Genomic DNA, 144,179 nt, shown 5'->3' on the forward strand with positions numbered 1-144,179 from the left:
CCCATTTCCAGTAAAAACAAACTCATGCATACCAGGTGGTCTAAACACAATAGATTTACTCACACAATCAATGGTGGCTTAGTACTTTGTTAACCAATCCATACCAAGTATGCAGTCAAAATGATTAATACTCAATGGTAACAAATCCATATACAATGTCACATATCCAATCACAATATCACATGGTAGGTAAACATAACTACATATCATAAAACCTCCAGAAGGCGTAATCACAGATAGTAAATAATTCATAGGTTTTAATGGTCAAGTCGATTTTCGTGAAAAAACATGCAACACAAAAGAGTGTATAGAACCAGAATCTATCAAGACATACACATTTTGAGCACAGATGGAAATTATACCTAACACCACAGATTCGGTGTTTTGTACATCTCCAGGTACTAATGCAAACACTCTTTCTTACCTTTGCGTTTCATTCCCGGTATTACCCTTGGCATTAGTGATCGTTACAGGAGCAGATCTAGCTGAACTTGCTACAGGACGATTAGCATTGTCAAAAATCAGCGGACAATCTCTAATCATGTGGTCAGTCTTGCCACACCAAAAACACGCACCCGAGGCACAGTGACACGTGCCTTTATGCTTCCTTCCACAATCGGGACAGTTTGGAATAGAGACACTACTCTGGCTAGAACTGCTGGAGGATCCCGTATTCTGCCTTTTTGAAAATGACCAGTCCTTCTTGAAATTGAATCCGAATTGTTTACCCTTCCATTCAATTGTCAGAGCTGAAGCTTATTTCTTTGTTGCCAAAATGGCCTCTGCCATCAATGCTCTATCAAGTACTTCTACATAGGTCGGTAACTTCAAGATGCCAACTCGGTCAAACACTTCCAAATCCAGACCGCCTTCGAATTTTCGTGCCTTCTTGTAATCAATATCTACCATGTGTGGACAAAACAAAGCCAATTCAGTGAAGTTAGCTTTATACTCAACTACGAACATTTTACCTTGCTTATGTTCTTGAAATTCTAACACTTTTTGATCTCTAAAGCATTGGGGAAAATACTTGTAAAAAATCCCATTAAACTGAGTCCACGTCATGTTCCCATTATTAGTTTGGATTAGTAACCACCATCTCCGAGCTTTATCTTTTAACGTGTAGGTGGCCAAAAGAACTTTTTGTGTTTCGGAGCAAGGAAACACTTAAAATAGTTTCTCCATTTCGAGCAACCAGGTTTCTGCCTTTAAGGGTTCAATGCCACCTAAGAAAGTTGGCGGTTTCATCTTCATAAACTTTTGAGTCAGGTTGATTATATCATTGTTATCTGGCTTATGTTGTGCTGGTGGAGGCGGATGGGGTAAAGGTTGTTGCCTTTGTTGTTGTGTCTGTGCTTCAATCAGAGCTACAAGCATTTGTTCCATACAACTCATGCGAGTCTTAGAGGATTCGGTGGCATCATTACTTCTTGTATTTTCTATTTGCTATAGGTAAATAGAGCACTATAAACATAAGCAAATAGTCCTTTTTACAATATTCAGATCATTCATTTCAATTTAATGTGTTCATGGTCAAGTTTAATTTTCACATTTAAAAATCACACTCACTCACACATGCAAATGGAATGCCCCTACTTCTGACTAGGACATCCTAAGCTCATATGGACTCGTGTGTGCGGTAGAACACGTGCTCTGATATCACTCTGTCACGACCCAAACTCGCCCCTGTAAGTTTAGCGTCGTAACCGACCAGTAATCCTTAGATTACCAAAGGCCTCTAAACAAAATTACAAAGTATAAGGGGCTACAGAAGCAAATATAGAAAGCTTATATAGTCCATCGAATTGTGCAGACATATATAGGATAGATAATTTTAAACTTTATAAAAACACTTGTGAGGTCATAAAAAGACATTAGTCATACATCATTCCCATAGATAGATGAAACAAAAGTGAGACTTAGCCCAATGTATCATACCAAAAAGAAAACAGGTCTTAAAAGCTTGAACAACAAAAACTTGACTTCTCAAAAGGAACCTCTCTAGGATGCATAGTAGCTGGCTGACCCAACTTTCCAAGTAACAGCCTAGGCCTGGTCATGCGCTTGTTCACCTACATACATAATATAAACAGTGAGCGAAAGTCCAGTGAATAATAACAGAGTAAAGGGTTAAAGGAATGATGTCCCATAACTAATTTAGTAAACAGAAACAGATTCAGATTTATATACACGTTCTTGTTCGAGTCATAAACAGAAATCAGAGTTCATGCTTAATCTTACATAGTACATCTGTTAGCACTAACAGATCACATACAAAGCATCAAGGGCCATTCTTGTCAATTCCATATAGGAACCTCCGGCCGGGTTCGAATAACTTGTCAGTTTCATAAAAGAACCTCCAGATCGAGAACAGATAACTTGTTAATTCCATAAAGGAACCTCCAGCCGGGTACGGATAACTTATCAATTCCATAAAGGAACCTCTGGACTGAGAACAGATAACTTACTTGAGCCACGGAATTGCTGCCATGAATACTTTTCAGAAATTGGACAATCATACATTGCACAGAATCTTATTCCATATACAGAAAAATAAATTAAGTTGAACATAGTTTTACTAAATTATTACTCACAGATGGTTCCAAAGCAAGCAACAAAGCAGACAAAATCAAGTAACTTGCGGTACGTGATCTACACAGATACAGAACGAATACGTACTAAATTACACACCCGGAATCATTAACTTAGTTCGTTCTTATCTTTGTGTGTTTCTACTTCTTATCCTCATTATTATGTCTTAATCTTAGCCTAGGAGTGCCTAAGATGCAATGATGATGCCAAAATGCTCTTGAAATCACTTAACAAAACTTGTTGAAAATAGAAGTCTCGCTCAAGCGAATGGCCATATATGTGAGTGGTCGCTTGAGCGCAACTTCCTTTGCTCGAGTGGCCTGTAAACTTTGCAAAAGTACTGATTGTGTGAATCTTCCACTCAACGCTCGCTTGAGCATGAAACTCAGGTCCTCGCTCGAGGGCAACTCTCGTCGCACGAGCGGTTTGTAAAAATTGAAAACTTTTGGGAGCATGCATTTCATGCTCTAGCTAACTTTTGGTCACTCGAGCAGAAGTGCAAGATCTCAAAGTGGTCGCTCGAGTGCAGGTTTTGTCGCTCGAGCGGGGATGCAGAATCTGGGATTTCCAGATTAACATTACAAGTCCATAACCCGAATTCTAAGTTGCAAAACATGTTCGTTTGGGCCAAAAACTTAAGAATTCACTTGGAAACTTGCAAAACATTATTAATACAAAATCATTACTCAAAATTCAAAACCCGAAAGCCCAAAAACAGGTGGAGTCCTCAAAAAATAACTTGAACAATTTGTATACATAACATGCATGTGTTGGTATGAACTCAAACCTTCCAATTCATGATCAAATGACATGAAAGGATGTAAAACATGATGAATTCCTACAACTAAGCTCAACTTATTACATGCATGAGAGAATTTCATAGAAAACATGCTCCAAATGCAATGAAATGCATATACATGTACGAATAAATTTTTCTTTCCACTTCTTAAGCTTAATTCTTGCATCTCTTAGCTCAATTCTCTTGAATTCATGCGTGAACGAACTCAACTACAAAACTAAAGGTTTGATTTCTTACCTTAGGTGTTTAATTGGGTTTAAGAGGCCTAATTCTTTGAACTAGGAGGTCAAATTTCCAAAGTTCCTTCCAAATGAAGCAATTGTGCTAAACTACCCTCCCCCTAGCAAAAAGATAAATAAAGCAATAAGGAAATAAATAACCAAATAAACGGACAGCATAACAGCTTAAAATAAATACACAACACACAGCCGGGCATAACAACACACGGTCGACAAGCTGAGTACACACTGTCCTCAAATACTGATCATTATCAATGAATCACTGTCCCCGAAAACTGAATCCGGTATCTGCAGATAACTGATTCTGAAACACTGACTGATGCCCGCAAGCTTGATACCTATAGACGTCCCCGAACGCCCCGGGAGGGTTAAGTCCCGTTCTGTTCATTTGGGGTCACTATAGCTCGGACTCTTAAATGTCACGGTTCCTAATCTGAACCAAAGAGTCCAAATCCGGCAAATCGTTTTGAAAAACTGATTTTTCGAAAAAGTAGTGCCAAATATGGACTGCTTTGCCAGATACAGAGTCGCCACCTAAATATTTTATTTTGGGAAATTTAGGAAACCCTGACTCGGTGCCAAGAGGCCACGTGTCCGTCATCACCAAAGTTGCCTCGGCTCGGGAACTTGGGTACGATTGGGGAAGGTCACTTCGTGAGCACCCCCGCTCGCCCGGTCATAGACCGGCCTCTACTAACCATGATATCAATTTTTGAAAACATTGTATGTTCTTATTCGGGTTATTAGCCTAGGTTACTATGTGATGCGTACAGCGTACAAGTATAGACTGGATCGTCTGAATTGGAACAAAACATTTCATATTTGTTTTTTTGAAAGATGGTTTGCTACTCGCAAGTAGGCTTATAATGCAAATTTTGCCACCCTCGGGTGGGCTTAGTAAAGATGGTTTTGCCACTATCTAGTGGGCTTAAAACACACATTTGATGATTTATTCCAATCCAGATAACCCAACCTTCACCCACAGGCATTTAGGCAGTTATATCACATAAGCAATTAGCCTCATGGTAAGCATGCTATCATGGCATTCACTCACACGCATGCAAGGATGCTAAAGCATAAAACTCACCGGGTACTCCAAGCCAAAACAGAATTTACATTAGAAATCATGTATGATCCTAAGTATACAGAAATGCCTAATGCAACACATGCAAAATGCAACTATAGTAGGCTCGGCTATTCTAAGATGGCATATGAAATGCTACAACTATCATGTATTCAACTTGTAATTGAAAATACAATGCAGTTAGTATGATGCGCCGAGTCCGGTGCATGCAAAACAGATGAATGAATGCAAACATGCTATCATACTGTATGCTAATTGAAATATGCCCTAATCTAACCATCATAAGCGGATAAATAAAAGGGAGAAAGACGTGGGGTTAGAAGACATACATCACACTCACGCACACTTATTACAGTTGTGCCCTCGCGCAGAGGGTCCGAATAAATAATACAGTTCCAAATGAAAGAATATTACAGCCCCGAATAAAAGAATATTACAGTCCAAAATATTACAAAATCCTAATTAATTAATGAATTAACTAAGAAAGCGGTAAAACTGGCATGCAAGCCAGGGGACTGCCTTGCTTTTGATGGATGATGCATGTCCGGGTTGCCTTGCGCAGAAATCCACCGGAATGCCCCAATTAGCCTCTGTTTACACCTGTTCTTGAAATGCGTGCCAAGCCCCAAAAAGTTGCTGATTCTTTGTTTTGCTGCAACAGAAAGCAGGAAAGGGGCATAGCAATGTATTTGCACAGATATATGCATGTCTCGATCTTCGTGCCACCAATCACGCATATCGAGGCATGATGGCCGAGGAGTCGAAATGCACAATTCAATATAGGATGAATGCACATGAAACTACAGCTAAAACCTAACTCCATCATGGATAATCCAGAGTGTCGGTGACTGGGGAATTGAGACACATTCTGTCACTCGGAGTACGAGATGTACCTCGTTTCCCGTGCTCGGGCTAACTCTTATTCCGGACATGACGCAATATGCATGATATGCATGAAATGCAACTAAGATACAATTCTAACATATACAATGCTATGGAAATGAAATGCCTCGAAATGCGTGCACAAGGGCACGCAAACCGGGAAAATGACAGAACGCAATCTAAGATACAACCTAGTATGCACAATGCTATGAAAATGAGGTGCCTCGAAGTGCGTGCACACGGGCACGCAAACCGAGAAAATGTAAGAATGCAATGAAGATGAGATGCCTTGAAATACGTGCACACGGGCACGCAAATCGAGGCGATGGCATACGCAATGCAATGACAATGAGATGCCTCAAAATACGTGCACGCGGGCACGCAAACCGAGGCGATGGCAAAATGCTATAAAAATGAGGCGCCTCGAAATGCGTGCACACGGGCACACAAACCGAGGCAATGGTAAAATGCTATGAAAATGAGGCGCCTCGAAATGTGTGCACACGGGCACGCAAACCGAGGCGATGATAAAATGTGATGCAATGATATGGAAACATGATATGGGCTTATACCAACATGAGTGAGCCTCAGCCACACTCACATAGGATACCGGCGGATAAAAATGAGGTGCCTCAAAATGCGTGCACACGGGCACGCAAACCGAGGCAATGACAAAATGCGATGAAATGACACGAAAACGTGATATGGGCTTATACCAACATGAGTGAGCCTCAGCCACACTCACATAGGATGCCGGCGGATAAAAACGAGGTGCCTCGAAATGCGTGCACACGGGCACGCAAACCGAGGCAATGACAAAATGCGATGAAATGACACGAAAACGTGATATGGGCTTATACCAACATGAGTGAGCCTCAGCCACACTCACATAGGATGGCGGCGGATAAAAACGAGGTGCCTCGAAATGCGTGCACACGGGCACGCAAACCGAGGCAATGACAAAATGTGATGAAATGACACGAAAACGTGATATGGGCTTATACCAACATGAGTGAGCCTCAGCCACACTCACATAGGATGCCGGCGGATAAAAATGAGGTGCCTCGAAATGCGTGCACACGAGCACGCAAACCGAGGCAATGACAAAATGCGATGAAATATGGTAAAAATGATATGCAACCATGCTAATGGAATTTCAGCACTAAAATATGGGGGAAAACAGTCCCGAAATGAGGCGAAATGACATGAAATGCATGGAATTGTCTCGAAATGTGAATTTAGGCTCCCGAAATGACCTATAGCTATGCCAAACATGCACAATATGGACATGTAATGCAAAGACAGAAGCTAGACAGTCCCAAAAAATTCACTTTCACAGTTATAAAGATGGCCAAACAGCAAGCATAGGTATGGTAAAAATGGCATGCAAGAATAGGGGCCAAAAGAGGGGTAATGAAGCAAATGATACAAGAAAAATCCAAACTGAAAAATTTCCTTCTACAACATTGAAGAGGGACCAAAAATATGAATATTTACAGTTTATGGCAGCCTCAAAATCAGTATACAAACATGCTAAAAATGTGATGCAAAATAAGGCTCAAAAATGGCTATAACATGAGGTATGCAAAATAATCACCAAACAGCCAAAGGCCCTTAATAAAACATGTAGAATGGACCAAAATAAGCACTTTTCCAGAACTGTAAAATGGCCAAAAACAAAAGCATGGTAGGCTAACTAAACATGCAAGAATGGGGAATAAAAGAGGGATATAACATGAAGTGACCTATGGAGGCCCCAAACCATGAAAGGACCTAAATGAAACATGAAGAATGAACCAAAATAAGCACCTTTTTAGAACTGTAAAACGGCCAAAAACAAAAGCATTGTAGGCTGCCATTGCATGCAAGAAAGGGGAAGAAAATAGGAGTATAAAGGTAGGTATAACATGGAAGTCCCAAATGGTGTTGAGCCCTTCTTCAATGTTGAAGAGGGGCTCAAAATAAGCCTAATATCAGTTTACAACATGCTCGAAAATAAATTTCTCATGAGCCAAAAATAGCATGCAAGATTGTTACATATAAGAGGATCAATGAAGCAAGTGTATCATGGAGGGCTCAAACAGGGTTGAGCCCTTAATGAAAGGTGAAGATGAGCTCAAAAGAGGGCCCTTTTCAGTTGGGGCCGGAGCTTGAAACAAAAAGCAAGTGGGGCTTACAAATAGATCAAGAAAAAGGGTCAAAGTGAAGAAAAGGTTACTCACCCTTGAAGACTCAAACTTTTGTTGCTTCTTGGATCAATTTGCAGCTTCTTTGGCCTTTGAGAAACCTTCCTTATTGCTGGAAATGAGGTGGTGGTGGTAGAGCTTGGTGGTGTAGAAGAAATGATGGTTAGGGACTTAGGGTTTTTCAAGGAAATGAGAGGTATAGAAATGGAGTTGTATATGGAAGCTTGAAGATGAAGTTTTCTAACCCCAACAAAGGAGGCCACCAGCTGGTTATAAGGGTCAAAAAGGGGGTGTAAAGGTGGGGGAAAAGGAGAGTAACTTTCCCCCAAGAAATATCCCCCGGATAAAGATCTTTTCTGGCGGATAAAGCTCCACAGCTGTAAAGTGCACAGTGCAAGGAATACGGCCGGCTTGGTACTTTTTTGCAGGTGGCCGGCCGGCCACACCCCCTAGCCGGCCGGCTAGGGGTCAAAAGGGTCAATCAGATTTTCTGGCCGGCCACCAACTGGTAGGGTCCTCCTATGTGTGTACAACACAACCCTGTGGTTCAAAATCCAAGAAAGTGGGTCCAAGGGGTTCAACATTAGCTCGGAAAGAGGGGTTCAAAAGGGTCAGGTGGAATTACTGGCCGGCCATGAACTTTTAGGGTCCTCTCATGTGTGTACATCACAAATATGTGGTTCAAAGTTCAAGAAAAAGGGTCCAAGGGGTTCAACATTAGCCCGGAAGGAGGGGGTCAAAAGGGTCAAGTTGAATTACTGGCCGGCCATGAACTTTTAGGGTCCTCTCATGTGTGTACATCACAAATATGTGGTTCAAAGTTCAAGAAAAAGGGTCCAAGGGGTTCAACATTAGCCCGGAAGTGCGAAAAACGGGCGCTAGAGGGCGCCGGAGGAGTAAAAAATTGGTTGTTGAAACAAATACTGGCCTCCCACCCTTCCATGACCTTCCTAGTGATGAAACAGAGGTACCTGCCAAAAATGAACAAAAACCGATGCAAAACGAATGTTCGGGGGCCAAAACACGCAGTTCGGGGTCCCAGAAACTGTCCGTTAAACACCGAAAGTGGCGTTCGGCCACGAAGTGGGTTTCTCAGACCCCGGTGTCCCTCAAAAGGGAGAAAATAAGATGTATGCCAAAAAAAACAGAGCAAATGGAGATGGTTAAGCGGTCCCGAACCGAGGCACACGGCCAACGGTCCCGAAAAACCGGAAACCGGACTCCGAAATGGGCAAAATGGCGTGCGGCCACAAAATGTAGCCCACGGCCACTGAGAGATGGTCTACGGGACCTCTCCCTCCCCTCGGGAAAAGAAACAGAGAAAACCGAGTCTGGTTCGCAAACCGAGACAAGGCACAGAAGAGGGTTCGGAAATCCGGAGACGGGGCTCGCAGCCAAGACTCTGAAACTTCTGAACGAGCACACTATGCAATATCACCAAGTGCTCAACTAGTGACGTCTGAGTCTCAAGGTCGGTCAAAAATGGGGTGTCTACAATACCCAAAATATTGAACTGGCGCCCGCAGGCCTGATGCCCAAACTTGTAAACTGATACATGCATTCGTATAGAGACGCACTCTAAAAGCACATAACAAACAAGTGAGAGCCAAAACACCCCTATGTTGGGGTAAGGTTTCCCTATCCTATTCTGTCAAGAGCTAGGGTTTCACTACGCACGCAGCGGTTTCAAACAACCTATCGGGTAAGCAACCTGTCCTAGTTTGGAATGGTCACTATGGATTCCGAATATACACTAGGTCGAATGGTCAAAAAGGGTGCCTCGGTAAAACCGTGGTTTGTGTTCCCATACTGGCAGAGCCTATAACCGGTCAGCCTTATGGTCATGCCTTGACAAGACAAGCCTCCGGCAAACCGTTCGTGAATAGCAGATGGCAAACACGGTATCCTAGGCGCACCAATGCACATGCAATGCAAAGAAACACATAAGTGTAGTAAAAAACAGATATCATGAGTTCGAGTCAAGTTCTCTAAATCCCCAGCAGAGTCGCTAGAAACTGTAGACGTCCCCGAACGCCCCGGGAGGGTGAGTCCCGTTCTGTTCATTTGGGCTCACTACAAGTTCGGACTCTCAAATTGTCATGGTTCCAAATCTGAACCAAAGAGTCCAAATCCAGCAAATCGTTTTGAGAAAACTGATTTTGAAAGAAGTGCCAAACATGGACTATTTTGCCAGATACAGAGTCGCCACCTAAATGTTTTATTTTGGAGAAATTTAGGAAACCCTGACTCGTTTGCCTAAGGCCACGTGTCCGTCATCACCAAAGTTGCCTCGGCTCGGGAACTTGGGTACGATTGGGAAGGTCACTTCGTGAGCACCCCCGCTCGCCCGATCAAAGATCGGCCTCTACTAACCATGATATCTATTTTTGGAAACATTATGCGTTCTTATTCCGGTTATTAGCCTAGATTTACTATGTGATGCGCACTGCATACAAGTATAGACTGGGTCGCCTGAATTGGAACAAAACATTTCATGTTTGTTTGTTTGAAAATGGTTTGATGGTGCTACCCGCAAGTAGGCTAAGACGTGGATTTGCCACCCTCGGATGGGCTTAGAAAACATGATTTTGCCACTATCTAGTGGGCTTAAAACTCACAGTCAACGAATTGTTCCAATTCAAATAATCCAACCTTCACCCACAGGCATTCAGGCAGTTATATCACATAAGCATATAGCCTCATGGTAAGCATGCTATCATGGCACTCACTCACACACATGCAAGGATGCTAAAGCATAAACACTTACCGAGTACTCCAAGCCAAAACAAAAGCTATGTTAGAAATCCATGCATGATCCTAACAATACAGAAATGCCTAATGCAACACCTGCAAAATGCAACTAAGATAGGCTCGGTTATTCTAAAGATGGCATGTGAAATGCTACAACTAACATGTATTCAACTTGGAATTGAGATACAAATGCAGTTAATATGATGCGCCGAGCCCTGTGCATGCAAGACAGATGAATGAATGCAAACATGCTATCATACTGTATGCTAATTGAAACATGCCCTAATCTAACCATCATAAGCTGATAAATAAAAGAGAGAAAGACGTGGGGTTGGAAGACATACATCACACACACACACACACTTATTACAACATTGCCCTCGCGCAGAGGGTCCGAATAAATAATACAGTCCCAAATGAGTAAATAATACAGTCCCGAATAAATACAGAATCCTAATTAATTAACAAATTAATCTAGGAAAGCAGTAAATTGGTACGCAAATCCATGGACCGCCTCAGCTCTGTTCCGAATGATGAATGAAGCATGCTCGAGTTGCCTTGTGCGGAGAATCCCTTGTGATGTCCCGGTTTGTCTCTGTTTGCAATTATTCTTGGGATGCGTGCCAGGCTCCGGAAGGTTGCTGATATCTGATTTGCTGCAACAGAGAGCAACAAAGGGGCATGGCAAAGTATTTTTACATATGTATGCATGACTACTCTTTAGGGAGTGTAGTCCTCGATCCTCGTGCCACCAATCACGCATCTCGATGCATGATGGCCAAGAAGTCGAATTGCATGACTCAATATGAAATGAATGCACATATGGACACAACAAGGCCTAGACTCCATCATGGATAATTCGGAGTGTTGGCGACCGGGAATTGAGACACGTTCCGTCACTCGGAGTACGAAACGTCCCTCGTTTCCCGTGCTTGGGCTAACTCCTATCCCAAGCACAATGCAATATGCATGACATGCATGAATGCAATCCTAACATGCGACCTAGCATACACAATGCATGATGTAACGAAGCATACACAATGCTCTAATATACAACCTAGAATACACAATGCTATGAAATGAAATGGCATACACAATGCACGATGGACTTACACCAACATGAGTGGACCTCAGCAACACTCACATCAGTAGCCATTAGGTGAAAATGGGACTATCGAAATGCGTGCACACATGTACGCAAACCGAGGACTGATCCTAAGGCACAACATGCAACTTTAACAAGGCATGACAAGGGATGCAAGATGGCATGCAAACTCACAAATTCTAGCACTGAAATATGATGCTAAACAGCCCCGAAACATGGAAAAATGGCACCCGATGCATGAAATGAAACCCGAAACCCGAAACTAGGCACATGGAATGACTTATAGCTATACAAAGCATGCATTATTTGATCATGAAGCATGAAGATATAGCCAAGGCAGTCCCAAAACATGAATATTTTCAGTTCAAAGCATGGCCAAAAGATACTAGCATGGTGGACAAAATAGCATGCAATCTTGACTAGCAATCATGGTTTACATGGAAAGTATATGAAGAAAATGTAATCTCACCAAACCAGCAAAAATCAGTGAATAAATCATGTGAAAATAGGCCCAAATAACCACTGATATGCAACCATGGTATGCAAAAATAATGAGCTACTTTGGAGGGCCATGCAAGGAGTTATTAAGCACATGCAAGGTAGACATTTAGCATGGCATAAAAAACTATGAAAATCAAATATGGTAGTCCTAAAACTCACCAAATTGACCCTGGAAAGTGACTTCGAAGCATGCAAGATAGGGTCTCTTTGGAAGGCCAAAAAGGCCACCAAACAAGAGAAGGAAAGAGGGGGTCACCCCCTTCTAATCTTGGCTCTCAAAATGGTGTTCCAGCCACTGAAAATCCACTGGATTTCAGTGGCTAGAAGGCCAAACAAAGCATGCAATTGGGGCTTAGGTGTAAGGCTCAAAAAAATGGACAATCAAGCATACAAGGAAGCATGTGACCTCAAATAAAATAATTCATTTAATAAAACATGAAGATGATGTGAAAATAAGACTTTTTCCAGTTTATAACAAGTCTAAAAAATGAACATAAATAGGGCTAATCTATCATGCAAAAATGGCCCTAAAAGAGAGAATAGAGACAAGGGACAGCAGCTGGCCCCAAAAAGTGAAGAGCCCTTCAAAAAGTTGAAGAGGGGCTCAAAACAAGGCACTTTTTAGTTTATATCAAGTCTCTAAAATAAACAAAAGTGAGGCTAAAACAACATGCAAGAAAAAGGCCTAAGAGAGGGATAAAGAGACAAGTGGTAGCAGATGGCCTCAAACGGAGGAGAGCCCTTCAACAAAGTTGAAGAGGGGCTCAAAAAAAGACATTTCAAAGTTTATGACCAAGTCCAAAACAGCTCACAAATAAGCCTAAAATATCATGCAAAAATAGGCCTAAAAGAGAGTTTAAACACAAAGGGTAAGGAGAAGACCTCAAACAGTAAAAAGTCCTTGATCAAACATGAAGAGAAGCTCAAAATATGACTATTTACAGTTCAGGTTGGAGCTCAAAAATGTAAGAAAAAGGGGCTAAGATATAGAACAAAATAAGGCAAGAAAGAGGGAGAAAATGACTCACCCTTGTAGCATAAGTCTTCAGCAGCTTTTGGTCCAAGAAGAGGAGCTCCTAACCTCTGAAAAATAGCCTCAAGTTGCTGGAATGGAGTGTGGAGGTTGTAGGCTTGAAGGTGGTGTGTAAAGGTCAAGAACAATGGGTGTTTGGAGCTTGAAAATGGAGAGCAATGGAGGAGGGAAGGGTGTATGCTCCAGCTGATTTTTCTAACACCTCAAAATGGAGCTGGGGTGCTGGCTTTATAGAGGAGAGGCCAAGGGAAAAGGGGGGGAAAATCAAATTCAAATTTCCCTCCCAAAAGGCAACCCCCGCGGATACAAAATCTGGGGGAAAACAAATTACACAGCTGGAACACACTTGGAGAGAGGATCATGGCCGGCCAGGTTCAAAAGGTTCAAGTGGCCGACCGGCCACCCCACCTGGCTGGCCGGCCAGGGGTCAAAAGGGTCAATCAAAATTGCTGGTCGGCCACCCCAAAAAGGTGGCCTCCCATGTGTGCACAACACAAATATGTGGTCAAAACCCAGAAAATGTGAACCAGGAGAGAGAAAGGCCAACTTTTTAGAGGGGTTCAAAAGGGTCAAGGACAATTACTGGCCGGCCTATACATATTGGTGGCCTCCCAGGTGTGTACAACACAAATATGGGGTTTAGGGCTAAAGAAAGTGGCTCCGGGGTGGTCAACATTAGCTTTCTAGTGAGGAAAACGGGCGACGGAGAGCGATGAAGAAATAAAACTGGCTTTTCAGAACAATTACTGGCCTCCCACCCTCCTATAAGCTTCCTAATAATGAAAATAAGGTTTCTACCAAAAATGAACCAAAATGGATGCAAAACGGAGGTTCGGGGACCGAAACGCGCGGCTCGGGGCCCCGAAAATGGGCTGTTAAGCACCGGAGGTGGCATTCGACCACGAAGTTGGTCTCTCGGGCCACAGTGTTCCTCAAAAGGGAGGAAATAAGGTGTATACCAAAAACCGGAGCAAACGGAGGTGGTTAGACGGTCCCGAACCGAGGCATACGGTCGTCAGCTCCGAAAAACCAAAAACCAGGCTCCAAACGGGAAAAATGGCCTACGACCACGAAACGTAGCCTACGGCCACTGAGAGATGATCTATGAGACCTCTCCCTCCCTTCGGGAAGAGAAAACAGAGAAAACAGAGCCTGGTTCGCAAATCGAGGCAAGGCACGAAAGAGTCCGGAAGTCCGGAGGCAAGGCTTGCAACCGAGACTCTGAAACTTCTGAACGAGCACAATATGCAATATCACCGAGCGCTCAATCAATGACGTCTGAGTCTTAAGGTCGGTCAAAAATGGGGTGTCTACAGTTGCCCCTCTTTGACAGAACTCGAAAGTCATAAGTGACGGGAGTGAATGTCAAAGCCCAGAGACGACCCATTTTTGACAAGGCCGAAGACTTAGACAAACAGGCGAGATAAACAGAGATGCGCCCGCAGGCGTGCCCGCAGGTAGGGGCAAAATGCAACAGACAATGTAAGAAGCCGAAAGTATCTCAATGATCATGCAAAGCAGCAAGCTGTAATGAAGTACATATTCACAATAGATGCAACGGTTTTAAGCAAGAATGCAAAGCAACAACTACATTTCATGCAGTTAAGAATGCGGAGAATTATTCAATTCTCGCCACGTCTCACACGGAGAAGATACAATACCTGCACGGTTCATCTGGTCGTACCAGCCTCAAATGAACCGTACATACAATATCGTGCCCTGAAAAGAGAGAGACTCAACAAGCACAACATTGTTAACAACATATTTTCAAAACGATATTGAATGCAGACAATCGCGGCGTCGATAGAAAAGTGCATCGCAATGCGAGGAGTAACGCGCGTGACAACGCGGGTTAAGCATGAGGGTATGACAACACTCGTGAAACGTGCACAATAGTATGAGTGGTGTGCATGAGAATGCAAGTGACGTGCATAACAATGCAGAATAAATGTGGACTCGAATGCATGTTTGTCGTAAAACGACGAGCAAAGAAATGCAAGTTTTTGATGAGGGCGACTCAATCGCGACCTCCGGTTTGCTTGCCGATGGGGTCGCAACATGTTCAAAAAGGATACATCTCACTACGAGTAACGATGAGAAACGCATCGAAAGTTGAAGTTGAAGTTCCGGTAGAGCGATTTCGCGACGGAAAGTGCACTTCTCTTGTACTTTTTCAGGTCCCGGGGACTCCAATCCTCCCCAAAATTTGCAGGGAGCTTGGTAGGCACCTGGGGAACACCACTGGACAGCTCTCTTCCCAAGGAGAGGCCACCGGCTAGGGTTGAGGGAGAGGGGTGGCTGGCCTGCCCGAAAAGGTGGCTGGCCGGCCACTTTTCCAAAACCGTGGGCATTTTGGTACTTTCACTCTCTTTTCTTTAAATCCATTCGGCCAAAGCATTTTTCCTCATAACTCCAGCTCCGAAAACACCTTCTCTACCTTCCTAGACCATTTTCCTCTTCAGATCTAAGCTCTATACGTGTTTTCCAACGCCCCACGTCAAGTTGTTTCGCGAAAACTTTTAGTTCTCTTCACTTTGAATCGATTAAATTTTGATTTCGGTGCCTCTTTCTTCATTTTCGCCACTTGGGGTGAGTTTGTCTCAACATTTGGAAGAGTTTCTCGGGAGTTGACTTTTGTTGACTTTTTCATTACCCGAGAGTTGACTTTTGTTGATTTTTTCCAATTTTGGCTTATTTTGCTCATTTTCGCTTCTTTTGCAGATTTTTTGAAATGGCCGGTCATTTTCCTCACGGTGGAGGTCCTCCGGGCGCTGGGGATGATCCTGATATCATGGCTCTGCCTCCGAGGGTTCGACCCTTCATACCCGAGAGGTACGACCCTCGGGCATATATCCTTCCGCGGGCTATTTTCTATCACTTTACTGATTTTGATGATCGAGCGCCTGGGGATCTGCTTTTGCGAGAGCCGGAGTCTCACCTCTCTCATGAGGCACGAGAGGTATTTACTTCGCCTTTTTTTTTTTTACATTTCTGCAATGTATTCCGCATTTTTGTACGTTTCATGCCTCTTGCTATGCATATCTGCCCTTTTTAGCACGTAGCTTGTTCTGACGCTTAGCCCATGATACAGTATTCTGTTTGCATTTTGAACACTTGAATTTCCGATCACATAGCCCATAACCTGATGGTGAACACACAACACACACATATGTTGACAGTTGAACACTCAGCCCAAACTTCGAATTTCCAAACACACAGCCCAGCTGAAGGTGAACACGCAGCACACACTTGTCGAGAGTAGAACACACAGCCCAAACTCTGAATTTCTGAACACGCAGCCCAAGTTAAAGGTGACGCAGCACACACTTGTTGAGAGTAGAACACACAGCCCAAACTCTGAATTTCTGAGCACACAGCCCAAGTTGAAGGTGAACACGTAGCACACACTTATTGAGAGTAGAACACACAGCCCAAACTCTAAATTTCTGAACAAGCAGCCCAAGTTGAAGGTGAACACGCAGCACACACTTGTTGAAATTTGAACACACAACCCAAACACTTGACGTCGAACACGCAGCCTGAACTTTGAGATGAACACGCAGCCCAAGTTGAAGGTGAACACACAACACACACTTGTTGAAATTTGAACACACAGCCCAAACACTTGACGTCGAACACGCAGCCCGAACTTTGAGATGAACACGCAGCCCAAGTTGAAGGTGAACACGCAACACACACTTGTTGAAATTTGAACACACAGCCCAAACACTTGACGTCGAACACGCAGCCCGAACTTTGAGATGAATACGCAGCCCACTGATTTTGAAATCTGAGCACACAGCCCAAACACCTGATGTTGAACACACAGCTCGATCTTTGAGATGAACACGCAGCCCACTGATTTTGAAATCTGAGCACACAGCCCAAATATTCGATTTGCACGCAGCTCATTGCATTGTATCTGTTTTAGTTTGCACACAGCTCATACATTTCATTTGCACACAGCTCATTTATTTCATTTGCACACAGCTCATTTATTTCATTTTGAGACTGAATGTATGTATTCATTCTGAATACAGGTGACTTCCCGTGTCGCACGAGGATACGGTTCCGTTGCGGCTAGGGAGTGGTATGCGGAGCTTCCGGAGGCTGTCCGGGATTTGGTTGACTTGGCAGGGTTTGGGCCCTTCTGCTCCATGATATCTCGTTGTCTGGCTAGTAGGACACTGATGGGTGCTTTAGTGGAGAGATGGTGGGACACCACCAACTCCTTTCATTTCTCTGCCACTGGGGACATGACTATGACCCCATTTGACTTCGCCGTATTGACCGGCCTTGATGTGGGAGGCTGGGCGATCCCATATGATGAGGACATGGGCCAGTAGGAGGCCGCTTGGATCTACTTGTTGGGAGCTCGCCCGCCAGTTGACAGATCTTCGGGCAGGGTCCGATATACTTGGTTTTCCTCCCATTTCCGGAGGGTGGAGATGGAGCCTGAGAAGGATCCTGAGGATGATAGTTCCGACTCAGATGGTGCCGGTGGTGCAGAACCTGTTCCGCAGAAGAGGACGAAGAGGGCCTCTTATTCCTGTTCTTGAGAGCATTAGTGCAGTTGTTTCCTGCTTTATTTACCGTTTTTACTAGTAGTTGTAGCACATTGTACATTATTAGGCAGTTTTATTTTCTGTAAAACTTGTACCTTTGTTGTAAAATGTTGTAACAAAGGAAGCATGATGGAATGAAACAGCTTTTTGAAAAAGTGTTGTACTTTATGTTTTCAGCATCGCATCGCATCATTTTGCAAATAATGAGATTGAACGGTAAATGTGCATTGTGTATTTACCAAGTCAGGTAGCGAATTGACACGACAAACTAAACAACCTAACTTACTAAGAGACAACAAAACCTTAGCAAGTTTACGACACAACAAAATTGATAAACAAAGAGTAACAATTCAAATGCACAAAACTCGGCGACTCGATAAACAAGACTCGGTAAACAAAACAGCTCGACCAACAAAACAACAACTCGATAAGCAAGACTAAACACCAATTCAATAAACAAAACACATTTTGGACAATCTGGGTGATGGAACGCATCCGAAGCAGAGGGAAATAGAGGCCTTCGACACTCCCGATGCATGGACATGCTAGGAACTTTCTTCTAGAGGGTAGAACAGGACCAAAGACACAAATTGCAGCATGGCCAGCCACCTTTGGGAGCTGGCCAACCAGCTTTTTGCATTTGAGGGGAGAGGGGTGGCCGGCCTACCAGAAAAGGTGGCCTGCCGGCCACTTAGCTCAGTAACCACCAGTTTTTCGACACGTGTCCCCCCGAACAGTTCCTTATCCCTTTTAAAAGTCCTAGCTCCGTGGCTCATTCATTTCATCTCAGTTTTGCACCAAAATGGAGGTGTTTCTCGTCGAAAATCTCACAGCTTGGATTGCTTCTTTAGACGGCTTGGAAAAGTTGAACTTCCGGGGCTTTGGCTTGAATGCACTATTCACGCTGAGCCGTACTCCGCTACACCTTCCCTTCCTTCATGCCGCGGCAAGGTTTTGGAACCCGGTAACACATGTCTTTAGCTTCGGCAGGCAAGAGGTATGTCCAACTTTCGAAGACTTTCAAGCTTTGATGGAATCTGAAAGTTATGAAGAGATCTTGCCTCAGTTTCGCTTTGGTCACGCCCAAGCTTTAGGGCGGATCTGTGGACTCACCACGCATGACGCTCGGTCTCTAATCTGTAATGGGGGACTGGACATCCTCGGCTTGATTCATCGCTTTTCTGATGCTGGCAACCGCGGCGACCATCATTGGCAAGGTTTTCGACAACATGCCCTCTGCTTGTGCTTGCTATCTCACTTTCTGCTTGCTCCAGGCTTCGGTGGATCTAGTATTCGTCTAATTGAAGTTGTTTAAGGCTTGAAGGAAGGAAAGAGCTGCATTGCCATGGCATTGGCCGAAACATTGATGGGCTTGGATGCTTTCTATCGCCGGGAGACGACCAGATTTGCAGGAAGTCCACCACTGCTGCAGGTAATGTTTCCCACCCAATCTTACATATGTATTGCTCACATCACTCGGCCCACAAGCTCGGTTTTTCTCACAAAACCCTTGTCTTACTTTTCTCTCATCGTACATCTCTCTATTCTTTATTCTCTCATTTTTCATCCCTCCCCAAGTGTGGTTGATGGATAAATTACAGGTTGTGGACTCTTGCACAGCCTACTCAGTTCGCGGCTACTTCTTCCGACAACGCCTAGTTGATGCCCTTGATGAGGGATGGTGGTTCAACTGGATGTGCAATTTGTCTGCAGATCGCATCGCTTGGCGCTGCCCTTGGCTCAATCTCCCAGCAATGAGCTATAGCATGTTCCGGCAGACCGAGATCCAGTTGGTTGGTCTGACTCACTGTGTATTTTACTTTCCATTCCGGTTCCAACGCCAGTTCGGTCATGATCAGACTTGTCCGCCAGAGAGGATAGAGTATCCGGCTGCCTTCCCAGTTCGAGGTGCACAGCTTGCCCGATATGCCACAGCATGGAGGACGAGAGAACTCCTGGCCCCCGCTCCCACTTTCAGTTATACTTTGTCTGATGAGTGCTTGGATTGACTCAATGAAGAGGCACAGATTGGGCCCAGCTTGGCATCAGAGGCTTCGACCAGCTCTGGGAGGGGGCGTAGGGACACCTGACTTGACTATGCCCCGGATTTATTGCTTTATTAGTACTTCCACGTTTTCTTTATGAATGTAATAAAAAGTAACTTCAATCGTATGCAAGAGTAGGAGAACTCTGTTTTGAAATCAATGAAATTGAAGGTTGTGGTACTGAAAATTTTCCGCTTTGGTCCAAAAATGGTCTTAGTTGTAGAAAGATTAATTTGAACAAAGTCAACTTTTATTAAAACTTTTCAAAACCATTTTCGATATGGATCAGAACTGGACACGCCTGAGATCTGTCACTGAGATGCACAATCCCAAATCCCTGCAACTGGAAAGTTGCCCTTAGTCTGAAGAGTACCGCGGTACTGCACGGCAATGAAAAGTTGCCCCTAGTCTGAATAGTACTGCACCGGAGATTACAATCGAAGCCCTTAAATGCTGATAGACAAAGATGACTGAGATGATCAAATGGACAGAGTTGATCGGGGAAAAGGTTATGGCTGAACTTCAGGATGAAGTTGCCTACGTATCCCGAAGATGGGAATCAAGCCTTACGTAGTTCAGGCTTAGGTTCACTCGAGTATTTTCACTCTCCTTTTACGCTCTAACTTTTGCCAAGGCCGCCCTTTGCGGGTTTTCAATCTTGCGAGCTCAGTTTTTATATTTTTCCAATTTTTTATGCTCTAACTTTTGCCTAGGTCGCCCTTTCGGGTTTTCGGCCTAGCGAGCCTCTCAGGGGTAATATTTCTTCAACTTGTCCATGTTGATCGGTTGGGAGAACTCTAGGCCATCTAGATCCATCAGAACCACAGCTCCACCTGACCAGATAGCTTTGATGATGTAGGGACCAGTCCAATTAGGTCTGAACTTGTCCCTTGGGTCGTGGATGGGAGCTCGGTTGTCCTTGAGCACCAAATCTCCTTCCTTTAGATTCCTGGACTTAACTTTCTTGTTGAAAGCCCGGGCAATTCTGCGCTAATAACCCTGAACATGGTAGAGTGTTTTCAGTCTTCTCTCATCAAAGAGCATGAGTTCCTCAAACCTGCTCTGCTGCCAATCTGCTTCGGCTATTTGACACTCAGCCAATACTCGCAATGACGGAACCTCAATCTCGATAGGTAGAACGGCCTCCATCCCATAAACCAATGAATACGGAGTCGCTCCGGTAGAAGTTCTAATTGAAGTCCTGTAGCCCCACAGAGCAAATGGCAGCTTATCTGGCCAATCCCAGTAGGTTTCCACCATCTTCTGCAGTATGTGTTTGATATTCTTGTTGGCGGCCTCGACTGCTCCGTTGGTTTGCGGCCGATATGCGGATGACTTATGAAAAGCCACGTTGTATTTCTCCAACAAGTCAATCACTTCTTTCTTGAAGTGGGAACCGTTATCCGAAATAATCTCGTTTGGGACCTTGTAACGGCAGATGATGTTATTTCTGATAAACTTTGCAACGTGCGACGCCTTCAACATGGCATATGATTAGGCCTCGACCCACTTTGTAAAGTAATTTATCGCGACCAAGATGAACTCATGCCCATTCGACCCCTTCGGAGTGACAGCCCCGATCACATCGATTCCCCAAACTGAAAATGGCCATGGCGAAGTCATGTTGTACAGCTTCGACGGCGGGATGTTCATGCGGTTTGCATGAATCTGACACTTGTGGCATCGCTGAACAAAGCCGATACAATCCTCCTCCATGGTAGACCAGTAGTAACCCTGCCTGAGGATCTTCCGTGCTAGCATTACTCCGTTCATATGCGTACTGCATTTTCCTCCATGGATGGCCTCCATCAGGCGCTTCGATTCTTCGGTTTGGACACACAGCTTATGAATTCCCAGATGACCTCTCTTATACAACTTACCCCCACAGATGATGAACTGAACGGCCATTCTTCTGATTGCCCTTTTATCCTTGGCATTTACCCCTGGCGGGTATGCTTCCTTCTCCAAGAAATTCCAAATGTCGTAATACCAGGGGTTTTCGTCTTGAACCTCATCTATAGCAGCAATTGACTCGTAGGCTGGTGCAAATTTCTGGTCAATGATGACGGGAAGCATCCGGACTCCGAACGGGATGTCTATCATGGAAGATAGAGTTGTTAAAGAATCTACGAACCTGTTGTTCTCTCTTAGTAGATGAGCAAAGTTTAGCTTCTCAAAACGAGAAATTAACAAGTCCAAGGTCTGGTGGTACATCATCATTTTTTCTTCTTTGACTTTCCAGTCCTCTTTTGCTTGAGAGACAACAAGGTTCGAGTCTCCGATGACGTCCAACCGTTTTGCCCCTAGTTCCAAGGCCGCTTCTAGACCGGCAATGCATGCCTCGTATTCTGCTTCGTTGTTCGAGACTTTGAATCGGAGTTTGAAGGCTAGAGGGATACGGGATTTGTCAGGTGCTATCAACAGGACTCTTATCCCATAACCATACTGATTTGACGCTCTATCAAAGTACATCGTCCAAGTTTCATCGTCGATGTGCAAAATGGCTTCATCTGGGAATAAGTACTCGACTGTTTCTCCCCCTTCAACTAGATGGTCGGCTAAGAATTCTGCTACTGCTCTTCCTTTGACTGACTTGCGCGTCACATATTTTAGATCGAATTCGGAAAGCAACAGCAACCAACGAGCTAGCCTACCCGTAAGTGCCGGTTTCTCGAAAAGATATTTGATGGGATCGAGTCATGAGACCAACATTACGAAGTGAGCTAACAGGTAGTGCCGCAGCTTCCTGGTAGCTCATACCAAAGCTAAGCAAGCCTTCTCCAACGGTGTGTAGCGATTCTCATACTCTAGCATCTTCTTGCTCAGATAGTAGATGGCTCTCTCCATTTTGTCCTCTGATTCTTGCGCGAGCATGTAGCCCATTGTGGTCTCGGCCACTAAAAGGTACAATATCAACGGTCTCCCCGGCTCTAGCGGTGACAACACGGGTGGGTTCTGCAAGTATTCTTTGATCTGTTTAAAAGCAGCTTGACATTGGCCGTCCCATTGGAATTTCTTTCCTTTCTTCAAGAGACCAAAAGTGGTTCACAAGTCAAGGTTAATTTTGAGATAAACCGTCTTATGAATTGCACTTTACCCAGAAAGCCTCGCACCTCCTTTTTAGTCCTTGGTGGTGGCATTTCTAAGTTGGCCTTGATTTTTGAAGGGTCGACCTCGATGCCCTTTGTGTAATCAGAAACCCCAGCATTTTTCCCGCTGTAACACCGAACGTACACTTCTGAGGATTTAGCCGCAATCGAAATTCTCTGATCCTTTGAAAGAACTTTTGCAAGGCGGTGTAGTGACCCTCTCTTTCTTTGGACTTGACAATCATGTCGTCCATGTACACCTGAACCTCTTTGTGGATCATGTCATGCAATATTGTGGTCGCGGCCCGTTGATATGTAGCTCCAGCATTCTTTAACCCGAACGGCATCACTCTGTAGCAGTAGGTCCCCCACGGGGTGGTGAAAGCAGTCTTTTCCCTGCCTTCTGGTGCCATTACTATCTGATTGTAGCCCGAAAAGCCATCCATGAACGAAAGCAAAGCATGCCCTGCTGTGAAATCCACCAACTCATCAATATGCGGCAAGGGAAAGTCGTCCTTTGGACTAGCTCTGTTCAAATCCCTGAAATCCACGCACACTCGGATCCTGCCATCCTTCTTTGGCATTGGGACGATGTTGGCCAACCAAGTCGGGTATTCGGATACCAGCAGGAAGCCTGCGTCGATTTGCTTGGTGACCACTTCCTTAATCTTGAGAGCCCAATCCGGGCGGATCCTCCTAAGTTTCTGCTTAACAGGTTGGGCCTCGGGGTCAAGAGGGATCCGGTGCTGTACAATCTTAGGATCGATTCCAGGCATGTCTTCGTAGGACCACGCGAAAACATCTTTGAAATCTTTTAATAAAGCGACTAAGCGCTCGCGTTCCTCTGAAGACAACGTGGACCCAATCTGGACCAGCCGCGGGTCCTCCTCAGTACCAATATTTACTGTAGTGATTTCATCAACTAGGGGTTTAACAAACCTTTCCTACTCTTGTTCAATTAAGCGTTGCAAAACCGGAGGAATTTCTTCCTCGTCGTTTTCATCAAAATTTTGAAAGTCTAAGTTAATGCAATAAATCAAGGGCACAGAAAAGTACTCAGAAACCACAGCTACTTGATTCTCATTAAGCACATCCAAATCGTCTGATTCTTCGGTTATAACAGACTCAAAAGAGAAAGAAAAAGACGACCTGGATAAGACTGAGGCATCCGGGTTATCATCCCCAAGATTACCAGACTCAGACTCAGTCGAGCTGGAACCTGATTCCGACTCACAAGACTCGGTGGAATCAGATTCCGGCTCACTACCTGACTCGGTGCTGCTGGACAAAAATCCCTTTTCATACTGCCAAATGAGAGAGGGTGCGATAGATGCATCCAAAATAGTTGCTGGCGGGCCCGCAGCCGTTCCATTTCCGATCACGCATACCGAGAAGTTATCCCCCAAGCACTCCTGGTCGATCGGAGGATCTGAAAGTAGACACGCCAGTGCTACCCCCATTTCAAGTTCGGTGTCCTCAGACTGCACTTTCTTACTCTGCTCAACCTTAGGCAATGGGTCCGTCTGCTCTTTGGCAACGTCATCCCCGAATAGTTGCAGGTCAAAAAAGATCTCAAAACCAGGCACGCGCTCCCTCTCCACATTCAGCCACGGCTCTGGGAAGCCACAAAATGGAAAGTCCTTCCCTTCCCGGATGAAGCGTCCGTTCAGGGTACCCTGAATGGGTCGATGCATTAACTCAAAAGGCTTCCCTGCCTTCTTTGCTCTGGCTCTCCCAGCCATCTCTTTACCCTTCCTCACCCAGTCTTCTTTGGTGGGCAAATAACCCAAGCCAAAGGTATGCGGATTGTGCGGCACTTCGGCCAATGCTGCGATGTCTTTCCGGCCGCTCTTTCCCAATCCCATCTCGGGGATGTGTTGAAGCTTGTTCATGAGGTATACAGATTGAGCACTGACATACATTCCCTTATTAACAGCCATGATGTTCTGCACAATTCGAGCCTCAGCCAAAGTAAACCCTGATAAGAACAAATCCTCCGTGCCATGTTCGATTTCCAAGACTGGTGTAGACACTTCCGGCGGCGGATGGATTGACGAATTCCCAAAAACAATAGCTACCCCTTTCCCGTGAGGGTATTTCAACATCTGATGCAAGGTGGAAGAGACTGCCTTGACCTGGTGCAACCACGGTCGCCCCAAAAGTAGGTTAAAGGTTGCGGGAAAGTCCAAGACATGGAATTCAATGTTGTGTTGTCCTAGACCAACCTGGGTCTGAATTTTGATAGTCCCCATCACCTCCCTACTTGTGTTATCATAAGCTCTGATCACTTGAGTAGTTGGCACGAAGTCCGCGGGCTTCAACCCGATTGCATATGCCGTCCTTGACGGGCACACGTTAATAGCGGATCCCGTGTCGACAAGAACCACTGGTACCCATTTGCCTCTACATTCCACCGAGATGTAGAGAGGTTTGTTGTGATTTGCGCCTTCAAGCGGTAGTTCTTTGTCAGAAAAGGTCAACGTTGGGGAACCTCCTCCCGGAAAAACCAATCCAACCAGCTGCTCCGGCGTGGTGTCTATAGAAAGCTTGGCCTTGTCCATGGCTGAAAAGACAGCCTGCCTGTGTACTCGTGATGCCATAAGTAGTTCCCAGATGGAGATGTCTGCTTGTATCTTCTTTAACTGCTTCAGTATAGCCTCTTCTTCAATTTTCTTTTCTTTCTGTCTCTCAGCTTCCTTATCCTTTCCAGATGCTTCTGGTTGGTCTAAGTGCGGGGGCTTGAAATACCGCCCACTTCTTGTCATATGATCGACCTCGCCAATATACCAGGTATCATTTGGCTGGTTACTCCCTCAATCTTCATCTGTGTGGGTGAGACATAAATCATCATCTTCCTACCACATTCCGTCGGCGGCCGACAGACACCTGTCCGGCCCCGGTATGATTGTACTCGCAGTACCTTCAGCCCACATGCCCGCAGCGTCTTCTGTTCCTGTGCCCACAGCACTTTCAGCCCTTTCATAGGCTTTTGCCTTCCTGATTCTCTTAGAATCCCAAAACTTTTCTTGTTCTGACTGTATCAGTGCAGTTTGTGGTTCAACTTTCTCTGCATCCACAATGCTTAAGTCCCGAGCGAAATTCTTCATACCGGCGCTCTCCGGCAATGTATTCTGACTTCCGGCCCTTCCGGACACAATTGATACTCTCGCCCCTGCCGGGCCCTATTCTGGTTGGAACTCTTCCACAATATCCGGTTGATCATCCAGCCATCCGGTAACCTCTACTGATTCCTCATAATCAAACCAGTTGACTGTCGCGCCCCCTGATTCTTGGTCATTGAAAAACTGTAGGTTGGCAAAGTCCTTTTCTACAGCCACCACATCATCTGTTCCTTGTTCAAATCTATCCCCTTGGATCACACACAGTTCTTCTTTCTTTGGCAATTCTACACTTGGCTTAGACTGGCCTGCTGACAGGATGTAATCACTCGGATCATAGGCTTCCCCAACAAAGTTCCCAGACTGCTCAAACCTTGATTCAATAGCTTCATCCCCCTCTGCAATCTCTCTCGTACCGTCTTCAACAGTCGCCACCATTGGCTCAGGTTGGGTTGTGGAGGTGCCCAGCATGCACAAAAAGTCAGTGCAATCAGGGAGGAACACCTCCGGCTTAAGGAGATGGGACGGGGTGATATAGATGCTAGGATCGTAAGACACGACCCCAGTTTGGATAAAGTTGATTCTTTTGGGAGGTGGAGCTTGGTTGTGTGTAGGGAGTGGGTTGGTTGTGACATTGGGTCTTTCAGGTGGCAAAATCACCTGTTTGTCAATGAGATCTTGAATCTCATGACGCAATCTGAAACATTGGTCGGTGTCATGACCGTGTTGTTGGTGATATGCACAATATTTGGCTGGGTTGTGAGTGGGGGGAGTGGATTTGGCAACGGCCTCGGTTCCAGGGGTTTTAGATGTCCTTTTCTGATTAAGACCCCTAGAGCCTTGGACAAGGGCATGTACAATGGGGTGAAGGTCCTTTGGCCTCTAGGTTGGTATTTGGTGGTCTGTGTATTGCTTCCGGATGCACCGGAAAAGGGTGTGGCTGCCATGGGCTTTGGAAGGGGAGGGGGAATGGTGGCAACCATGTTTACCCCCGAAGTTCTTGCAATTGCAGCGCCACTTGGGCCTGCATTATTGTTGCGGTTAAAGGTTCTTCGGGATTGCTCTCTGTCTTGGTCAATCAGACCCTGTTTCATTGCATCTTCAATTTGTACTCCCATCTCGTGCAGATCCGAAAAGGTGGGGAAGGGGAGCACAATCATTTTTTGCATCAGTTTTGGCTGGAGATTGCGCACAATCATCCTGATCTGGTCCTTATCGGCGGGCCTTAACGTCATCATCAAGGCCTTCGCCCTCCACCGGGTCACGAAATCCGAGAAACTCTCTTGTGCTCCTGTCTTGTTGTTTCGAGATCACGAGTTGTAATCTCAATTTGGGTGTTGTAAGAGTATTGCGCAACAAAGGCCTCGGCCATTTCATCCCAACTCCTCTTGACATCATCCTCCAACTTCGCATACCAGATAGCGGCCACGCCTGACAGGGTCCGGCCGAATAGCGAAAGCTTCTGGGGTCTGGTGAGGCCCATTGGCCGTAATATGTCTGAGAATAGCTGGAGGTGGACCATGGGATCACCAGATCCGTCAAAGCGATCGATCTGCGACATTTTGAATCTATCTGGCAACGTTACAGCCACGTCGGTATATCCGTCCTCGATATCCGGGATAGCCTTTACCCCTTGGGATTTTTTGAACAACTTCTCAAGCTTGCTCAATTTCAGTGCTGTATGGTCTACCTCAAACTCGAAGGAAGAGTCCGGTTGATTGACAAGCGTAGGTGCCTTAGACAACTGGGGCAGAATTGGGGGCGGAGCTGGCCCCATTGGTATGTCCGTATCTGCCTGGACATTTGGTGCCTCCTCGGGTGTTGGGATTCCCGGTGAGGGAGGGACCGGGTGTGAAGCAGATGCTCCGATTTGTTGTTGCAGCCTGGCAATTAATTCTGCTTGCTGGACCATGATCTCGGCCTGTTGTTTAGCAAACTCATCCCGGCGAAAAGCGTCCTGCTGCATGGCTCTCATGGTCTCTTGCATCTGACGCATCATTTCCTCAACTCTTGTCGGTGCCGCCATACTGCCCTGATTTGTCTGAACTATTGGCAGGTCTATTTCTATAGCAACAATTGAGATCTCAATATGACTGTCCACTGATGGGGTAATCCACTGCTCTGGCAACCTCTGCTCGGATACACTGTGTTTCCTTGGTCTTTGCCTGATAACTAGGGGTAGAGAGTGGAACACTGGTTGTCCGTCAACCAGATCCTCGGATCGATTGAGTCAGCGACCTCTAGTCCAGAGTACTTTGGGAATATCTGCTTGGTTTGAAGCAATTGTGCTAAACTACCCTCCCCCTAGCAAAAAGATAAATAAAGCAATAAGGAAATAAATAACCAGATAAACGGATAGCATAACAGCTTAAAATAAATACATAACACACAGCCAGGCATAACAACACACGGTCGACAAGCTGAGTACACACTGTCCTCAAATACTGATCATTATCCCTGAATTACTGTCCCCGAAAACTGAATCTGGTATCCGCAGATAACTGATTCTGAAACACTAACTGATGCCCGCAGGCCTGATACCCAAAATACTGAACTGGCGCCCGCAGGCCTGATGCCCAAACTTGTAAACTGATACATGCATTCGTATAGAGACGCACTCTAAAAGCACATAACAAACAAGTGAGAGCCAAAACACCCCTATGTTGGGGTAAGGTTTCCCTGTCCTATTCTGTCAGGAGCTAGGGTTTCACTACGAACGCAGCGGTTTCAAACAACCTATCAGGTAAGCAACTTGTCCTAGTTTGGAATGGTCACTATGGATTCCGAATATGCACTAGGTCGAATGGTCGAAAAGAGTGCCCCGGTAAAATCGGGGTTTGTGTTCCCATACTGGCAGAGCCCATAACCGGTCAGCCTTATGGTCATGCCTTGACAAGACAAGCCTCCGGCAAACCGTTCAGGAATAACAGATGGCAAACACGGTGTCCTAGGCGCACCAATGCACATGCAATGCAAAAAAACACATAAGTGTAGTAAAAAACAGATATCATGGTTCGAGTCAAGTTCTCTAAATCCCCAGCAGAGTTGCCAGAAACTGTAGATGTCCCTGAACGCCCCGGGAGGGTGAGTCTTGTTCTGTTCATTTGGGCTCACTACAAGTTCGGACTCTCAAATTGTCACGGTTCTAAATCTGAACCAAAGAGTCCAAATCCGGCAAATCATTTTGAGAAAATAGATTTTGAAAGAAGTGCCAAACATGGACTGCTTTGCCAGATACAGAGTCGCCACCTAAATGTTTTATTTTGGAGAAATTTAGGAAACCCTGACTCGTTTGCCTAAGGCCACGTGTCCGTCATCACCAAAGTTGTCTCGGCTCGGGAACTTGGGTACGATTGGGGAAGGTCACTTCGTGAGAACCCCCACTCGCCCGATCAAAGATTGGCCTCTACTAACCATGATATCTATTTTTGGAAGCATTATGCGTTCTTATTCCGGTTATTAGCATAGATTTACTATGTGATGCGCACAGCATACAAGTATAGACTGGGTCGCCTGAATTGGAACAAAACATTTCATGTTTGTTTATTTGAAAATGGTTTGATGGTGCTACCCGCAAGTAGGCTAAGACGTGGATTTGCCACCCTCGGATGGGCTTAGAAAACATGATTTTGCCACTATCTAGTGGGCTTAAAACTCACAGTCAACGAATTGTTCCAATTCAAATAATCCAACATTCACCCACAGGCATTCAGGCAGTTATATCACATAAGCATATAGCCTCATGGTAAGCATGCTATCATGGAAGTCACTCACACACATGCAAGGATGCTAAAGCATAAACACTTACCGAGTACTCCAAGCCAAAACAAAAGCTATGTTAGAAATCCATGCATGATCCTAACTATACAGAAATGCCTAATGCAACACATGCAAAATGCAACTAAGATAGGCTCGACTATTCTAAAGATGGCATGTGAAATGCTACAACTAACATGTATTCAACTTGGAATTGAGATACAAATGCAGTTAGTATGATGCGCCGAGCCCGGTGCATGCAAGACAAATGAATGAATGCAAACATGCTATCATACTGTATGCTAATTGAAACATGCCCTAATCTAACCATCATAAGCTGATAAATAAAAGGGAGAAAGACGTGGGGTTGTAAGACATACATCACACACACATACACACTTATTACAACATTGCCCTCGCGCAGAGGGTGGGAATAAATAATACAGTCCCAAATGAGTAAATAATACAGTCCCGAATAAATATAGAATCCTAATTAATTAACAAATTAATCTAGGAAAGTAGTAAATTGGCACGCAAATCCATGGACCGCCTCAGCTCTGTTCCGAATGATGCATGATGCATGCTCAAGTTGCCTTGTGCGGAGAATCCCTTGCGATGCCCCGATTTGCCTCTGTTTGCAATTATTCTTGGGATGCGTGCCAGGCTCCGGAAGGTTGCTGATTTCTGATTTGCTACAACAGAGAGCAACAAAGGGGCATGGCAAAGTATTTTCACATATGTATGCATGACTACTCTTCAGGGAGTGTAGTCCTCGATCCTCGTGCCACCAATCACGCATCTCGATGCATGATGGCCGAGAAGTCGAATTGCATGACTCAATATGAAATGAATGCACATATGGACACAACAAGGCCTAGACTCCATCATGGATAATCCGGAGTGTCGGCGACCGGGAATTGAGACACGTTCCATCACTCGGAGTACGAAACGTCCCTCGTTTCCCGTGCTTGGGCTAACTCCTATCCCAAGCACAATGCAATATGCATGACATGCATGAATGCAATCCTAACATGCGACCTATCATACACAATGCTATGAAGTGGCATACACAATGCATGATGTAACGAGGCATACACAATGCTCTAATATACAACCTAGCATACACAATGCTATGAAATGAAATGGCATACACAATGCACGATGGAATTACACCAACATGATTGGACTTCAGCCACACTCACATCAGTAGCCATTAGGTGAAAATGGGACTATCGAAATGCGTGCACACATGCACGCAAACCGAGGACCGATCCTAAGGCACAACATGCAACTCTAACAAGGCATGGAAAGGGATGCAAGATGGCATGCAAACTCACAAATTCCAGCACTGAAATATGATGCTAAACAGCCCGAAACATGGAAAAACGGCACCCGATGCATGAGACGAAACCCGAAACCCGAAACTAGGCACATGGAATGACTTATAGCTATACAAAGTATGCATTATTTGATCATGAAGCATGAAGACAAAGCCAAGGAAGTCCCAAAACATGAACATTTCCAGTTCAAAGCATAGCCAAAAGATGCTAGCATGGTGGACAAAATAGCATGCAATCTTGACTAGCAATCATGGTTTACATGGCAAGTATATGAAGCAAATGTAATCTCACCAAACCAGCAAAAATCAGTGAATAAATCATATGAAAATAGGCCCAAATAACCACTGATATGCAACCATGGTATGCAAAAATAATGAGTTACTTTGGAGGGCCATGCAAGGAGTTATTAAGCACATGCAAGGTAGACATTTAGCATGACATAAACAACTATGAAAATCAAATATAGTAGTCCTAAAACTCACCAAATTGACCCTGGAAAGTGACTTCGAAGCATGCAAGGTAGGGTCTCTTTGGAAGGCCAAAAAGGCCACCAAACAAGAGAAGGAGAGAGGGGGTCACCCCCCTCTAATCTTGGCTCTCAAAATAGTGTTCCAGCCACTGAAAATCCACTGGATTTTAGTGGCTAGAAGGCCAAACAAAGCATGCAATTGGGGCTTAGGTGTAAGGCTCAAAACAAGGGACAATCAAGCATACAAGGAAGCATGTGACCTCAAATAAAATAATTCCCTTAATAAAACATAAAGATGATATCAAAGAAATCCTTTTTCCAGTTTATAACAAGTCTCAAAAATGAACATAAATAGGGCTAATCTATCATGCAAAAATGGCCCTAAAAGAGAGAATAGAGACAAGGGACAGCATCTGGCCCCAAACAGTGAAGAGCCCTTCAAAAACATTGAAGAGGGGCTCAAAAAAAGTTACTTTTCAGTTTATATCAAGTCTCGAAAATAAACAAAAGTGAGGCTAAAACAACATGCAAGAAAAAGGCCTAAGAAAGGGATAAAGAGACAAGTGATAGCAGCTGGCCTCAAACAGAGGAGAGCCCTTCAACAAAGTTGAAGAGGGGCTCAAAACAAGACATTTCACAGTTTATGACCAAGTCCAAAACAACTCACAAATAAGCCTAAAATATCATGCAAAAATAGGCCTAAAAGAGAGTTTAAACACAAAGGGTAAGGAGAAGACCTCAAACAGCAAAAAGTCCTTGATCAAACATGAAAATAAGCTCAAAATATGACTATTTACAGTTCAGGTAGGAGCTCAAAAATGTAAGAAAAATGGGCTAAGATATAGAACAAAATAAGGCAAGAAAGAGTGAGAAAATGACTCACCCTTGTAACACAAGTCTTCAGCAGCTTTTGGTCCAAGAAGAGGAGCTCCTAACCTCTGAAAAACAGCCTCAAGTTGCTGGAATGGAGTGTGGAGGTTGTAGGCTTGGAGGTGGTGTGTAAAGGTCAAGAACAATGGGTGTTTGAAGCTTGAAAATGGAGAGCAATGGAGGAGGGAAGGGTGTATGCTCCAGCTGGTTTTTCTAACCCCTCAAAATAGAGCTGGGGTGCTGGCTTTATAGAGGAGAGGCCAAGGGAAAAGGAGGGGAAAATCAAATTCAAATTTCCCCCCCCCCAAAAGGCAACCCCCCCGGATACAAAATTTGGGGGAAAACAAAATGCACAGCTGGAACACACTTGGAGAGAGGATCATGGCCGGCTAGGTTCAAAAGGTTCAAGTGGCCGGCCGGCCACCCCACCTGGCCGGCCGACCAGGGGTCAAAAGGGTCAATCAAAATTGCTGGCCGGCCACCCCAAAAAGGTGGCCTCCCATGTGTGCACAACACAAATATGTGGTCAAAACCCAGAAAATGTGAACCAGGAGAGAGAAAAGCCAACTTTTTAGAGGGGTTCAAAAGGGTCAAGGACAATTACTGGCCGGCCTATACATATTGGTGGCCTCCCAGGTGTGTACAACACAAATATGGGGTTTAGGGCTAAAGAAAGTGGCCTCGGGGTGGTCAACATTAGCTTTCTAGTGAGGAAAACGGGCGATGGAGAGCGATGAAGAAATAAAACTGGCTTTTCAAAACAATTGCTGGCCTCCCACCCTCCTACAAGCTTCCTAATAATGAAAATAAGGTCTCCACCAAAAATGAACCAAAACGGATGCAAAACGGAGGTTCAGGGACCGAAACGCGCGGCCTAGGGCCCCGAAAATGGACTGTTAAGCACCGGAGGTGGCATTCGACCACGAAGTTGGTCTCTCGGGCCATAGTGTTCCTCAAAAGGGAGGAAATAAGGTTTATACCAAAAACCGGAGCAAACGGAGGTGGTTAGGTGGTCCCGAACCGAGGCACACGGCCGTTGGCATTGAAAAATCGAAAACCGGGCTCCAAACGGGAAAAATGGCCTACGACCATGAAACGTAGCCTACGGCCACTGAGAGATGCTACGAGACCTCTCCCTCCCTTCGGGAAGAGAAAACAGAGAAAACAGAGCCTGGTTCGCAAACCGAGGCAAGGCACGAAAGAGTCCGGAAGTCCGGAGGCAAGGCTTGCAGCCGGGACTCTGAAACTTCTGAATGAGCACAATATGCAATATCACCGAGCGCTCAATCAGTGACGTCTGAGTCTTAAGGTCGGTCAAAATGGGGTGTCTACATCTCTCTCCCTCTCTCTCTCTCTCTCAGTTTCTCTCTATTCTCATAACATGGTATCAGAGCCTAGTTTTTCCTCATAGCCTCATCTTCTTCTTCACGTTGTTTTTGTCTCTCCGATAGACTAATTCATTTTCACGTTGGTTTCTGCATATTTAGTCCTTCTTTCTTTCAACGATTGGACTATACTAGACTCTGGGTGTGTTTGGTTTGTGTTTTGAGATAAATTTTCAAAAAATATTTTGGAGAGAGAGTTTAGAATTTTTTTTGGTTTGTTTGGTTATATATTTTGAAAATAGTTTTGAAGTTTGGGAGTTTGGGATGATTTAACATTTTGTTGTAGTTGAGTAGATGCGTGTGATAGAAAAAGTGATTAAGAAGGAGAGAAGAGAAAGAAAAAGTGATTGATTGATGAATAGGAAAGAGAAAGTGATTTTGAAAAAAAATTCAAAAAATTTGAACCAAACAAAATTTTCAAAATTTTTCTCAAAAATTGTATCTTGTGATACAAACTTCAAGACAAATCCAACGCCACCAGAATCATCTTCATTGGAGCTCACACGCGCCACCACATGCCGTCCAAAGTTTGGCCACGCACTGTGTCGCTGCCAGACGCACCCTGCGCGCCTCTTGTTCCCTCTTACGTCAGCAGCTGACGTAAGTCCTCAGTCGCCTTGTGCTATCTTGCACCGTGTCCTCCTTTGATATCGTGAACCGCATGTTTCTAACGTCATCGTTGACGTTAACCTTGGTCTCTAATGTATCACACCTCTTGCCTGCTATATTGGGTCGCGCGCTCCTCTACTAACGTGCACCACGTGCACCACGTGCTATCCCCTATTGGCATTGTTTCTTACTTCGACTATTTTTTTTAATCTATTTTCAACCCTATTTTAATTGTTTTGGCCCGCTTCCTGGTTGTTTTTGACCTTTCGGATTCACTAGTCCACTCAGTTTTACCCAGTTCTACTCCGACACCACTAGACCTTTTTTGTGAGTCATATTTTGCTCACTCCATGGATCATTCAAACAACTCTTTTCAGTACAGTGGTTCTTCTAAACCACCTAAGACTCATAATTAGTATCACTCTTCGGCTTACTTTGCCTCAAGTGCTACTCATCACCAACCATATACTCAATATTCTCCAGGTCGCTCTTCTGCACATTCACTAACTTACACTCTTCATGATATTGAAGCCATTGTAAAAAAGGTTTTTTCTACTTTTACCTCTACCTTTACTTCTGGTACACCATACGGCTCTCCCAGTCACTCCAAGTACCTTTTCTTGGTATTTTGATTTAGTTTATTGCAATCATATGACCTTTGACCCTACACTTTTTTCTTTCATTACAGCTTCTTCTAATTTACCAATTATTTACACTACTGATGGCTCTCAAATGTATGCTAGTTATATAGGTCATATCTCCACTTCTAATATCTCTCAGTCTCACACTTATCCGATCCCTAACCTTATACTTAATCTTATCTCTATTGGTCAATTATGTGATCTTGGCCTCATTGTTTTATTTTCTCTAACTAGTTATGTTGTGCAGGATCCGAAGACAGGACGGACTCTTGGAATAGGTCGTAGATATGGTCGTCTGTACGAGCTCATACATCTGTGCATTTCATTATCCAGTACTTCTCTTATGTAGATTGATGCTCTTGCTACTACTAGTTCCGCTCTTGTTTTATGGCATTCTCAATTAGGTCATGTGTCTTTTGGTCATTTACGATCTCTAGTTTCAAGTGGTCAATAATGTCTTGTTCCAAATGATAAAGTAGACTGTTTATCTTGTCAACTTTCCAAACAACCTACTTTACCATTTCATACTAATACCTCTATGTCTCATGTACCTTTTGATCTCATATACTCTGATGTTTGGAGATCTTTACCTAATACCACTATGGAGGAATCTAAATACTTTATCGTATTTGTCGATGATTTCACTCGTTTTGCTTGGTTATTTCTTATGAAATCTCGTTCTAACTTACACCAAATATACTATGATTTTTCACAAATGGTCAAAACTCAATTTTCTTCCATTATCAAAATTTTTTGTGCTGCTAATGCCCAAAAATATAAAGAAACTCATTTTTTTTGAGATTTCTTCATCAAAATGGTACATTTTCCCACTATTCTTGTCTTGGTACCTCCCAACAAAATGGCCGTGCTGATCGTAAACATCGCCATATTTTAGACACTGTCTCTGCTCTTTTAATATCTTCTTCTTATTCTGAACGTTTTTTAGGAGAAGCTGCTCTCACAATCGTTTATACTATCAACTGTGTCCCTTCCCTTACTATCAACAATCAAACCCCATATGAGCATCTGTATAGCACACCTCTTGCCTATACTGGTCTTTGTGTATTTGGATGTACTTGTTTTGTTCTTCTTCAACCTCATGAGCGTACCAAATTAGAACATCGTGTTCGTTTGTATTGTTTCTTGGGATATGGAATTGAACATAAAGGTTATCATTGTTGGGATCCTCTTTCTCATTGTCTCCATGTCTCTCGTCTTGTGGTATTTTGGGAACACAAAATGTTCTCTTCTCTATCTAAGTTGTATTTATTCACTCCTCCTACTACACCATTCTTTACAGATCCTTCTCTTTTGTTTGATGAGCTTGATACAGACCCTACTTTCAACATGATGACTCCGACCCATCCTGAGGATTCTGCTTTGACTTCTGGTCCTGCTGCTCCACTCCCTGCTCCTGCTCCTGCTCTTGCTCTTGCTCCACCTCCACATCCACCTCCTGTTTTCATTCTCTCTCATAGTGAGTCTCCTGCATCCCTTGATTCTACTCCATCATCTTCTATACCAGAGATACCTCTTCATCATTCTACTCAGGTAACACAACTTTCTATACTTCTTCGTGATTTCATTGTTAATTCTACTGTTTTTTCTTCTCATGAACCTACTTCCTATTAAGAGGCTTGCTCTAACCCTCTTTGGCAACAAGCTATGACTGATGAACTGTAGGCTTTTGATAAAACTCATACCTGGGATGTAGTTGACCTTCCACCTAGAAAGAGTGCTATTAGTTGCAAATGGTTTATAAGATCAAAACTCATTCTAATGGTTCCATTGAGTGTTACAAAACTAGACTTGTTACCCAGTAGTTTACTCAAGAATATGGGATTGATTATGAGGAAACATTTGTCGTCGTTGCGCGTCTTACTTCAGCTCGCAGTCTCCTTGCCATTCCTACTGTTCGTCATTGGAGTCTTTGTCAGATGGATGTCAAGAACACTTTTCTCAATGGTGATCTCACTGAGGAATTTTATATGCAACCTCCTCCTGGTTTCTCAGTTCCGTCTACCAAAGTTTCCAAACTTTGTTGTGTTTTGTATGGTTTGAAACAAGCTCCTCATCTTTGGTTTGCCAAGTTCAGTTCTACCATTCGTGACTTTGGCTTCTCCTCCAGTACCCATGATTCTGCTTTGTTTATACATAAGATAGAGCGTGGTATTATTATTCTTTTTTTTTTATGTGGATGATATAATCATCACTAGGGATGACACAATGGGTATCTCTAATCTCAAACAGTTCCTTAGTCGCCAGTTTGAGATGAAAGATTTGGGTCTACTTAGCTACTTCCCTTGGCTTGGAAATTTCTTAAGATCTTTCTGGTTACTGTCTCACCCAAGCCAAGTATACATTTGATCTCTTAGCTCTTGTTGGTCTTACTGATTGCAAGACTGCGCCTACTCCAGTTGATCCTCAGACTCATCTCACACCTCTTGATGGTCACTTATTATTTGATGTTACTTTATATCGTCAGCTAGTTGGCAGTCTTGTTTATCTCACGATTATTCATCTAGACATTGTCTATGTTATTCACATTGTCAGTCAGTTCATAGCTATTTTTCGCTCTCTATACTATAATGCTTTGGTTTGCGTTTTGCACTACCCCAAAGGCGTACTATGGGGGTGTTTGGGAAGAAACTTTTTTAGCTTTTTTGGCTAAAATAACACTAAAAGACAAAATAGGCTAAAATAGTCAATAAAACAAAATGTCACATCAAATTCATAATCAATTCACTTTTTTTCTCACAAACATCACATCCAACTAAAAAACAATCCAATAATCTTTTCAAACACAAAAAATTTAGCCTACTAAAATAGTCAAAAACTAAAATAGCCTACTAAAATAGCAACTTCCCAAACACCCAATATGTTTCATGGTTTTCACTACTTAACACACTATTCTCTACAGCTATACGCATTTTCTGATGCAGATTGGGCAGGAAATCCCACTGATTTCCATTTTACTACAGGGTTCTGCTTCTTCTTGGGTGACTCTCTCATTGCCTGGCATAACAAAAAGCAAACTTTTATTGCTCGTTCTAGTACTGAGTCTGAGTATCGTGCTCTTGCTAACACTACTCAAGAGCTTGTGTGGCGTCGTTAGCTTCTTTCTGATATGAAAGTTTCTCATCCTACTGCCACTAATCTCTATTGTGACATTCAGAGTGTTATTCAGATTGCACATAATGATGTCTTTCATGATCGCATCAAGCATATTGAGATTGGTTGTGACTTCATACGGCAACATGTTACTAGTGGCACTGTTCGTCTTATCTTTATTACCTTTGTTGATCAAACAGCCGACATCTTCACCAAGGCTCATCCTCTAGGACATTTTTCTGACTTACTTTCCAAGCTCAAGTTGATATTTGCATTACCACCTTGAGCTTGAGGGGGGGTGTTAGTTGTATATATCTATATTACCGTATTGTGCATTATCATATTATGCTATTACCATATTGCACATTACCATATTAGCTTATCTTTCTTTTATATAAAGGAGTCTTGTATTCACTTATATTCATTCATTGAAATATACAGAGTTATATTCTCTCTCTCTCTCTCTCTCTCTCTCTCTCTCTCTCTCTCTCTCTCTCTCTCTCTCTCTCTCTCTCTCTCTCTCTATTCTTATAACACTCTTAATCCTTAATCCATTTCGGTTTATATTAATTGCTATGCATTCAACACATATTAAGACCATCCTTTACGGCTTCACGTTTACGGATTAAAATAGAGCATTAGTAAAATTTAATATAATCTTTATGAAAAAAATTGAATAAAATCTAAAAATATAAACTATAATAACTTGCTGAAAGAAATAAACAAATTAACCAAATTATAAAAGATGAACCCCATTTCAAAAGCATAAAGCTATTAATTGCCAAAGAAACATACCTTTTGGCAACTGGCTGAACCCCATTTTAGTCATTTATTTTTACCATGACTCATTTATGTGCACCATGAAATATTCAAAAACTACATCACTTTAACATGGAAAATCTAACAACTGTAGTAAACACTATACAGTTAAAAAAAATAATTATATACACAAACTCACCTGGAGTGCCTCGACAAGATAATTGAGCTGCTTTATGCGACGTGCAATGCTTGAAACTCTCACATCCAAAAGAACAGAATTTGAAATTGAAGATATAAGAAAAACCTCTATTTTCTTCCATTTCTATTCTTCCATCTCCATAGGAACCTTTCTTTCATCCTCGTTTTCTCTTATATAACTGCAATTATTCAAATAAAATAAGATTTAGAGATACAGGGAAAATGTTCTTGCACAAAGCATAAATGAACGACATGAATTATGTATAAGTGTCATCTACCTCTCCTGTACAATTACAAATTGAACCAAGTTACATTTCAAGATGAAAGCAACATTATCAAGTTCATTCGCAATGAAAGTATACAAGGTCAATATTCTCAAAATCAATCTTTGTACCACCTAGATTAGCAATTGAGACTAGAACCTTAACACAACAAGAATTTAGTACAAAGGGAAAATATATACAGAAAATTACCCTAGAGTTTCAAAGTAGTTATAAAATTATTTTTATATACATATACAAAGAAAATAGCTTGAAAATTGCTCTAGTTCTGGCTATTTATATTCCAAATCGACAAACTAAAGTACTCACGAATTTATAATTTGTTGCAAACTCAAAAACCAAAATACAATTAATTTATAAAGAGAAAACAAAGACTCCTTTAATTTTATAATTTTGACTCCAAAAATAAAGACAAAAACTAGACCATAAAGAGTGATTGATGTCTTTTTTTTACATACCTCAAAAAAGATTGATTTCAGTTCCATATTTAATCAATTGCTAATGGATATGCAAACAAGAAAAACATGAAGAAACCATTAGGGTCCGTTTGGATAGATATCGATTTCAAATCAAGGAATTTGAGGTTCAATGAATAGAAAAACAATGAAAGAAGAGAAGTTGAGACAAAAGGTATATATTTTAGTAGGAACAACTAGCACTATTTTGTTCAATGCAATTAACAAAACAAGCACCGCTAAAAGCTTTTAAGTACTCAGAGCAAATGATGCAATACCAGAAATCTAATCGCCTGTCTTATGTGCTTGAGTTCATCCCAAGCTGAACCTGTATACTGAAAATTTTTGGCTCTGTTTGTTTGTATTTTCAAATTAACTTTCAACATGTGAACTCCCGCTTCACGTTTGGATAGAACATTCAAAATGCAATTCCGCGTGTTAATTCAAATTATAGTTTGAAACCCGTTTGGCAGCTTGTACTTCAGTTCTCCACTTTTAACGTTTATGCCTTCTTCCTCTTTTGATCTGAAAAGCTTCCATGTCCTTCTCCATGGTCTCTGAAAATTTCATGTGAACCTCATATTTCTTCTCTGTATCACGTGAACCTCATATTTCTTCTCTGAAGAGCTTCCACCGAGTGGGAATTGGTGTGAGATGGGATGACCGCCCGGTTGTCCCGGTCCGACTTCCTGGTGTTCAACTATCTGAAGCTACTCTGAAGGTTCAGAAGGTTCAGGTTATTTTTTATTTTTATTTTTTACTTTTTATTTCTTATCTATTATTTTTTTATAATATTAATAATTTTTTAATAATATTACATCCGTATACTGAACAAATATTGAACAATCTGTTACGACTTTATTACTAAATTAATAACGTGTAACAAATGAGAAAAAAAATTGATAATGTTTTGTAAGGTTTACGTTATGATTTCTATTTTAAAATATTAAACTTAGTGTATTTATGTTAATTTTTATTAATATATATTCTCAAAAGTTGTTGACTTTAACAAAATTTTAGAAAAAAAATAAAAAAAACGTATTGTAGAAGATGTTTGTACAGGCGTAAAAAATGAATTGATAGAAAATTTAATTGACACAAAATAATTGACATAGATTTATTTTAAAATGAAAAAAAAAATTGAAAAAAAAATTATTCAAAAAAAAATTACTGAAAAAAAATCAATTTTTAATTTCGGTATTTTAAAAATAGTTTGGTTATTACTGTTGATAAAAAATACGGATATCGATATATGAGTTGTGTGTTTGATTATAAATTATTGATTGAATTAAGTTTTGAAAACTATTTCTAAAACACATTACCAAACAAATTTTCTTATTTCACATGTCACATCAAACTTTCAAAACTTAATTCAAAATACATCTTCAAAACATATTTCAACACTCTATTTAAAAATCATAACCAAACAAATTTTCTACACTCAAATCATAATTCCACAACACACAAACTCAAAATACAACTCATACTCTCAAATCACATTTATAAAACTCTACCAAACGCTACCTTCATTTTTCTTTAGTAGGGAAAAATATATGAAGAACATAATTCTCTAGCAAAGAATCAAAACATGATTGCCTTATTAGTTGCCTTATATCACCAATGTTCTAGTTCAGTCAATCCTACCGTGACATATACTATATGAGCAGCATTCTCTTCTTAATAGAAGGTTGTAACCACCAGGAATAAACAAAAATAATAACTTTATTCCACAAATTGGGTCTCATAAGTATACAAAGTACATTGAATGCTTATAGACTCCACACCTGTTGAATAATTGTACATTGATAAATGAAAATATTTGTCTAAACACTTTGCGAACTAAAAAAAAGGTACCTGAAAATATATTTTATGCAGAAAGTATCTCAAGTTAAATCACATTTCAAGAAAATAATAGAATAAAGTTAAAAAAAAAAAAAAAAAAACCATACAACTTATAGCGATCCCGGTTGTCCCTTTACTGTTTTGTTGTATTCTGGACTCGGTTCCGTGATGATGGTAGTTGTATCTATCTTGTTGTCGTCCTTTAATTCCGCTTGATTGAGTGTTGGGATGTTTTGGGCAGGGTTGTTACAGGTTGGTTAGGCTTTGGTTTCAATTCCTTGTTATCCAGTTTTTAGGAGGTCCGCTCGAGCGGGTCTTCTTGCGCTCGAGCGGAGATTGCACACTTCCAGTTTTTTCGTGTCCCTGCAAAACTTCTGCAGGTGTGTTTTTCACGCTCGAGCGGTTTGCTTTGCGCTCGAGCGGGTACTTTGGCGCTCGAGCGGGTAGTACCTTTGGGTGTAAGTTATGGGAAGGGGAAATCTACGCTCGAGCGAACTGGTTTTCGCGCTCGAGCGGGTTTACTTTATTCTTGTGTCTTGGCACTCGAGCGGATCCTTTTGCGCTCGAGCAGACCTAGTTTTTGTTCTTGACGCTCGAGCGTTGTGTTTTCCGCTCGAGCGGGAATATCGTATATCAGTTGGCTGTGAGGCAGTTTTAAATCACTTTTTCTCATCTTTTCTCTCTCTTACTTTTCCGAAAAGGCCATTTGAGAGCCTCTCTCTCTAAAACCTTGCATTCTCTCTAGATATTGATCTAGCTAGGGTGTTCTCCTCACCTTTGGTCTTTATAAAAAGGTTGTTCATCGTCGAGGGCTATCTTTTGATCCGAGGAACTCGTGGTTTGGAGCAACTTTGTTTTCACCATCTTCTTCTTTGGGTCTCATCTTTGAAGTAGGGATTCCTACTCACTCTTATGGGTTTTAACCTAGATTTTGAGCCTATTGTTTAAATGGTTGATTTTGGGACTTAGGGTTTCAAAATGTGTTAAAGAGGGTTTTATGATTTTGGGCTCATAATATGCATTTTGGGTTTCAAAATGATGATATTGTTGTTGGTTGGTGATATTGGAACCTTTGGGTTAATATCGAGAGTTGGGGGTAAAAGTCCTAATTTGTTGTTTAAAATTAATTGGTATAATTAATTTTGGAAAATTGTGAACTTATGGAATTGAGTTGGAAATAATGAAATTGGCTCATTATGTTGTGAAATGATGGAGTTGGATTTATAAATCGCTCACTTTTGAAAACATTGATATTTTATCTGTTGGAGCTTTTATTATCTGTTTAGAAATAATTGCTTAGGCTACCGGTGGAGGGTAGTTTTGATTGTTGTAGACAATGCATGATGATTAGGCAAACTAAAACTAATCAATTGGATATGTCATAGAGTATGACGGTTGACAGAATACATTAACGTTATGTATTGATTGATTGTATATATGACCTTTGTGTATATATGCATTGTGTGTGTGGGAGGAGATAAGGGATGTACTCCACGGTTTAGGGGAAGATAGGGGATGGACCTCTAAACAGGATGTTGTTTGGGAGGAGATAGGGGATGGACTCCACTGATACAGCTCATATGCTTGTCAGATAATGTGTTGATATAGCTCATATGCTTATCCTTGGAAGTGTTGATACAGCTCATATGCTTGTCATTGGAAGTGTTGATATAGCTAATATGCATATCTGTTGAAATGTGGGTACAGCTTGTATGCTTACCTGTTGAGATGTTGATACAACTAGTATGTTTATCTATTGTGATAATGAGAAATGTTTAATATGAGTCACTGTCTCATATAAGTGGTTGGCCAGGTTCTGAGCCATTGATGTAAATTGTGAAATTGATAAAAAATGGAAACTGAAATGAAACATGAACGTAGTGGTCATGAGATGGAAATGGGTTATGAATTGGTATACGAAAATTAAACATTTATCAATTGCTAATGTCTTAGTTATTGCTCATGCTGTGTTTAGCATATCTCTACTGGGCGTTGGCTCACCCTTTATGGGACATTATTTTCAGGTACAGGTAGTATGCCACCTCCAAGGACGTAGCTTGGATGATAATGAGAGTTGAAGACTCTTTCTTTTGTTTATTTTGATGTATTACATGTAAATTCCAGCCAAGGGCTTAATATGTATTGAGTTAGTATTCTTCTTTTTTGTAACCAAGTGTTAACTTGGAAAGCTGTAAGCTCATAGGGCATTTGCTTTTGTTGTTAACATGTAATATAGTTGTAAGAATTACTCTGATAAATAGAAATGGTTGATTTCTTTTATATCAATGCATGTCTGAAATGTTTGATATTATGTATTATTTTGAGGGTGTTACACAACTAAACATACTGAGAATTTTATCTAAATATGTTGTAAAAGTATTATGCCAGTAATTGGTAAAGTCCACTTAAAAGTTGATTATTATCTTTGGTAAAGTCCACTAAATAGTTGGAATAGTTGAAGTAAATCATTCTTGTGAAAAATCCCAAAATTGTGTTAGAATATTTATATATAGAAAAAATGAAGGAAAAAAAAACACTCTATAAAAAATATTTGCAATTGAGCAAGTAAAGGGTTTTATTTATATTGAAACTCAAAAGACAAGTTTCAGTTGAACTTTTTAACAAACAGGTTGTGTGCACAAAAATAATAATAAGAAAATAAAAAATAAAAGAAACTTTTCACATACAATACACACAGTTTATTATCAACATATAACATATATAGAAAATAGAAGTCTTGTGGTGATTCGAAGAAACAAAATTCCATAAACCATAATAAAATTTAAATAAGAAAGCAAAACAATAGAGACAAATAAAAATATTTAATCACAATGAAGTAGATAAGAAATATTCTAACACTGCATCTCAATTAGTCATTGTATCAACTATTAAAATTGAAAGAAGAAACATGCATAAATTTGTTAGCCTTATTCTTCAATCTTAGAATAAATTTCGTAATTATCCATCTGGAAAAACTACAAATTGAAAAAAAAATTTGCACAAAAGGGATTTACAATATAGTATAAAATTGGGTATTTGAGGGTTGATTTACAATACGGTATTAGGCTTTTGAAATTGGGTAAGATAGAGAGAAAGAGATTGAGAGTGAGAGACAGATTATTTGTGTGAGAAAAAGAGAGAGAGAGATAGAGATTGTGAGATATCTAATGGGGTTTCAACTTTGCGTAAGGATCCTCTGGAGTAAATCCCTGCAGTGATCTCCTGAAGTGTTTAATCCAACAACTGAAAATAAAACTCACCAAAACGATGTCGTTTTGGTGAGTAGTTTGAAAAAAAATATATATATTCAGTCAGTTCAAAACATTGAAGGTTCTTGCAAATGCAAATATGAAGCATTAGAGAGAGAAAGAGAGAGAGAGAAGGGCTGAGAGTTTCCCACCCCCGACGCGCTACTGTCGCCACTGCCGCTGCCACGCCGCGGGGTCCCCATACTCGAACAGATTGAAGGAAAAAACCACAGGTTCGTTCATCCTCCAAACTTCAAATATTAGGGCTTTGGTTCCAAAAATTAGGGAAAAATCAAAAAATATGTTCTTAGGGTTTTGATTTGAGACTTTTTACATGATTTATTTCAAATCTATGCTTAGAGGAGCCGAACTGTAGATGATTGGAATCATCAAAGAAATTTATAAATATATGTGTGTGTGTGTGTGTGTGTGTGTGTGTGTGTGTGTGTGTGTGATTAGTTATTTGTATTTAGGTATATAAGATAGTGATGGAGAGAGAGAGGGTGTTGAAATCAAGTTTTTTGTGGTTGATCATAGTGGTTCATCCTCTGAGCTTCATTTGTGCAAATATGGAAAGTGTGCAGATGTTTACACTTTAAAAAAAAAAAATTATGTATGCAAATGGTAATCTTGATTATCTTGTTTGCAAAAAAATGGGCATTTTCAGTTTGGAATACAGAGGAATGTAAGAGAATGCTATATGCAATTAAGTTTGTTTTCTTTGGCGTTGATTAATGTCTATTGTTGAACTATTAGAAAATGGTAAATTCAATGATTTTGTGGTTGTTGATCTTTGTTTAGTGCAATAGATTCTTGAATGTTGAATGACAAATGCTAAATATTTTTGCACCCTTTTGTATTACCCCTTTATATTAATATTCAACCATTGTTCCTTGTTTAGAAATAATTTTTTAAGGAAATCAAATTATGTACCTGTGATATTAAACAGTTAAAATAAAAGAAGTGGTGATTGCAGTCCCCTTCTTGAATTTATATATCTGTACCTATAGAAACTCTTTATTATACAATTTAATTTATGTTCTTAGTTTGGGTCCAATATGCACGAATGAGGCCTTGAAATAGAATACATCATACAATTAATAGCATAATAGAAGAAATGAGATCCTGTTGAAAAATGTAGATTGATTGGATTACCATTTAAAGAAGAGATTTCACAAAAGCTAAAACAGCCTCTGCAACAAAACAGAAACAAATGGACTGAAATGAAAAAATAAAAGGGAAAAAATGAGAGAAAAAATAAAATGTGTTGGAATTGTTACACCTAATTTCTAGGAAATATTGGGGTAACTTTCTCGTACATTATGAGTTAGTTTTTTAAAGAAAAGGAAGTATAAGATTTGGGATGAACTAAATGTAGATATTGGTGTTTCATTGCTGTTTTTTTGTTGTTCTATTGTTCTTGTCTAGATATTAACATTGGTGAAGAAGGCTAATTTGATCTCACCTTTATAATATGTTGTTATTTTAGGTTAAAAAATGTCAACATCAAATACATCTATGAGTGACACTAGTGAAATTCAGTTTAGAAATCGAAAATGTCGTTGCAGGGTAAGAGCATCATTCAGGATTTCAGAGTCAAAGGAAAATCCAAGTATGGTATACTTTGCTTGCCCTTTCAACAACACCAATGGATGCGGCTTCTTTGAGTAGTGGATGCCTTTACAAAAACAGTGTGAATGGTTGAAGATGGTTAGGGAGGAAAGCGACGAAAATTGTAATATCAAGCCTTTAGTCAACGAACTAATTGTATCCAATGATGAGCTGAAAGAGATGGTTACAAAGTTTAGGAAGGAAATGAAACAAATGATTGTAGAGATTAGACAACTTCGGGAACAGTTCCACTACGCCATTGTAATAGTATTAATAGGATTTGGACTTCTTCTTTTCTTGTTTAAATATTAAGTGTAAATTAAGTTTGGATTTGGACTTCTTTTGTCAACTAAATATTAAGTGTAAAATTGTGGACTTGAAATGCACAATGTGGTAATGTTGGTTGTGTAATGTTGTTGTAATGTTAAGTGTAATGTTGATTGTTGTAATGTTGTTGTAATGTTAAGTGTAATGTTGACTTGAAGTATAAGATTGTGTAATGTTGATTGTGTAAATATTAAGTGTAATGTTGATTGTGGACTAAATATTAAGTATTAATGTTGATTGTTGTAATGTTGATTGAAATGCACATGTCATGCCTTTGCTTTGTTTGTCAACAAAGAATGGTTGCTTTATTTGAAATAATGGTTGCTTTGTTTGCCAATCAGCACCATTTGAGCAACATTTCAGAGCAACATGTCAACAAAATTTCCAGCAACATTTGAACCAAAATTTCATGAATTTTTTTTTTGCAAAATTCCAGCAACATTCAGCAACATTATTAGCATTATTTTAGCAACATTTCAAGCAAAGTTTCAGCAACATTTTAACAAAAATTTCATCAAATTTTCAACAACATTTCATCAAATTTTCAGCATTATTTTAGCAACATTTCGAGCAAAGTTTCAGCAAATTTTGAGCAACAGTTTTAGCAATATTTGAACAAAAATTTTAGCAAAATTGAGCAACATTTCATCAAATTTTCAGCAACATTTCATCAATTGTTCAGCAACATTTCAAGCAAAGTTTCAGCAAATTTTGAGCAACAGTTTCAACAACATTTGAACAAAAAATTCAGAAAAATTTCAACAACATTTCATGAAAGGTTTTCAATATTACATATCCAACAAAAAAAATCAACGCTAAGATATTGCCGTGTGATCCACATGCCCACGACAACGACCACGACCACAACCACGACCACAACCATATAGTACCTAAAAAAAAAAAATAATATTACATCAAAGGAACCATAAAATAAAATGGAACTTTAAATGAATGAATGACAAAATAAAAGAGGAAAGGTGAAAAATAAATTACTTCATTACATGCGGGACTATTTGAGGCTTGCAAGTCATAACCGCTTGCATTGTTAAGCAATGCTTGATAGGTTCCATAGACGGAATACATCAATGGAATTGAAAAAGGCATATTATGACGAAGAAAACTTGGCTGCAACAATAACAATCACATATCAATTTAAAATGATAATAGTCATCTACAAATAGATAATAAAACTTCTTATTAAACTAACTTACATCATAGGCAGATACATAAATTAAGACGAAGAAGTTCTAACTTGAGGAACACTCGGCGAGAATGGAGGAAGTTGAGGAGCACTTGAAATAAAGGAGCCGACTGAGGAATACTCGGCGAAAACAAGGGAGGTGGTTCAAGAGCACTTGCCGGAAATAAGGGAGGAGTTTGAGGAGTAACAGACATGGAAGTTTGAGAAGCATTATGTGAACTTGTTTTTATTTTTCTTTGCCAACGCAAGCTCCAAACCACATTTTGTCCGCCTTCGTCCCTTGCTAGTGCACTCTCTTCTCTTTAGTCCTTTTACTTGAACTATATTTTTATCTACTACACCATCCACTTCAAATCTTTCGGGGCATGTGTCGAAGGGGCTTTCTTGTTGAATAGTATTTGAACAAGACATATTGAATTTTGCGCTTAACATGGTTTCAATGTTTGCAATTAATTCATCCGCTTTCTCTACCGTCAAATTATATGTTTCCTTACTTTCAGAAGCTCTACACGTTACTGTTCTGAATATTGCCATCAATGATCTATAGCGTGAAGTTTGATGCAATCTTACATCAACCTTAATATCATGCCCATACCTACCTTTCACATTTTCAGCTCTTGCTTTTTTAGTCCATCTCTTCAGAATATATTGTGAAGGAATCTCTTTGAATTTGAGGGTGTCTCTAAGGATCTTCAAACAATGATTACAAAAAATGCCCTTCATTTCAAACTTCCTACAATTGCAAGTAACTGAACCATCACACTCCTGCCTCACCTTCCTCACCTTTATACCATCACTATCAAGAACCGTATAAACGGTACTCTCATCATCATTTTCAGTTTCTTCAATGTTTACTTCAAGGGACTTGACATACTCATCCTGAAATTCTTCATAAATTTTATTTGTGTAAACATCTGCAGCTTACATTTTGCATAAATATGTATAAAACACTCTTCATCCCCTTATCCTTCACCGCCTTATCCTTGAAGATAGAATTTGCATGTCTTAATGCATTTTGCATCAAATGCCAAGTTCAAAGGTGATGGGTTGTGCTAGGCATGACAATAGGTATGGCCTTAGCCATTGCAGCTTACATTTTGCATAAACATGGATAAAACACTCTTCATCCCCTTATCCTTCACCGCCTTATCCTTGAAGATAGAATTTGCATACCTTAATGCATCTTGCATCAAATGCCAAGTGCAAAGGCGGTGCGTTGTGTTAGGCATGACAATAGGTATGGCCTTAGCCATTGCAGCATCCTGATCCGTAAAAATTGTTTTTGGAGCCTTACTTGACATTGCCTCTAAGAATCTTCTAAAAAGCCATCTAAAAGAATCGGTGGTCTCATCATACATGATGGTTAAATCCAACAAAAGACGTAAATGGTCTATGTGCACTATTTAACTTGTAAGTAGTGTCGAAAGTCACAACATTACCAAATTGCCCATAATCCATGATCATCTGAGCATCAGCCCAAAATATGTTTGTAATCTGCTCCTCGTTATCTAATTGGACTGAGTAAAAAAAAGTTGGATTCTCCAATGATTTGTCACAAAAATATTGCAAAATGCTACCTGCCTCCCCATATGCTAAACTGTTTTGCCTCTTCGTTCTCCAATAATTTTTTTGGTCCAGTTTTGTGAACCCAAGCGACTCCCTTCCACCAACTTCATTACCCATGAGCTCAAATGCAGCATCAAGACGGATTCCAAATTTTTCGGTTAAATCTATTTCGGTTGCCTGTGATGCCGATATCTTCCTTTGGGATGGTAACATATGCGTACATTCTGCTGGTACAAAGATATGATTATGTTGTTCAACAAAATCCCTAACAAAAAATTTCTGAATATTCTTATCCCACTTAATGACAAGTCGGGCTTGACAACCAGTCCTCACTTCTTGCCTAGGATTTTTTGTTAATGGATCTCTGTTGTTGACAACCCGAAATCCCTCCTTATTACAAACAAATTGCCTTGAAGTGATTTGCCCCTCTTTGCTCTTGTTTACATAGCCCCTTTTACTACTAAAGCCCAACCTTCCTCCATAAGCATTATAGAAATCATATGCTTTTTGTTCTGTATCAAATGCCATGCAAACTCTAGGCTTCCAATCACAATCACCCCCGTCATTCTCAACATTGTTAGGTTCCATATCAATGTGCCAAGTCATTTAAAAAATAAATAAGTGCTCAATATTAGCATAAAAACTGTAAATTATGTTTGCAAAATAATACAAACTGAATAAGATAATCAAGGAATAACAGAAATTAGATAATCAAGGAAAACAAAAAAAAAAACTAGAAATTAACAAGAACCAAATGCCAAGTGCAATGATAAAAAAATATGTTCTAAACATATGTAATAATAATAAAAAAAAAAGATAATCAAGGCATGGCATGCTAAGTGCAATAATAAAAAAACCTGTTCTAAACATATGTAATAATAAAAAAATAAGGTAATCAAGGCATGCTAAGTGCAATAATAAAAAAATCTGTTCTAAACATATGTAGACTGAAATTTTGAAAACCTGTTCTAAACATATGTTGACTGAAATTTTGAATTTAACTACTTAATAGACCCATACAAAAAAAAAGGGATTATTTTTCATTTCATCCAAGAAACACCTAAACTATTTATAAATCTATATAATATATATATACTCACAATGAATACCTGTTCTAAACAAAAAAACCTGTTCAGAACTTGTGTAATAATCAAATTCTTCATGTACATAGCACAGGTTGTTCTAAACATGTTTTAAACATATGTTGATTGAAATTTTGAATTTAACTACTTAATAGACCCATAAAAAAAAAGAGGATTATTTTTCATTTCATCCAGGAAATACCTAAACTATCTATAAATCTATATAACATATATATATAATCACAATGAATACCTGTTCTAAATAATCAAATTCTCCAGGGATTGTTCTAAATCTATCTATCTATCTATCTATCTATATATATATATATATATATCTAAACTACTGTATATATATATATATAATGTATAATGTATTCTCAATGTAATAATCAAATTCTCACTGTATAATGTATATATATATATATATAAAATATAATCACAGGGATTGTATGTTCTAAATACCTATATTTTCTTCAATCGGTTAGAGCAGGGGGTCGGCGGCGGCAGGACGGTGGTGACAGCGGGGGGACGGCCACGGCGAGACGACGGGATGCAGGAAGTAGCGGCCTCTCTATCTCTTATTCGCTCTCTCGTTCTTTGTTTTCTTCTTCTCGCCGTCTGGCATAGTTGAGCCATATTGAGGGAATTTTGAACTGACTGGATTTTTTTTTTTTCAAACTACTCACCAAAACGACATCGTTTTGGTGAGTTTTATTTTCAGTTGTTGGATTGAATACTTTAGGAGATCACTGCAGGGATTCGCTCTAGAGGATTCTTACGCTTCAACTTTGGCAAAAGTAGTGGCCTTGATGGTGGAAGCACGGAAGTGAAGACGATGATGCAGGTGGCTCATTGGTGGTCACAGTGGCACAATGGCAACGGTGGAAAGTTGTGGGGTGGAAAAGAAACAGAGAGACTTTTTAAGGGCCAAAATGAAAAAAAATACTAAACTTATAGGAAAAACATAATTTATTTGATTGTCTTGAGATTCAAGAAAGGCTTTTTATTTATTTATTTATTTATTTTTATTTTTGAGAAAAGAGTAAGAGGAGCCCAAAGCCGCATTGGAGTGGAAGAAACAAGAGAGGGACGAAGAAGAAGAAGAAGAAGAAGAAGAAGAAGGAAGAATGAGCAGCATAGGAACAGGTTATGATCTCTCAGTCACCACTTTCTCTCCCGATGGCCGCGTTTTCCAGGTCGAATACGCTTCCAAAGCTGTCGACAACAGTGGGTCTGTTCTCTATCTTTCTCTTTCTTCACTGCTCTTGTTAGGGCTTTTTTTTTTATATCTATATCTATATGGATTGCAATTTGTTGTTTGATTTTATTGGCAGGACTGTTGTTGGCATAAAATGCAAGGATGGGATTGTTATGGTAAAACCCTATCTCTTCCAAATGGTTGAATTGAATCTCTACATTCGTCATTTTAGGGCTTTTATACGTGTATATATGTGTATATGTAATTAAGCTGATATGCATTTTTATAGGGAGTGGAAAAGCTCATTGCATCAAAGATGATGCTACCCGGTTCCAATCGCAGAATCCACTCCGTTCATCGCCATTCCGGCATGGTATCTATTTTCTCCTTTCATTTTATTAGCACACGTATATGCCTATATATAAATTTTAACTATATTTTTGCCATTATGTATCCATTTCTTTACCTGGAATACCGAGAACATGGAAGGACAATTTGATTCTTTTTGGGTTTGGAGACGGGGTATTAAGGATTTCCATTTTTTTTCTTTCCATTTGGGCCACAAAATGATCAAGGTTGCCAGCTTAGTCATTTTGGTTTCTTGTATTCTTTCCCTACCACATGTACATTGACACAATTTACAAACCACACACTGAAACAAGGAAAAATTCAATGTAATGGTGGTACTAGGTCATTACAAACACAAGTTATCGCCATCCAATAATAAATCACCTTGTGGCTATAGTGGACCGCACCATGGGGCCATCTTGGCCCCTCCAAGATTTTGAAAAGAAAGTCCATTTTTATATGTATGCAACACTGCAAAAATTATCGTATCTCATCCCATGTAACGGCCCCTCCAAATTAAATTTGGCATCTCCAAAAAATTTGGAACACCCAGAAACCCATATAGTTAGGGATGTGGCTTAGGTTGCAACTTTAACCCAACAACAACTGATTTGGAGAGATTATATTCATAGAATTCCTACCATCAATGATGATCTTACAAACTTTGTCCTTGCATTTCACAAATGTGTGCAAAATGTTGGCAACATCTTTGGTTACAAGTTCTTATTTCATGAGCAGTGGTCGAAATAGGATGCAAACAACGAGGCATAATATGACTCTTACAAAGGCAACGGTGACATTAAATGGTGGAGACACTCTAATGGGAGTTAGGGCAAGAGGATTGCTTATCTTTGGTGCTAGTGATTATTTGTTTCTTAGGTACAACACTGAAATTTAAACTATGAGACATTGCATGCCATATATCTAATGAAGCCATAAAAGCCATGCTTGGTTAGAAGCCTTTCCTGCTGTAGTTTCATTGCCAAAAAAATAAGGGTTTATGCTGTTTTGTGCACTAGGCTCTAGCTATGGGATCATGTGACGTACATGAAAGAATATTTAGCTCTGGGCTCATGTGACGGTTATAAATTGGAACCAGAATGCAGATTGATTTACTAAGAGCTGAAGTAGATGCTGCTTATGGGAAAAAAAAAAAAAGTCATGTATTAGTGTTTTAAAAAGCGCACTTAGGTGCGCTCCTAAGCTCGAGGCGCAGAGAGGCTCATCCCTGTGCCTCAAACAGGTCGAGGCGAAGCGAGGAATGGAAGGCGCACGAAAGGCGGTAAGGCGAGGGCTTTATTCTAAGGTGCAAGGTGTGGGCTTTATGCGCCTCATGTATTTTTTTACTCCTACTGTTGATTAAGTGATTTTTCTGTGTGCACACCTACAGGGAATTAAAACCCTTCAATATAAAAGGCCAAACATGATTAGAAAGTGATTAAAAAAAAAAAAAACCTGGGTGGAGATCAATTAAAAAAATCTATCAACATTGCATGGAAAAGAGAAAGATTGACATTCACGTTCTTTAGGTTCTTCTCTTTCTTCTCCTTCCGTTGTGTTTTCCTTCTTCTTCGCTGGTCCTGGTTCTCTCTCTGCCTCTTTTTTTCTTTTTTCTTTTTCTGCTCCAGCCACTGTTCCTCCTTTCTTTCACTGGGTTGTCCTTCGCTGGTACTGATTCTCTCTCTACCTCTTTTTTTCTTTCTTTCTTTCTTTTTATGTTTGTACATGCAAGAAAGGTGGCTTTTTATTAACCTTTTCTTCTTTTGTTGGATAATATATTTGTGGTTTTTAATTGAATATTATGTTTAAAGATTATTTGTCTATTTTAAAATGTTATGTTTATGTTGAAAACTTTGCCTATCCTAAAATATTGCTTATATTCTACAACTTGTGCCTCGCTTTGGTGAGCCATGTGCCTCACCTCGTGCTTAGGCTATAAGAGACCTTATCGCCTCGGTGCACCATTGAAGTTCTCAGTTTAAATGTCCCCCGTTTATTTGACATGATATAACATCTGTTGATTGATTTTCACATTATTTTGCAAGAGTAGTTATTTACTATGTTTTCTGGTATTTATTTGTGCCTTGTGATGATTTACTTCATATATGAATTTGACAATATTAAACTCTCAGCATAATTCTAAGCTCTCCTTTGCAATTTACCATTGATTACAGACAGTTGCTGGATTAGCAGCAGATGGGAGGCAAGTTGTTGCACGAGCAAAGTCTGAAGCAACAAATTATGAAAGGTTTATATTATGTCAAGTCAAAAGAAAATATATAGACAATAGATATTTATTCTATATTTTGGTTTTCCTCTTAGGAATTAATGGATGAAATTTTTTAATAGTTCTTCCAATTCTGATATGAATTGTTACTTTTGTAATGAGATCTTACTATGCTTATTTCTAATAGGGAGTGGTAATGTAATGTAGGTATTTAACATACATATTACAACTAAACGACAAATAATTCTTGCTATATTTATATATAAAATACATTAACAATAGGCGCTCAAGCAATTGGCACTCCCAACCTTAAACTTTTCTATGTGCCTTGCTTCCACATCTAGTTATGCTTCCACTTAGTGTAACTAAGGTGGTGGGTGGGGTGAGGAGGGGAAGGGAGGGGGAACAGAGAGATGGTTGCAATGAGTATCAAGAGGTTTTAGAATAGATTTTTTTGTCTTTTGACCCATAGGGAAGATGAGGGCATTTGTCTTTTTATGCTTGGATATCAATGGCATTCATGTCTACACATAAAATAAGTGAAAATTAGGGAATGGAATGAAGTAATTTGGTGACTTAGCAAATATTCATTAGCCTCATTGAAGGTCAATTAACACAACATGAAATTTGAAATTCAAAAATGAACCACAAGGAGAAACCACATGGGAGGTCCTTGTAATTGTCACTAATCTCAGGGGAGGTTAGTGTAATTTACCCAAAAGAAAAGCTAATACTTATATGAATATCTCAAACATTTTGCATGAAAAGTGACTTTCAGACAACAGGACATTGGAGTGAACTGTATGGAAGGAACAACAAAAACAAATGGTGGAACATGACTAATAAAGTGATTCTGCCACTGCATTAGTTTGTACTTCATGTTCTTATATCATCCTCTCATTGTGCAATGAATATTACTTATTTGTGTATTGTATCTTTGGAAAATCAATGGTTTGGAATTTGGATGATACTTGATGTCACTTACTACCTCCTATCATTTTGATGTATGTTGTCTTGCTAAGCTGTAATCTCATGGTACTTGATTTTAATATTTTATGGTTTTTACCATTGCATGAAAACATTTCACTTCTAGAGCTATACAAAGTTTTTTAAACCTGGGGATTCAATTTTGGAAATTGCTTAATCCAGTCTTCCATTTCATATGGGTGTGCCCACAATTAGAAATTGAGGGTTGTGGATTCAACCATATAAGTTGTAGACTCTGCTTCTGAACTTTTACCATAAAGCTTCTTAAGGATGGTCTTTGAATTCATCACAAATGATCATCATATAAATGATCTATACGGTAATTCGTTGACTACATCTTCAAACTTTATATGTACCTTTTGGTTCCTTCCCCCCTGAATGACATTGACTTTTATGAACTTACTTTTCTATTAAAACAAACCTTCTTAAATGCTTACATACATATTGCAACTATATGGTAACCACTAGACTGGTAGGTGCCACACACATTGGACATAAATTCAAAGAATTAGCTTATCATAGAACGCACTTCTGCTAAGGTGGTTAATTTACTTATGATGGGTATTCTGGCCATTGGACATTTCCAGCTCTTTTTTGGAGTTTTGTGCACTTCAACATTTTTATTTTCTTTTCTTGGATTACTCAAATCAGGAATTCGGGGAAAGTTCTACCCCTTTTTCACTACACCTTTTTTTTTTTGCCTTGCCTAAGAATCGCTTTTCCGCTTTGAAAAAATATTTAGATTATATTACATCCATATCCCATGGTTAGCTTATTATTTTGTGTTTGTTTTGTCTTTCCCCACTATTCTGTGACTAGTTTTATTCTATTGAAGGGCTCTTTATGTATCCTTCTTTCTCTGGTGCTCTCTCAATGTAGATTTCCTTTTTTATTTATATTTAATAGAATTTTCAATTTCAGATATATAAAGTTGATATTAAATAAATATTCATATGATGAAACATCTTTCCGGAGTTAAATTTTTTTTTTCCCCACCTCCTGGTTAAACTTGGAGACATTTTTATTTTGAGTCCATATCAAGATACCGTAAACTACAAATTGATAATAAATATATTTATTATCCCGTGTTTACATCTCGCAGTCAATAAAGATTTTGTGATGATCTTGTTGTGCAGTACTTACGGCGAACCCATTCCTGTGAAGGAACTTGCTGAACGTGTTGCTAGTTATGTGCATCTATGCACACTTTATTGGTGGCTCAGGTGTTGGAAGCATTATCGTTAAACATTGTTTGTAGCATCTTTATGCCTTTTTTAGTCGCTCTGTTTTTTTTATTTTTTTGATAAAATAATGTTTGATGTGGTAGACCTTTTGGATGTGGAGTGATTCTTGGAGGTTATGACAGAGATGGGCCACAGTTATACATGATTGAGCCTTCTGGGATTTCATATGTAAGTTAATTTTTGTCAGTGTCATTCTTTCATGTTTTGTCTTTCCATATGTCTTCTAATTTTGCATAATAGCAACCCTTGTTCTTGACAAGTTGTGACTGTTATAAATTTGTGATCATTAAATAGACTTCATTTGTAATGATCCAATCTTTCCCCTCCCAAACACACATTTGTAACAGAGGTATTTTGGTGCTGCGATTGGGAAAGGAAAACAAGCTGCTAAAACGTAAGTCACTCACATCTTATTCCGTCTTGAGGAATCTTAGTTCCTCTCTAGTTGATTGAAATTTCATTGTGATGTGCATGGAGAATCTATCTAATTATATGACATGGTGAGAACCATATCTTCCACGGATCTTTTGGAAAATTAATTTACTTTTTGTAATAAGAAAATGGTAAAATTTATGTTATGGCTGTTGAATAGTGTGTTGTGTCAGGTCTTAAAACTATGTTCTTGTATATTTTGAGTTGTGTTTATGCTGTTTTGTTAAATGCAATATTTTATAAATAAATTAATATCTGCAATTAACATTTCATGCTCAGAGTACAATTTGACAATTTATCATCTTTTCATAAACATTGTTGTCAAAGTCGCGAATCAAATCGTGAATCGTTTTGCTAAAATAGTGAATCGTGAATCATAAGATTCATTTGATTTAATATAATATATAATTTTATATATCTATATACATATAAAAATTCACTGTGTTGTAAATATCAATGTAACCAAGGTTTTAAAAAGCGGCCGCTTACGTAACGGTTGTGGTAGTTACCGCCACCCGTTACGGCCGCTTTTGCAGTGTGATTGAAATTCACAGGTGTATCGGCCGTAGCGGCTGCTATAGCGGTCGTAACGGTGCCGTAACGGCCGTAACGGCCTGTTATGCACCGTTACGTAACGGTTCTGAATTGCTTCTTTCGAAAAAACACAAAAAAAAAAAAGTTGAAAATGAGGGAAGAGAGATAGAGAGAGGAGGGAAGATGGAGGAACAAGAGATAGAGAGAAAGAATAGGGAAGATGAAGAACATGTTATTGATTTGTTGAAGTTGTAAGACCTATGCTATTCTATTCAGCTGCTATCACTCAACCATTTTGTTTGTGTGTGCGTATCTATATATTGTTTGATAATAATAATAATAATAAGTGTGGTCATTATCTATTTGGCTTGATTAATATATATATATATATAGGCTTTTATTTATTCTTACTTTTGTCATTGTTTATCTTATATATAATAGTTAGTAATTGATTTTTTGTATAATATAAAGTCATTAATTATCAAAATAAAATGTAAAAAACTTAATTTATAGTGATTTAAAAATATGAAATATATTGGATCAAACTTAAAAATTTATAAAAATTGATCAATATTTATTTTAAAACCCAATAAATATGATCATGGAAAAAAAATGTGCGTATCGGTAAGTTTTTTTCAAATTGTGCGAAAAATAGAAAAATTCACGGTTCCGGTTACCGCAACTGTTACGCTACGGCCTTTACATCCCGCAACCGCAACTGTGTCACCGCCACCGTTACGGCGACCGCAACCGCTTTTCAGAACCTTGAATGTAACTAAATTTTATATTTATATATTTGCAAATAACATCATGTAATACACCATGTTTGGTTCTAGAAAATTGAGTTTTTTGTTTTCTGTATTTTTTTGTTTTTAGTGATTTTTTAAAATATTTTATGCAATTTTTTTATTTTTTAGATACACCTAATTTAAATACGTTTAAAAAATATAATATTTGTGAAGAAAAAAAAACCTTAAAAAATTCACCAAATACATAAATGCAAAAATAAAAAAAAAATGAAAATTCATATATTTTCGTATTTTGTTGTATTCAATGAATTTTTTAAAGATTTTTGTACAAATTTTTTACTTTTTAAGAATATTAAGATTAATGAATCTAAAAATAAAAAAATAAATTGATTGAATCTAAAAATTTTAAATTTTTTTTGATTAAACTATTTTAAAAAATGGGTAAATTACACTTTAACCCCCTGTGGTTTGCCCAAAAAACACGGAACCTCCCTGTAGTTTCATTTGTAACACTTAAACCCCTAAACTTTATACCAAATTGTAATTTTTGACATATCTGTTTATATAACCAGAGCGTGAGATTCACGAACATAAAAGTGTAAGCAACACTCTCCTCTGCCAAAAATGTTACATTCTTGGACCAAAACACCCTTTCTCTCTCCCTTCATTATATAAATATGCAACAAATACATTGAGGCCTCTAAAATTGCCCAGATTTCTTCCTCACCGCACAGCGAAACCAACCTGAAATTCAACGCCACCATCCACCATCCATCTCCGTCTCATTTTTCTTTCCTTATCACTCACTTCATCCAACAAACCAAGGCGATACCCACTGTGACACCATTCCCATTTGGCAACACTATAGCTAATATATATATATATATATACACACATCTTCAAAAGCAAATCTCCAAATAAATTTGTCAAATGGATCGGATCCAGTTAGAATTAAAGGAAATTATTTTTTTGAATTGTTCAATAAAAGTTGCAAATTATAATGCAAAGAATGGTTGAAACTTCAAATAGTTTTTACCTCACAACTTCATATTTTTTTGGTCTAAGGTGTTGTATGTAGGTGGTTGCTTCAACTAGGACAGCCATGGCTTCTTCCATAAAAGGAAAAAAAAAAACCAGTGGTGAGTGCTAAAGAGAGGAGAGAAGAAGAAAAAGAGAAAGTGAAAAGGAATAGAAAGAAATAGTTCAAACTCACTTTCTCTTCTCCTTATATTTCTTATCACCACCATTTCTCTCTCTAAAAAATATCCGAACCCAATTTTTTTCCTTATAATTCAAATTAGTAACAAACCCAACCCATGGAGTCAAACAATTAATAGATGTAACGTTTAGATTTTTGAAATTGCATCGATGGGATTCATGCCAACAAAACCCACTTTATCTTCTCCAAACCGCATGCACAAACAAACTCGAAAATATCAAATTTTCAGATTTAAACACACCACTTCAAGTCCTTATGTCTCTTTCGTCGTAATTTCGTTTTGCCTCATTTTGAGTCGTTGGATTCACCTCACGGCCTAGTTTTCATATCACTCCTTACACACCTCATTCCACTTCTTTTTGCATGCTTTCGGAGCTCTGAAAATTGACCAAAAATAACTTTTTTTTCTTCCCCTTTTTGACATTTCTTCGGCCCATCTTTCGAACTCTATAATTTTCTTGATTCTTAACTGTTTTGCCCCGTTCTTTCACCAATCTCTTCACTTTGCTTTATACTTCATCCTATGCGACCTCGTTTTCTCACTTCTTGAAATGGGTTGTTTCGGCATGCCGAAATTTGTCCAAAAACCAACTTCACACATTTCAAAGAAATATCTCCAAATCTATTTCTTTCCTTTTCATCATCCTCCCTCTTCTGCTACGTACGTTATCCATAGCACTCTGTGAATGGTGGTTCTTGGTTTTGACGGAGCTAGGCAATAGCGGTCATGACGGTCCAACGGTGACGACAGAGTTCACGGTGATGGTGGTCATGGAGCTTGTTGGTAGTGTGATGAACCTTGGTTGTGAAAATGGGTGAAGGTGGTGGGTTTGGTGTTAAAAGGTGGTGGTGATATGGTGCTCATGGTGAGAGAGTAGATGGAGAGAGAGATACGAAATAATATGAATGAAATGACCGAGTAGAAAATATCTAAGGGCATTTATGGCTTTTTATTACTTCTGTTACGTCCGTCCAAAATTACAATTTGGTATTAAGTTTAGGGGTTTAAGTGTTACAAATGAAACTACAGGGAGGCTCCGCGTTTTTTGGGCAAACCACAGGGGATTAAAATGTAATTTACCCTTAAAAAATTTATTAAAAATATAAAAATACTAACTGAAAACTCAAAAAATTATTTTTGAAAACTGAAAACCAATCAGGGTAATATAACTAAATTTTATATATGTATATATACATGTAGCATCATATATATGAATATAACTAATTGATCTCTTCTATATATCTTGCTAGTTTAGTGAAAACGACGTTGTTTCATGCATTATGTAAGCAAAAACAAAAATAGAATTAAATAGCTATGAATTGTAACGAATTGTAGTGAATCGCAAATTGAATTGCATGATTCACTTAATTTCCGATTCAACAGGACAATTCGAGTTGTTTTTGTTGAAAATCGTAGAATCGAATCGTGAATCATATGATTCTAAAAAAGAACTCTTATCTTTCCATTTTAAAAAAGGAACATGTAGGTTTATAATGCACAATTATATGTATGTGTGTGTTCACATGTATCCATACGCAATGTTGCTGAATCATGATACGTATCGTGTATCGTTATATAACTTTTGTATATTATATCGTATTGTATTGTATCGTATCGTGTATCGTAAAATACATTAACATATATAAATATAGATGAAAAAATAAGTATTTTCATATAATATATAAGTATATTACAAAAAATAAACTACTAAATCATATAACTAATGACCAAATTGGTGAATTCAATCAAATTAGATTCATGATAGTAATTTAATTTCTTGTCGCAAAAGGAGTATGATGTCATTTTTTCTTACGAGTTTATTTAAATTTGGGTTCTTTGTATGAGATTTTTTTGATAATATAGTTCATGATTGTTCAATGAGTATTCGTTATATGGTGATTGATAGTTAAAAAAAAAAAAAAAAGCTTATGGGGCCAAAGGTGAAGAAGAATGTAAAAAATAATTTAATCGTGCAATACGGGTTGAATTGCGATACGATACAAAATCGTACAATACGGAAACATATCTTACGACTCAAGTCACCAATGATACGAGTCGGCAATACGTACTTTTTTCCATATGATATGATACGTATCGTGGACAATAGATCAATGTCATGCCAGAGACTTTTTTGTGGTTGTATTTATTGCAAGTTTCCTCATGCTAACATGTTCATGTCGTATTGCCTTCGATTATATTGCACAGAGAAATTGAAAAGTTGAAGCTTTCTGAAATGACTTGCCGCGAAGGGGTTATTGAAATAGCCAAGATGTGAGTGATTTCTTTTATTTCCCTGAAGACAATTTCTTCTATCAGAAGTTCTAAATGCTGCATTCAATGCTTTACTATTATTATTTTTTCCATTTAATTGGTTTTTAGTACACTTTTTATATGCTTGATCTTGTCTTTCTAAAGTTGCTTGTTCTTGCATTCTACATTTTACAAGGAGCATTAGTGTGTCGGTGTTTTCTTCTATGTGAAATGCCCTTTGCAACCATCTGGCTCATGAATCACATTGCAGTATCATGCAGTTTCTACGCGATATGTATTTTGTGCTAGTTGGCCACTGAATTTGCATATTTAACCCAATACTAAAGTAATTGGTATTGGTATCGGAAGGTCCCACATAATAAAATATATATATTGTCGATGGGATAATATTATCCGCTAAGCCAATCCACAATGCTATGATTCCCATACGTCATTAAGATTTGTAATATACATATACATATAGTATTCTAACAAAGTGCCCTATTTCCATCTACTGATAGTAGGATTATGATCTTGCTATAGTGTATACATTGTGTAGTTTGCTTTCCAATTGAATTTTGGAATTATAAGATAGTAACAGTCCTATTTTCCAGATGGGAATTTACGAACCATAATAAAAACTGGGGAAAATATCAAGTCAGTCTTACTTTTCCTATAAAATTTCAATTGAGTCTAATTAAGACTATATTGGAAGGACTGATTCATGTTAATAGACTCGATAGAAATTTCTTGAAAAAGGACTCATTGCGGATTTTTCTTAAAAACTACGTAGAGAGAGAGAGAGAGAGAGAGAGAGCTAATTAGCCAACACAAGACATTGACCTTTTCATTTACATATGTAACATGATTTATTGTAATAGCATAACTTTGTGCATTTTCTTCAGATATAAAATTAAGTCAGTTACAACCAAACAAGGTTTTGTTTAAGTGGGAACAACATTTTGATCATCAAAAATGCTAGAGATCTCAAGAGTTTTACCAAATGTCTCACATGGGTGTGGGACTCACAAAATTTGGTAAAACTTTTGGGGTTTCTAGCGTTACTCTTTGATTATTCCCTTATAACTTCTTATACAGAGACTAATATGCCTGCATAATTCTTCAGTTTTATAATGAAGTTATATATTCTCATTCTTATTCTGCAGTATTTATAAGGTGCATGACGAGGCTAAGGATAAGGCCTTTGAATTAGAAATGAGCTGGGTCTGTGAAGAGTCAAAGCGCCAACATGAAAAGGTAATCTTCCACCCTATCTTTACTATGTAGATAAGCTCCATATCACATCTCATAGAGCTTGTCTTTCAAGCTAGGCCGACATCTTCATATATTTGGATACTTGAAAAGAAATGAGAAAACAGACTGAAATGTATGGGCTACTACAATTCATCTCTTCAAATTGCAATTGGTTCTGAGAGTATATAAAACATTTTGAGTTATTTGGAGCCCTTAATGTGACGCAATGCTTCTAGTTCATGATCAGTCAATTTTGACCAATGGGACACGGAAACTTGTAAATAACACCAGACAATGTACAAAAGACCCAAGTTTTTTTTCCCTTTTCTTACCTAGTGTCGTCGTTTGGGAGATTGGCATTTGGGTTGGATTCAAAGCATCTTTTTGACGAGTAGAAATTTATTCCAGGCAAATAGGATTCCCTTTCTTGTATCAGTGGACAAAAAGGCAATCCTGTGAGGTGCTTCATATTTGCATATGTTTTGATTACTTGTACAATTGAATAGCTGTTGTGACTTCATTTTCAGGTACCAGAAGAGCTTTTAGAGGAAGCCAAGGCTGCAGGCAAGACGGCATTGGAGGAAATGGATGCTGATTGATGAAGCATTTTTCCTAGTTTGTGTGTTTTTAAGTGGCTTATCGTTGTTATAATTGTCTCATAGATTCTCCCAAACTCGAATAGTTGCCAATTGGTTTGCGTGCCATTCTTCGTCATTTTTCTAGTATTAGTTTTCTCCTTTTAATTTTTGTTGTTTTGTTTCCTCTGTAAGCCATATCTTGGCTGTATGGTCATATGCAGGCTCCTAAAACAGAATACCAATGTATTCATCGACTTTGATGCCGTTTACAGACTCTTAAATACTTCTTTTGCTCTCTCTCTCTCTCTCTCTCTCTCTCTCTCTCTCTCTCTCTCTGTGTTTTTGTTTCTTCTTAAAATCCTGGGATCCCTTCGCACATTGTAATCCCTTTTTTCCTGGGGGTTGAAATCAATGAGAGTGCTTGGACCCCACTTTGCTGAGCTACTTCAAGTTTGTGACCCAGAACAGGGTAGGACTTTTTTGTCTTTTTTCAAGTACAATCATTTAGGGTAAATTACACTGACCTCCCTTCAGGTTAAAAAAAAAAAAAAACCTGATACAGACCTCAGTGGGGGTGACCCCACATACACGTGGGGGTCACAGAGAGGAAGGGAAAATATATATGAGTCATGATAGAGACCTCTTTTAATCACCACTCTCACAACCCCACAGACACGTGGCGGGTGGTGATTGGAGGAGAATGAAAAAAAAGAAAAAGAAAAAGAAAATGTAACTAATGAGAGAGAGAGAGAGGGTCAAAGGGGATGGGGGGAAAAGGGGGCAAGAAATATTTTTGAATATATATATATATATTTTGGACCAATTTGCATATACGTGGGGGTAGGACTTTTTTGTGACCCAGAATAGGGTAGGATTTTTTTGTCTTTTTTCAAGTACAATCATTTAGGGTAAATTACATTGACCTTCCTTCAAGTTCAAAAAAAAAAAAAAAAAAAAAAATGATACAGACCCCTACCATCCCCACATACACGTGGAGGTCACAGAGAGGAAGGGAATATATATATATATATATATATATATAAATAGAGATTAGGACCCCTTTTCTCCCAGTCCCTTTGACCCCATTTCTTTTTTGATTGGTCATTTTTTTTTTTCTTCTCCTCCAATCACCACCCGCCACGTGTGTGTGGGGTGGTGGGGGTTGAAGTTTGAGGGAGTCTAAATCACTGCTGATATATATATATATATATAGTTTGGACCAATCAGCATTCACTGGGTGGTGAGGGTCACTTCCTAAAAAAAATACAAGAAGCCTTACAGTGTTCACATACTTGTCTTGTGATATAATTATGTCATACTTGTAGAGCTTATTATAGTTTTTGAATGTCATACTTGTAGAGCTTATTATAGTTTTTCTAAACTTCAAAGGAATATAGTGTAATTTACCCATTTATATATGTGGCCTGTTCCTAAGGGTGGGAAAGGAGAGCAGATAAGTGGTAATTGCAAGGGGTAACAACTTGTAAACATACAAGTTAAACAGAATCGCTACGAGTGCTGCTCGTATCTGGCCTGCGGATGATAACCGCTGGCCTAGAAGCCCATTAGAACACGGAAGCATTGAAATCTTTGGTCAAAACACTATGGTATGAACTATCTAAACATAAGGCATGCCTTTTAATATTATTAGTTTTTTGGATAATGCGTTTTGATGTTTTTGGTACAATAGAGGAACTTCAACATTTTTCAGACTCAACCGGTGAGAACCTCAATTACCCTGAATCCGAATGAGGTAGATGTTCACATGAGATAAATAAATATGTATATATAGAATTTGAAATTGTGAGGACAATGCTAGCAAATGGTTCATGCTTCAAAACAATGGTTGATTTCTCCATGAGAGAGAAAATCATGAAAAAATCATTTTAAAAAAAGCTACATGTTTATTGGTGTAACTAAGTCATACCCATTCAATATCTGGTTACAATACCCCATCCCCAGATAAATGGAGAAATCAAAACAAATATAAAGTTAAAAAAAAAAAAAAAAAAAAAAAAAAACTCCAAAAATTAAAATCAGAAGAAGAGTGTTGTGAGAAATGCAATTGCTAAGCCAACAAGGATGGATAGCTGAGAAGCTGCAATGCTTGATGAAGCTGCATTGCCACTGTTTCCAGATGCTGCAGGGCTCGGCGACATAGCTCCTGTAATTTTGTTAGGGGCATAAGGTTGGAATGACAGGAAGAAAAAATAAAAATAAAATAACAACAAAATAAAACCAATGTAGTGAAAAAAAGCAAGGAAAGTAAAACACACACACATACACAAAACAAAAATGAAAGGAAAATAATAGCAAAGAAGAAGAAAAAAAAAAAACAAGACAAACTAGCTTATGATGTGCTGGATATGATTGGAATTGTCTACATGTTTCGGGATCACTATGACATTTTATAGATGATCTACACATAGGGGCTTACAAGGTTAATAACTTGAATCATTAGTGTGAGACTTGTGACAGAATGAGCCCAACTAGACAGAATCGGGCCTCTCTCTGAGAGAAAAGCCAATTTCATTAAGTTATGGGCACACTTTACTACTTCATAGAATGAAGTTGTTTTTTGAAAAAATGGTGAGAGAAAGATGGAAGGTTTGGTTGACGAATTACCAGGCGCTTCACTTGACATAGGACCAGGCACAGGATATCCAACAGCTGCAAAAATATAGTGCAGAAATTTTTTTTAGTAGCAATAACTTTAAAAGCATCCACAACTTCAATCATTTCGAGTTGGGCTCCTCTTCAATTTTACGAAGAATTCATCTAATAATTCTACACACATCCAACGATCAAGATTTGACCAGATGAAGTAACCCCTTCTGTTTTCAATCTAACCCACCAACTGCAAACTCAGCGTCATGGTCGTTGCAATGTCCTGCAGCTGAAATCTTCGCATTTACGAGTTCATAGTTGGAGAAGAGTTTAGGTGGTTGATGAAGAACGAGAACATTTTCCAATGGAGATGAGCAGAGCAATTGGATAGGCCATGATCAGAAGACTTGTCCACTCTCTAGGACATTTACGCTGTGTTTGGTTGGGGGATTTGGGAAGGGAAATGGAAAGGGAAATGGAAATAAAAGGAAAAGGAGAAAGAATTAATAGAATTCCAAATCCCAACTATGTTTGGTTGTGTTGGTTATAAAATAGAATTGATGTCCTAAAAGGTATCCTATTTCTTTATTTATTTCTCACCCCCTTTCTTTTCCCAAACTCCAACCAAACACAGCATTAGGCAAGATGAAATCATGAATTTCACCATACTACATTTCAATTTGGGGTTTGCAAACTCTAACATTGTTGATGGGTTTTTGCTTGTTTAGACATACATACAAGTATATAAACAGTGAAAGTTGAGGACGAAGTCAGATTTTATTGTTATTTTTGAGTTTTGAATCATTTACTACGCATGGTTGGTTCTTCAAGACTTGAGTAATATTAGAGCGGTAAAAAATGATGGGTTTGTAATCAGACTCAAGATTTTTCTCGTGGCAGAAGTTGCAACAAGGATAATATATTGTAGGCGGGTGCCAATGACAAAATTGTGGGTTTGATTGGTTAAGTTAGGTTCAAAAAAAGGGTTGGTTGATTAGTAAAATCACGATTATAAGATGTATCAGTAACCATGTTGTGCATTTTTAGATAGTATTGAAAAATCTCCAATTTTATTAGGATTGGAAGAGAGTCGGACTCAATCATTTAGATGTTACATGATGAATTTTTAACTCTCATCTCTCATAAATTGGGTTAAATTTATGTAAGAGGTAGCATTAGGAATAAACTATATATTTAGGTTGTGAATTTATTTAGTCTTTTCAAATCAATAAAAATAAAATCTCAAAACATATGATATATCACCAAAATAAATACTGGTCAGTGTAAGAAATTGGCATGGGCAAATGTAATGTATAACATACATAGGTCCCACCATAGATAATATTCCACACCGTCTTGTCATTTATTGAAAAATAAGATACCTTTCTTTTTCAACAAAACCCAAAATTTCAAAATGAGATCCAAAGTTTGGATTTTAGGTACAATTCATCACAATTTAATATTTGCAAATAGAATAAGGGAGGAATTACAGACATGGTAGTCAGAAAAAATATTTATAAAAAAGTAATAAATATTAATAATTAAAATTATAAACTATCATCAATATGTAATATTTGTTCAAAATACCTCCTGAATGATAATTTCCCCTAGAATCAACTATTAATAATTATTAATTGATTATTACACAAAAGTGTTTTTGGGACATTATTTAGTAGAAAAATATTTGGTAATTCGAATTTGTGTAGTCCGAATGTCTCTAAACGATGTTGTTTTGAGGGATAAAACGATGTTATTTTAAGACATTCGAGCTATTCGGATTATGAAAATTCAGACTATCGTTATATTTAGTATTAGAATTAGAGTGAAAATTATCTTAAAAGTAGATAATAAAAAGTATTCTTCTATCTTTTTCTAGTGGCCCAGACACTCGTCAGTAATATTTTTAAAATTTTATTATTATATAATACATTGATAATATAGAATTTTTCATCTAAGAAAAATATTATACTCACTTACCCGTCACGTGTAGGCCTCACATCCCATGAATGCTTGTTCGGATGTGTAAATAGGTTTATTATTATATTTTCTCAAAAAAATAAAAGGCAATATTTTAATGATTTAGTGAGAAAATTATAAAACAATTTAAAAATATTATCTGATATTATTTATGTAGTGTTTTTGATAAATAAAAATTTTCAATTTACACTAAGATAAGTCATCATTTCACTTAATTATAATTTTGTTACTAGATTCAAACTCTTTGGTATTTTCTTATAATTTTTTCTAATCAATTAAAAATATTATTTGTATTAACAAAAATGAAAAATGAAAAATGATAATATACAAATCTATTTTTTATAGTTAGTTTGTAAACACAGTAATGTAAAAGAAATTATTAGAGTAATTAATTTCAAAAAAAATATGATAGAGAGTCATATGATTAAATTTAAAAAATGAGTCTAAATAAACCTTGCTTGTTTTCACTTTTCAAAAAACACTTTTCAAAAAATTCTACTTTCTTATTTTTCGTATTTTTTTTTTATTTTTACTGAATTTTTTTAATATTTTAAGCAATTTTTTTACTTTTTAGACACACCTAACATAAATACACCTAAAAAGTAAAAAAAATCTTTTAAAAATTCACTAAATACCAAATATATAAAAAAATACAAGAATTCAGTACATTTTTTTTTAATATTTTTATGTATTTATTAATTTTTTAAAATATTTTTTCACAAATTTTTACTTTTTAGATACATCTGAGTAAGGCGCAACTAAAAAGGTAAAAAAAAAATTTAAAATTTAAAAAATATTCACTAAAAACAAAAAAAAATGCGAAAATCAAAAAAAGTCAATTTTTAAAAAATTTAATCCAGAAAACAAAACTCAAACCAAATAGAGGTCAACAAAAATACAAAAAAAAATACACCAAAAACTTGAAGGAAAGGAGGGAAAAAGGAGAGAGGATGGAGAAAGAGAAGAGAAGAGAGAACCTGCACAGGTGCTAATAGGAGGAGTCTGAACAGCACAAACAGTAGGAAGATTGAGAGCCTTGTTGAGCTCTATCTGTATCCCTATAGTTGCACTTGTGTTTCCCAGCAGTTGACACAGACATATTGGATTGCTTTCCACCAGCCCCGCCAGCTCCGGACAACACGCCTTGTCAGGCCTCGTCAAATTGCTTCCAGCCTGCACATACGTTAAGCAATCCGACATGTTCGCCAGGCTCGTCATGCAATCCATTGCCCCCCCTGGCCCGGGAGCCCCCGCGGCCGGCTCTGGTGCTGCCGCGGGTGCCTGTGCTGCCACCATCGCCAGTAACAAGGCGGCGGTGGCGACAATTATGGTTGTTTTGGCAATGGTGGTGGTTGTCATGGTTTATGGTTTTGTGGGACAAATGTTTAGGAGGAGAGTTGAGAGGGTATGTTTTTTGGAAGGGATTTTTGTGAGAGATGGAAAGAGTGGGGGTTGTATATAAGAGAGAAAGAGAGAGGGGACATGTAAGCCCTGACATCTCAATTAAGGAGGCTACACATTTACAAAATTCATTTTAAACAAGGTTTTTTAATTTCAGTTTAAAAAATTAATAAAGTTAATTCCAAACGAAGCGTGAGTGTGGATGCAGTGAGAAAGTGGAAAAGGAAAAGCGTTGTATTTTCGTAAAAATTTGACAGGATTATCTGTCTATTAAATGAAGGATACCTATTACCTAACTGTGTTTAATTTGGGGTTGGGGAGTGAGTAGTGAAGGGGTGATCTGCTATTCTGGCATTGTTTTCCTTTGCTCATTCCAAACGCAACCGACCACATATTACTTCTCATTCACTACTTGCTAAGGGATGGCATCTGTCGGTTGCCCCGCTAAATTCAGCTCCATATTTGATATTTTTAAGATGATAATAACAAAAATTATTAATTTTTTTTAAGTACTAGAATTTTAATTAATTCATACCGTATTTTTATATTTTAATAAATATTATTATTTAGACATTTAGGTCTGATTTGACATACACAAAAAAATACAAAAAAGTTAAAAAAATTATTTAAAAAACAAAAAAGTTATCACTATTCACAACAAAAAAAAAAAAAAAAACCTTTTTACATAGGCTAAGTACAAGCCACCTGATCAGTATTGAAGTGATGGTACACAAGCCAAGTACACAGGCCAAGTCACGCGGGTGCACAAAAAAATTTGCATAGGATGGTGTTGTTCGGTCCGTAGAGACTCATTACGGGTCCCGTTTTAATAATTTGAAGCGTTCAATGTGTAGAAATCGTCGAGTACTATACATTTGTAAAAAATTACGTTGATCGGATATAAATAACTATATGATCAAATCATTTTTATAAAAAAAATTGGACAGTGAAGAAATTAACGGTTGAAAAAAAACTAATTTTATCAGATAGCTATCAATAACCGATCAATATGATTTTTTACAGACTTATAATACTCAACGAGTTTTACATATTAAACGGTTCCGATTATCAAAATGGGACCCTTGGTAGGCCTCACGGGACGAACAACACCATCCAATCTAATTTCAAACTGTAGGCAATCTTCTCCGATACTTGTTTACTTCCACCGCCTAACTTCCTGGACAAGTCAGTAGGCAATTCATTATAGTAGAGGTAAAATGGTAATGTTACTATTTTATTCCAAACAACCATTTTTTTCCTATACTTTTTAGTCTAAAAAGTTAAAAAACACACTTATTTAGGACATTCCAAACAATCTTTAGTCTATTAAATTCTAATTTTTATATTTAAAATATTTTATAGATAGTTTTATCCTTATAAATATTTTTATAAACTCTTAGTAATTTGGTGATGTGAATATTCATATTTGACGATGTGAATGTTTACATCACGGAACATTATACTATCAGTGCGAATATTAATATGTACTTTACCTTATTATTATTAGAGATATTTTGGTAATTATGTCATTTATAGAATTTGTTGAAACATAAAAAAATAATTTGAATAAATAGAATATAAGTAGGTGAAAAGAGATTTATGAATAACCTTTAAAAAAATTGGTTTGTCCATAAGTCTGATTGGATAGAGCTTTTGTGTTCATTTAGGGGTTGTTTGGGGTGTCTTAAATAAGTGTATTTTTTGTCTTTTTTGACTAAAAAATTGAGAAAAAAAATATGGATGTTTGGGTTAACTTTTTGATTTTTTTATGGAAAAATATGTATTAAAAAAATGTATAAATTAGTGTGTAGAGAAAAATTAAGATTGGAAATTGTGCAGCCGCAATTTTTTGACTTTTGGTGAATAGTGATAACTTGTTAACTTTTTGAGTAACTTAGCCTGTGTTTGGCAAGGGCTTTTTCAGGCTTTTTTGGCTATTTTAGCCACAAAAAACAAAATAGGCTATTTTAGCCATAACAAACAAAACATCACATCCAACCTATGGCCCCGTTTGTTTTGGGTTATAACAAGGGGATTAGGATTACTAGTACCTTGGGATTAGTATATGGGGTGTTTGTTTTGAGAGATAGCCTTGGGACTATTAATACCTTGGGACTAACTAATACCTTGGTATTGCTAATACCTTGTTTGTTTTGAGAGATAGGGAGGGTATTACTAATACCTTGGTATTACTAATACCCTTGGGGAGGGGATTCATAGTGAGGAGGTAGAGATGGTATTAGAAAAATAGTGAGGGGATTAGAAATTTTTTTATTTTTTTTATATTTTATATATTGGAAATTTTTTTTAAAATATAATTTTTAATTTTTTATATTTTTTTATTTGTTTTATTATTTTATATAAAAATAATTTAACAATTCCTCACTACTAATCCCCTCACTATCAATCCCCTCACTACTAATCCCCTCACTATCAATCCCCTCACTACTAATCCCCTCACTATCAATCCCCTCACTAACAATCCCCTCATTATTAATCCCCTCACTATCAATCCCCTCCATTCTATCTCTGAAAACAAACGACCCTCACTAACAATCCCCTTACTATTAATCCCCTTACTATCAATCCCCTCCATTCCATCTCTGGAAACAAACGGGGCCTATAATCATTACATTCTTCTCTCACAAAAAAAGTCAAAAAAGCCAAAAAGCCAAAAAGCCAAAAAGCCCTTCCCAAACCAAGCTTTTTAGCCCAGGCTAAAATAGCCAAAAAAGCCAAAAAGCCAAAAAGCCAACCCACTTCCCAAACGGAGGCTTATTGACTTTTTAACTTTTTTTTAACTTACCAAACTTTGCCTTAATATTCAGGTTAAATTTAAAATACAGAGCACTAACTCAATCCAACCCAATCCGCTCATTAATAAAATATTAATTATAATTTTGTATTATTTTAGTTATAAAATAAAGTAGAATATATATATATATACACACATATATATATAAGACAAGAAAAAATATATGTAGGTCTCGTTTGGGAATTTAATTATTTTAATTGATTTTTTTGACTATTTATGAGATGAAAAAAAAAAAAAAAAAAAGAAGCTATGTTTTAGATGATTTGTGAATTTTTTTGTAATTGAATAGATAGTTGCTAGAAAAAAAAAAGAAAAAGTAATTGATTGACTTATTTTGCAATTAAATTTTAGTCTTTTTTATTTTTTTATTGACCATTTTAGCCAAAATCCAAGTTCCCAAACACCCCCATACACCTCTTTATGGGATTTTAATTAAAACATTTGTTAAAAATCATATTTACTTCATCATTGAATTTTGTTAACGTTTTAAATTAAAATAACAAATAAGTAATCTAAAGAATTTAATATCTACTCAAGACAAAAATTAAAAAATTAATAACTCATATATATTGGATTAAATTGGCCAGTTTGAAATTTAAAACTTTTTAAAAATTAGAATTAAAATAACTAGGTTAAGCCTAATATCAACGCATGCCAAATTTGAGATACTACCTATCATTTATATAGTGCAAGCTATGGCATTACCCCATTTGTTCCACAGAAAACATAGCCACAAGCTCGTCATTCAATTTTTTTTTTTTTTAAAAATAATTATTTTTAATGATCCTTTTTAAAAATTATATCAAAATTATATTTTTCTAAATCCTTTTGTGTAATAAATCTAAAAATTATAAGAAAAAAATTAAAAAATCCAAAAGAGAGTTCAATAAAAAAAAAGTCCAAAAAATCAAACATTTTTAGTTTCTTATTTATTTTATTTAACAAAATTCACATTAGTTACAACAATGATTCATCCCACTAAAAACATCATCACTAATAGCACTAATGCATTAAAAAAATAAAAAAAATAAAAAAAAATTACAACTCCAAGACCAAAACATCACATCATTCATGACGGGACCCACTGCCACCTAATTAGTGGGAGCACTAATTAGTGCTCCCAAGCATTTTTCCATTAGTTATTATACATACTATAGAACTAGATCTTCTCCAGTCTGGACAGTCCACCCTAGTTCAATGTGGGTTCATTTCGGGTCCATCTTCACAATCAAATCATTTATCTTGTAGGATCAATCGAGTAGATTATTTAAATAAAAAATTAAATTGATCGAAAATCAAATGTCACTGGATCAGAATATATTTATCTAAAAAATAATTAATGAATTTTAAAAATAATCCATCTATTTCTTTTCAAGCAAATGAGATCTGATCAAGTGACTACCACTATCCAAAAATTGATTTTTGACATGTATACTTTTTTATTTTTTTTGTTTTATATTTTATATTTTTTAAAAGGCCTAGAAATTAAATATTCTGAATTATCAAGATAAGGCCCCATAAAACAAATTGGACCATCTAATTGCTTCTTTCCAACCTAGCCCCCTTAAAACATATTTTCATAAAAGATATGTAACCAATACAAATTTAATGACAAATATTGTTAGACATGGACAAAAATCCTTTAATATTGTATAATACTCCCTCCGACTCCCTCCGTCTTAAAATAATAGTTCTTTTGTGGAATTTAATTTTTTTTGATAGTATAATTATTGTATTTTAAGAATATTAATTATCATGATTGTACTTTGTGTTCTTAATAAATTTTAAAAAAAGGGTAAAATAAAAAATTTATATTATTTTAATTATTAATTTTTGAAAAAAAAATTAACATTTTAATATAATAAAAAATAAAATAAAAAATTAATATTTTGAGATGAAGAGTATAGGATGAGAGTTACTTGCCCCCAAAAAACAAAACATGATTAGAGTGGATGGGAGGAAACAGATTGATATGGTCATAGCACAACTTTGAATCAATAAACCATGTGAGAAGAGGGGCCCACTGGATTGTTGTCCAAAAGTTTTTGCATAAGAAGCGTTTGGTGTATGTTTTTTGAGAGAACTGGCAATGAATGGATGCCTTGTAGAAACTATAAAAGCATTTACTAATGCTTGATCAAACAGCTAGCCTAACATGGTGGATGCATTAGTAATTAAAAATACATATATATGCTCACATTCTATGTATGTATCTGTTTTTATACATAAAATATTGATAGTAAATTATGTTGATCTCTCTTGAAACTTAAAGAAAATATAATAAATTTTATAATTTTGACATAATTATATTAAGTTCTTTTGAGATTTTAATTCATATAACACTTAATTCTTTTTTCATCAATAATTTATTAGTTATATGGATAAAAAAAATAATGTTTTCATAATGTATATTTTACGTTGTTTATTTTTGTATTTTATTTTGGTCCATTTAACCTATTAAAAGGAAAATTAGCGAAATTATGATGAAATCGTGACGTTTACTATTTTTTTTTTAAATCTCAAGAAAGATGGCATAATTCACCCAATTATTTAACGTAAGTCTTGTTAACTTCAAAGAGCTAACCAACTTCGTTTTTTAAGGAAAAAAAATTTAAGAAAAAAAAAAAAAAAACAAGAAGAGAGAAATAGAAGAAGAAGGAAAAAGGATTTCTAGTGAAAGAAAGAGAAAAGCCTAAACATAAGTTGGGCTGATACCCCTTAATAGAGTATAGACTTACTCGATGTTTAATGGGCCATGATGTATGGGCCTCATTTTAATGAGCCCAGAAGTAGTTTGTAAAAGGCCCAGTACAAGTGAGGTTGGGTTTTTTTTTGACAAGCCTCGTTAGGTTAATTGGCTTAGAAATGTCATTTAATATGTACGGCATATAATAAAAAGTGATAAAATTGGAGGCCTAATTTTGTGTTTTAGGATTTGTTAATTTAGTGAGCATATAGAGTGTTGCAATGGAAATGTTAACTGATGTGTTAAAATAATGTTAAACGGTAAGTTTTACACATGAGTTCAACTAAAAGTATGATATGATTTTTAAAGAATTATATTAACACGAATTAATTAAAAATTTTATTGACTTCATGAGACAGTAAGATATTTTGACTGACAATCAAACACATAAATTCTTATTGATTTGTTAAAATTTTCGTTCAAAAAGTTTGAATAATACACTTATCACAATAATTAAATTCTTGAGTATAACTTTCTATTGAAAAATAAATAAATTCGTAATTAAATATTAATACTATAGTAAACAAGCAATTTATGTCACGTACTATAGTAAAAATATAAAAATGTGAACATAAATTAAATGTTAATAAACATTGGTGTAACTAATATTGAGCAATTAAAACTTCAAGTTGCCACACTCATATTATCATATCTTAACAATAAATAAAAAGTTACCACGCTCAAAGAGTACAAGAAAAAAGTTAGATCACATCACATATAGCTTTGAGAGAAAGTTGAATAGCACACACTGGGACAAGGTTGAATTAGGAGGGTTAGTTGGATTAAATTTGAAGAGAGAGATATGGCAGAGATATGTGTGATTTGTTATTGAAGTAGATCTTGTGTGAAATTCTTTTATTAGGTATTAACATTCTTGATTAAAATAAATAAAAAGTACATTCTAAAAAAATAGTAAAAAAATTATCTATTGTTTTCGACATATGTTCTATACAAAAAAAATATATATATTTACACCAAACAAATTTTGTACCTAAAATAAAAAAAAAAAAAAAAATAGGCTGGGTAATGGCGCTCTAGCAATTTCCTTTCACTTACTTGATTCCTTGGGGTGATAGACTTTTTATTGGCCTTCTTTGGCAAAGGGCTTTTTTTTTTTATTTATTTATTTTTTTTATTTTTTATTTTTTAAGGGGGTTAAAATTTATAAAAAAAAACAATAAATTAAAATAATCAATAAGATAAAATATTACATTAAATTCATAATCATTTCACTTTTTTTCTCACAAATATCACATTTAACTACAAAAAAAATTCAACTATCTTCCCAAACATATATATTTTAACCTATTAAAATAATCAACTAAAATAACTAACTTCACAAACGAGGCCATTGTTAAGTTCTTTCTTCTTATTTTCTAAAAATACTTTTTCTTAAAAGTATTTTTCTTTTATCTCATGGGTCTAAATTTCTCTTGGAGAATGTGATTTTAAAATAAATTACACGGACCTCCCTTGAGGTTTTAAAAAAAATATAAGAAGCCTTATAGTGCTCACATATAGGGATGATAATGGGGGTTAATGGGGTGGATATTAATTCTCCATCCCCATTCCCCTATAATAAATTTTTCCCATTTTCCATTCCTCATTCCCCATTCCCTATTTCCCATGGGTACCACCATTTCCATTTCTTAATGGGTTTGTATTTTTCCCAACCCACTTTAATTCCTATTTTTATTTTATTTTTATTTTTTATATTTAATGTTAACAACAGCCTTTTTTTTTTCTTTTTTCTTTTTTTTTTTAAAGGTTCACAACAAAATCTAAATATACTTTTAATCTTTTTTCTTTCTTTTTGAATATATTTAATATTAACAATTTTTTTTTTCTTTTTTTTTTAAAATTCACAACAAAAGCTAAATATACCTTCAATCTTTTTTTCTTTCTTTTTTAATATATTTAATCTTAACAACTTTTTTTTTTTTTCTTTTTTTTTTAAAGTTTTAGCTAAATATACCTTCAATCTTTTTTTCTTTCTTTTTTAATATATTTAATGTTAACAACTTTTTTTTTTTTTAAGATTTTAGCTAAATATACCTGCAATCTTTTTTCTTTCTTTTTAAATATATTTAATGTTAACAACTTATTATTTTATTTTATTTTATTTTTATTTTTTTTAAGATTCACAACAAAAGCTAAATATACATTCAATCTTATTTTATTTTATTTGGTTCAATAACAAAATCAAATACACATTAATTAATTAATTAATTAAAAAGTTTGTTTTATAATAATAAAATATATAATTTTGAGACAATCAAATAAGTTTTAGTAATTAAAAAAAAATGTGGAAGAACGTGAAAGATTAAAAAAAAAATTACAATCATCTCTCTTTCTCTCACTCTCACTCTCTCCCCTACATGTTATAAGAACATGTTTACAATGTTATAAGAGCCTGTTTGAAAAAATAAAATGTGAAAGAACATGTCTAAAGAAAGTGTTATAAGACCCATATTAAATTGCATCAGGGCATAAACTAGGAATTGTTTGTTGATCTCTTAGTCACGGACATTTTAGACATTAAACCATCTTTCTCTTAGCAAATTTGAACCATTCATTTTAATTTATCCAAAATCTAATTATACCTTTTAACAAATCTGAACCACTCATTTTAAGATATCTATGCCTTACCACACCCAATCCATTCTCCATCTTCTTCCTTTAGTCCCCACGAATTTTGTTATTTGTTACTTTTAAAAAACAAAAAATATTTTTTCAATTAAATTTTTACTAATTTCACAACACCATCACCACTATTCTCACCTTCACTATCACACTACCATCACCATAGCCACTACCATCATTACTGCCGCTATCACCCCACCACTATGTCACAATCTCTACTTTCACCTTCGTTCCATCACTACCACCACCAAATATAAAAACATATATTTTAAATTTTTTTTATAAAAAATATTTTTCATTAAAAAATATTTGCTATCTAAATAAATGAAGCATAACATTGGGAAACAAGCTGATTTCAGTTAAATCTGTTCATAACTAAGAAAAATTCTTTTATTTTTTAAAAAAATATTTAGTAAGATTTTGTATTCCCTTTTTGTTTTTCCAGCAAATAAATCTTTGTACCCATGCTTTCTAACCAATCACGACTCATACTTGTTTCGATTCTCTACAATTTTCTTATTTTCAAATACATTCATATATATATATATATATATGTTGAATAAATTGTGTGATAACATAAAACAAATAGATTCATACTCGTTAATTGAAATTTCAGAACAAGCAAACCATTCTGAAAATTACAATACATAATAAAATAAAAATAACATAGAAAAATAAATCGAAATCTGCACTAGACAGTGTCTTTAATTTTTTTAAATAAATTAAAAAAATTCTAGATATGTCTAAAATTTGACAAGAATAATGTGACAATGTTAATTAATGTGTATTGATTTTATTGTTGAGCCAAATAAAATAAAATAAGATTGAATGTATATTTGACTTTGGTTGTGAATCCTTAAAAAAAAAAAGTTATGAACCTTAAAAAAAAAAAAAAATTAAAAAAAAAATCAAAAGAAAAAAGATTGAATATATATTTAGCTTTGGTTGTGAATCTTAAAAATTAAAAAAAAAAAATGATTGTGAATCTTAAAAATAAAAAAAATAATAACAAAAAAAAGATTGGATGTATATTAAGAGAGAGAAAAAAAAGTTGGTTGTGAACCTGAATAAATAAATAAATAAATAACTAAAAGAAAAAAGATTGAATGTATATTTAGTTTTGGCTGTGAATCCTTTAAAAAAAAAAAAAAAAAAAAAAACAAACATATGGGGAAATTAGTGGGCACCATCCCCAACCCATCCCCTGTGATATTTAAAGAATATCAATTATCCTACCCAATGAATAAGAAAAAAAAAAAGAAAAAACCCATATATTTGGGTTGGGTCTCCATGAATACTCACAGAGTAGGTTATCCATTGCCAGCTCTATTCACGTACTTGTGCCACCTTAGGGAAACCTGATATAATTATGACATACAGCTTATTATAGTTTTTCTAAACTTCAAAGTAGTATAGTTTAATTTACCCATTTGTGTATGCAGCCCGTTCCCAAGAGTGGGAAGGGAGAGCAGATAAGCGGTAATTGCAACGGGTAGCAACTTGTAAACATATTAGTTAAACAGAATCACTACAAGTGCCGCTCTTATGTGGCTGGCGGATGATAACCGCTGGCCTAGAAGCCCATTAGAATAATATGGAAGCATTGAAATCTTCGGTGGATGATAACCGCTAGCCTAGAAGCCCATTAGAACATGGAAGCATTGAAATCTTTGATCAAAACACTATGGTATGAACTATCTAAACATAAGGCATGCCTTTAATTATTATTAGATTTTTGGATAAAGCCTTTTGATGTTTTTGGTACAATAGAGGAACTTCAACATTTTTCAGACTCAACCTGTGAGAACCTCAATCACCCCCACCAATCTGATTAGATGTTCACATGGGATAAATAAATATGTATATATAAAATTTGAAATTGTCAGGACAATGCTAGCAAATGGTTCATGCTTCAAAACAATGGTCGCTTTCTCCATGAGAGAGAAAATCATGAAAAAAAAATTTAAAAAAAAGCTACATGTTTATTGGCGTAACTAGGTCATACCCATTCAATATCTGGTTACAATACCCCCTCCCCAGATAAATGGAGAAATCGAAACAAATATAAAGTTAAAAAAAAAAACTCTAAAAATTAAAATCAGAAGAAGGGTGTTGTGAGAAATGCAATTGCTAAACCAACAAGGATGGATAGTTGAGAAGCTGCAATGCTTGATGAAGCTACATTGCCACTGTTTCCAGATGCTGCAAGGCTCGGCGACATAGAATCTGTAATTTTGTTAGGGGCATAAGGTTGGAATGACGGGGAAGAAAAAAAAAATAAAATTACAATAAAATAAAACCTATGCAGTTAGAAAAAGCAAGGAAAGTAAAACACACTCACATACACAAAACAAAAATGAAAGGAAAATAATAGCAAAGGAGGAAAAAAAAAAAAAAAAGAACAAGACAAACTAGCTTATGATGTGCTGGATATGATTGGAATTGTCTACATGTTTTGGGATCAGTATGACATTTTAAAGATGATCTACACATAAGGGCTTACAAGGTTAATAACTTGACTCATCAGTGTGAAACTTGTGACAGAATGAGCCCAACTAGACAGAATCGGACCTCTCTCTGAGAGAGAAGCCAATTTCATTAAGTTATATGGGCACACTTTACTACTCAAAAGGGTTTCTTCATAGAATGAAATTGTGTTTTTTGAAAAAATGGTGACAGAAAGATGGAAGGTTTGGTTGACGAATTACCAGGCGCTTCACTTGACATAGGACCAGGCACAGGATATCCAGCATCTGCAAAAATATAGTGCAGAAAAAAAATTTAGTAACAATAACTTTGAAAGCAACCACAACTTCAATCATTTCGAGTTGGGCTCCTCTTCAATTTACGAAGAATTCATCTAATAATTCTACACACATCCAACGATCAAGATTTGAACAGATGAAGTAACCCCTTTTGTTTTCAATCTAACCCACCAACTGCAAACTCAGCGTCATCGTCGTTGCAATGTCCTGCAGGCCACAATCTTCGCATTTACGAGTTCAAAGTTGGAGAAGATTTTAGGTGGTTGATGAAGAACGAGAACATTTTCCATCGGAGATGAGCAGAGCAATTGGACAGGCCATGATCAGAAGACTTGTCCACTCTCTAGGACATATAGGCAAGATGAATTTATGATTGTCACCATACTACATTTCAATTTGGGGTTTGCAAACTGTAACATTGTTGATGGGTTTTTGCTTGCTTAGACAAACATACTGTTGGGAAAAACTACTCACATTACATAATTTCACATTGCATATCGCAAAATTATGAGATGAACAAAACAAACCTTCAATCTCAAGAAAAATAACATGTTGAATAAAATACAGATAAAATATAAAATGGTTAAAGGAAGCAAACCGAAACCTGTGTGATACCACAGTCTCCTTAAAATAGATTCGCCGCCTCACCGTTGGGTGCTGGAGGTACACCGGCGTCTACTTCCCAGGATATGACGGTTTTTAGCAGCTACAACAGAAGCACCTTCTGATTAGCTTAGCGAATGGACAACGGCAGCACTCTCTCTCAGGAAGAAAATTATAGGAGAAGTAGACTGACAGTGTATGGATGTCAAGGAAAAATTCTATATCTCTTTTCAAGGAAAAGGACCTCCTTTTATACACCAAGGGGGAGAGGGGAGGAGCCTCTAGCCATCAAGGCTGGCAACTAATGCTAGCAAAACTGCCCAATCAATTTTGTAAAACTGATGAGTCTTAAATGTGTGAGTTATATACACATTTATGAGGCAATTTCTTATTCAACCATTTTTCTCCAACACATACAAGTATATAAACAGTGAAAGTTGAGGACGAAGCCAGATTTTATTGTTATTTTTGAGTTTTGAATCATTTACTACGTATGGTTGGTTCTTCAAGATTTGAGTAATATTAGAGCGGTAAAAAATGATGGGTTTGTAATCAGACTCAAGATTTTTCTGGTTGCAGAAGTTGCAACAACGATAATATATTGTAGGCGGGTGCCAATGACAAAATTGTGGGTTTGATTGGTTAAGTCAAGTTCAAAAAAGGGTTGGTTGATTAGTAAAATCTCGATCACAAGATGTATTAGTAACCATGTTATGCATTTTTAGATAGGATTGAAAAATTTCTAATTTTATTAGGATTGGAAAAGAGTCCGACTCAATCATTTAAATGTTATATGATAAATTTATAATTCTCAACTCTCATAAATTGGGTTAAATTTATGTAAGAGGTAACATTAGAAATAAACTATATATTTAGGTTGTGAATTTATTTAGACTTTTTAAAATAAATAAAAATAAAATCTCGAAACGTATGATATATCACCAAAATAAATATTGATTAGTGTAAGAAATTGGAATAGGCTAATGTAATGTATAACATACATAGGTCCCACCATAGTTAATATTCCACACCGTCTTGCCATTTAATGAAAAATAAGATATCTTTCTTTTTCAACCTAACCCAAAATTTCAAAATGAGATCCAAAGTTTGGATTTTAGGTACAATTCATCACAATTTAATATTTGCAAATAGAATAAGGGAGGAATCACACAGACATGGTAGTCAGAAATAATATTTATAAAAAAATAATAAATATTAATAATTAAAATTATAAACTGTCATCAATATGTAATATTCCTGAATGATAATTTCCTGTAGAATCAATTATTAATAATTATTAATTGATTATTACACAAAAGTGTTTTTGGGACATTATTTAGTAGAAAAATGCTTGGTAACTTAAATTTGTGTGGCCTGAATGACTCGAATGTATCAAAATGACGTCGTTTTACCCTCAAAAAGACATTGTTTTTGAGATATTCGAGCTACACAAATTCAAACTATCATGCATTGCTGTATTTAGTATTAGAATTAGAGTGAAAATTATCTTAAAAGTAGATAATAAAAAGTATTCTTCTATCTTTTTCTCATGGCCAAGACACTTGTTAATAATATTTTTAAAATTTTATTATTGTATATTACATTGATAATATAGAATTTTTCATCTATGAAAAATATTATATTCACTTACCCGTCATGTGTAGGCCTCACATACCACGAATGTTTGTTTAGATGTGTAAATAGGTGTATTTTTATATTTTCCCAAAAAAATAAAAGGCAATATTTTAATGGTTTAGTGAGAAAATTATAAAACAATTTCAAAATATTATCTGATATTATTTATGCAATGTTTTTGATGAGTAAAAATTTTCAATTTACACTAAGATAAGTCATCATTTCACTTAATTATAATTTTGTTACCAGATTCAAACTCTTAGTATTTTTTTTATAATTTTTTCTAATCAATTAAAAAGAGCATATACTTAGATGTATTAACAAAAATGAAAAATGATAATATACAAATCCATTTTTTATAGTTACTTTTTAGACACATGTAAAGAAATAATTAATTAGGCCTGTTTCATACACTGAAAAAGACAAAAAGTTACTAAAAACAGTAAAATGTTATAACTATTTACCAAAAAAAATATATATATATAAACAAATTACATAGAAGCCAAGTACAAACATACATAGGCGCCAAGTACAAACTATACATATTGAAGTGATGGTCAGTGGTACAAATTTATAACGCGGGGTGCACAAAAAAATTAATCCCAAATGGTGCAGTTTGGCCCGTGGGGGCCTATCACGGGTCCCGTTTTGATAATCTAAACCGTTCAATGTGTATAACTCGTCGAGTACTATATACTTGTAAAAAATCATGTTGATCAAATATCTCTAACTACATGATCAAATCAGTTTTGTATAAAAAAAAATAGATGGTGCATAGTTAACGGTTAACAAAAAATTAATCCGATCAGATAGCTATCGATATTCGATTAACGTATTTTTTACAAACATATCATACTTGACGAATTCTACACATTGAACGGTTCCGATTAGCAAAACGGGACCTGTGGTGAGCCCTACGAGCCGAACAACATCATCCAATTCAATACCCGAAGAGGAGGCAAGCATCTTCTATACTACTCTCTGCAAACCTTGCTACCTACCGTACAACCTACAATGGACAAACTTCTCCTATACACTAATTTATACAATTTTTTTAATACATATTTTTCATAAAAAGTGAATAAGTGAATCCAAACAATCATATTTTTTTCCTTCACTTTTTAGTTTAAAAATTTAAAAAATGTACTTATTTAAGACATTCCAAACAATCCATAAAACTTTTAGAAAAAAGTTGGACGAAGAAAGCCACATGATTAAATTTAAAAAATGAGTCTAACGTTGAGGCATGAATAACATTGCTCAACAAAAATACAAAAAAAATACACCAAAAACTTGAAGGAAAGGAGGGAAAAAGGAGAGAGGATGAAGAAAGAGAAGAGAATAGAGAACCTGCACAGGTGCTAATAGGAGGAGTCTCAACAGCACAAACAGTAGGAAGATTGAGAGCCTTCTTGAGCTCTATCTGTATCCCTATAGCACTTGTGTTTCCCAGCAGTTGACACAGACATATTGGGTTGCTTTCCACCAGCCCCGCCAGCTCCGGACAACACGCCTTGCCAGGCTTCGTCAAATTGCTTCCAGCCTGCACATACGTTAAGCAATCTGACATGTTCAACAGGTTGGTCATGCAATCCATCGCCCCCCCTGGCCCCGGAGCCCCCGCTCCCATTGTCTCTCCTCCCGGGGCCCCTGCGGCCAGCTCTGGTGCGGCCGCGGGTGCCTGTGCTGCCACCATCGCCAGTAACAAGGCAACAGTGGCAACAATTATTGTTATTTTGGCAATGGTGGTGGTTGTCATGGTTTATGGTTTTGTGGGACAAATGTTTGGGGGGGACAGTTGAGAGGGTTTTTTTCAGAAGGGATTTTTGTGAGAGAGGGAAAGAGTGGGGGTGTGTTGGTTGTATATAAGAGAAAGACAGAGTACAGGTGGGCCCTCCTTTGGCATCTCCTCAATTAAGGAGGCTAACAGGTAAAAAATTAAAAAATTAATAAAGTAAAATATTATATTTAATTTATAATTAACTTTTTTTTTCTTATAAAAATTAAAAGAATTTAAAAACTTATTTTAAACAAAAACTTTTTAGTTTCAACCATTCCAAACGAAGTGTGAGTGTGGATGAAGTGAGAAAGTGGAAAAGGAAAAGTGCTGTATTTTAGTAAAAGTTTGACAGGACTATCTGTCTATTAAATGAAGGATACCTACTATCTAACTGTGTTTAATTAATTTGGGGTTGGGGAAGTGAGTAGTGATGGGGTGATCTGCTATTCTGGCATTGTTTTCCTTTGCGATTACTTCTCAATCACTACTTGCTAAGGGATGGCAGCTGTCGGTTGCCCCACCAAATTCAGCTCCATATTTGATATTTTTAAGATGTTAATAACAAAAATTATTAATTTTTTTTTAAGTACTATTTTTATATTTTAATAAATATTACTATTTAGTCTATTAAATTCTAATTTTTATATTTGAAGTATTTTATGAATAATTTTATCCTTGTAAATATTTTTATAAACTCTTAGTAATTTGGTGATGTAAATATTCATATTTGACGATGTAAATGTTTACATAACGGAACATTATACTGTCAATGTGAATACTAATACGTACTTTACCTTATTATTATTAGGAATATTTTGGTAATTATGTTACTTATAGGATTTGTTGAAACATAGAAAACATAATTTGAATTAAATAAAATATAAGTCGGTGAAAAGAGATTTATGAATAAATCTCCTTTAAAAAAATTGGTTTGTCCATAAAGTCTGATTGGATAGAGATTTTGTGTTCATTTAATAGTCAAGCTGAATTTAAAATACGGAGCTAACTCAATCCAACCCGATCCGCTCAGTTATAAAATATTAATTATAATTTTGTATTATTTTAGTTATAAAATAAAGTAGAATATATATATATATATATATATATATATATATAAAAGACAAGAAAAAATATATGTAGGTCTCCTTTGGAAATTTAATTATTTTTGTTGATTTTTTGACTATTTATGATATTAAAAAAAAAGAAGAAGAAGACGCTACGTTTTAGATGATTTGTATTTTTTTTTGTAATTGAATGGATGGTTGTTAGGAAAAAAAACAAGAAGTAATTGATTGACTATTTCACAATTAAATTTTAATCTTTTTTATTGACTATTTTAGCCAAAATCCAAGTCCCCAAACACACCCACACACCTCTTTATGGGATTTTAATTAAAACATTTATTAAAAATCATATTTACTTCATCATTGAATTTTGTTAACGTTTTAAATTCAAATTACAAATAAGTAATCTAAACAATTTAATATCTACTCAAGACAAAAATTAAAAAATTAATAACTCATATATATTGGATTAAATTGGCAAGTTTGAAATTTAAAACTTTTTAAAAATTAGAATTAAAATAACTAGGTTAAGCCTAATATCAACGTATGCCAAATTTGAGATACTACCTATCATTTATACAGTGCAAGCTATGGCATTACCCCATTTGTTCCACAGAAAACAAAGCCACAAGCTTGTCATTCAATTTTTTTTTTTTTAAATTATTTTTAATGATCCTTTTTAAAAATTATATCAAAATTTAATTTTTCTAAATCCATTTGTGTAATAAATCTAAAAATTATAAGAAAAAAATTAAAAAAATCCAAAAAATCAAGCATTTGTAGTTTCTTATTATTATTTTTTTTGTCATTTCTATGCTTTTTTTTCAATTATATATATATATATATATATATATATTTGACCTTTCTGGTCTATTTAGTTAAGTAAAATCCAAAAGTGTTAAAATTACCAAAGAAATTCTCTTTATACAATTCATATCCGACGTCTTAATATGAATCTGAGGATTTAAAAAATATTAATTAACAAAATTCATATTAGTTATACATACTATAGAACTAGATCTTCTCCAATCTGGACAATCATCTAAAAAATAATTAACGAACATCATAATTTTAAAAATAATTCATCTATTTCTTTTCAAGCAAATGAGATCTAATTAAGTGACTATCACTATCCAAAATTTGATTTTTGACATGTATATTTTTTATTTTTTATTTTTAAAAAGCCTAAAAAATAAATATTTTGAATTATCAAGATAAAGCCCATAAAACAAAGGAGATTGGACCATCTAATTGCTTCTCTCCAACCTAGCCCCCTTAAAACATATTTTCATAAAAGATATGTAACCAATACAAATTTAATGAAAAATATTGTTAGACGTGGACAAAAATCCTTTAATATTGTATAATACCCCCCTCGTCTTAAAATGATAGTTCTTTTGAGGAATTTAATTTTTTTTATTAGTATAATTATTACATTTTAAAAATATTAATTTTTTAAAATTACTTTTTGATAGTATATTTTTTAAAAATATTAATTATCATAATTATACTTTTTGTATTGTTAATAAATTTGAAAGAAAGATAAAATAAAAAATTTATATTATTTTAATTATTAATTTTTTTAAAAAAATTAATATTTTAATATAATAAAAAATAATTTAAGAAATTAATATTTTGAAACGCAGAATATGATGACAGTTACTTAACAAACCCCCCCCCCCCCCCCCCCCCCCCCAAAAACCCCACCCAAAAAAAAAGCATGATTAGAGTGGATAGGAGGAAACAGATTGATATCGTCATAGCATGACTTTGAATCAATAAACCGTGAGAATAGGGGCTCACTGGACTGTTGTCCACAAGTTTTTGAATAAAAAGTGTTTGGTGTATGTTTTTTGAGAGAACTGGCCATGAATGGATGCCTTGTAGAAAGTATAAAAGCATTTACTAATGCTTGATCAAGCAGCTGGCCTAACATGGTGGATGCATTTAATGGTGGATGCATTTAATCATTGAAGCAGTAGTATTACTTGTATTAATTAGTATATTAATATTAATTATAATATTATTATTAATTTCACTTATTATTCATATTATAAATATTAAAATCTTTTTAAATTATGTCATATCATCAATTAATGTACTAATTAATACATATAGCATTATTCTAATTGAAAATATATATATATATATATATGCTCGCCTTCTATGTATGTATCTGTATATTTATATATAAATTTTTTAGAGGAAATTATACTGTTTTCCATTGAGACTTTAAAAAATATAATAAATTTCATAATTTTGATATAATTATATTAAATTTTTTTGAGATTTTAATTTATATAACATTTAATTTTTTTCATGAATAATTTACTAGTTATCTGGATAAAAAATTTAAAAAAAAAATCATAATGTATACTTTATGTTATTTATTTTTGTATTTTATTTTGGTCTATTTAACCTATTAAAAGGAAAGTTAGCAAAATTATGATGAAATCATGACGTTTACTGTATTATTTTTTTTTTTAAATCCTAAGAGAGGTTAGTGTAATTTATCCAATTATTTAGCATAAGTCTTGTTAACTTCTGTAGGAAACTATTTATTAAAGTAGCAAAGTGTGTGTATTTAAAAATAAAATAACGACTAATAAAATTCTAAAAATAATTTTAGAATGTAAATTATTTTTAAAACCCAAAAAAGAATTATTTCAAAAAACTAAGTAGAAAAGAAATTTCTTGTTCAAGTATAAAACTAGAACAAGAACACACATTGTAAATTAATTTAAATAAATAAAACTTATAGGTTATTGAAGAATCGAAATGCAGAAGTAAAGGAAAGTCAAGGCGTATGTTGGACGCACTTTCTTTAAAATCGTTGCGTCCTTACTACGGTGCTTGAGAACAGATGATGCCAACCTCCTAGGATGCAATGACTATGCCTCCGTTTGGTAGAGGTGTGTACAAGTGATTATAGATTATATTTTAACAAATTATAGCTTATAGTTGTGAACATAAACTGTTAACCTATTCGGTGCAGCTGTGGGATTATGCATTTAAGTAGCAGAGTAGTGTTTGATTAATAAGCTATAAAATAACTTTTTACTGTGTAATTGTCATTTTTGCCTTTATATGATATAAAAATGATTATTTTGTCATTTTTTTCAGTTTTAATTTTAAAAAAATTATTTCATTAATAAAAATTAATATAATTAGTATTACAAAAGTTAATATAATTTTTTTCATTTTTTAGTATAAATGAATTAGGTCTCAATTAATGGCTTAATTACCATTAATTAATACTAAAATTAATAATAGTATCAATTAGTATAATTTTTTTCATTTTTTCATTACAAATTAATTAGTGTCAATTAATGGCTTAATTAGCATCAATTAATACTAAAATTAAAAATAGTATCAATTAGAATAATTTTTTTCATTTTTTCATTATAAATGAATTAGGTGTCAATTAATGGCTTAATTACCATCAATTAATACTAAAATCACTAATAGTATCAATTAGTATAATTTTTTTCATTTTTTCATTACAAATTAATTAGTGTCAATTAATGGCTTGATTAGTATCAATTAATACTAAAATTAAAAATAGTATCAATTAGTATAATTTTTTTTTTCATTTTTTCATGATAAATGAATTAGGTGTCCATTTTTTTTCATTACAATTAGTATTAATTAGTATCAATTAATATAAAAATTGATACATTTGATAAAATTATTCATTATAAATTAATTAGTGTCAATTAATGGCTTATTTTTATTTTTTAATTATAAATTATTATTTTCATTTTTTCATTATAAATCAATTAGTATAAAATTATTTCATTATAAATTAATTGGTGGCAATTAATCACTTTTTGTAATCAATTAATACTAAAATTATTAATTAGTATTAATTAATATAAAAATACTGAAATTAATACGAAAATAATTAATAATAAAAATACTAAAATTATTAATTTTTGTAATCAATTTTAATAATTAATACTAAAATTATTAATAATAATGGCTTAATTATTATTATTATTATTTTTTATTAAAAAATTACTGAAATCTAATCAGAGAGAGTTCTCATCGACTCGAGAGAGAGAGAGAGAGAGAGATCTGATCGGCGACGTGGCGATCGCGACGTGGGGGACGACAACGAAGGTACAACAGCGACAAGGGAAACGACGACAACAAAGGTACAACGACGACGTGGCGATCGCGATCGTGAAGAGAGAAGAAGAGAGATGTACCGCGATCTGCCGTGATCTCTGGTTCATGTTCACCGGAAATCGCGATCTGGCGATCGTGATCCACCCTCCGAACCTGACGAAGAAAAATCCTAGGTTCGATGCCATGGATGTAGCACAGAGAGAGAGGGAGAGAGAGAGAGAAGAGAGAGATCTCTAGTTCATGTTTGCCAGAAATCGCCAGACAGCTTCATTGAAGAGACAAAAATGAGAGTTTTTTGATTTATATATATGGTACACTTGTAATTACTTGACATTGTGAGGGGCATTTAAGTCATTTTGCCCCTCAAATTGTAGCTGCCCAGTTAAGTTGTTCCAAAAAGCTTCTCCTCTCCCACTCAAAGCAAAAACTGATTTTTGACTTAAAAAAAGCTATAATCTGTATTATTAAACTGAACCAAACACACTAAAATAGCTTAAATTAAGCTAAAAACTTAAATAAGTTGGAAATATGCTATACCAAACATGGCTTATATCCCAGAATTGTAGCACTACAAATCTGGGTCTGGCGAACAGACTGTGTTGTAATCTCTCTTATAGGAAAAATAGAAGAACAATATGCAGAAGAGTATGCATTGAAGAAGAGGAGACAAACGAACGAATGAATTGGTTGGAGAATGTCTAAATTTATAGGCAAGACAGTGATTGTTCGGATAGGTTTAGAAACCCTCTAAACAAGTGCGAATCTGGAAACCGCTGGAGTGAAGAAAGGTGACCGGAGAAGGAAGGGATGCCACTATTCGGGTTTGAATTCGAAAGTTTCCTGCAAAAATTCGAAATTTTGAATTTTCCTGCAAAAGTTTGTGAAAAAATTCAAATGAATTTTGTTCAAAAAATTAAAATTAGGACTCGACCCACAACCCACACCACTCACCCGCGCCGGCAAAACTCGCTGAATGGACGACAGCGAAGTCATGCGTGCGCGTGTGTGGTGGATTTTGAGTCAAACCCACTTTATCCATAACTCCTCTCCTTACAAAATTTAGAGTGTTCCTTGGAGCCCATCCCAAGTATGCCAATCTAGAGTTTACATACTCATATAAAGTCTCACTTTGTTTCAATGTGGGACAAGTCATTTAATGAGCAAACCCACACTGTCTCTTCAACTTCAATGTTCACGAATCCAAAAATGACGTTAACTTCCCATTCACTTGAAAATGTTTTGGACGAACCGTCTTCGAGGCATGATTCAACACGTGGCAAAGAATGCATCACCACTTGGACCCACCTCAAATGATGCATGGGTCCCGCTGCAATTTGTGCTCAAAATGGCCCAAAAATAAGCCTAAAAGTCAAAATTTTCCAACAATTCCCCACATGAATGGAGTTGACGGAAACAGACATGTAACAATATGCGAAAAATGCGAGAGAGTACATTAAGGAGATACCTTGCTTCGGGATAGATAGCTTTTGGCTTTGAAACTCCCTTACTGAAAACCTATCGGACTTACTAGCTGTCTAGTGGACACGATGCCTTGAACTGTTCAACCGTTAGTGTAAGCCAAGACAATAGATTACACACAAAGTATTACCAGACACAGTCTTGTTCTACGGTTGTGTTCATTTTGGCCCTGAACGATGCCTGGTTTAGTGAGTGCTCTAGAGAATTCAGCCTTTCAATTCTTATAGAATTGGTCCAGTTCACACTCATATAGGTGATTCTCATTAAGAATGTCCTGCCACACTCTACTTGGATAACCAAAATAAAAGAATCATTAAAAGCAAAGCTTATCCTGACAACGTTGTAGGGTTCTTATCATAAAAATGGGTAGAAGAGTGAACCTCTCTACTAATCGAGGAATCTCCACAATTTGGTTGTCCTATTAAACCTAGTTCTTGGGATCTTTAGTCTTCTAGGTTGGGTTGCCACTATGGTGATTCTTAGTTAATAGCCTTTAATCTCGTTCCCCTTGATAAACTAAACACTTACTCTTTAACAAGCCCTTTTGTTAACGGATCCGCAATATTATCTCTAGACCTTATATAGTCAATGGTAATTATACCATTTGAGAGCAACTGGCTAACGGTGTTATGTTGTTGACGAATGTGTCGGGACTTGCTATTATACATATGATTTTGTGCCCGTTCTATTGCTACTCCACTGTCACAGTGTATGCATATAGTTGGCACGAGCTTTAGCTACATCGGAATATCTTCTAGGAAATTTGAAGCCACTCTACTTCTTCTCCTGTTTTATCCAAAGCGATAAACTCAGATTCCATTGTGGACTTTGCAATGCAAGTCTGCTTGGAGGACTTCTAAGAGATTGCTACGCCTCTCAGAGTAAAGATATATCCACTAGTGGACTTTGAGTCATTGGTATCCAATATCCAATTTGCATCACTGTACCCTTCAAGTACTGCTGGATATTTTGTATAATACAATCCATAATTTTGGGTATGTCTTAGATATCTAAGCACCCAAATTATAGATGTCCAATGATCCTTCCCTGAATTACTTGTGTACCTACTCAATTTGCTGACTGTAAAGACTATGTTAGGCCGTATACAATTCATTAAGTACATCAAACTTCCGATGATTTGAGAGTATGCTAATTGTGATATGTCTTCTCATGTATTCTTTAATAAATGAACATTAGCATCTATAGGTGTCATAGCAAGACGATTGTCGTGCTTTCCAATTTTTTTCAGAAATTTCTCAACATAATGAGACTGAGATAAGACATATCTATCAGATGGTTTAGAAATTTTCATTCCAAGTATTACATTTGCTACTCCTATATCTTTTATGTCAAACCTTTTGTTTAACAATTTCTAAGTATACTTTATCATTTCTATATTACTACCAATAATGAGCATATCATCTACACAGAGACAAACGATGACATAACCTTTATCGGTATTTTTGACATAGACACATTTGTCACACTCGTTTATTCTAAACCCATCCGAAATCATTTCATGATCAAATTTCTCATGCCATTGTTTCGGTGCTTGCTTTAATCCGTATAAGGATTTGACAGGTCTGCAAACTTTCTTCTCTTGGCCAGGAACTTTGAATCCCTTGAGTTGTTCCATGTAAATTTTTTTCATTTAAATCTCCATTTAAGAAGGCGGTTTTAACATCCATCTGATGTATTTCAAGATTATACAAAGCTGCTATAGCAATCAACATGCGAATGGATGTTATTCTTGTTACAAGGGAATAAGTGTCAAAGTAGTCAAGACCTTCCTTTTGTCTATACCCCTTAATTGCAAGGCGAGCCTTATATTTATCAATTGACTCATCTACTGTGACACCCTAAACGTTTAATTAAATATCACATAAATACTTATAGTTATATATAATTGTGAGTGTATGTGATAATATATTATTAAACAAATAATAATAAATACAGAATCTAATTGGCATTGGATTATCAAATATGGGATTAATTAGGGATTATTATTTGGGGCCAAATTAACAGAAATATGAAATTATAACACTAGTTGGGCCAAATTAGAGTTAAAGAAAGTAAATAAATAAATATAAAAGTAAGAGTAAATAAATAATAATATTGATAACAATAATAATAATAATAGTGGGTGTGGTAGTAAAATAAATAATTAATTTTCTGTTGATATATGATAAAGTGTAATTTAATTAGGGATTAATTTATTTATATAGTTATTCTAGGAAACTGGACAAAAGTGTAATTACCATAAATATTCACTAAGATAAGTACAAATCTATGGTTAGTAATGAGCAAATCCAAGGTGAGTTATGATCAAATATGTGGAAGGATTCGTGCTGGCCACGTGTTGGCCTGATAATGTTTTTACCTCCCTATAAATAGGGAGGAGTTGATCAAACTTGTGGGAGGAAAAAAAGAAAGGAAAAAAAAGAGAAAGAGGCGCGTAAGTTACTAAAAGTAGCAAACTTATAGTAGGAAGGTTATGATAGTGGAGTAAGGCTAAGGGTCAATATTAAGGTGAGTTATATTATACCTTGAGTTACCATAATATATTTTACGTATGTTTTGACTTACCATAATTTATTTTATACAAGTTATGTTTCATAAATATTTCAATTACGTGGATTAATTTTTGAACTCTATTTGTTAAAATGAAATTCATGGATATGTTTGTTTAAATTTTAAAGAATATTTGACTATGACCTTATAAATAATTATGTTTTGTAAGTACCACCACGAGAGTCCCACGCCTTGGGGGACTTAAATAACCGTTGGCCTTTGTTTGGCTACTTTGTGGTCCTCTGTTTGTCATGGATCCATTGACCTCTGTTCTATTCTGTTCTGTACCGTAGTTATGGTTATTTATTTACATAATTTCTGTATTTTAGTTTTTGTCACTTAAATGATTTATTTACCAAATTGAGTTATGTAAATATTTTGGCCCAACTAACTATCCATGATTATTTTGTATTCCCTATACTTTTGGCATAATATTTCTCATTCTATTGTGTGCTTATAGTTGTTACCCTTTCAGGTGATGAGATGTAGGGGAAACCCATAACCTCACGTAATGGAACCCGCACGGGAATTGATGTTGAACCACTATTGTGTCTTTCTTTTTTCTTTTTATATATTTTTACTCTTTTTTGTTCTACTCAGGGCCAGACACTGAATAATAAATTAATAAAAGCCCTATAAATGTATTTTCTCTTATTAAAATAGTAAAATGGAGTAATTTTCAGTTTAATTATTTTTATTTCCGCTTGTGAATTTAATTTGCTACAAATAGAAAAAGTTAGTAAGTTGCAATTCCAACCCTAAGCCTCTGGGGTTGGGTCATGACGTCTACTTTCATCTTCCTTTTGAAAATCCACTTGTATCCAAGTGGTTTGCACTGTGGAGGAAGATCAACTAACTTCTAAGTATGGTTTTGTAGAATGGATTCAATTTCGCCATTTAAGCTTCTTTCCATAAAAGACCTTCAGGACCTAACATCGCTTCCTTAAAGCTTTGAGGCTTATTTTCTAACAGAAAAGTTAGAAAATCTGGACCAAAATACTTAGATTTCCTTAATCTCTTTCCACATCTAGGCTCATCTTCTTGTTGGCTTTCGCCACTTTCCATGGTGCCATTAAAAGTTCGTTTATTAACACTTGGATCTTCCAATTCAGACGACTCGGCTTGTTCAGCCATTGTGTCTACATTTACAGGAATTTGATTCTCTTCATCATTTTTCCAAGGAAAGATATGTTCGAAAAATGATGCATTTCTTGACTTGATAATAGTATTTGCGTGTATATCGGGAATTCTTGATTTAAATACCAAAAACTAATATGCACTACTATTCTTTGCATAACCGATGAATACACAATTAATAGTTCTTGGTCCAATTTTAGTCTTTTTAGGACTAGGGACCGTCATTTTTGCCAAGCATCTCCACACTTTTAAGTAATTATAAGAAGGTCGATGACCTTTCCATATTTCATAGGGTGTTTGGTTAGTTTTCTTGTGGGGTATCCTATTTAGGATATAATTTGCTGATAAAATAGTCTCCCAAAATTATCAACAAGGTATTCATCATCTCTTTAAGAGTGTGATTTTTCCTTTCAGCCACTTTATTTGACTTAGGATAATAAGGTGCAGTGGTTTGGTGAATGACACCAAATTCTGAGCATAACTCATCAAATGGTGCATTATATTCACCGCCTCTATCACTTCTCACAATCTTAACTTTTTTGCAAAATTAATTTTCAACCTCTACCTTATATAGCTTAAAAGCTTCTAAGGCCAATAAGTACACATACGAATATTCAGTGCAATCATCAATAAAAGTTATGTAGTATTTTTTACCACCTCTAATTTGCACAAATTTTAAATCAACAATGTCAGTGTGAATTAAAGCTAGTGGTTCAATACTTTTTTCGATTTTATTAAATGATACTTTAGTCATTTTAGCTTCAACACATACTTTACATTTATGATTCGGATCAAAATTAAAATTAGGTAAACATTCTCAATTAACAAGTCTACACAAAGAACCATGATTTACATGTCCTAATCTACTATGTCATAAATGAGGAGAATCAACAATATAAACAAATGATGTGCTCTTATTATTAGAAGCAATAGTTGATACAACAGTTATCACATTGAGCTTAAAGAGCCCATCTGTAACAACCCCTATCCGTAATTAGCCACTAATCCGTATTTAATGATGTTAATGAGAGGATTAAAATAAATTATGTGTTTATTCTGCACTTTGTATGATTTTGACTTTCTATCTGTTACTTATAGAAATATCTGTTTGGAATTCTACTTTAATATGTAAATCGAAAGTCTTATCGGCACCCGAAAACCGAAATTGACTACACCGACGTGTTATTTGGAATTTTTAGAACCATATGACAAATTTTATTAAAAATTGATTCAGTATTTCATCATTTTGAACATGATTCATATCATCCATGTTTGAATTATCATGTTTTGAACCTTGAATTCATATTTTGAAAAGGGATTTCTTACATGCATGGAGCTTATGAGCTCAATTTACAAGTTTCATGAGTTTTGGAGCAAGGAGATTGAAAAGTTTTGCATGCATGTACATTTTCTTACAAATTGAGTATGATTTCCATGAATCCTCTCTTGCATGTTTGAAATTCATCTTCATTTGGGGAAATCATCAAGTTTCAAGTTGTTTTGTGGTGTTTAATCATGTTTTGGGAAGCTCAAGACCAAGAAAACCCATGCATGTTGTGTTCATGAACATTCATCATGTTTTAAATTGAAATTGTGAGTTTTTAACAAATTCTTGGGCCATGATTTTATGAAATAATCCGTAATTCTTCATGTTTTACAAGTTTACTATGTTATCTCAAGTTTTGGGGCCCAAGAGATATGTTTTGAAGGTTGGAATTCGAGTTTTGAGCTTAAAGGTGCAATCTGGAAATTCCAGAATTTGCATCTACGCTCGAGCGTGGGAGTTCACGCTCGAGCGACCAATCTGAGTGCGTGCACTCCGCTCGAGCGACCAAAAGTCCGCTCGAGCGTGAATTGCAAGCTCCCAGAAGTTTCATGTCTTTTACAAATCGCTCGAGCGAAGAAATGTGCGCTCGAGCGACCATTCACATGTTGCATGTCCGCTCGAGCGAGGAAAGCTACGCTCAAGCGTGGACCTTATTTTCAAAAATTTTGCCTAAGTGTTCCAAGGCATGTTTTGGCATCCTTATTGCATCTTAGGCATTCCTAAGCCTTAATTAAGCCATAGTAATGAGATTATGGATTAGAAACACACTAAGAAAAGAATGTACCAAGTTCCGAGACTGCAAGTGTATGTGTTTTAGGCAATGTGATAAGAAAGAATAAGAACCAATGTAATGAAAGCTAAGCCTTAATTGCCACTTGAATGTGTAATGATAAGACATGCTTGCGTTATGTACTTTGTGGTTGTAGGTCAAGACTCGAGGGTTGATTGACCATTGCAGGAAACCACCGTGAGTAACGTTATTGTAAAGATACGTTCATATGAATTACGTTCCAAATGAAATATGATAAGTTTTGATTTCTGAAATGATATCTGTTTTCGTGAACGAATATTCCATGTTTGAAATCTATTATGGCATCCATAGATAGTCCCAAGTCATGGGGGACAACGTGAAAATGCGGGTCCATGACATACATGTGATTACGAGATCTCGTTAGCCACTTCATTGTGGTGATATGTGTTTAATCGGTATTCGGAACCGATTACTCTAGTCAGAAGACGTTCTGTGATGTGTTCTATGAGATGTACCATTATTATGTTCTGATATGAAAATGATTATGCTCTGGTCTATTTTCTGCTTATGATATATTCGGATTTCGTTCACTAATCCCTTTACTTTAATGTTATTCATTGGGCTTTAGCTCATTGTGTGTATATATATGTATAGGTGAGCATTCTGGATCCCGAGCCTGAAGACTTTCGTCTGGATCTGTGTTCTATTGTCAGCCAACCATTGTGCCTCAGGTGGAGGTTCCCGAAGTGTCCTGTGTTCAAGTTCTGTTGGTTCTGTGTATATGTATGACTTGATTTAATTCTGTTGGCTGAACTTAAGATACTATAATGTGTGTGGGTATAATTTATGAATGACTATTGCATACTTATATAAAGTTTTAACTATTCTGTTCATATAAGTCAGCACAGCTCATTGGACAACTATATTTATGTATTTGCTTCCGCTAGCCCCTTAATCTTGTTAATCTGTTCAGAGGCCTTCGGTAGTCCAAGAATTACTGGCCGGTTACGATGCTAAACCTATAGGGGCGGGTTTGGGTCGTGACACCATTAATCATATACTCACGGCCTACATACATCCCAACCTTAGTAAGTATAACTTTTTCAGATTCAAATACTAGCCTAAACTCGTTCTTAATCAATAATGACCTAGAAATTAAATTTTTGTGAATTTCCAGAACATGGGGTATTGTTGAGAGTGAGTTTCTTCCCCGAGGTCATGTTTAGCACTATCTTCCATGTCCTTCTACACTTAATGTGGAGGAGTTTTCCATGAACAGTTGTTCATCATTTTCTATCATTTTGTAGGTTGTGAACATCTTCTTGCCTGCACAAATATGGCGGGTTGCTCCTGTATCCACCCACTATTTTTTAGGATTGCCCACCAAGTTAGACTCAAAGACTACTGTAGAAAGATTGATGTCTGTCAATACTTAGAAAGATTGTAACCTTCGGTTATGTTGGCTTGTGCTGGTTTCTTGCTAGAACTTGCCTCATCCTTACGGTTTCGACAATCCTTTGCTCGATGTCCATCACCACCACACAAATAGCACTTGCCTTTGATTTTTTTTTTTTGTTCTCACCTTTGAAGCCTTGCTTGAACCCTTTGGTATCATGCTTTCTCTTTTTGTTGTTGTTGAACCTCAAACTCTCTCCTTGTTCCACAACATTTGCCTTAACCTGCATGACGTGGTTCTCAAATTTCTTCTCGGATTTATGGTTTTCCTTTTCAATCCTTAGTCGCATTACAAGTTCTTCCAACTTCATTTCCTTGCTGTAGACACCCCATTTTTGACCGACCTTGAGACTCAGACGTCACCAGTTGAGCACTCGGTGATATTGCATGTTGTGCTTGTTCAGAAGTCTCAGAGTCACGGCTGCGAGCCCTGCCTCCGGACTTCCGAACCCTCTTCTGTGCCTTGCCTCGGTTTGCGAACCAGACTCGGTTTTCTCTATTTTTTTTCCTAAGGGAAGGGAGAGGTCCTGTAGACCATCTCTCAGTGGCCGTGGGCTACATTTTGTGGCCACAGGCCATTTTGTCCATTTCGGAGTCCGGTTCCCGGTTTTCGGAGCCGTCAGGCCGTGTGCCTTGGTTCGGGACCGCCTAACCATCTCCGCTTGTTCTGAATTTTGGCATACATCCTATTTTCTCCCTTTCAAGGGAGACTGGGGTCCGAGAAACCCACTTCGTGGCCGAACGCCACTTTCGGTGCTTAACAGGCAGTTTCCGGGGCCCCGAACTACGTGTTTTGGTCCCCGAGCATTCGTTTTGCAACGGTTTTCGTTCATTTTTGGCAGGTACCTCTGTTTTATCACTAGGAAGGTCACTGAAGGGTGGGAGACCAGCAATTGTTGCAGCAACCAGTTTTTGATCCTCCGGCGCCCTCCGGCGCCCGTTTTTCGCACTTCCGGGCTAATGTTGAACCCCTTGGACCCATTTTCTTGAATTTTGAACCACATATTTGTGATGTACACACATGAGAGGACCCTAAAAGTTCATGGCCGACCATTAATTCAACTTGACCCTTTTGACCCCCTCCTTCCGGGCTAATGTTGAACCCCTTGGACCCATTTTCTTGAATTTTGAACCACATATTTGTGATGTACACACATGAGAGGACCCTAAAAGTTCATGGCCGGCCATTAATTCAACCTGACCCTTTTGAACCCCTCTTTCCGAGCTAATGTTGAACCCCTTGGACCCACTTTCTTGGACTTTTAACCACAGGGTTGTGATGTACACAGATAGAAGGACCCCACCAGTTGGTGGCCGGCCAGAAAATCTGATTGACCTTTTTGACCCCTAGCCGGCCGGCTAGGGGGTGTGGCCGGCCGGCCACCTGCAGCAAAAGTAACAGGCCGGCCGAGACCTTGGCACTGTGCACTTTACAGCTGTGGAGCTTTATCCCCCAGAAAAGATCTTTATCTGGGGGATATTTTGTGGGGGAAAGTTTGTCTCCTTTTCCCCCACCTTTACACCCCCTTTTTGGCTCTTATAACCAGCTGATGGCCTCATTTGTTGGGGTTAGAAAACTTCATCTTCAAGCCTCCATACACAACTCCATCTCCATGCCTCTCATTTCTTGAAAAATCTCTAAGTCCCTAAGCACCATTTCTTCTACACCACCAAGCTCTACAACCACCACCTCATTCCCAGCAACAAGGAAGGTTTCTCAAAGGCAAAAGGAGCTGCAAATGGGTCCAAGAAGCAACAAAAGTCTTAGTCTTCAAGGGTGAGTAACTTTTCTTCATTTTGACCCTTTTTCTTGATCTATTTGTAAGCCCCACTTGCTTTTTGTTTCAAGCTCCGGCCCTAACTGAAAAGGGGCCTCTTTTGAGCTCATATTCACTTTTCATTAAGGGCTCAACCCTGTTTGAGCCCTCCATGATACACTTGCTTCATTGATCCTCTTGTATGTCATAATTTTGCATGCTATTTTTGGCCCATGGGTAATCTGTTTTCGAGCATGTTGTAAACTGATATTAAGCTTATTTTGAGCCCCTCTTCAACATTGAAGAAGGGCTCAACACCATTTGGGACTTCCATGTTGTACCTACCTTTATACTCCTCTTTTATTCCCCATTCTTGCATGCAATGGCAGCCTACCATGCTTTTGTTTTTGGCCATTTTACAGTTCTGAAAAAGTGCTTATTTTGGCCCATTCTTCATGTTTCATTTAGGTACTTTCATGGTTTGGGACCTCCATAGGTCACTTCATGTTATATCTCCCTTTTATTCCCCATTCTTGCATGTTTAGTTAGCCTACCATGCTTTTGTTTTTGGCCGCCATTTTACAGTTCTGGAAATAGTCCTATTTTGGCCCATTCTGCATGTTTTATTAAGGGTCTTTGGCTGTTTGGTGATTATTTTGTATACTTCAGGTTATAGCACCTTTTGGGCCTCAATCTTGTGTCTTTTTTAGCATATTTTTATATTGATTTGAGGCTTGTCATATACTGTAAATATTCATATTTTTTGTCCCTCTTCAATGTTGTAGAAGGAAATTTTTCAGTTTGGATTTTGCTTATATCACTTGCTTCATTACCCCTCTTTTGGCCCCTATTCTTGCATGCCATTTTTGCCATACCTATGCTTGCTGTTTGGCCATGTTTACAACTGTAAAAGTGCTTTTTTGGGACTGTCTAGCTTCTGTCTTTGCATTGCATGTCCATGTTGTGTATGTTTGGCATAGCTATAGGCCATTTCGGGTGCCTAAATTCGCATTTCGGGACAATTCCATGCATTTCATGTCATTTCGCCTCATTTCGGGACTGTTTTCCCCCATATTTTAGTGCTGAAATTCCATTAGAATGATTGCTATCCATTCCATGTCATTACATCACATTTTGTCATTGCCTCGGTTTGCGTGCCCGTGTGCACGCATTTCGAGGCACCTCATTTTCATCCGCCGGCATCCTATGTGAGTGTGGCTGAGGCTCACTCATGTTGGTATAAGCCCATATCATGTTTTCATGTCATTACATCACATTTTGTCATTGCCTCGGTTTGCGTGCCCGTGTGCACGCATTTCGAGGCACCTCATTTTCATCCGCCGGCATCCTATGTGAGTGTGGCTGAGGCTCACTCATGTTGGTATAAGCCCATATCATGTTTTCATGTCATTACATCACATTTTGTCATTGCCTCGGTTTGCGTGCCCGTGTGCACGCATTTCGAGGCACCTCTTTTTTATCCGCCGGCATCCTATGTGAGTGTGGCTGAGGCTCACTCATGTTGGTATAAGCCCATATCATGTTTCCATGTCATTACATCACATTTTGTCATTGCCTCGGTTTGCGTGCCCGTGTGTACGCATTTCGAGGCACCTCATTTTTATCCGCCGACATCCTATGTGAGTGTGGCTGAGGTTCACTCATGTTGGTATAAGCCCATATCATGTTTTCATGCCATCACATCGCATTCTGTCATCGCCTCGGTTTGCGTGCCCGTGTGCACGTATTTCGAGGCACCTCATTTTTATCCGCCGGCATCCTATGTGAGTGTGGCTGAGGTTCACTCATGTTGGTATAAGCCCATATCATGTTTTCATGCCATCACATCGCATTCTGTCATCGCCTCGGTTTGCGTGCCCGTGTGCACGCATTTCGAGGCACCTCATTTTTATCCGCCGGCATCCTATGTGAGTGTGGCTGAGGCTCACTCATGTTAGTACAAGCCCATATCATGTTTTCATGTCACTTACATTGCATATACCATCGCCTCGTTTTGCGTGCCCGTGTGCACGCATTTCGAGACATCTCATTTTCATAGCATTGTGCATGCCAGGTTGTATCTTAGATCACATTCCATTTTCTCGATTTGCGTGCCCGTGTGCACGCATTTCGAGGCATCTCATTTTCATAGCATTGTGCATGCTAGGTTGTATCTTAGATTGCATTCTGCCATTTTCTCAGTTTGCGCGCCCGTGTGCACGCACTTCAAAGCATCTCATGTTCATAGCATAGTGCATACTAGGTTGTATCTTAGATCATATTCTGTCATTTTCTCGGTTTGCGTGCCCGTGCGCACGCATTTCGAGGCATGTCATTCCATAGCATGGTGTATGTTAGGATTGCATCTTAGTTGCATGTCATGCATATTGCATCGTGTCCGGAATAGGAGTTAGCCCGGGCACGGGAAACGAGGTACATTTCGTACTCCGAGTGACGAAATGTGTCTCAATTCCCCAGTCACCGACACTCCGGATTATCCATGATGGAGTTAGGTTTTAGCTGTAGTGTCATGTGCATTCATCCCATATTGAGTTGTGCATTTCGACTCCTCGGCCATCATGCCTCGGTATGCGTGATTGGTGGCACGAGGATCGAGACATGCATATATCTGTGCAAATACACTGCTATGCCCCTTTCCTGCTCTCTGTTGCAGCAAAAATCAGGAATCAGTAATTTTTCTGGGGCTTGGCACGCATTTCAAGAACAGGTGTAAACAGAGGCTAATTGGGGCATTCCGGTGGATTTTTGCGCAAGACAACCCGGACATGCATCATCCATCAGAAGCAAGGCAGCCCCCTAGCTTGCATGCTAGTTTTAATATTTTCTTAATTAATTTGTTAATTAATTAGGATTTTGTAATATTTCGGACTGTAATATTTTGGACTGTAATATTCTTTTATTCGGACTGTATATTTATTCGGACCCTCCAAGTGAGGGCACAACTGTAATAAGTGTGCGTGTGTGTGATGTATGTCTTCCAACCCCACGTCTTTCTCCCTTTTATTTATCCGCTTTTGATGGTTAGATTAGGGCATGTTTAAATTAGCATACAGTATGACAGCATGTTTGCATCATTCATCTGTATTGCATGCACCGGGCTCGGCGCATCATACTAACTGCATTGTACTTTCAATTTCAAAGTTGAATACATGATAGTTGTAACATTTCATATGCCATCTTAGAATAGCCGGGCCTACTATAATTGCATTTTGCATGTGTTGTATTAGGCATTTCTGTATACTTAGGATTCATTGCATGATTTCTAATGAGTTTCTATTTTGGCTTGGAGTACTCGGTGAGTCTTTATGCTTTAGCATCCTTGCATGAGTGTGAGTGACTGCCATGAATAGCATGCTTACCATGAGGCTATGTGCTTATCTGATATAACTGCCTGAATGCCTGTGGGTGAAGGTTGGGTTATCTGAATTGGAATAAATCGTCAAATGTTTCAAGCCTACCTGCGGGTAGCAAAACCATTTTCAAAAGCAAACATGAAATGTTTTTGTTCCAATTCAGACGATCCAGTCTATACTTTGTATGATGTGTACATCACATAGTAACCTAGGCTAATAAACCGGAATAAGAACTCACAAAGTTTTCAAAAATAGATATCACGGTTAGTAGAGGCCGGTCTATGACCGGGCGAGCGGGGGTGCTCACGAAGTGACCTTCCCCAATCGTACCCAAGTTCCCGAGCCGAGGCAACTTTGGTGATGACGGACACGTGGCCTTTTGGCACCGAGTCAGGGTTTCCTAAATTTCCCAAAAATAAAATATTTAGGTGGCGACTCTGTATCTGGCAAAGCAGTCCATGTTTGGCACTTCTTTCAAAAAACCAGTTTCTCAAAACGATTTGCCGGATTTGGACTCTTTGGTTCAGATTAGGAACCGTGGCATTTAAGAGTCCGAGCTGTAGTGACCCCAAATGAACAGAACGGGACTAACCCTCCCGGGGCGTTCGGGGACGTCTACACTTGCGCTTGTACTTAAGGTAATTTTTGAAATCCTTTCATACTGGCGGGAGTTTCTTAGTAGCAACTTGAAATGATTCACTCAGAATCATTCCTTCGACTATGGTATCATGTAGGATCAACTGAATTTCTTGGACTTGACCAACCACCATTTTAGAATCTAACATTTTAAAATCTAGAAAACGTCCAACAACAAATTTCTTTTGCACCAACATCTTCTGTTTGTACTTCAATTCAAGAGGTTTCCATAGTTCCTTGGCCGTCTTCTTTACACAATGCACATTGTATAAAGAATTGTCAAGTCCATTAAGTATGTAATTCTAACACAGAAAGTCACCTTGCTTCCAGGCATCTATCACAGCAACATGTTGACGATCAGCGCCTTCTCTCTCTGTCTGTTTCGGGGCCTCCTTACAGATGTACTGGGCCAAATGCAAAGTTGTAAAATAAAAGAGCATTTTTTTGTTGGCATCTCTTAAATTCTATTCCATTGAATTTTATCGATTTTTCTCCATGGTTTATTGGCACCATAAGAGTCACTAGCAGTGGCACCGAGATTGTTAGGGTCACGGTCAGAATAGTCTTAGCACTATCTGTTGACATGTTTATGAAATTCACAATTCAAAAACCGAAAGAAATACACACAATAAATAGTAAAATAAATAACAATCTTAAGCTGTAGGAAACTATTTATTAAAGTAACGAACTGTGTGTATTTAAAAATAAAATAATGAATAATAAAATTCTAAAAATAATTTCAGAATGTAAATTATTTTTGAAACCCAGAAAATAATTATTTTTGAAAACTAAGTAAGAAGAGATATTTCTTGTTCAAGTATAAAACTAAACAAGAACACACACTGTAAATTAATTTAAATAAATAAAACTTATAGATTATTGAAGAATCAAAATGTAGAAATAAAAGAAAGTCGAGACATGTGTTGGACACACTTTCCTTAAGATCATTACGTCCTCGCTAAGGTGCTCGAGAACAGATGACACCGACCTCCCAGGATGCAATCACTATATCTCAGAAAGCAACACTGCAAATCTGGGTCTGGCGAACAGATTGTGTTGTAATATCTATTACAGGAAAAACAGAAGAACAAACACTGAAAATAGGAGAAAACTGAATGAATGAATGAATTGCTTGGATAAGGTCTAAATTTATAAGCAAGATGGTGACTGTTCGGATGGGTTTGGAAACCCTTCGAACAGGTGTGAATCTGAAAACCGCCAGAGTGAAGAGAGGTTCCCGGAGAAGGAAAGGATTGCACTGTTCGAGTTTGAATTTGAAAATTTCCCGCAAAAAATTTGAATTTGAATTTGGAATTTTGAATTTTTCCTCAAAGGGTTTTGAAAAAATTCAAATGAATTTTGTCCAAAAAATTAAAATTAGGACCCGATCCACAACCCATACCACGCATGACTCGCCGTACGAACGGACGATGGCGGTGCGCGCGCGGGTGTTGTGGATTTTGGATCAAACCCACTTTGTTCATAACTCCCCTTCTTACAAAACTTAGGGTGCCCCTTGGGGCCCATCCCAAGTATGCCAATGTAGAGTTTATATACTCATATAAACTCTATCTTTGTATTAATGTGGAACAGACCATTTAATGAGTAAACCCACATTGTCTCTTCAATTTTCATGTTCACGAACTTGAAAATGACGTCAATTTCTCATTCATTCAGAATTTTTTTGGACAAACCGTCTTCGAGGCATGATTCAACACGTGGCAAAAAATACGTCACCACTCGAACCCACCTCAAATGATGCATGGGTCCCGCTTCAATTTGCACTCAAACTAGCCCAAAAATAAACCTAGAACTCAAATTTTTCCAACAACTTCAAAGAGCTAACCAACTTCGTTTTTTAGAGGAAAAAAAATTTAGGTAGTGTTTGGTAGAGTTTTGTAAATGTGATTTGAGAGTATGAGTTGTATTTTGAGTTTGTGTGTTGTGGAATTATGATTTGAGTGTAGAAAATTTGTTTGGTAAAGAGTTTTGAAAATAGTTTTGGAAAAGAGGTTTGATTTGAGTGGGAAATTATTGATGTGACATTTGATATGTGATACAAAAATTTACAACTCATAACTAAACATACAATTCAAAATTATTTTAAAGCACATAAAAAATTTAAAAATTTTCAGAAAATATTTGTCCCGATTATATAAATCAATTGCAAAAAAAAAAAAAAAAAAAAAATCTGGAACCAGCCGGACATCCGGGTGGTCTATCGGGTGGTCATCCGGGTGGACAAAAAAGGCGCCTGTGCATCAGAGTTCTCTCTGCAGAGTGTAGAAAATTGATTTGAAACCGAAACCAAACATCATACTCCAAACCAAGGGTAGAAAATTGATTTCAGAGCACAACCAAACAGAGCCTTAATTTTTTTTAAAATTAAAAAAAAAACAAGATGAAGAAGAAGAGAGAAATAGAAGAAGAAGGAAAAAGGAGAAATAGTGAAAGAAAGAGAAAAGCCTAAACATGAGTTGGGCCCCTTAATAGATTATAAGCTTACTTGATGATTAATGGGCCATGAAGTATGGGCCTCATTTTAATGAGCCCAGAAGTAGTTTGTAAAAGGCCCAGTAAGAGTGAGGCTGGGAGTTGAAATGGGTTTTTTTGACAAGTCAGGTTGGGTTAATTGGCTTAGACCATCCACATGGTTAAAAATGTCATTTAAAATGTATGTCATATAATAAAAAGTGATAAAATTGGAGGCCTAATTTTGTGTTTTAGGATTTGTTAATTTAGTGAGCATATAGAGTGTTGCAATGGAAATGTTAATGGATGTGTTAAAATAATGTTAAACTATAAGTTTTACATGAGTTGAACTAAAAGTATCATATGATTTTTAAAGAATTATATTAACATGAATTAATTAAAATTTTTATTGACTTGATGAGAGAGTTAGATATTTTGACTGACAATCAAGCACATAAATTTTTATCGATTTGTTAAAATTTTCATTCAAAAAGTTCGAACAACACACATATATTATAACACCATAATTAAATTCATGAGTATAACTTTCTATTGAAAAATAAATAAATTCACAATTAAATATTAATTCTATACTAAACAAGCAATTTATATTAAGTACTATAGCAAAAATATAAAAATGTGAACATAAATTAAAGAGATAGATTACAAATACACCCTTGAGGTTTTATTAAAATACAAATTGCCCCTTGTAATTTTAAAAATTACATTCCACCCCCTAAGATTTCTAATTTCATAACAAATTGTCCCTTTTATTAATAAATCATCAAGTTAATTAACAGTTTTTAATGATATTAAAAATATATTTCAATTAATAATTTAGGTAATTTTATTATTGTACAGGAGAGCAATTATGAATTTTATTTTTTTCAGTTAATTCTGTTAAATAAAAAATTCTAATAAGGGGGTATTTGTAATTTTTCAAACCACAGAAGCTAATCTGTATTTTAAACAAATCTTAACAGATGTATTTGTAATTTACTCTAAATTTAAATGTTAATAAACATACTTGATATTGATGTAACTAATATGGAGCAATTAAAACTTTAAGTTGCCACACTCAAATTACTATCTTAAAAATAAATATACAAATAAATAAAAAATTACCACGCTTAAAGAGTATAAGAAAAAATTTAAATCACATCACGTATATTGGTTTGAGAGAAAGTTGAATAGCACACATTGGGACAAAGTTGAATTAGGCGGGTTAGTTGGATTAAATTTGAAGAGAGAGATATGATTCTTTATTTGGTTAAAAGTCTTAGAGGGAGAGACTTGCTGAGATATGTGTGAATTTGTTATCAAAGTAGGTTTTGATAATATTCTATTTAAGATGTGAAATTCTATTATTAGGTATTAACATTCTTAATTAAAAATAAATAAAAAGTACTTTTTAAAAAAATAATAAAAAATTATCTATTGTTTTCAACATATGTTCTATACAAAAAATATATGTTTACACCTAACATTTTTTATAACTAAAATAAAAATATAAATATAAACAGGCTGGATCATGGCGCTCTATCAATTTCCTTTCACACACTTGACTCCTTGGGATGATAGACTTTATATATTGACGTAAGGTTTTTTTTTTTTTTTGGAGGGAGGGGGCTAAATTTTATAAATAGATAAAATACATTAAAATAGTTACTACGATAAAATATTACAACAAATTTCTAATCATTTCACTTTTTCTCTCATAAATATCACAGTTAACTACAAAACAAAATTTAATCATCTTTCTAAACATAAATATTTTAACCCACTAAAATAGTTAATTAAAATAATTAACTTCTCAAACGAGCCATTGCTAAGTTCTTTCTTCTCGTTTTTTGAAAAATACAAGTATTTTTCTTTTATCTCGTGCGTCTACATTTCTCTTGAGAAGATGATTTTAGGAGAATAGGAAATAGAATCCCTATCCGTTTGGGAACACTTCATTTGGCAACCTTTTATTTTAGTCAAAAAAGTTAAAAATTCATTATTATTATCACATCACTCTCTCTATTTTTTTACATATCTTTTCGTAAATTAAAAAGTTACTAAAATAACTTGTTCCGAATGAGCCACCTATTTTTAAAATTTTTGTTTTTGTTTTTAGACTCTTTTTTTCTAAATTATGTCCAAAAAAAATTATTTTTTTGATCCATCTTGTGTAGACAAATCTAAAAATGAAAATTTTTAAAAATTCTAAAATAATTGAAAAATTCAAAATAAGCGCGCGCACACACACACAAAAAAAAACACTATTTTTGGCTTTTTTTTTTATTTTCTAAAATTTTTTGTTAATTTTTTTTTTATTTTCTTGTTTGAACTAAATTTAGGAGCTTAAAACTTTTTAAAAAAAATCACAAAATACAAAAGTAAACACACCAAAAAAATTACCAAATAAACAAATGTCAAACACCACTAAAAATGGACTGCCACTGAACACATGTCCCTATCTTATTATGCAAAATGGATTGTTCGAGCTGGTGATAGATTTAATCTCTCACAAATGAGTAATTTTTATGTTTAAATAAAGTATATATCACGTGTATCTTTTGTTATTGTAATTGATTTTGATAATAAAATATATTATATTTATGTTTAATGTTTAAAAAATAATAAGAAATATATACATTTGTAATTAATAAAAAATAATATCACATAATATCCCATTAGCATACAAAAATTTCCCCAAATTGAAAAGGTCTTTAATGTTGCCTCTCTTTGGTGGCCCTCCTTGTCTTTGGTCATATATCATCTACTCAGACCTATTCTTCTAAGCAACTTAGCAAGTACTACTTGTGTAAAGAGTAATCTATCTATCTATCTATTTATATATTATATAAATAAAAAGAGATTTCTATGAAGAATATTGTAGGAGTTTCAAAATTTCATAATAAATTTGTGAATTTATTAAATTTAAAAGTAATATTAGCTAATCCATTAAAATAATAGTTTTCAAAATATTAACAATTCCATAATTTATAGTTTTTGAAAAGAAAGATAAAAAAATATTTCATATCTTTCCAACCTAATCCCCCCACTGATTTTTATTTCCTTTAAAAAAAAAAATTAAAACTTGCTTCTTACTATATTACTATATTAGTGTATGCCTGTGCCAGTATAAATAATGTTAGGATCAAAATGTAATTATAATTTATACGTATCAACTGATAAAATCAAACGACACTAACTAATGTATTTGAAAAAAAAATAAAATAAAATAAGCAAACCAACTAATAGGGAAAAAAAAAACAAAAAAAAAAAACAAAATATAAATCAACAACCAACATAAACAATTATTACAAAACCAACTTTAATCTTCAGTAGCTTTCCCTGAACATTCATTGAGTGAGAAAACGTGACTTTAATAAATTTGAGAACTAAAGATGGTGGTTCACCCTTTGGACACTCATTTTGTTTAAGCATTCATGAAAATGAGGCCCGAGACAAAAGCAAGATTCTTATGGATCAAGACTTTCATCCAAAGCGAATCAATGAATTTTTAAGGGAGGTAACCATCAACAACTTTTTGGACAAATTGAGCTCTAAAATTGAGGAATATCAACTCACTTGATGGTTTTTATTTTTGTTTATTTATTTTTAAGTTATTACTATGTTCTAACTTCACTATTTATGTTTGTAGGTCACAATTATGAAACACCTGCGGCACCCAAATATTGTTCTTTTCATGGGTGATGTTACTCAGCCTCAAACTTGTCCGTAGTAATAGAATTTCTATCAAGGTTTCGTATCGTTTTTTTTAATTCCCTTAACATCAATATGGGAATTAGATATTATTGCAAGCATTGTTCTAAGTAATTAACTAATTACAATAGTGGTTTTGAGTTGCAAAGACAATTTATATAGGCTTTTGCATAAACCTTGTGTTTGTTGTTGTAACATACATGCTTACACATGTAACGTATGGTGTTTTTCCTCCCCTGTGCACATCTTCTCGTCTCATCAAAATGATGAAAGAGGCATTCACCATTGTTTAATTTTTTTCTTTTCATTGTCTTAATTGACAGTGGCATCTGTATATTATATTTTTTGGGGCTTAATTATTTGTATTTGTTTTCTATAGGCAAAGGGAATGAATTATCTTCATAACCGCAATCCTCATATGATCAAGTATCTATATAGGATAAGATATGTAATATTTTATCCAAAATTTAGAGAATGTTTTGTATTATTTTAAAATATTTATCTTTTAGATAGAGAAAATGGAAATGGCTCAGTGAACTCGCTTGGCAAAATGTTTTGTTCTTAGAACACAACATGGTCAAATGAGATCATATACAGATTTATATGGGAACCTAACTACATTAAACAAAATTTGGCTATCTAAATGCTATTCACAATGGAACAAAAATTAGAGCACACAAACACAATAAATAAAGGAATAAATAAACTCAATAACAGATGAGAGAACACAATGTATCTGACTAAAAACAAATACAATAGAGAGTAATCAACATAATCTGAAAAAAAATTCTAAAATTACCTCGCGAGTGCAAGTTCGAAGGGACTCAATAACAGAGGAGTTGGACTCAATAAACAGTTTATATAACCGAAAATTTAATAAGCGCCACTTCTAAAATTACCTCATGAGTGCAAGTTCGAAGGGACTCAATAATAGAGGAGTTGGACTCAATAAACAGTTTATATAACCGAAAATTTTATAAACGCCACTACAATTAGATTTTTGCTAAGATTCCAAACCAATATCAAGGACTCACATCAGATAGAATTCAAACAACAAATTCAAACAATTCAAACAACTCAACACAGCAATGAAGGGCAGAGAAATGGAGCGAGTTCGAAGTCTTACCTTGCGAGTGCGAGTGCGAGTTCGAAGGGAGTCGAAAGAGGAGCAACGTTGTTTGAATTACAACAAAGGAAATTCTCTCTGTATTCCAGTCAGTCAATTTTCTATCAGCTCTATAATTTTGATTTCGAATAGAATTCTTCATTTAGTTATCTAAAAAATTAATGTAATTTTGATTTCGAAGAGAATTCTTCATTTAGTCAATTGGCTTACCTTCTCATCATAATGTGTAAATCAAAGAGCTAGGAAACAAAATTAATGTAACAAAGGCAGAAAAGGGAGGAAAAAAGGAAACTTTAAAATATAAATTTCACAGAAGGGGATGCTCTCAAAGCCCAAACATGAAATGAGATCAGTCTCATAAGCAAAGGAACCCACCCTCAAAATCTACTTCCTGCTAGTATAAATGAGTTACTGTAACATTAGAAGAACAATAACAATAACAACCCAAACCATAACATTAAAAGCTGAAACAACAAAAACTGAGAGAGAAAGAAAGAGAGGAGTGAGATCATATACAGATTTATATGGGAACCCAACTACATTAAACAAAATTTGGCTATCTAAATGCTACTAATAATGGAACAAAAATCAAAGCACACAAACACAATAAATAAAGGAATAAATAAACTCAATAACAATGGAGAGAACACAATGTATCTTACTAAAAAAAAAAATAAGCAGAGAGTAATCAACATAATCCAAAAAAAAAATTCTGATCTTACCTTGCAAGTATGAATTTGAAAGAACTCAATAATAGATGAGAGGGACTCACTAAACAGTTTGTATAACCAAAAATTTAATAAACGCCACTACAATAAGATTTTTGCTAAAATTCCAAACCAATATCAAGGACTCACATCAAACAGAATTCAAACAACTCAACATAGCGATGAAAAGCAGAGAAACAGAGCGAGTTCGAAGTCTTACCGGAGTGAACTCTTATGGGGGAAAGAAGAAAACAACAAAAGTTGAGAGAGAATGGAAACTAAATGACTCATAATAACAGTATGGAGAAAAGAAACAGTATGGATTCAAAAATTCACCAAATGTATTAGATTGATTAAAAATTCGGCCTAAAAACAGTATGTACATAACCCACAAAGAACTGAAGAAAAAAATACCAAAATTCGACAAATGTAGTAGATTGATTCAAAAATTTGGTCTAAAAACAATATGCACATAACCCACAAAGAACTGAAAATTGAAGAAAAAAATACCTCTATTTTGGGGTTTGAAACAAATGGTGGGTGTCGATGTCAGTGGTGGACAGTCGCAGAGTTGCCATGATGGGTGGTGATGAAACTTGTTTTTGGTTAGTTCCTGTTTGACCCAGCCATCTGATAAATTTTTTACGCCCATTAAAATTCGCACTAGCATTTCTTTGAACACTTCAACTACTGTGATGCATTGATTATAAAAATCAAGATTCAAAAATGGTGTTTTCCATAAAATTAGTGTCTTTCATATAAGTAAACAACACATAGTCGATGGAGTGGAACCCTAAAATGCAGAGGTGTAAAAAAATTCACCCTATAACCCTAAAAATGTACATAACCTTGAAGCCTCAGGATTCTGAATGAAACAATTCTCAATCTTACCTTGCGAGTGTGAGCGCGAGTTCGAAGGGAGCCGAGTTCGAGAACAACAGCGGTGTGATGATGAGCAATGATGGTGGTGGTGAGTGGCAATTGGAGGAGTATCGCATGATGAACAGAGGATTATACAGAGAGTATCGGATGATCGTAGGTGATCGACAATGGTCGTGGACACCGGCGGCGGAGTTGGATTTTCTTGTGATTCGTTGGGGGTGGTGGTTAGTGAAAGATGAAGAAAGAGAAAGGTAAGAACAGTGGCTAATGCTTCTACTTCCGCCGATGATTGCAAAGATTAGGTTTTTTTGATTTTGAAGAGAGAACGTGTAGAAAGGGAGTTGAAGAGACATGTCTGGGCAAACGTGGGGGAGAGAGAAAGAGAGAGAGAGAGTATTTGGGCAAGAAAAAAATTGATCTCAACCGTTAGATATTGATTAGGAATCATCTCAGCCATTCAAATGAAATGTATCTCTGATATATTTTGACATATTTTCAAAAACTATATTCTATCTTATTATATAGATTATTCATACCATATGTAACTACTCTCAAATCTTAAAAATTAATGATAAAAATTAGAACCTTCAAAATATTTTGATTTAATTACACCAATTTAATTTCTTTTGTACACTTTTTTGTTCTTTTTTATTTGTTTTATACACTCATATGTTCTAATATTTATGCCTAAATTATAATTTTTTTTAAGGGCATTCGGTTCAAAAATCCAATTTAATTTTTTTTTATATCTAAAAGTCCACACTCACTATGTTTGGATTAAGTGATTTGGAGAGAAAAGAAAAGAAATAGAAATATATGTATTTCTCTTACTTGTTTGGATAACTTAAGTGGAGAAAAATAAGGAGATAAAGAGAAATAGAGAGAAGCCCATTTTTCTTATAACCCTCATTTCCAATCTTTCCAAAAGTGGAGAGATTGGGAGAGAAAATAAACCAACAAATTCTTATATTTTCATAATACCAATTTTGTCCCTGTAAAAATAAAAGAAATAAAATGATTGACACCCATGTCCTCAAGAGCTTTTTATATCCAGCAAAAGGTTATTTTGGTAATATAATATAAAAAGTTTTTTTTTTTCTTTTCACTTATGAAATCTAACCAAACAAGAAAGAGAGAAATCACAATCATTTCATTTCTTTTATTTTCTCTTATAACTTAAGTAATCATTTCTTTTTTCTTTTTTTTTTTTTTTTCTCTCCTAGGTTTCCAAACATAGTGTAACACACTTTATCCATAAAGACAAGCTCTCTACTAAACCACCGCCTACTATCTCCGCACATTTCCTTGCTTACGTTGTTGCTAGAACCACCGCTACGCCTCCAAACCCTAGCCTTCCACCACTAGTCGCTGCCACAACTCACTCACTCTCTCTCTCTCTCCTCTCTCACCAAACCCTAGACCTTATCACCAGAGTTTTACCAATCTCTTTCCTCTCTCCAAAAGTTGTTTTGTTTTGAAACTTTGTTGGCGATTTGAGCTCATCATCTCTCTTCTCTGTGGTCACAGTCGAGATACTTTTGCTCAAGCCTTTCATATTCTCTCTTCTCTTCGTTACAAATCTTGAATCCAAATACCTGAAACCATAACCGATCAAAGCATGTTGTCTCCTTCAATTCGATAAATACACAAACCATTTTACTCTCTCTCTAGATCTTTTTCTATGGCCGATCTCTTTTCTTATTTTCTCTCTCTTCATTTTTTATTGTGTATTTCCTTCTCTTTCTCTTCTTGTTTTTGTCATTTTAGAATATTATTTTCTGATTTTTGATGTTTTCTTGGTGTGATTTCATTATGAGCAGAGAAATTTATATATATTACATATTGTCACGATGAGAAGCTCTAGAAGTTTGTTTTTGTACTTATTTTTGTTTTTATTTTGGAGGGGATTGATGATGATGATGATGAAACATATTTTAATAACTATGTACAGCTTGTTAAACACATATAGATTAAAAAAAATTTACAAGAACAAAATAATTTACATAGATAACACAATAACAATTGCATAGATTTAATTTTTTTAAACAAATTAAATTTTTTTTCAACAAATCAGACCTCCAACAGATAAAAAAAATTAAATAGAAAAAAATAATGAACAGATAGGTTTAACAAATAAGAAAAAATAAGGAAAAAAATTGAACAGATAATAAATTTTGGACAGATACATTTAAACAGATAAGGTAAAAATTGAACAGATAGATAATTTTAACAGATAATTTCAATTGATAAGAAAAAATTGAACAGATAGGGAAAAATTAAACATTTAGGAAAAAAAAATTTGAATAGATAGAAAATAATTTGACCAGATAGATATAAATTTAAACAAATAGTCAATAAAAAAGTCAACAGATAAATAAGGGGTAAAATTGAAAACAAAATGTCCTCTAAAACCAACAAAATGACTTCTCACCAAATTATATTACAAATGGTGAATCTCTCACTAATAAAAAAAAAATATTCATTGGACTTAATACCTTAGACACTCTAAATTAGATTTATCTCAAATTTTCTCATTTTTTAATACATGTGATGGGTGTGAAAAGAAATTAAGTGTGTATGATTATAAGAACTCTTCCTATTAGCCACATTCATTGATTTTGTTTTCAAAAAATAAAAAATAAAAAAATTATGTAACTCATCAATTTAATTCTTTAGTTAATGGATTTTCACACTACTAAATGACAATTGTTTTAGTAATTTTTATAATGGTAACTTCATTTCACAAATAATTAATTATTTTTAAAGTATTAAAACATTTTACGTGAAAATTTGTATTAACTAAAAATCTAATAAAATTTAAATTAAAAATTATGATTTGTTTTGAGATTTCACTTATTTGATCAAGTTCTATACTAAAAATAAAATTTATGAACTAGCTTAATTTGATCTTAAATAATTCTTTCAGATGTAAATATAATTTAATATTAGACATATTTTAATAATAAATATATAATTTCTCAATTGAAGTTTTAGAATATTAATAAATATGCCAAATATATATTCATATTTTTTATTTTGGTTACAAAAAAATTTACAATATTTTTACCATTTTAAAAAATAAATAAGTGGGCAATGTGATGGTTGGGCATAAACCAAAACGATTATCTAAAAATTGGATTGATATATAACGTAAAAGTCAACCAAATTCAGTTTCCACACTACTTTTAGTATTTGATCTAGTATTAGCTCATACCCATCATAACTTAATAAATTATTAAACATAAGCTTGAATTGATTATTATTAACTGCTTTCACTAATTAACTGGTCAATTTTTAAATCGAGCCCAAGGTAGGACTAGAACAAACCCTATATTTTAGGTCGACCTAGTATTGTAACACCCCGATATTTCATCATCAATTCACAATGTTGATTTAAGAATATTATAACTAATGACAACAAATTAAAGCATTAAATAGTTGTTACATGTCTCAAAAGTTATCTTTTCTCCCTTGAACTATTCATATGATTATATCATTGGATTAATACATTCATCGAGAGTAAATAGTTCAAAACGCTAGAGATAATGAGAAACATGACCCCCTAAGAGCTTACATCTTTTCAAGGATTTTCCTTAATTACACAAAAGATGGAGTCATATCTCTAACACAAAATAGCCCAGGGCTTCAACAGTTAACATTCATGGAGCCTTTGTGCTCCTATCCAAAATCCCTTCCTCGCCAACTCACTTTGGCAATACACTTGTATCATCTCCTAAAAGGTTATTAGTTTTGGGGTGAGCAATCGCCCAATAGGAAATACCATTAACAAGTTATAAAGTTAATCGAAAGACATATGACCATGCCATGTAATTGGATAAGAAAATACAAGTATCTTTCTTTATAAAATCATGATGCGAAATGCTCAATGGCAACAACAGATTATAACCAAACATCATGGGGTGTAAATATGCTATGATGTCCCTTTACAAGAGCCGTTTATCCAACAATATATATATATATATATATGTTTGAATATAGAAAATAGTCTCCACATTTGTCGACTCTCAAAACAGTAAGGCGATGGACACCTAAGACCTTTCCCTCTCCACTTTTGCCGACTCCTAAAACGGCGGGCTTGTAAACACCCAAAATCTAGTGTTCCACATTTGTCGACTTTATAAAAAGCAGGCTCATGGACACCCAAAATTCTTTCCCACATTCGTCTAGCGTTGTGCACAAAACAAGGCAATTAGACACCTTGACTCCCCGTACGAGTAGCAATATACATTACACAACTCAAAAATCACAACCCGACTCACAACCCGGACTCATATGCTACTTACCCCCTTTCCAAAGCCTTCTAATTATTAACAATTTAAGATCTCAAGATATAAATAATGAATGCATATGATACATAAGTTCCCAAATCTCAATTCCCTTATGATAACTTCAATTCACAATAATGTAACAATTTAAACATTCACAATTTAGGAGATTCTCCAAGTCATACGAATCACCACCTCAAGGTTTTGTGTTAAGAGGTTCCCAAAATTTCATATTCCAACATAAAATCAAGTCAATACATTCAATTTCAAGGTTTGGAAGTCAATTGAACCAAAGCCCCCTTCTTTGAACAAATTTGAAAATTAGAGTTTTAAGAAAATTAAGAATTTTCCTTTTAAGGCATTTAAAGGTCAATTCTCATTGTCCATAACACAACCAACACTATATATCTGTAAACTCTTCAAAAAAAAATCATGAGATATAACCCCTTTGATCAAACCTATTACAATACATACAAATCTTCACATCTCTTGTTATCTTTATGTATATATAAGTCTCATTTGGGAAGTGACTATTTTTTTAACTTTCTGACTATTTAGCTATTTTAATAGACTATTTTAGTTTTTATGTTTGGAAAGATGGGTTAGACTTTTTGTTTGATGGCTGCGTTGAAAAATGTGTTTAAAATGATGTGGAAAGGAAATGACAAAATTGCCCCTAATGACTGAATGATTAGTGTGGTCTTGAAAAATTTTCTAGGGCAAAATCTTCTTTTCGCGTACTAGGGCAGCCCTGCCACACCCCACGTGGTAGACCTGTTGCAGATAGGTTGCACCTTTTTTGTTTGTATATGTTTTTTTGGCTTTTTTTCTACATTGAGGTTATTTTAGCCCCTAAACCCACTTCCCAAACACCCCTATAATAAAAATACCACATATGAGTCTCAAATCAAAGATATAACAAGTTAAAAGTACCCCTACCTCAAGATTGATGACAAAAGATGAAGACCCAACTCTCAGCTTTGATGAAATTGCAAAATAATAGGTAGAACTCTAAATCTAAACTTGTTCTTCAACCCTCTTTGAAGATCTAAGATGGATTCTTGGGTAAAACTAAAAGAAATCAAGTGTTTTCAAGGTTAGGGTTCGGAAATGGGTGTGTGTGTGTGTGTGAGAGAGAGAGAGAGAGAGAGAGAGAATGTATGGAAAAAGTGAGAGAAAAGTGATTAGATTAACTTTTAAATGTTTTGTCCCGAATAGACCACTCGAGCTAACTTTCTTCCACTCAAGCGAAGTGTTCAAAATCAAAGAGACTGCTCGAGCTAACTTTCCACTGCTCGAGCGATAAACGCAAGGTCTCAGAAGTTTTGCAGAGTTACAGTGAAAATACTAAAAGTCTCATTTCTTCGCTCGAGTGACCACATTACCCCTCCAGTTGTCCCGCCTGCAAACAAGTAAAATACTGGAAGTTTCGCATCACCGCTCGAGCGACCGATTGACTGCTCGAGTAGTCACCTAGAACAGATTGTTACAAATATTATATAATTTTTCATACATAAATATACGTAATTATTTGTGTAAGAATTTTTAATATAAATATATAAATTTTTTACAAAAAATAAATAAATATGCCAGAAATATACATACATTTCCTTATTTTGGTTATAAAAAATAATCATAATATATTTACCCATTTTAAAAATAAAATAATAAGTGAGTTAAGTGATCATGAATTGGGTATGAATGAAGATAATTCTCCAAGAATTTAATTGTTGCCATAAAAATTGATCTTAATCTAACTTCTAAACTACTTTTAATGTTTAATGCAAGTATTATCCCTCAAATTAGTTCATAATATTTAAAACTTGAGAAATTATAATATAATTTAAATATAAAATTTAAATTGATTATTACCAACTATTTCTATTAATTGATCCATCAAAATTTTAAATCAGGTCCAAAATATGATTAAAACAATACTCGTATTTTGGGTTGACTTTAAATAGTTTTTTCACACATAAATACACTTAACTATTCATGTAATAATTTTAAATATAAATATAAAATTCTATCAAATCTTCTACTTTTTTAATAACGATGCATAAACATGTATATATGTATTATTTTATTATAAAAAATATTAACATATATTTATTCACCAATTTAATAAATAAATGTGTTAAGTGGTTCATGTTTAGTGATAGACTAAGACAATTTTCTAATGATTAGGTCATGGCCAAATTGAAATAAATGCTAAGTCAATTAGATTATGTCACTTTTAGTATCTAGCACAATAATAAATCATCAAGCCAACTCTTATATATTTTAGGATTAATTACTAAAAAGTCCTATTTACATATTTAGTGGTAGCTTAGGTCCTGTCAAAAAGTTTTTGAACCATTAAGTCTCATTTATAGGTAAAAAGACGTTTTGCCCTTTAATCTCAAAACTGATAATGTTCTCAATTTTAAAACTCAGAATGTTCTCAATTTATAATTATCAAAACTAAGAAATTTCTTGATTTTTTTCTAGTATGAACTAAGAATATTATCAAAACGAAGAAATTTATAATTATCAATTTTGAGAAATTTCTCAATTTTTTTCATGATTAAAATTGAGAATTCAGAAGAACAATGTAGTCGAGTACATAGGGTTACAATTTTAGATCTGGTGAACTTTTTGACTTAGAAGGTTGCAATTTGGCGTTCGATTCGAAGCTCTAGTGTGATCTGCGTACTTCTTGACCTATTCTTGGTTCAATTGGGTGGAACTTGGGTAGGTTTCACGGGCGATCTGAAATGGATCGAGATTTGGATTCCGATCGTTGTCATTCTCAAACAAGCCCGAGAGATCAAATCCTTGCGAGAGAGAGAGATGATATCAAAGGCATTCATGCAAGTTGATGGTGGCTGGATCGACTCGATTGGGTCTTGATGGCGGTCGGATCGTTACTCACGACGCTGCGTTAACGGTGTACTTGCAGATTTCACTATCATTTGATCCGGCGATGATGGTGGTATTGATAGGGAGAGAGGTCTTATTTATTTCGTTGGGGAGCAAAGCGGTGGTGGACTTCCAGTTAAAGCGTTGTTTGCATTTCTTTTTCGTTGCACTGCCGTTGACAATGGCAAATGAGGTAGTGGTCGTCTTCAAGGAGTTACAAAGCTCTCTTTCTGGAGAGTGGTGATCATAGCTGTTCTTCTCACGGCGCACCACTACTTGTAATAGCTTCTTCCATCGCCGATCAAAAATAACATACGCACACACACATAAAACACCCCATCTCTCTTTAACTGAAACATCATGCCCCCCCTCTCTTCCTGGAGAGTGGTGATCATAGTTGTAAGGAGGTCTTGGAAGGATAAATTGGGCTATTAAAAATTAATGGGACTTGAAGGAGCAAATAATTTTATTTAGGACCAAATGGATTATAAGTTTACAAAATGGGACTTGTATGTAAATGCCCCTATATTTTATTATAGAAAATACTAACATATATTTATTCATCAATTTAATAAATAAATGAGTTAAGTGGTTCATGCTTAGGCATGGACTAAGACAATTCTCTAATAATTAGGTCATGTCTAAGTTGAGATAAATATTGAGTCAATTAGATTATATCACTTTTAGTATCTAGGACAATTATAAATCATCAATAATTTTAAATATAAATATAAAATTTTATCAAAGCTTTATTTTTTTTAATAATCATCCATAAATATGTACATATTTAAGGGTTGTTTGGAGTGTTCTAAATAAGTGTACTTTTTGACTTTTTGGTGAGAGAAGTAGACAGAAAAAAGATGTGTGTTTGAGATAACTTTTTGTATTTTTACGAAAAAATATGTATTAAAATATTGTATAAAATAGCAAAATTACATTATTACCCCTATGTCCTAGACTCAATGACAGTTTTGATTGAAGGACAGTCCGAATTGCCCTACAAATGGTGATAACTTCAGAACATATATATATATATAGCATGAGGCTTCATGAGTACTGTTGGACCCGTAGGGGTCCACCATGAGTCTCGTTTCGATAATTCGAACCGATCAATGTGTAGAACTCGTCAAGTGCTATATGCCTATAAAAATCACGTTGATCGAATATCGATAGCTATGTGATCAAAACAGTTTTGTATGAAAAAAATGGACGGTGAAAAATAAACGTCTGACAAAAATCTGATTTGATCACATAACTATTTATTTCCGATCAACGTGATTTTTTACAGGCATATAGTACTCGACAATTTCTACAGATTAAATGGTTCAGATTATTGAAATGGAACCTATGGTGGGCGCCCATGGGCCCAACAGTACCCTCCAACTTAATGAATATATATATATGTCTAATTTGTAATTTGTACTATCACAGAGTATGTGTCACGACCCCAAACCACTCCTAGTAGTTTGGTGCCGTGATAGCCAGTAATCCGAGATTATCGAAGGCCAACTTTCAAAAATCACACACGATCAGAGTATAAATATATGGGGCTCACAAGTACGGAAGCAATAATTTAAAATACAAGTGATCCATAAGATGGAGTACAAAAATACATATTATATCTTGATAAAAGGCTTCTCGAGCCGACATGTTCAAAATACATAAGCTTCAAGATTGCCGACATAAACAAAAACACTTGAGCCACAAATCATGAAACATAATATTCCAGAGTGCCGACATCCTCACTGCCGACATAACATACATGCAAAACACACATCTCGGCGTAGCCGACTTCTTGCTTGTTACCTACATATATACATAGGGAGGGTGAGTTTGGATACTCAGTGAATGGTATAAGTAATAAAGGGGTTAAATGAATGATTCCCGAGGTCTTTTCAAAACAATGCATAGTATATCTTTGTCAAAACTATACATAACATAGCTTAGCTTGACTTGAAACAAAACATCAATCGAACCTTGGTCTTTCAAAACTTACTTACTTAACATACGTCAAATCTTAAAACATGGGGTGATGACATTCCGGCAAAACAAAAGCATAACCTCGGCATAACCTTGGTCCTTCAAAACAAAAGCATAACCTCGGCATCGAGCACACCCGTTCATAGTCCGTCGGTGGCCGATATTTTAACAAGGGTGCTACTTAGGCTTAACGTCCCCTAGCACGAAAGGACGGTGCTACCTAGGCTTAAAGTCCCCTAGCACGAAAGGACCCTCAAAACAAGATGTGCTGCGAAAGTTTAGAGTCCTCCAGCACAAGGGACTTTCAAAACAAGGTGTGCTGCGAAAGTTTAGAGTCCTCCAGCACAAGGGACCTATGTTACAAAGGCCCATAGCCCTTTAACACTAGAGTACAAATCAAGGGTGCTGCGAAAGTTTAGAGTCCTCCAGCATGAGAGACCTATGTTACAAAGGCCCGTAGCCCTTTAACACTAGAGTACTAATCATGGGTGCTGCGAAAGTTTAGAGTCCTCCAGCACGAGAGACCTATGTTACAAAGGCCCGTAGCCCTTTAACACTAGAGTACAAATCAAGGGTGCTGCGAAAGTTTAGAGTCCTCCAGCACAAGGGACTTTCAAAACAAGATGTGCTGCGAAAGTTTAGAGTCCTCCAGTACAAGGGACTTTCCGAAAATGTCATCAAAACAAAGCTTACTTGACACATTGCCATCCAAAACAAAGCTTATACTTGATACATGAAATAGGGATATCATTCATGCTTAACAAATACTTTTATCAAAACAAGGCAAAGCTTTATCAAAACCTTATAACATAGCTTTATTAAAAATACCACTTACATAGTTCTTGGGACGTCGGGGTCAAGGCAAGTCCAAGTCCTACAAACACATGGCAAAGCATACTGAATGCACTTCTCAAAACAAGTCTTACGTGCATGCAAATGATCTCGGGAAAACATGCTGGAAGTCAAAACACTGTTTTACATGTCAGGAAGACATGCTGGGTACCAACCAGGTCTTTGCCGAGGTCCCACACCTTCTGGCCGAGGTGTGACTACCTAGGCTTTGGCGTGCGGCTGCATGCCGAGGTGCGCACAAGATAACTAAAGGTGTAAGTGATCATGCAAGGTAGTCCAAGGTGAGATACGATGCTTGGCCTAAGTGTGTGATCTAGGCAAGAGTGATCTCGGCGACTACACTTAGGGAAGTGAGGTCTGGAGATCTGGGTTTCCACCCGTGAAGAACATGAAGAACATGAACATGAAGATCATGAAGAACATGGATGCCAAAATCATAACTTCTTCATTACAAAATCTGGGATTTCATGCTATGAGTTCGAAAACATGGACCTAGGTACCCATACTTGAAAATCATATGAAAACAAACACAAAAACATGGATCTAGGCATGAGCTTTCGGATCAAAACATGACTTTTCTTGAAGAACACATGAATACTATTTTCTCTTTCTAAAACCGAACTTCAAAGCAATGCATGGCTTGCAAATCATATTCAATCATGCAATGCAATAACATGAACATGAAGGACGACAAGAGCAGATCAAGAATCTAACCTTAGAATGCGGATCTAACGGTTCGATTTTTAGGGATCAAACTTGGAAATCTACCTCCTCTCAAGAACTCCTCTTTCTCACCTAGAGCTTCTCTTTCCTCTTCAAAACAAGTGATATAACAAATGATAGGTTTCTCTCTCGGCCGGCTGACTTAATACTTAGCTCGGACACGTGGCAACGACTGGTTGGCTATCCTAAAAAAGGTGATAGATTGACAAGACAAGACAAGACTATGACAAAGTGTATCTAACAAGCTACTCGGTAAGGCACTCCAGCAAGTGATGACATCGGCTAAGGACAAGGCTTCGGCAACTAAGGTGACAATGACCTCGGCTAGGAAGGACAACACTTGACTAAGCTGTGCCACACCTTGACCTAGATGTGCCACACCTCGGTCTAGGTCATACCACTTCAGGACAAGATCACTTGGGTACAAAGGTAACATCTCGGCCTTGGTGATGAACACCTCAGCCTAGATAATGACATCTCGGCCAATATGTCAAGGCAAAGGTGGAGGTCAAACAAAGGGGTTCCAAGATACTTCTAGACTAAAGATGACCTTGGCTTGGAATGATCTAGGCTTGGCATGACCTAGACTTAACATAACCTAGGCTTAACTTAGCAGGGAAGGAACAAAACATGCATACAACACTTAAGCAAACAAGACAAGATTCATGAATGCAAAGTTAACAAGATGAAGTTATGTAAATGAACATGAACATGAACATGACCATGACATGAATTCGGGTTGTTACAGCATCTTATCATGGCAAAACATACAAATGCATGCAAACATGACTAGGGCATAAAATGTGGGTTGTTACAGTATGTATGTAATTTTCTCCATCACTTCAGTACCATCACCTGTGTAAAGTTGGATTGTATTTTTTTTTGTGTAAATTAATTTTTTTTTATATTTTTAATTTGTGAATAGTGATAACTTTTTTACTTTTTTAGTAACTTTTTGACTTTTTGCCTTTTATGCCAAACTAGCCCTTATTATTTTATTATAAAAACTACTAACATATATTCATTCACCAATTTAATAAATAAATGAATTAAGTGGTTCATACATAGGCATAGACTAAGACAATTCTCTAATGATTAGGTCGTGACCAAGTTGAGATAAATGTTGAGTTAATTAGATTATATTACTTTTAGTGTCGAACACAATTATAAATTCTCAAGCCAACTCTTATTCTTTTGTAATAGTGAATTATAAGATAGGAAAAACTATAATTTTATACCTAAGTAGACATATTTTTTAAACTTTTACAAACTAATAAATTGACAAATATAATTTATTATATGATTGGCCTATCTCTGACATAAAATAAACTAAATTGCAAAATTTATACGACAAAATGCATTTATATTTCATTTTTGTAATTTATAGCACTTTTTTAAAAATACATTCTGCTATAGTTTATTTATTTCTCATAAATAAATTTTATGTTATTATTTAATTTCAAAATTAATTTTTAATTATTTAATTAAACTCGTGCATAGCACAAGTATTATGGATTATAAAACAATTTTAAAAAATTACACTCATACTATGAAGATCTGTTAAGTAAAGGTGAGTGAGAGAGAAGAATAAGAAATGGCCCAATGTGAGATGCCAAAACTAGCAAATGTGAGAAAATCTAAAAGTTATACTTGGTAAGTAAATGCTAATTTCAGAAAAGATAAGAGGATAAGGGTTACTGGTAATTTATTATTTGTCATTTTCATTTTGATATTCAATTTTTTGATTGACTTTCACAATACATATATATATATATTATTTACTATTATATGGCATACTAAAAAACTCTAATTATTAGAGAATTATTATTATTATTATTATTATTGAGTTTCACATATTTTACAATATCATCTAACATGTGGCAAACTAAAATTATGAAAACCTTAGAAAATAATAATGTATTTATATTTTATCATAGATGTTGTTTTTGTTCCTAAAAATAAAAGTTGAAAACTGTAATTTTATAATTTATCATAATTTTTGTTTAATTTTTACTAATTACATTATGATTCATTTTATTGTTATTTAGAACTTAAAACATAACATTAATGGTAGAAAGAGAAGAAAAAAAAACTCAGTGAAATTGTCATAAAAAATAATTGAAATTTAATTAATTTTATTTTTTTACTGTTTAATTTAATTTTAAAATTAATTATTTATTTAAAACTATACATAGCACAGATATTACGCTAGTAATATATAAATAAAATACTTGTATAGAATTTTTATATTAAATGAGTTGACATCTGATGACTCTGTCATTTTTAATTAAAACATTTATTATTGTCTTTATAATTTCACAAACGTCATCAATATATTTTTTTTAAATATATTTTCTTTATATAAATTTCATATTTCCAAATTAATTTCGTTGTGCAAAAGAATAGATGAATAGGACCACGTGGCCAAAGTAAGGCTTCGATTCAAAAGTGGGTTGGTTTTTTTGATTTTTTAATTTTTAATTTTTAAAATAATTATAATTTAATTGAGACATTTTATCTTATTTTATCTTTTTATAACTATTTTTACCTTTTAAAAGAATAATGTTATATGCACCAATTAATGTACTAACTAATGTACCAGTTGATGGTGTAACATAATTTAAGAAGTTTTTAGTACTTATAATTTATGTAATAAATGAGATTAATAATAATATCATAACATATATTAATACATTAATTAATATATATAACACTACCGTTTAACCTCTCAATCCATCACGCCAAACGATGGCTAAATTAATTGAGAATTTTTAACGTTGGGGAGATTGACAAATGAAAGTGAATGATGTTTGTTAAAAAAAAAAAAAAAAAAAAAAGTCAATGATGGAATAGAAGCATCGACTTGAGCTCATTAAAAGTTGAATAATCCTTGGTAGCTCGAAATTCGGTGGCTTGAATTGGTTCGAAATCCAAAGCGACGTCGTTTTGGGTTTTGATTTTTTTTTTCTTCTTCTTTTTCTTGCTTTTCGAATACAAAGAGATAGAAAAGAGAGAGAGAAGGAGAAAAGAGGACGAGAGGAAGAGAAGAAAAGAAGAGGAAGAGAGAAGGCGAGAAAGAGAGAGAGAAGGGGAAAAGATGGAGACGGCGATGGCAGAGGAGGAAGATCAGCGTGATGGCGGTGATCGCCGGTCGCCAATCAAAACTCTACTTTTTTTCTTTTTCTTTTTCTTTTTTTTTTCCTAGTGAATCTGGATTTGAAAATCTAGATCTGAAAATGAATCTGGATCTAAAAATGATGTTGATGTTGATGTTGATGAAGATGTTGATTTTTTTTTTTTTTCTAGTGGATCTAGATTTAAAGATGACGGGAGGAAAAAAAAATTTGTGGAAAGAGCATGTTTTGATGAAGATGGTGTTAGCAACAGATCAATTGGGTCTAGATGTGGGTGATAAATGTGTTGTTGTTGGGTGATAAATGGGTGATAAAAAATATGTTATTGATGACACCATTTGCATGAGTGGTTTTGATGAAGAGCATTCCCAGTAAAATTTGATGTTGCTATACTGATGAAGATGATGATGATGATGTGTTGATCTATCTCTCCCTCTCTCTGTTCTATTTGTTGTTGTTGTTGTTGTTGTTGTTGTTGTTGTTGTTGATGATGATGATGATGATATGCTCTCAGCTCTTCTTCTTCTTTTTATTCTTCTTCTTCTTCATCTTCTTCTTCTTCCTCTTCATCTGCAGAGAGTAAAGAAAAAAAAAAAAAAAATTTGTCCAAAACGACGTCATTTTGGACAGTCGGGCCACTCGAGCCAAATGAAATTCGAGCTACAAAATGAGACTGTTAAAAGTTTCCATTTTGAAAGCTTACCTTACCCAATGTTTGAATAATTTTTCTTGTTCATAAAAAAAAATGTTTGAATAATTGAATTTTTGAGAGAAAAAATAATATTAAAATTAAATATAAATTACAAATTACAAATACATTTTTGGAGTTTGCTAAAATATAAATTATTTCTTATGATTTGAAAAATTATAAATATTCCATTGTCATAATTTTTCATTTAATAAAATTAAATGAAAAAATAAAATTTTTAATTGCTCTTCTATCTAATAATAAAATTATTTGAATTATTAATTGAAATATATGTCTGACATCATTAAAAACTGTTAATTGATTTGATGATTTATTAATAAAATGACTATTTGTTAAGAAATTATAAACTTCAAGTATTATAATATAATTTCCAAAATCACGTAGAGTAATCTCAGCAGGTATATTTATAATTTATCCTAAAAATATTTATTTGACTTAATTTTTAAAAATTATTTTTGAATTTTTCTACTTTTTTCCTTAGTGAGTTTTTTTTTTTCATGTTTTAATCAAATTTAATCTAAATGTACTTCAAAATAATAATATTTGTGAAGAATTTTATCAAATTTACTAAATACAAAAAAATGCAAAAATGTACTTATTTTTTTTGTGTTTAGTAGTAATTTTTTTTAAAGATTGTTCACAAATATGCTCCTTTTAAGTACATCTTGATTAAATGAAATTCAAAAATTCAAAAAAAAAAAATTCACGACAAAAAAATATAAAAGTAAAAAATTCAAAACCATAGTTTCGTTAAAAATCTACAATGGAAAAACAATAAAAAATTGAATCACGATGTTCTTAGATAATTTATGCCACGTCATAGATTCGGATAAATGCACGACATCTACCCTTGTCAGAATAGTACTGGCCTGGGTTGGCATCCAATGCTTCGCGAGCACAAGACACATTGACATTTGTTTTTAAAAAAAAAAAGAGAAAATCGCATGTCAGTAGGCTTTAAAAGATTAATTACAAATATATATAAAAAAATTAATGACTTTGGCCAAGTTTGGCTATTACAAAATAATCTATCTTTTTATCTTTTTATTTTTTTTTATCATATCACTTTTCTATTTTTCTGTATATCTTTTTGTAAAAAGACAAAAAGTGCACTTATTTAAATCATTCCAAACAACCCCTTTATATTTTAATGTTTAGCAATTTTATCCATATTTATAATATCATTATACCCAAATACATACTCACCTAATTTTGCACACCCTCTCTTATTTTTCTCTCGTAAACGATGAACGATTGAGAGCAACAAATGATTGAGAGACGAGTAGACTATTCTTCTCTTCTTATTCTCTCATAAATGATATTATCTTTCTCTTTGTTATCGTGAACAATGGTATCTCGATCGAAAATCTCTTCGACGGTCTCTTTTTTCTTCTTTTAGATAACTGCCAACCCCCCATCACATATTATTATTTTTGTTTATTTCAGAGTAAAACTCTCGATACTGGGGATTTAAAAGGGCAAAATTCTCAGAAAAAACATAAATATGGAGAGAAAAAAATCCTATAAAAATCGAACCGTTTGGTATTCTAGTGCCGAACAAAATATTTATCTTTAGCACTATATTACTGAAATGTTTTTGTTCAACACTATATTACTGAATAGAGCCTTAACAGGTGGCAAACCAGCACTGAACCCAAAACAACCCAAAATCGTAAATACAAGATTGATAAATTTACCAATGTAACGCCAACCTCATCAGAGTTCTTGTCATCGTTTTCCATTACTCTATAAGTATCGATGAATAGTGAAAACGACCATAAATGTAGAAACTCGGAGTTTATAATAGGATTATTTGCAACATTAATTGATTTGGAACACTAAACACATTTGAAATCACTGAACAAAACGTTAACTGATTCAGTAGTTTCAAATAATTTTTATTGAAGATGAATACGTAAGTTTAAGATGGTAATGAAGAATACGGTTAGGGTTTAGATTGGTAAGAAATATATATAGATAGACATGTAGGTGAGTGTACAATATTGTAGAGTGTCATTTTAATTGTTTTCATTCGGTGAGTGGGTGTTCTATTAAAAATTATCCTATTAATGTAATTTTATTTCAGAATATAGTTGTAAAAAAAGAAAAAGAAAAAAAAAAGAAAAAAGAGAAGGAGTGAGAATTACGGAATCCAAAAAAAATAGGTAAGTGTTAATAGGAACACTCTAACAAAAAGTGATAAAATTGGTGACCTAATTTTGTGTTTTTGGATTTGTTAATCTAGTGAGCATATAGAGTGTTGTTAAAAGGATGTGTTAAAATATTAAACTATAAATTTTACATATGAGTTGAACTAAAAGCATGATATGATTTTTGAAGAATTATATTAACACGAATTAATTAAAAAAAAATTATTGACTGCATGAGACAGATAGATATTTTGATTCACATTCAAACATATGAATTTTTATTGATTTGTTAAAATTTTCTTTCAAAAAGTTTGAACAATACACTTATATTACAACACCATAATTAAATTCATGAGTATAACTTTCTATTCAAAAATAAATAAATTCATTATTAAATATTAATACTATAGCAAACAAGCAATTTATATCACGTACTATAGTAAAAATATAAAAATATGAACATAAATTAAATGTTAATAAACATACTTGATGTTGGTGTTACTAGCATCCACACCAACTTCTTCAATTTTTTAGTGAAATTAAAGTTATTTTGTTATTTTAACTAGTCACCTTTTAGCACCTACTGCATCAAACTCTTTATTCTAACTTATTCTTATTAAATATTATCTTCTTATTGTGTTTGTTAGTCTTTCTTTTTTTTTTTATAAAATTGATAAGTAACCAGTCAAATAATTCTTAAAAAAATAATAAAATAAAAATAAAAAATTTGTCGTTGACCGGTTAACCGGCCAGACTTCCGGGCGGACATCCGATAATACACAAGTAGCGATGAACAGCGCCTCGCTTGTTGTACTGAGTTATTGTAGCCATCGTAAATTTTGATGGACTACAAGCAAATTTGATGGAGTTAATTTTTTGAAATTTATTTGCTAAAATTTTGAAGAGTTTGGTGAGAATGCTCTAATATTGAGCAATTAAAACTTCAAGTTGCCACACTCACTACAATATATAAGAGTTTCAGAGACCAAGCTTTTTGGTCTCTAAAAGTAAAAAATTTGTTGTAAAAGACATTAGGGATCAATTTATATTGTCGTGAAGATAGTCACTAAAAGGTCGTCCCGAAAAGTTAAAAATAAAACTTTTAGTGTCAATTTTGAAAATGCCACTAATAAATATACTTTTAAGGACAAAATAATTTGGAAAAAATAGTTTATTTTTTGAAATAAAAAATTTGGTCCCAAAAAGATAATAATTCATCACTAATGTCTAATTTTCTTTGTTAAAAATATAATAACAACACTTTTCGTAACAAAAATATTTAGTCCTTTAAAAATAATTTTGTCCCTAAATTTTAGTCTTTAAAACTTTAATTTTTGTAGGTCAAATTACCATATTAAAAATAAATAAATAAATAAATAAGTTGCCACGCTCAAAGAGTACAAGAAAAAGTTAGATCACATCACATATGGCTTTTTTTTTTCTTTTTTTTTTTTTTTTTGATTCAGGAGAAAATAAAAGAGTTTACAAGATAGCCATGAGATAATTAATCCCTTCTAGAACTGACATTCACCATGTCAACAATTAACAAAGAAATTATACAATCAGGTGGATTTTCCAGTAACACTAAATGTTCCTGTTGATTGACTTATGTATTGGCCAAAGCATCAGCACATTGATTGACCTCCCTAGGTGTGGTTTGAATGGAGCAGTTGCATCTTCTTAAGAGGAAGTTGGCATCCTCTATGATTGCTCGGTAAGGTGAGTTCCCTGCAGCACCATCTCGTACCAGCTCCATTGCTGTTTGTGAGTCTGTTTCTATCTCAATGTTTGACAATCCCTTTTGCATAATGATGGTCAATCCTCTGTAGATAACCCAGAGTTCAGCTTCTAGACTTGTGCAATTGCCCAAGTAGCCATGATAGCCCCATACCCAGGTGCCCACTTCATCCCTGAGAAGTCCTCTATAACCTGATTGCCCTAGATTTCCCTTGGAGTTGCCATCAATGTTGAGTTTAAGTTTACCTGCAGAAGGACAAGACCAGGTAGCTAGTTTTGGTGCTGAAAAATTAGGGTGTAGCATATTAAGGAAGGCTTCCTGAATTTCCATAGCTTGATTAAGAATGGATTTGACACTGATATGAGAGGGTTGGGATTGGTTCTTGAACACTTTTTTATTTCTATCCTTCCATATCAACCAGAGTGTAGTAGCAAAGACCACAGGCCACTGAATGTTATAAGCATAAACCTTACTGCTCATATTAGTTTTGATCCAATCTTGTAAAGGTAAATTATTGCTATGTTGCCACCAGACATGGTCTGTAGCGATCCCAATTTCGACCCTTCTTTCATGTTTTGCCACTTCGGCTAGGCAGGTAGGGGATCAAGCGGAGAATGTTTGGTTCCAGAAGTTTGACCTGTCTGCAAAAGTATTAAGAAGGTGTATTCGACACTCAAGCGGGGCTTTCCACGCTCGAGCAGACCATGCTATATCAGTTCGTGAATCTGATATTTCAGATCACTTTTGTATATCTCTCTCCCTCTAAAAACATTTCCTCTCCCTTCTCTTTGCATTTCCCTACGCCAAATTAGATCAAAACCTTGATTTCTCAAGATCCATTAGAGTTCTGCCACAGGTTCTTCAACAAAGTTGGTTAACTTCTCGAGGGCTTTGTTGTGTACGGTGAAGATCGAGTTTCGACACCATTGATTTTGGGGGTTTCATTTCATTTCTTCTTCAAAACTTGAGGTAGGGATTTTCTTAGAGTTATATATATATATATTTGCAAGATCTATATGATTTTCGAAATCATCTTTCGATAGCTTTGAAAATTAATTGTTGATTCAAGAAATTGAACGATTTTGAAAGTGAGTTTGTCTCTTGTTATTTTAAAATTATCTTATGGGTTTTGATCTTCGTTGATTGAAGAAAATATGATTTTAGAAAGTTTTCTTTCAAAAGATTTGAGTTATATAGTTTTGGTGAGAAAACCTAGAAATTGGAGATTTTTAAAAGAGACTGAAAATCCATGAATGATATTGTTACATTTATTTTATGTGTCAAAATAAATGGATGTTTGGAAAATTTCTTATTTATATTCATATAAATTATGAATTTCAGTGAATATGAGAATTGTTGTTCATTTTGAAAATTATTGTTCAAAACGTTGAAATAGTCTTAAAATAACTAATTGTCGAGGATGCTTGAGAAAAGGGAATTGTGTTATTCCTTGGATGATGAATTGAAATAAAAGTATTTATATTCATCTTGTGAAATTGGCATATCAATTCATTTTATTACATTAAACTTTGAAAGTTGATTTGAAAATTTGCATTGAGAAAAGAATGTTGAGAAACAAGTTTTCATGGAATGGTTTTAGAGTAAATACGTTGGTATGTCTTGATAGGTGGTGTAGATAATATTGAATAAGTTGGCCTGAGAGTTCGGGGTGAAAGATCGAAAACCTGCACGGATAGGTGTTGAGCCTTCCGGTTAATACCGGTAAAAATGACAATTTGGTAGTACTTAGGGATTACCAAAGTCGTAATTACCGCCCTTGAAATAAATTGTTAAGTTTTGAACAATTGAAATTGCATGATATCATTGAGTATGATGGTTTTCAAAAAATGAAAATGTTATTTATCTTCAAAAAGGGCATAGCATGGCATGTGCATTTCATCTCTTGAGACTTGTATAAAATGTATATACTTTGTTAAGAATTTCCTACTGGGCTTTATGCTCACCCTACGGGATTTTTATGCAGGAAAAGATGTTGTGATCCCACTCAACTAAGGGCGTGAAAGTTTGTGTGTTAGGAGTACAATACTCTTATTTTGCTGTGACTCTGTGTGTAAGCCAAGGGCTGTGTTTGTGTGGGTTTGAATAACCATTTTGTATAACCAAGCTCAAGCCTTGGAAACTTGTAACCCTTGGGGATATTTGTTTGTTTATTTACTTCTTGTTGGATTAATATATTGTTGCATGAAGAACTATTGTATCATGTAATGTAAGTTTGGAGATTTATATTCGGTTTTTCTTGAAAGAGCCATGATTGTTGTCTTATCATTTGGGCTAGAAATTTGGGGTGTTACATGGTCTTTGAGATTCATCCAAACAGCTTTGGCTTTGGGACAATTTTTAAGAAGATGATGTATGTCTTCTCTGTTAGTTCTGCATCTAGGACAAAGATTAGTCTCAGTCATATGTCTAACCAGTCTCATGTGGTTAGTTAGCAGCCTTTCATGCATAATTAACCAGAGAAAACTTTTGAATTTTTGGGGAATTTGGAGTTTCCAAAGCCATTGCCAATCAATACCACTATGATCCTGCTCAGTTAAAGCTTGGTAGGCTACTGAAGTAGAATACTCACCACTAATAGATCTATTCTAGTGAGGGGAATCAGTATAGGTAACATACCTGGGTCTATGAATGCTGAGGATGGCATCTTTTTCCTGTTGATTAATAAGGTCTTGAATAGGAGTTAGATCCCAATTGCCCTCATCATCAATTATGGAGCTGACTTTAGTTGTGTTGTCAATATGAGGCCCTTGATTAGTGTAGCAAAGTGGTTTGGAAGCACACCACCAATCAATCCATAAGGAGATAGTTTCACTAGTTCCAACAGTCCATTTTATATTTTTCTCGAGAAAAGCTCTATTTCTGATTATACTCTTCTAAGTGTGGAAAGCTCTTCTATTGTTAGGCCAATTAGAAAGAGAAAGATGCATGAGATACTTAGTTTGGAGAACTTGGCACCACAGCTCAGTAGATTTGCTAGCTATCTTCCACCATAACTTCGAAATAAGAGCAGAGTTCTGATCTCTAGCTTTTCTTATGCCAAGACCACCCTATTTTTTTGACTAGCAGACTTGTTGCCAATTCATAAGATGCACTCTTTTCCTGGTCTCAGAGCTGCCCCAGAGGAAAGATTTGTTAAACACTTCTAGGTAATTCCATGGTTTGCATAAGGTGGTTAGGGATTGCAGTGGTGAGAGTTTTAACAAGGGTAAGTCTACCAGCAAGGGAAAAAGTTTTGGCCTTCCACCCTGAGAGTCTTCTAGCCATTTTATCAACAATATCTGTTAGGTGGTTTTTGGTGATCCTACTGTGAAGAAAAGGGGTACCCAAATATTTTCCCAAATCATTGGTGAAGAATATACCACAACTGTAACTGAGGGAAAGAGCTTATCTTCTAGGTATGTTGTGGAACACAAACATTTTGGATTTCTGAAGGTTTATCTTTTGTCCAGACATATCACAAAACTCAGAAAGCATATTCATAATACAATTACAATTTCTTCTATTAGCTTTAGCGAACAGAATCAGATCATCAGCAAAGAATAGATGGGAAATAGAAGGACAGTTATTAGAAGCCTTAAGCCCCTTCCAATCACCACTTTCAGTTTTAAGTCTAATCATGTTAGATAGATTTTCCATACAGAGAACAAACCGATATGGGGACAAAGGGTCTCCTTGTCTTAAGCCCATTCCCATATTAATACTAGGTAAGGACTCCCCATTCCAAAGAATAGTAGATTTAACATTAGACACATAGTTCATGATGAGGGTAATCCAATCAGTGTTAAGTTTAAATTCTTTCAAAGTATGATGAATGAAGTCCCAAGAAATGCGATTATAAGCGTTTTCGAGGTCAATCTTTATAACCATCCCACCCATCTTTCCTCTCTTGCTTCTTAAAGTATGAATGATCTCTTGGGTAATGATAATATTATCAGTGGTGGTTCGACCAGGTATGAAACTACTTTGATTGGGGCTAATAAGGCCAGGGAGAAGAGGTCTGAGCCTATTGACAATGAGTTTAGTGATGGTTTTATAAGTGACGTTACAAACACTAATGGGCCTAAATTGTTTAATGGTCTCAGGGTTATCCAGTTTGGGAGTGAGCACAATTTGGGTTTCATTGACTTCATTGGGAATGGTTTTAGTATGAAAACAGTTAGTAATGAAGTGACAAACAGAAGGGCCAATGATAGGCTAGATTTTGTGAAAGAAAACAGCTTAAAGACCATCATTTCCAGGTGCTTTAAAGGCTTTAATGTTTCTAATGGAATTCCACACCTCAGAGTTGGAAATAAAGGCAAGGAGTCTATGGTTCTCCTTTTGGGTGAAGCTGGTTCTAGCAATATTGATCCAGTTATTCAACAAAGGAGTCTCCTCCTGATGGAAAAGATTACTAAAGTGATCCAATATGTGGGTTTTTGAGGGCAGCAATGTTGGAAATCCAATTGCCACTATCATCCTTTAAAACATGGATTTTCAACTTCTTTCTTTTGGTAATGGTATATATGTGAAAAAACCTGGTATTTTGATCCCCCAAAGTGATCCATTTACTTCTAGATTTTTGATACCATAAAAGTTCTTCTTGAAAGAGAGTCAAGTTGTATTGCTTTATCAGGTCTTGTTCAAGTGTAAACAGGTTAGAGGAGAAAGAATGGGCTTAGGCTTTTTGAATGCCTTCTATACGAGTAAGGAGAACTCTTTTTCTTTTAAAAATATTCCCAAAAACTTCTTTATTTCAAATTTTAACATTAAGAGGGTTGGAAGGATGGAAGGATGCATACCTTGGGTATAGACCACCAATGGTGAGTGGTCAGATTAGGTTCTTGGGAGAGTTCTCACAGTACCTTCAAGGAAGAGAGCTCGCCATTGGTCATTACTCATAGCTCTGTTTAGCCTTTCCATAGTATTTGTCAGTCCTTGTCTGTTATTGGTCCAAGTGTGTCACAACCCGAACCCACCCCTATGGGTTAAGGCCATAACCGGCCAGTAATCACGAGATTACCTACGGCTTCAAACCAAATAAAACAAAACTCATCCGAGTAAAGGGGCCAAACGGAAGCAAATTTAAAACTTTATCCATAGAGCTGTGCTTACATGCACACTATAACATTCCAAACATTTATATGTTAATAACTCACATCAAAATATGTACTAATACAGAACACTGTACATACAGGATCATACAAGTTTAAGTCAGTCGAACCCAAGACTTATATACAAAAGTAGTTCAATGCTTTCGCCAACATAACAAAACTATGAACAAAGGACAAAGGCGAAGACAGTCTCGTGCGTGAGACGTTTAGGCTGACTCCTTAAAACTTCAACTGTTTCTCACAATTTCACCGAGGCTGGTTCTGGACGTCTCTTGGTTCACCTACTTGTACATGAATGAGCGTGAGCCAAAGCCCAGTGAATAATATCAATAAGGAAGATACATAAGCAATCTTTGAAACAGTTACAGCAGACGGCCTTTGGCTTAATCACTTGTATCAATCGGCCTTCGGCCTAATCATTTATGTCAATCGGCCTTCGGCCCAATCATTCATGTCAATCGGCCTTCGGCCCAGTCATTCATGTCAATCGGCCTTCGGCCCAATCATTTATGTCAATCATTGTCCACCATTGAAATTAATGAACTTACAAGACTTACATAGAAGTAAACAATTGGACAACAACATATTTCAAATATCTTGTTAAGATATTACTCACAGTGATCGGTTGGTTGGTTTGCTCTGGAGCTCGACCCTACACATTCCATGAACACAAAAGAGTAACAAACAATTCAATCCGTTCCAAATTCACATTTTCCTCTTTAGGCTTCATTCTTATCTCTTTAACTCAATTACAATGCTCAATGCATGCCTAAGAGTACTTGGAAGTGAAAAAGAACAGAAAATGAAACACAGAATGTCTTTTCAAAATTTCAGAAAACAGGGTCCCCGCTCGATCGTGGACTTCCCCGCTCGAGCGGACCTATGAGGTCTGTAAAAGTACTAGTTACATCAATTTCACGCTTGAGCTCGAACCCGGCCGCTCGAGCTGAAGATCTGTCTACATAGCTCCCCGCTCGAGCGGACGCCATGTCTGCAAAATATGCTAGGAGCTCGTATTTCACGCTCGAGCAGCGATTTCCCCGCTCGAGCGGACATCAAGAATTCTGAGTTTTCCAGAATTTTTTCTTGAGCTCAATTCGACCTCCAAAGGTTCCAAACTCATAATTTTGGCTCAAACTTCATATATACATGTACTAACATGGTACAAACACTAAGGGTGTGTTTGGTAACGTTTATGTTTTCGGTTTATATTTACAAAAATTTTATAAACTAGTTTTTGTTTATTTTTTGTTTATTTTTAGAAAAACATAAACTACAAACGTGTTTGGTAATTGACAAAATGTTTAAAAAAAATTAAAAATATAAAAAAGAGTGAGAAATGGCAAGTGGTGGCAAGTAGCGGCGGAAGACGGTGGTGAAAAGTGGTGACGATGGATGGTGGATAGTTGGTGGTGGTGGGTGGTGGCGGGTGGGTGGTGGTGGTGGTGGGTGGGTAGGTGACGGTGGTGGGTGGTGGGTGGTAGCGAGTGGGTGGTGGTGGTGGTGGTGGCAGATGGCGGTTGGTAGTGGGTGGTGGTGTGTGGGGAGGTGGGTGACTGTAGCGGGTGATGGATGGTGGCGGGTGGTGGTGGTGGCGACAAGTGGTGGGTGGTGGTAGCAAGTGGGTGGCGGATGGCGGGTGGTGGCAGGTAGGTGGTGGGTGGCGGTGGTGGTGGTGGGTGAGTGGGTGACGGTGGCGGGTGGTAAGTGGTAGCGAGTGGGTGGTGGTGGTGGGTGGTGGGTGGTGGTGGCAGGTGGGTGGCGGGTGGTGGGTGGGTGGGTGACGGTGGCGGGTGGTAGCGAGTAGGTGGTGGTGGTGGTGATGGTGAGTGGTGGGTGGTGGTAGCAGGTGGGTGGCGAGTGGGTGGTGGGTGATGGTGGTGGTGGTGGTGGTGGTAGTGGTGGGTGGTGGTGACGGGTGGGTGGCAGGTGGATGGTGGTGGTGGGTGGCTGGAGTAGTAGGTGGGTGGTGAGTGGTGGTGGCAAGTAAGTGGCGGGTGGTGGTGGCGGGCAGTGAATGGTAGTGGCAGGTGGTGGGTGGTGGCGGGTGGATGACGGGTCGGTGGTGGTGGTGGTGGTGGTGGTGGCGGCGAGGGGTGGGTGGTGGTGGCGAGTGGGTGGCAGGTGGCTGGTGGCTGGTGGCTGGTGGCGGCGGGTGGTGGCTGGTGATAGCAGGTATGTGGTGAGTGGTGGTGGCAGGTGGTGGTGGAGGGTGGGTGGTGGTGGGTGGTGGTGGCGGAAGACGGTGGTAGAAAATGGTGGCGGGTGGTGGCTAATGTTGGGTGATAAAAAAAAAAAACTGAAAACTCAAAATGGAAACACATTTTTTGTATTTTCATTTTTTGGCCAAATTTATAAACTAAGACCACTGATTTATAAATCAAAAATTTTACCAAACAGGTTTTTATTTGAGTTTTTAAAATTTTTATAAATATAAACAGAAAACTGAAAACGTAAATGTTACCAAACAACACCTAAATTACAACATTATGAAGCTCAATTCCATGAATTACTTACATGCATGCTCCAATTTACACCAAACTTGTTTCTATTACAATAATTCCATGTATTTCAAACTCACTTTCTCATGAATTGTACATGCATGTGGAATACAACTCTTATTCCCAACTTAGATGATGAAGAGATGGTCAAAAGTGTGAGCTTTAATTAAAATCTTACATGGATTTTACATTTGTGCTCAAACATGCAAATTTCAAAGCAATTACACACATGCATGCATACATTGACCTTCAATTCAACATAATCAACTCAATTTCATTTCAATTCTTACTCTTGATCATTAGTCAACTTGAATACACCAAATTATACATTAACTCATGAATTCAAAATCAATTGCTTACCTAGAAGCCCAATCTTCTCAATCTATGGTTAATTCTTGAGCTTAACTTCAAGACTCCCAAGCTTCAAGACCAAAACATAGATTTTCTCCCCTCTCTCTCTCTCTCTAATTTCGGGTCTCTCTCCCTCTAGAGAGCTAAATCAGCCAAAAGATGAACAAAGAGGGGAATTAAGTGTGTATTGCCCTTTTTATATAAGTCCCACTAACTCAATTTATCAATATTAAATAATTGAGCACTAATTCCTTAATTAAATCAATTTAATCTGATCCGAATCAATTTCCAATCAAATTTCACCGTAGGCTCTAAAAATTACGCTAATCACAATGGCGCAATCAATTTTGGATTCCGTGGCCAATAAGGCCTTCAATTTAATTTCCAAAGCAGATAATCAAACAGATATTCCTACGGTGAACAGATAGAAATTCGAAACCACATATTTTCACATAATGGCACACAAAATCATATTAAACACATAATCACATTCATGTTAAGGACCAATTAACATATTACCGAACAGGGATATCACTAAGTGAGTCGAGGTCCCACGCTTCCCAAGTCAATGAGATTACAGTTGTTAATCCTTTCAGTGAATCGTCAGGTTCTGCCATGGTTATGAGTATGAGAGAAGCTCCTACGCTCACTCTGATTGGTGGAATCATTGAAGTCCCCAATAACTAGCCAAGGCTTGTTGATGCTATTCACAGTGTCTTCAAGTTCATCCCATAAAGTCTCTCTAGCAGAGGGGTTAGGGCTGGCGTATACTGCAGAAAGTAGCCATTCCTCATAATCTTCTTTGTGGACAGTGGCTTGGATATATTGGTTCGAGACTGCTGAAGCTCTCACATTTAAATGGTCAGTATTCCATATCAACCAAAGGCCTCCAGATCTGCCAACTGGGTCTACTATAGTGGATGCTGAGAAACCCAGGTTATTGAAGAAGTTGCCTATAGAGTTGAAAGTAACTTTGGTTTCCATCAGTATAAGGATATCAGGTTTGTGGAGGTGGAGGAGCTCATTCATGTTTCTTCTGAAGATGTTGTTCCTTGTCTCGCAGCAATTCCAAATTAACATGTTTAGAGAATTCATGGATGGGTATGGGGGGAGGGGATCAGTAACCAAATTGGGATAGATACTATGGATCCTACGATGATCCTACTCTATGGACCTCAGGGATGCCATCTGAAACGAGTGGATTGGAGGACCTAGGATGGTGCTCCAGCCTGGCTCTATTCTCAACTTGAACTGTTCGATCAATCAGGTTATGTCTATATGGTGAATAGCTTCTATCCCTGGTTCTAAGAACAGTCTTTTTTCATTGCCTTCCATCACATGGACAATCATTGTTGGGCGAGTGGTCTCTTCATTCGCCATAGCTAGGTTTAAGAGAGAAAGTTGAATAACACACATTGGGACAAAGTTGAATTAGGAGGGTTTGTTGGATTAAATTCGAAGAGAGAGATGAATCTTTATTTGGTTAAAAGTCTTAGAGGGAGAGACTTGCAGAGATATATCTGAATTTGTTATCAAAGTAGATCTTGATAATATTCTATTTAAGGTGTGAAATTATTTTATTTTGTATTACCATTCTTGATTAAAAATCAATAAAAAGTACATTTTAAAAAAATAATAAAAAATTATCAATTGTTTCCGACATATGTTCGATACAAATATATATATATATATATATATTTACACCTAACATATTTTATAACTAAAATAAAATTAAAAATAACAAATAAGCTGGGTCATGACGCACTATCAATTTCCTTTCACATACTTGACTCCGTCCGGGTGATAGACTTTTTATATATTGGCCTTCTTTGGTAAAAGTTTTTTTTTGGGGGGGGGGGTTTAAAAATTTATTAAAAAAAAAAGGTTAAAATAGTTAATAAGATAAAATGTCATATCAAATTTATAATCATTTTATTTTTTCTATCACAAAATCACATTTAACTATAAGAAAAATTCAACCATCTTCCCAAACATAAATATTTTAACTAAATAAAATAATCAACTAAAATAACTAACTTTCCAAATTGTTAAATTTCTCACTTCTCGTTTTTTGAAAATACTTATTTTCCTTTTATCTCGTGGGTCTAAATTTCTCTTGAGAATGTGATTTTATGAGAATAGGAAATAGAATTCCCTTTTTGGGAACACTTTTATGAGCCACATCTTTTTAAAATTTTTGTTTTTGTTTCTAGAGATTTTGAATTTGTTTGGTTTGTATATAACTTTTGAGAAAAAATTTTAAAATTTTGTTTGGTTCAAATTTTTTTAAAAAAAAATTCTAAAATCACTTCCTTTCTTACATATCAATCAATCATTTTTTCTCTCACGCACATCTGCCCAACTATAATAAATGTGGGGACATATTTTCTGAGTGCCAACACGTGGCCAAGGTGATGTCGAAGTATCAGTCGAGGTGCCACGTGTCCTGGTCATAACGCCGATGTTATCTCAGCTAGGCCGAGGTGATCTCCGAAGATATCGGAGTCCGGGATAAGCGGATAGGGGACAAGAGTCCTAAAGTGAGAGAAGACTTCAGTTTGGGTAATGATAAGACTCTTAGAGAGTTTATCCCAATTCTACTAGGAGTTCAAGATTAGCAGTAATCCTAAGTCCACTAGAGCTAGGCTTCTATTGGGACTAGGATTGTATTGGCTATAAAAGGGAGGCACCCCCATGGGTCTAAGGTACGAAATTTATATTCTGAATAGTGAGTTAAGCACTTTTGCTATCTTTGAGAGATAATTGACTTGATCTTCGGAGTGCCCCTGGGTGGACGAACCACTACCGGAATCTCTTTTTTCTGTTGCAGGTCGTTTGGGCTTAATCTATGCTGACAGTGCTTTCTAGCTAAGTACTGACTTGGCAGTGTGGTCAGAAATTGACACACACAATTTGGCGTTGTCTGTGGGAAAGAAAGGAGAATAGATGGCCAACAACAGACAGAAAGAGAAGATTGGGAATGACACTCCTACTAGCAGTGGGAAACTTGTTGACCTTGACGTCGAAGAAGACAATTGCAACGAAGAGACTCGTGATTAGAATCACGGAGGAAAGGGCGTCGGCTAGGAAGGCGACGTACCAAAGAAAACGGACCAAAGCGGGTATTACAACAAGGACGACCTTCAGATATGGAAGGATAGATGCCTACAGAGGGACGATGAGGTAAAGGGAATGGTGAACAAATTGGCGGACCTGCAAACGGTCGTCAATTTCATGATGCCGAACAACGTCATGCAGCCATCATTCCCGTTACAAGATACATCGATTCCAGCGGCCAAGAAAGATGTCTGACAAGATGGGCAGAAAACAGTCCTTACAGTCCCCCAGCACACCAGGAGCGAAAAACACTCTCACTGGCCTTCAAGGGAGGTCGAGCGAAGAGAGTCGAGAAGGGAAGAATCTCGAAAGACACATCACACCAAGGAAGCAAACCCCAAAGAACATCGGCATGTTCAAAGGCAAGAGTTGTGCCTTGATGCAACTAATGGAGAAAGGTCGAAGAGGGCTCGCAGTGAAGCTGAGAGCAGTGCACCTAAAAGGCTGAAGTCATGAGATAGCCGAGCTCCTGGTCGGACCAAGGAGGACCTAAGGGATTACCTACAGAGAAGGTAACAAGATGCCGAGGTAACCTCCCCGGTCAAGCCGAGAACGCCATTCTCGATAGAATTAGACAAATTTGAAGCCCCAAAGAGGTTTAGCATGCCGAGATTCCAGATCTACGACGGGAAGTCGGACCCCAACTTTCACGTCGATTTGTACCTGAACTCAATGGCATTGTACACGGGGAACCAGCCGTTGCTTTGCAAGGTGTTCCCCTCATCCTTCGAAGAATTTGCATCAGACTGGTTTCACAAGTTGCCGAAAGGAACTGTGAAAACTTGGGAAGGCTTAGCCGAGATGTTTGTGGCCAGGTTCGTGACGAAAAAACTACAGCCATTAAGGGTGGATGCCTTGATGGCTCTGAAAATTGGCGAGGACGAAAGTATGAGGGCCTATGCCAAAAGGTACTATGAGGTATTCAACTGGATACCATAATGCAACCAAGAGGTGGCGGTTGTATCATTTAAGAACGGCCTAAAAGATAATTGTCTGCTCTGAAAATCATTGGCAAAAACACTGTCAAAAAGTATGGAGGAATTAATGGCCAGAATAGAGAAGTACGCCAGGGCCGAGGAGGGTACGCCGGGAACAAAGACGCCGAAACCAGAGAAGAAAAAAGGCTCGCCAAAGCGAGGCTGAGGTGATGGTGGCTACAACAAACCAAAAATCGAATTAAGGGCTGCTCAGGCAGTCACAACCGTATTTTGAATTCCGGTTTACAAAGTCTTGGAGAAAATTCGAACCCAGCCCTATTTCAGAGCACCAGCAAGGGTACTAGGAGAGTTCATGAGAAGAAGCCTTG

At 36.1% G+C, this 144,179-nt stretch overlaps 4 protein-coding genes across 5 annotated transcripts; 1 reads left to right on the forward strand and 3 right to left on the reverse strand.

Annotated features, from left to right (window-relative positions):
- Positions 1-39,252: 39,252 nt before the first annotated feature.
- LOC145806794 (protein FAR-RED IMPAIRED RESPONSE 1-like) lies at positions 39,253-50,247 on the reverse strand. The gene is made up of 7 exons (XM_082904610.1): positions 49,450-50,247; positions 49,188-49,355; positions 48,409-48,972; positions 47,886-48,017; positions 47,720-47,782; positions 39,407-39,525; positions 39,253-39,307 (listed from the first exon to the last, which is right to left on the reverse strand). Exons 1-7 carry the CDS (start codon positions 50,245-50,247, stop codon positions 39,253-39,255), a joined length of 1,899 nt encoding a protein of 632 aa, XP_082760736.1.
- Positions 50,248-51,694: 1,447 nt separating this feature from the next.
- On the forward strand, positions 51,695-64,059 carry LOC145807514 (proteasome subunit alpha type-3). The gene is made up of 10 exons (XM_082905863.1): positions 51,695-51,972; positions 52,076-52,115; positions 52,229-52,312; positions 54,462-54,535; positions 56,638-56,724; positions 56,829-56,913; positions 57,093-57,139; positions 61,886-61,951; positions 63,097-63,187; positions 63,712-64,059. Exons 1-10 carry the CDS (start codon positions 51,869-51,871, stop codon positions 63,781-63,783), a joined length of 750 nt encoding a protein of 249 aa, XP_082761989.1. The 5' UTR covers positions 51,695-51,868; the 3' UTR covers positions 63,784-64,059.
- A 1,587-nt stretch (positions 64,060-65,646) lies between these two features.
- Positions 65,647-70,022, reverse strand: LOC114293101 (non-specific lipid transfer protein GPI-anchored 12-like). Of its 2 annotated transcripts, XM_082905864.1 has the most exons (3): positions 69,324-69,849; positions 66,388-66,432; positions 65,647-65,926 (listed from the first exon to the last, which is right to left on the reverse strand). In XM_082905864.1, exons 1-3 carry the CDS (start codon positions 69,703-69,705, stop codon positions 65,799-65,801), a joined length of 555 nt encoding a protein of 184 aa, XP_082761990.1. In that variant the 5' UTR covers positions 69,706-69,849; the 3' UTR covers positions 65,647-65,798. The 2 variants fall into 2 exon arrangements, with proteins under 2 accessions (XP_082761990.1, XP_082761991.1); XM_082905865.1 differs by lacking the exon at positions 66,388-66,432 and having other exon boundaries at positions 69,324-70,022.
- Positions 70,023-79,795: 9,773 nt separating this feature from the next.
- On the reverse strand, positions 79,796-84,799 carry LOC145807515 (non-specific lipid transfer protein GPI-anchored 12-like). The gene is made up of 3 exons (XM_082905866.1): positions 84,305-84,799; positions 80,660-80,704; positions 79,796-80,177 (listed from the first exon to the last, which is right to left on the reverse strand). The coding sequence occupies exons 1-3, from the start codon at positions 84,711-84,713 to the stop codon at positions 80,050-80,052; spliced, it is 582 nt and encodes a 193-aa protein (XP_082761992.1). The 5' UTR covers positions 84,714-84,799; the 3' UTR covers positions 79,796-80,049.
- Positions 84,800-144,179: the final 59,380 nt, after the last annotated feature.

Source organism: Camellia sinensis, chromosome 14, assembly GCF_055761805.1.
Source record: "Camellia sinensis isolate YWXY chromosome 14, ASM5576180v1, whole genome shotgun sequence".
Classification (NCBI taxonomy): domain Eukaryota; kingdom Viridiplantae; phylum Streptophyta; class Magnoliopsida; order Ericales; family Theaceae; genus Camellia; species Camellia sinensis.

What these genes read in the sequence shown, in the direction of transcription:
- LOC114293101 (XM_082905864.1), bottom strand. Translation starts at nt 69,705, where the DNA reads ATGACAACCACCACCATTGCCAAAACAACCATAATTGTCGCCACCGCC. An exon ending in TCCTATTAGCACCTGTGCAG is followed by an intron (nt 66,433 to 69,323) that starts GTTCTCTCTTCT and finishes ATATTTTTGCAG; the next exon opens with CTGTTGGATATCCTGTGCCT. An exon ending in TATGTCAAGTGAAGCGCCTG is followed by an intron (nt 65,927 to 66,387) that starts GTAATTCGTCAA and finishes ACAAAATTACAG; the next exon opens with GAGCTATGTCGCCGAGCCCT.
- LOC145806794 (XM_082904610.1), bottom strand. Translation starts at nt 50,247, where the DNA reads ATGGAACCTAACAATGTTGAGAATGACGGGGGTGATTGTGATTGGAAG. An exon ending in TATCCATGTTTATGCAAAAT is followed by an intron (nt 48,973 to 49,187) that starts GTAAGCTGCAAT and finishes GAAGAATTTCAG; the next exon opens with GATGAGTATGTCAAGTCCCT. An exon ending in GTGGGCATGTGGATCACACG is followed by an intron (nt 39,526 to 47,719) that starts GCAATATCTTAG and finishes TTGCTAATCTAG; the next exon opens with GTGGTACAAAGATTGATTTT.
- LOC145807515 (XM_082905866.1), bottom strand. Translation starts at nt 84,713, where the DNA reads ATGACAACCACCACCATTGCCAAAATAACAATAATTGTTGCCACTGTT. An exon ending in TCCTATTAGCACCTGTGCAG is followed by an intron (nt 80,705 to 84,304) that starts GTTCTCTATTCT and finishes ATATTTTTGCAG; the next exon opens with ATGCTGGATATCCTGTGCCT. An exon ending in TATGTCAAGTGAAGCGCCTG is followed by an intron (nt 80,178 to 80,659) that starts GTAATTCGTCAA and finishes ACAAAATTACAG; the next exon opens with ATTCTATGTCGCCGAGCCTT.
- LOC145807514 (XM_082905863.1), top strand. Translation starts at nt 51,869, where the DNA reads ATGAGCAGCATAGGAACAGGTTATGATCTCTCAGTCACCACTTTCTCT. An exon ending in ACACTTTATTGGTGGCTCAG is followed by an intron (nt 56,725 to 56,828) that starts GTGTTGGAAGCA and finishes TTGATGTGGTAG; the next exon opens with ACCTTTTGGATGTGGAGTGA. An exon ending in GGAAAACAAGCTGCTAAAAC is followed by an intron (nt 57,140 to 61,885) that starts GTAAGTCACTCA and finishes TATATTGCACAG; the next exon opens with AGAAATTGAAAAGTTGAAGC.